A 107,584-nucleotide genomic window follows, 5' to 3' on the forward strand; every position below is an offset into this window, starting at 1 on the left:
AGTCATGGATATCTTACCTTTTTGTTATTGTGCTATCTTCGATCTTGCTCGATGTTGTCTTGTTTGGCTTCGATCGCTACTAGCCTCGATCTTGACTGGCACCTCGGTTATAAACTCGGTACCTTATCCTCGTGATATGGCCTATTCCGTTATGAGGCCATCCTTCGATACAAACTCTCGGTTTCGATCAAATAGTAAAATTGGGTGGGCCCGGTTTTAACCGTATACAATATTTCCAAATTAGACAACTACACAATTAAGTTTTGTTGTAGAAGAAATTCGAGAACTCTTATATGAACCCCTAGCTTTGACGGGAGATGTGCAGAAATAGGATACTTTCGTACATTTTTAAAAAATGTCTCAATATCTTAGAATATTTTATTAATTCTAAGAAATAGTGACAAAACCATTTTCTTGAAATATTTACAATACATGGAAGTGTGAGGTGCAAATGAAATCATGTTTTTCCTTATTTGGGGAAGTAATATTTTTAAAACTTGCGTATAAATGTTTTACAAGAATCACTATATAAGGTTGCTTCTATCTTGACAATACCTTTGATAAGTTATGTGCCTTTTGTTTTGATGATTTAACAAACTTTATATGAGAACCAGGTAGGTAACCTGATACAACTAGCTTCTCCGTGTTCAGAACAACAAATCAAATGTCTGGCATAAATTTCAATGAAATGAGTTAAGAGAACAGCAGAAGGAACAGATAGATATCAGTTCCTCCGGTCATAGTACAAGTCAACTCTTACAGTTGTTAAAGTTGTTGCACTGCAGGAAGGAATTGATTATGATGAAACTTTTTCTCCAGTTGCAAGAATGGAAGCCATCAGAATTCTTATTGCTTTTGCATCTCATATGAAATTCAAATTGTTCCAAAAGAATGTTAAGAGTGCATTTCTGAATGGATATTTGAAGGAAGAAGTTTTTGTCAAACAACCACCTGGTTTTGAATTCCATGAACATCCTGAACATGTCTTCAAGCTTGACATGGCCTTATATGTTTAAAATAGGCCCCTCGTGCATGGTATGAAAGGTTGTCCAGGTTCCTTCTAGAGAATGGCTTCACTATAGGGAAAATTGGAAACACTCTTTTTCTAAAGAAAAGAGGGAGGAACCTGCTAATTGTGTAGGTCTATGTTGATGACATCATTTTTGGTGCAACAAATGATTCTCTGTGTGAGGAGTTTGCAAAGCTTATGGGAAGCGAGTTTCAGATGAGTATGATGGGGGAACTGAACTTCTTCCTAGGACTACAAGTTAAGCAAACCTCTAAGGGAACGATGATAGGTCAGTAGAAATACATTAAGGAGCTTCTGAAGAGGTTTGAGATGGAAATCTCAAAGACCATTGATACTCCCATTGCTACTGCCACTTGTCTAGACATTGACGAACCCGGTTCCCATGTAGATGAAACTATGTATCGGGGTATCATTGCATCTCTCTTGTACCTAATAGCCAGCAGACCTGACATTGTATTTAGTGTTGGGTTGCGTGATAGATTCCAATCAATTCCTAAAGAATCTCACTTGAAAGCTGCTAAAATATTTTGAGGTATCTCAAAGGAACGCAGGACCTGGTCTTCTATTATCCCTCATGAGATAATTTTGAATTAATTGGGTATGTTGATATTGATTATGCTAGCTATCTGGTGGATAAAAAGAACACATCTAGCATGGTACATTTTCTGGGATCATGCTTGATTTTCTAGGGTACAAAACAAATACGTGGCTCTCTCTACTACAAAAGCTGAATATGTGGCAGCTGCCTCATGTTGTGCCCAACTACTGTGGATCAAGCAATAATTATAAGATTTTGGTGTATTTTATGACTGTGTGCTACTGCTGTGTGACAACACAAGTGACCTTAATATGAAAAATAACCCGGTTCAGCATAAAAAGGACAAAGCACGTTGATGTCCAACATTATTTTCTGAAGGACAATGTTGAAAAAAGACTTATCTGTAAGAAGTTCTGCAAGATAGAGGACCAGGTAGACGATATCTTCAACAAAGCACTGAGTAGAGAACACATCGAGAAGAATCAACTATAGGTAGGTTTGATCAAGTTGAACTAGGAACCTGGTCCCTCGATGACTAGTTATGAAAGGATGGTAAGGTGAATTGCTAAAAAGTATTTTCTAGAAACTTCTAACTCAATTCTATACCGTTAGAGGTAAACACGCATGGCAATTACAGGACAAACAAGCAGCTAATGACATTGCAATTTGTTAGAAGTATGATGCTCATATTTTCAAAATTAGTCAAGGAACCTGGTTCCCATGACTCAGGTTAGTAGTTCCTCTTACACTCATACGCATTTTTGAACTGTTAGGGTGCCACATCATTAATTATTTCCACTTTTTTCCATACCTCTTAAACGCAAATGATAAACCCGTTATAAAGCGACTCGTCTACCCGTTCATTAAATCAAGTTCATTTGTTACCGGTCCCTCCTTTCCCTCTAAATCCCCCTAAAATGGCCAGCCTCTCAAAATTAGTCAAGGAACCTGGTTCCCATGACTCAAGTTAGTAGTTCCTCTTACACTCATATGCATTTTGGAACTGCTAGTGTGCCACATCATTAATTGTTTCCACTTTTTTCCATACCTCTTAAAACCAAACGACACACCCGTTATAAAGCGACTCGTCTACCCATTCATTAAATCAAGTTCATTTGTAACCGGTCCCTCATTTCCCGCTAAATCCCCCCAAAAAGGCTAGTCTCTCTCATAACTGTCTACACCAAACACACCTTCTCTCTAAAACCCCTCTTCTTGTGTCTCCACTCTCCAAATTCTACCATGTCTTTACCGCAATCTGAGTCTCCAAAGGCCACCACTGAAAGCCTTGTTGTGTCTTCGTTCCATGAAGCACAACCATCAGGATTGAAGCCCCAACCTTCACCCTCAGAAACCCTAATTTCCAACCAACCACCACTTCCAGTTTCCTCCCCCACTCCATCCAATTCTGGTTCCCATCGCAACGAAAAAAATCAAACTCCTAAAAAGTTTGTTGCTTCTTCCTCACCTTCTGTTACCATAGAGAAAATGGAAGTAGAGGGATATTCGTCCACCTCCCATTTTCTCCAAACCACAGAAGAACTAGTGGAAGGAGATGACGGTGCAGAGGTCTCTAGTCAACGCGTCAAGGAAGAAGTTGTGGACAAAGTAGTCGTCACTGGTCCAGATGGTGATGTATCAGTATCTGGTATATCTGAAACCCTAACCGTTCATGGGATTTATCTGAATATTCTATCGTCATCAAGTAATTCTCCACTCGCTCTTACTGATATTGCATTGTTGGATATTAGGGTGAGCAAGATGAAAATGTTTTGACCGTTGTTGCTGAGGGAAGTCTTGTTAGGGATTCTGTGTCTGGCTCTGTGAATATTGTGGTTCAGGGGGAAGTACGAGGGAATGGGGACCAGGTGCCTCAAGGTGACAAGGCACCGATCAGTACTATGGGGGAGCTTATAGAGGGACCTGGTCCCTCTACCCAAGAGGAGTTCTCTGCTCCCACTTGGGATGAATCTCCATGCTTCACTAAACAGCCACTGGACAATACTGACCATACCTCTTCCCCTCACCTTGATGCAACCCCTTTAGACATTATGTACCCTGAAATGAAGGAAAAGGAGAAGGAGAATGAGATGAAAGTGAGTAGGATTATGACAATTTATCTGTAGCCTAGTTCATAACTGCTATGAGTGGTGGGACAACTACTCAAAGGTCTGTTCCTAAAAGACCCACCACTAGGAAACAAAAAAAAGTTGCATTTGACAATGCTCTAAAGAAGAAAAAAAAGAGAAGAAGACTTGTGAAAAGTAGAAAATTTGATGAGGAGGATCTCCCTCCGACAACTGTTGTGGAGGTCGAGGATGAAGAGGTGCATGAGGAACCTGCTCCTCTTGGCCATAAAATATCTAAGAAGACTATGCCTGTGAAATAGAGGAAGGTATCATCTAAAAAGGTTGTTGAAACTGGTGTCCAAGAAAGTGGTTAGAAAGAGATGTTTAGTGAGAAGGAAAAGTCTATTGAGAAGGAAAAAAGTGTTAGGTAAAATAAGTCTCTCAAGAGGAAGCCAAGCGGCAATGAGGAACCTAGTTCCTCAAAGAAGGCCAAAGTTGATGTCTCTGAGATTGAAAGGAAAGCAAAACTGAAAAAGTAAAAAAGTCCTGTGGGGCAGAGTTTTTGACACTAATATTCTTGATATGTCAGGCATGAGGCAGTTGGTTGAAATCTGCGACTTCCAAAAGTGAACTTATCTCTTTAATGTTTAGAGTCCAAAGGCTTATGAGGAGGAAATACGTAGTTTTTATGCTGATTTGTTCACAGTGGAAGGTGACACCATACACCATATATTTGAGGGTCAATAAGGTGGACTTTGTGATTGATGAGGTTGTGCTCGAGGATATTCTTGAGGTGCCTGCTGAAGGGCTCTCAATTATGGAGGGAACTTGTTCCCCAGGTTTTAGGAAGCTTATTCTCAAGCCTCAAGCTGTTCAACAAGGGGAACGAATGCACAAGAAGGCAATGCTTCAAAAATACCAACTCCTATTCGAGTTGGTGAACAAGGTCATGCTACCAAGAATTGAAAGGCGATACATTACCTCTATAGCGGACCTGGTTCTTTTGGAGGCACTGGACGACTACACTCTCATCAATCTGCCTGGGATTTTGATTGAACACATGAAGAAGGTGGAAAACTTCAAGGATGGAAATCATAGGTTGGCATATGGGTTCCTGCTCACAAAAGTCTTTGAACATTTTGAGGTCCCCCTAGGAAGAGCAGTTGTAGGAACTTGCAAGAAAATGTTCTCAATGAACACCTTGGAGGAATGCGATTGTATTGACAAAAAGAGGGGAATAAGCAGCAGCTCTACAATCTCTTAACTCATCGATGCTCAGAGTATAGTCAGTGAGGAAATTAGGAGGCTGAAGGCCCAGAATACCATTCTTGAGGGTAAGCTCAATCAAGCCAGCACTGAACTTGGTTCTAGTAGTGCTCAGGGTACAGAAATTGCCCGCTTGACGGTTGAGAATACTGATTTGAGGAAACATGTAGAGAACCTGAAAGAGCGGCTGATCAATGAGCAGAGAGCTGTTAATGCTCGTGTGGATGGTCTCCTCAAGGCTCTTGCTCCCTCGTCCTTCCCCTCCTCTTCTAGTGCCCCCTAATTTGTCCCTTTGCCAGTGTCCCTTTTGTCAGTCCCTGCTAAATTATACAATGCCCTTTTTTTATATGTCCCCTATTGTTGTGGTACTCTAATAATGTTTAATTAGTGTATGTTTTGTAAATGATAGTACTGCTAAAATGTTTTTTCCTTCCTTAATTTAATGAACATCTCACTCCTTTTTAAATGCATGTTATATTCTTGCATTCTATTTTTAGCTATGTTGTGTGTACACAAGTGGCATGAGTTAACTTTTTTGGACTTTTATTTGCATATACTTGTCTGTTCTTTTGTGATGCCAAAGGGAGAAGAAAATTGAAGGGAGAAACAGGTTCTCAGGGGGAATATGACTATTCTGCGGGGGAGAGGGGTGCAATATGGAGACCTGATTCTCAAGGGGAATATCAATTCTAAGTTTTTCATCATCAAAAAGAGGAAAATTGATAAGTTATGTGCCTTTTGTTTTGACGATTTAACAAACTTCATATGAGAACCAGATAGAAAATCTGATACAACTAGCTTCACCACGTTCAAAATAACAAGTCAAATATCTGGCACAAGTTTTAATGAAATCATTTAAGGGAACATTAGAGGAAACAGATAGATATCAGTTCCTCCGGTCACAGTACAAGTCAACTCTTACAGCTGTTAAAGTTGCTACACTGCACACGCAACGGTACATCAGTACTGTTGAAGCATGCTGTGTACCGGACACTACCTTGCATCATCTTTGATGACCTCACTTATATATTACCAACATGAGGCAAGGGATTGCACACACTTGCATCCCTAAAAATATATTTTACTCTCAAGTGTGCAGTCACCTTCATTCTCTAAAAGGCATTGAAGAACAAAATATCAACATAACTTAGGACCATATCCTAACACGGATTACATCGTGTGTCCTTATTATTGTTGTGTCTTTATTTATGTAATTCATTTCTAACTCCTACTGAGCTTATTTAGAAGAATCTCGTAGGATATTTTGAAAATCATAAACCTTGTGTTTGTTTTGACTAGATTTAGTAAAGTGGTTAGCTTTGTAATAGAGTTATTACAAAGAGGCTTGCAATATAATTATTGTAAGTAAGTGAGGGATTAAGAGTTTAATTCCTAGGTTATAATATGATGTAATCTAAAGTTGCTCAGTTAGTGAAGTTGAAATCCTACGAGTGTAGCTCGTTGTTTTTAATCCCGTGAGCTGGGAGTTTTTCACGTAGATATCGTTGTGTTATTTACTTACTGCTGTGTTCTGTGGGAACTGATAGAAAACCAGATTCTCTGTGGAGTTTAGTATAGGTTTAGTTTACATCAACCTTATTCCTTTTAAAAAAAATTTCCGCATCAGGAAAGGTTTGATAAGTATTTACAAAATAAAAAGTTTCAATTTTGAAGTATAACTGAATGGTAGGAATAATTTATCAATGGAAAATAGAAGACTCAGGATCCGCTATTGCTTGCTGAAATGGTGGCAATCTTTGTTTGCCCTAGTCAATGGGGACTTGTCTTTTTCGCAACCATCATTTTTCAACTACCTTTTAATCTAGTCTCCAATTTCTGACTCTGCTATATGGTCACTCAAAAAGAAAATGATTTGTTTTCGTAAATAGTTGTACAAATTTTTTTTTTTGTTCAAACATGTTTATTGATGGCGTTTGGACTAGAAAACTAATTGATTTTCTTTCGTTTTTTGTTTAATATTGTTTTGTTTTGTTTTTCTTGAATGTCAAAAGTTTTGAAGGGAAATAAAAAAAAAGGAGATGAAGGTCGAAACACTTACTCTTGTGCTTGTAAATTTAGCAGGCATAATGGAAAAAGCAGATGAGTCTTTGTTACCAGGTGTCTATAAAGAAGTTGGAGATGCACTCCACACGGACCCAACTGGTTTGGGTTCGCTCACTCTTTTCCGGTCCATGGTCCAGTCCCTGTGCTATCCTCTAGCAGCCTATCTAGCAGCACGCCACAACCGCGCCCATGTTATCGCCTATGGCGCTTTTCTCTGGGCTGCAGCTACATTTCTCGTCGCTTTCTCCACAACTTTCTTTCAGGTAATGTACTACAATATCTCCGCTCTAATTTATATGAAATTCTATTTTGGGACGTTCCAGAATGTTAGACCTAATTCACACATAACTTTGATCTAATGTTTGCTTTCTTTTCAACGATTACTTGAATATTCTTTTTCATCATCGTTATAAATTACATAAGTCAAATTAACATTTATAACTTATATGTCCAGTCAAATACCGTTGCATAAAATGGAACATATGAAGCACAAATCTCTTATTTTTAGTAAATAGTGTCATTCATTTTAGAACAGAAGAAGTGACTAAATTGATTAAGCATGTTTCGCCGATAATAGTATTACGTGGGTAGGTCGTAGTGTGATTTCATTACCTGACATTCGTTGTTTGATCGGGATAATAACCTCTATTTAGTCGCTTTGCTTATGTAACGCCCCTTACTCCAAACGTGTGGTGCAGTGAACCATATACGTATATGCATATTATTCTAGGAAAACTAAGCAATTTATGACACTCTATATATCAATGGACAATGGCAACCTGAAATTACATCCCCTTTTGTTGCTAAGGTGGCAGTATCAAGAGCTTTAAATGGGATTGGACTAGCCATAGTTGCACCTGCTATTCAATCACTAGTAGCTGACTCAAGCGATGAAAGCAATCGCGGAGTGGCATTTGGATGGCTGCAATTCACCAGCAACATTGGTTCACTTGTTGGTGGATATGTTTCCTTATTGATAGCGCCCATTACATTTATGAGAATTCCTGGTTGGAGACTTTCTTTTCATCTTGTTGGTATAATCAGTGTCCTTGTTGGTATTCTAGTTCGCGTATTTGCAAATGATCCTCATTTCCCAGATGGTAGTTTGAAAGCTAATAAAGTTCACGGAAAATCCTTTATATCAGAAGTACAAGGTCTACTTCAAGAAGCAAAATCAGTTGTAAAGATTCCATCTTTTCAGATTATTGTAGCTCAGGGTGTTATGGGTTCATTTCCCTGGTCAGCGTTGTCCTTCGCGCCAATGTGGTTAGAGCTTACTGGATTTTCTCATGGGAAGACTGCATTTCTTATTAGCTTGTTTGTTGTTGGTGATTCCATTGGGGGATTGTTTGGAGGCAAGATGGGAGATATCTTATCGCAGCGTCTACCAAATAGTGGCAGGATAATTTTGGCACAAATAAGCTCAGGATCAGCTATCCCACTTGCAGCAATTCTTCTGCTGTCTTTGCCTGATGATCCTTCTTCAATGTTTTTGCATGGTTTGGTCTTCTTTGTGTCAGGATTTTGCATATCATGGACTGCACCAGCTACAAACAAGTAATGATCTTTATCTAGGATTTCATAACCTCCTTTACTCTTCTTGAAGTATTTAGTAGCTTTAGAAGTTAGGTTCAATTTTTTAAAACTTAAAATATTAGACCTAAAGGAAACATATTTTCATTAGGATGGATTAATATTTAGGCCAATGAACTGATCAACTAGTGCTTTATATTATCTGGTCATACTAAAAAGAAGTATTACATGTTGTTTTCGATCCTACTATCTTACCATTGTTACTGCTTATTGCTATTGCTTCCTGCCGCCTATTTTTTTCTGGTCCATAAATTGATGTTACTTTCTTTCTGGCCTTTATGGTTGATACTGCTTGTTTCCATTGTTGTTTTTCATCTTTTTGAGCCAAGAGTCTACCAGAAACAGTCTCTCTAGCTACCTCCTAAAGGTAAGGATAAAGTTTGCGTACACACTATCTTCCCCAGACCTCACTTGTGGGACTCCACTGAATTTTTTGTTGGTGTTGGTATTGTTGTACTAAAAAAGAAGTATGTTTATTTGTTGCACTTATCATGAAAAACTGCAGAGGGTTCTAATGAGACACCAACAGTCCAATTTTTGCAGAGATAGTACCCGAGCAGTCACGAACAAGTGTCTATGCTCTGGACCGATCTTTTGAATCTGTATTATCATCATTTGCTCCTCCTGTTGTTGGACTACTGTCTCAGAATGTTTATGGTTATAGACCAGTTGCTCAAGGTGCTGAAAGTATTGCTACAGACAGAGAAAACGCAACATCTTTGGCAAAGGCATTGTTCACTGCAATAGGAACTCCAATGGCACTATGTTGTGTTATTTACTCTTTTCTGTATTGCACCTATCCAAGGGATAAGGAGAGGGCTCAAATGGAAGCTTTGATTGAATCCGAGATGCAACTCTTAGCATTGGATGCATCATCTGTAAGTGGAGAATATTCACTAGTTAAGTCAATCGAAATTCAAGAGAGTTATGTTGATGAAAAAACAACGATTGATGAAGTGGTCTATAGTGAGAATGGACTTGATTTTGAGGATGGTGATGACAAGACATTAATCTACCGTCGCCCAACAATTTCCAAATTTGCTGAATAGCAGTTATTCAACTGAGCAGCAAACCCCACAAAACTGATAGATAAGTTGACATTAATAGCAGGTCTAATTCTGCGATAAAGGAGATATGTACCAAACAGATAGTGTAGACTAGAATGACAATTCAATTAGCATGTACAACCAGAATGCAGAATTTAGCATGCAATACAGAATTGTTGATGAGTAGTTCTTGGAGTGACATAACATTTTAGTATAACAGGAATTAACAACTAATGAGCAACTTAGCTTTCTGAATGTCCAAGAATATATAACTCACCTGAAAATCTCACAGGAAATGGTGAAGTCATTTAGAGATCTTCTTTGCTTTAAAGCCAAGGCATTTCTGTCACACATCAAGAAGCATACCAACATAAATAAGAAATTGAAATATTAAGATATACATTTCTCTTTCATTCTTTCCAGTTTTGTAGTCCTTGCCCCTTGTACATTTACCTTGTTTCCCTTCAATTATTTCTGTCTTACGACTTTTTTGTATATTCCCTCCGTCCCACTTACTGTTTGAGAATATAACTTGTTCCACTTTTCAAATAGCTCTCTTGTCCTTAACTATGGGTGTCAAACGGGCAGGCTGGATCGGATATGGGTGGAAGAAGACGGATAATACAAAAACAGATAAAATATTCGACCCAACTCATATTTAGTACAGATGACAAATGGGTTAACCGGCATATAATATGTATATTCACATTATCCATTACTCATTGAATATGATCATTTTTAAGAGAATTCGTATCCTCACAAACTTGAGTAACTCTCGATTTGAGTCTTTACAAATATAAAAGTTAAACTCTGGTTATTCATTTTTGAGTGGATAGTGTGGATCTTATCCATATTTAATTCATCGTTAAAAAGTTCATTATCCAACCTATTTTTTAGTGGATAATATGGATGGATATCTGAATTTTCTATCATTTTTCCACCACTATCCTGAACTATTGCATTCACTGCGTTAAAAATTTGAATTGCATACTAATATATTCTTTCATTTGGTATCAAAGCTAACCTAGCAAAGCTAAAGTATTTGAGCTGGATTTTTATTTCTTCACACAAGATACATGTAGCGCGAACACTAGTTAAGGTTTCCAACAGAATTTATAAGGTGATGGGGCTACCCTATTTAGGGTTGCGTGGCCCTTTGTGCTCTCTCTTTCAATTCAGCGCATCGAATTATTAACTTGCAACACTCATTGGTTTCAAAGTTTTGTATTGTATGCTTGAATTCTTTCACAAATATAATTTTTGATCATATTTATACCCGGACAACACTGCCCGAAGTACACCAAAAATTGTTTGTACGGTAAATAATGGGATCACACATACACAAAAGAGAGAGAGAGAGAGAGAGAAATTGAAAAGAAAAATGAAGTTGGAGTGATGAATTAATTTCCCTTTGCACTGACAAGTCAAGCAAATAAATTTAATAGCTCATAAAATTTGTTGGTAGTTTAAAAATGGTTGAAGGCAGTTGTGAGCTATTAAAAGCATTCTTGTTACTCAGCGCTTCGATGTCACTGAGCCACAAAGGTTGTTTAAATCTTCAGACTTATTATGCGCTTTAAATTTGCTGGTTGGAGGTGTCTAGTAATTGCAAAGCGCAACTTCAATTCAGCAACCTTTAATGTTTTTTCCATTTTAGATTTTATATTGCAATTTTGCCTCAATCTATAGCTTCCCCTTGACCCCTATATAAACAGCTATAATAAGTTCACCGTTTTGATTCTCACAAAGAGACTTGGGCCATAAAAGAAAACAAAAAAAGCAACAGATTTTGATCATTGTCCAATTCATCAGTCATGGTCTCCCTTCAAACTACTCTATCACAAGATTTGCCTAAGAAGAGAAAGTGGGGAGAAATCAAAGCAGAAGAAATCTCTGAAAAGCCACAGCAAGTGATATCTCTATTTGGCACCGAGTTTCAACATGAAAGTCCTCTGCCTTTGGAGTGGCAACGGTGCCTTGATATTAAGGTAAGCAATATGCGTTTAACTTATATACATTGACAGTGTTAAAAATTTACACTATACCGATGTGCTTTTATCTGATATATAACAGGTTATTTATCATATTTTGCTAGTTATCAATTTGATGTTTGTTATAGGAGTATTAGTTATCCGTAATTGTCTTTTACGTGACTTGATATATAAAACTGTTTTACAATGTATATCGCTCTAAAAAAACATAGGATTGGTCATGTTTTTGTTTCAAGAACTTTGAAATTAATTCGTTAAATGTACTTGAGAAAGAAATTTATGGTGACAGCAGGGTTAGACATAGTATTCTTAATTGAACCCATAACTTTCGACGCGGTGAATAAATTTATGTGTAAAAATTTATTAAAATCGCAAAAATAGTAAATATGAACTCATAATTTTAAAAATATAATGGATTAAATGTTAAGAATCTTAAAAGTTAAAACCCATAAAACTTAAATTTTGGGTCCGCCTCTGGGTGACACGACTAACCTTGTTTTCCTTTACTCTGGTTGAAATGCAGTCTGGAGATATATACTTCTATAACACAAGAACACAAAAGAGAACATCAAGAAATCCTAGAATGAGTCCTGAGCCACAAAGTCCAGATCATATGAGTTTAGACCTTCAACTGAATTTACCATGTGGATCATCAGTGGTTGACAACTTCACTAAACGTAATTCTGTTAGCAATTCAAGTTACTCCGGTGGTGATACCGAGATCAAAAGGAGTGGTATCGCTCGTTCTCTGTCGTGGTTGACGTTTGATGGTGATCAACAAGAGATGTTCACTGCAGTTTGCAACAAGTGTCATATGTTGGTGATGATGTGCAAATTTTCAACATCATGTCCAAACTGCAAATTTATCAACCCGGCGCCAGACCTGAGTATACCCTGTTCAAGAGAAGGCTAAGCCTCTCATGTTTAATAAAAGAAATATTCTAGTTACCAAAGATTGAGAGTAAAGTGTAGCGATATGATAAGTGTGGATTCATATAACCAGCCTAAGTTTACTTGGAATTGAGACGTAGCTGTTGCATTTCAAGTTACGAAAGATTGTCTGTTGTATCAGTTGAGCTGCAAGCTTTTAAATAGCTTCCTAGTCCCTCCATTTAATTCCTGTTGCTCCTTTACATAGAGGGAAAATACGAAATGGAAAGAGTTTCTATACTTCAGTCCATGTTTATATTGATACTATAGTTTCTCGGCACGTGAGTGCACGTGTATATCGAACCATGTAATCTATGATTTTATAATAGTATCGATTATAGTAAACCAAAGCTTTGAGTAAGTATTATAAATAAAAAAAATAAAGTAAATATTTTTTTTTTTTGTGAATGATCAATATGAATCGTATGGTGACTACTTGTTGGATATCTTCTGAGTTTACGAAAAAGAATAATCAAAATTAATTAGATAATGTTTTTCTTTTATTTATTTTAATTTTATGAGATAAGCATATCTCCTTTTTTTTAATAGATGATGTTCATGGTGTGTATTTTTGTCATCTATTTAGATTGCTTTTTCATTATTATGACTATCTCTTTTGTTGACAAATTTCCTAGTTAAAGAAGAAATAAAGAAATTTAGTAGTAAAAATTCACTCCATAAAGTAAGATGTTTGTGTACATAAGATTGTTGGCATAATATCTTTGTAAATTGAGATTCTAACGTCAGAAAAGCTCAATGATTGTTTATCATCTTTCAAAATTTTTATTGTCATTTTCAGCAACATCGTCTCCCCATAAAGTATATCTATATGATCATATACCTATATATTTAAAATTATATTAACTTATCTGTATAGTACATTAAATGAACTTTTTTCATGAAAACTTGTGTAATTTTAACATACATTTTATTTGTAACTATTATCTCTTTTTTATCCTGCTCCGTTCTTCTCCAATAAGTGACTTCACTTTACTAATATGTAAACTCTATCTGGAAACATGAATCTTTATATTTAGTTATAAAATTATCTTTATTTTTTATTTAGTATATGTCAATTTAATTACAAAAAAAATAATATGATTAAATAATATTGATTGTATTTCTAGAATCATGTGTACTAAATGAGTTGAAATCCACATACAATATGTATGATGAAAAGTTGTAATGTTTAAATACAAATATAATTTATTATCATGATCTTAAATTTTCAAGTTTGGACATGATCTTCCAAAAAAGACATTTCACTCTGTATCATCCTTTAACTTGAAAGTAAGCTTTCAAATAATTTATGAATATACCATAGTATAAGTTAATTGATGAGTTTTAACTTAGCAATAGAATAAGTTAATTATACTATTAACTAATATGTCTTTCCTTAATACAACAAATATGTATTTAATGTTTCCAAAATCACAATGTTAGGAAATTAAATTGTATAGAGGAGTGAGTTTAAGAAAATAAAACCTGAATTTTTTTTTTCTGAAGAGGCGCATCCCTTCGATGTGAATCCTTTCACATACTTATGAGAAAAACTCTTGTTCTTCCTTCGTGTGTTGACCATGTGGCAATGATGATCTTGCCAATGGAAAAGCAGAAGAGAATTTCAATTTGTTGCACCAGCGAAAGCCATGGATCATTTTATTATTCTAAAAGCTTTTATGGTGAAAAGAGAAATAATTCATAATGATTATCTATTAATCTCTCTTCACTTATTCTTCTCAGTCCAAGATACAATTAACTTTATCCATAGATAATAATATCGAATTTGAAGATAAGTTTTGAACGAAGGGATGTGACTTTTAGCGAGGAGTACCAAACGTTAATTTGGGGGTTTGTTTGTTGGCACATTTTTTTAATTAAGGTATTTTGGATTTTTAATTAGAAGGGTAAAAAATTTATTTAACTTTTAGATTAAGGGATTCCTACTTTTAATATAATATAGATATAATGTAATTAACTTGAAGAAAGTTGGGGAAAAGAAATTTATTTCTTTTTGATATTTGAAAAATCAAATATTGTGGACCATGAAAAAAAAGCCAAAAAATCAATTAAAGTTCACCGAAGGGAATAATTAAACTGAAAACTCCCTTCGATCCACTTTACTTGATTTTTCGGTTTGTTTTCACACATATTAATGAACCCATCTTTTAATAATGATTAACAACAAAATTGATCATATTATCCTTAATTTGTTCATTGAAAATACAACAAATACTCATAGGTTCTTTACTCCAAAGGTAACTTTGGAAAAAGAATTAATTCCTTCGTTATATCTGAAAAATTCAAATATTGTGAACCATAAAAAGCCAAAAAATTAATTAAACTGAACCGGAGGGAGTAATAACTACAACCTCCCCCTTAGGCTATTAAATTCCGAAGTTAATGCACCGAACTCAATTGGCATTAAATTAGGGTCTATCTATGAACTTCCTAGCTAGGCCGGCATATTCAATATTTCAATTAGAATCGTATAGTATTGCAGTATTGAGTTTCTATCTTGTCTTCAAACTTGTTTACCCGAAAAATCAGATAGGGTTGAATTTGTACGTAGTTTTAGGATATGTGGTATAGCTTGATACAAATCGTAAAGAGAAATAGAAATATTCAATCTTGACTATAAGAACGAAAGATAAAAACTATTAAAAAGAGGAAATGAAGTAAGAGAGCTCAAATGATTGATCTTTCAATATAAGGGATAATCTTTTATTACCATGTATAGATGTTTTACAGAAACAACAATCATCCCCGGGGATCCTATTTTAGATATAATAAAAAATATATAATGGGGAACCTATGAGGAACTAGTTTTTCCCTAATTCCCGTCAAGATTCTCTCTCCTAGTGCGGTTGCAACGACTCTTGTCGGTAAGCTCGATCTTGACTCGAGTTCGATTCTGACTCGGAGTCTCATACTGATTCGGGGTTGGTGCCGGTCGGTCTATGCATCTTAAGCTCAATAATTTCGCCTCGCCCCGTAGTTCGATTTGGATACGAGCTCGATAATGATACCGAGCTTGTATTGATCAGTCCTAGAATTTGAATCTTGATGACCTGAGTTCGGACCTCGATCTGGTATTACAAAGCCGCCCCTCTATCAAAGTATTATCATACTAACCAGTCTGTACGATGGACTAATCGGTTTAGACCGTATACAGATAGTCCCCGCATTTCTCGGGAAGAATGTAACGAGAAACGATATGATTTTTCCAATGGTATGATTAGATATATACTGACGTGTGCATCAAATCCGATCGTGACATATACGATATATGTCCCATCGGTTCAGTTTACCGAGGCATTTAATGCATGTCAGACGATGGTCGGCCATTACTGTTATTAGACCGCCACTGTTCAGCTTATAAATATCCCCTCTTTCATCATTAATCACTTTTACATCTTCTAATCTCAAAATTTCCTAAGCATTCTCACATACTTTCTGAATTAAGTGCGAAATTTTCTTTCTGTGGTTTTTACTGCAAAATCTTTCTTTGAAACACCGCATCTTCTTTATTCCTTTCTCCTAAATTCAAAAAATGGTGAAAATATCTAAAACCGTCCCTCAAAAAGAAGAGGCTTCTTCTTCACGGCTCGCCGCCGATAAAACACCGATGGAGCCATAGCCTGAGGAGTTTGTTCCCGGAACATGTCTTCTCACCTCCAATTTTAAGGTCGATAAGGGCTAGTTGGTTCACGGTCGGTGTGAGCCGGTATCGAGGTATTTGTGCTCGATAACTAACAAGCAACTTGCTCAGTTAAAGACAGAGGGCAACTGGGATAACAAGGAAGTGGTAATTCCGGCTCCCGATGAAGATATTACCACCCACGTGGAAGGGTTCCTTAGTATGTATACTTACCATTTTATGTTAGGGCCTCTCGACCCTGTTATCATCGATTTTTATCGTCAATACCGAATAACTCTAGGTTAGATTCATCCTTCCTTTTGGCGGATCGTTATCCTGATCTGTTTCTTTGCAAACAAGATCGAGGGGATGTCTTTCACCCTCGATCATCTTATTAGATTGTATAGTCCCCGCCTCTTTCAAGGTGGATTAATAAAACTTCAACGCCGGGCTACCAAGGTACTGTTCTCGAGCATAGATGAGGACAAGGATCGAGGTTAGATGGGCAGGTTCGTTCGAGTGAAGACTTCGGACCTGATCCCAGCCGAAAAGATGCCATTCCCCGAAGAATGGAATATGAAGCGTAAGTGTAATTCTGTTATTTATTCCATATCGCCTTGTCTATTTTTTTCTTTCTTGCTGATATCTCTTTTGTGATGCAGCGGTTCCTTGGATGCCTAGTGTCATTCCCGATCTTAAGAGCTAGGTACGGGCCCTAGCTTCGACCTCCACATACGCCGAACGTTCATGGCGTGATTTGTTAAAGGGCCGATGTGAGGCCAAGAATCATGGTAAGCCTATTTCTCAGATTTTGAGAGTTCAAACGAAATATTTTCCATATATTCAACCGATTTTCTTGTGTGCAGGCCTGGGTAGAGATGCGGTTTTGAGACCCCTCCCCGGGGAGGAAGAAGCCTCAAACCCGGATTCTAAATCGGCGGAGGGAAATAAGAGAAAAAGGGCCTTTACTTCCGAAAATCCAAAATTGAAGGCAAGGTCGACTCGTAAGTCGGGGAAGAATGCCATCCCTTTGACCTTAGAATCGGTTCAGCGTATAAGGGATGAAGATAAGGAAGAGAAAGTCGATGGGTCCGTACTGGTGGCCCGATCGAAGAAGACCACCAACATTCTACAGGCAACTGGATCGATGGTGGTTTATAAAGCTTTGCCTCGAACTAAGTATGTATTGGAGAAAGATTCGGGCAGAGTCCCCGAGTCATTGGATATCGAGGATGCTTCCCATCAAAGCCAACAGATGGGGGATATATCTGAAGGGGATCTCCCTGAATCTCTTATAACTGAAGAGAATGCCCCAAGTGACTCACTTGGGGCAGTAGCAATCGAAGACTCGCCCACCTTCCCTGCTTTTTCCGAAGGGGCGATTCAGAGCTTTTTGGGACCTCGAACTTGACAGACCTCAAGAGGGAGAGGATCCTTTTTGTGACCTTTTTACCGTTGTCGAGGACGGTGCCGGCACTAGTGATGCATCAGATCTTTTTCACGGAGTGCAGCAGGCTTTGAATCAGGTAAGCCTTAAATTATTTTGTTGGTATTATGTCTGTTTTTCTTTTCTTACTTTGTTTCTTCTTTCTTCGTAGGCCATGGTAGCTCATCGAGAAGCATGTTCTTGATCCCGAGTTGAGCTGCGTTGATATGAGGCCGGTCTCCAACGGGCCATGGAGGAGAGGTAAGCCCTTAAACTTCTCTTAGGGCAAAGGGAGAAAGAAATCAAGGACCTTCGAGCTGGGTTGGACAAAGCTTACCAAGATCAGACCGATCTGTCTGAGTAGGTAATGACACTATTAAAGCCTATGGACTTGATACTGGAACGATGGCTAATATTTCGGTCTCACAACTGCAGCAGAAGCTTGAGATGATCAGGAAGCTCCGTGAGGAGGTCGATGTGATAAAGGCGGAGTCCTTGAAATGGAAAGGAAATATGGACCGCTTTGCTGTAGAGAAAGAGGCTGCTCGAGCCCAATTATCATCGGCCGAAAATCAACTTTAGAGTCTGAAGGAGAAAATCTTTGTTCAAACAAGGAAAACAGAGGAGCTCGAGACTTGGTTGGCTTCTGAACTTGCCAAGGCTGAAAAGACAAAGGCCGATGATGAGGCCGCTCAGTTGCATGCGAGAGAAGTAGCCGAGACCACTCGAACTCGAGCACATTGGATTGTCGAATTTGCCAAATGCCAATCTCGGAGGGAAACCCTCAAGGAGATCCATGCTCGAGGCTTCGATCTTACAGAAGAGATAATAAAGGCAAAAGAGCTTGAAGCCGATGCTAGGGCCTTGGCCTCCGATGATGATGATGACGATGATGATGATGATAATGATGGTGATGGGAGCAAGAGCGGGTCTCAGAATGGGGAGGAGCCCGATGAAGAAAAAGACTGCTCCCGTGGATAATTAGGGTTTTTCTTATTTTGATTTTTTCGTGTAAGGTCTTGATAAGACGTTGTGTAAACATATATATAAAGGTCTTTTCTTTTCCCAACTTGTCTCTGTTTTCTTTTCTTCTTAGTGAATATTTTGTTGTACTTGTGTCTTATAAAAAATGTTCATAAGTTCGAGGATTTAGTTGAGTAAGTGTTTGCTCGAACTTTTAGTAAAGTAGCCCGTAGGCTTAATAGTCGGGTGAGTGATTTACTTGAACTCGAACTCGAAGTATTGCAGCCCGTAGGCTTTATGGTCGAGTGAGTGCTTCGAACTCGAGATAATGTAGCCCGTAGGCTTATTAGTCGAGTGAGTGATTCGAACTCGAAGTAATGTAGTCCGTAGGCTTAATGGTCAAGTGAGAGTTTGCTCGAACTCAAAATAAGAGTAGCCCGTAGGCTTAGTAATCGAGTGAGTGATTCGAACTCGAGGTAATATAGCCTGTAGGCTTAATGGTCGAGTGTGAGTTTGCTCGAACCCGAAATAAGAGTAGCCAATAGGCTTAGTAGTCGAGTGAGTGATTCAAACTCGAGGTAATGTAGCCAGTAGGTTTATTAGTTGAGTAAGAGTTTGCTCGAACTCGAAATAAGAGTATCTCGTAGGCTTAGTAGTCGAGTGAGTGATTCGAATTCGAACTCGAAGTATTGCTGCCTGTAGGCTTTATGGTCGAGTGAGTGCTTGCTCGAACTCGAAGTAAGATAGCCCATGGGCTTAATAGTCGAGTGAGTGATTGCTCGAACTCAAAGTAAGATAGCCCTTAGGCTTAATAGTCGAGTGAGTGATTGATCGAAATCGAAGTAAGATAGCCCTTAGGCTTAATAGTCGAGTGAGTGATTTGTTTGAACTCGAACTCGAAGTATTGCAGCCCATAGGCTTTATGGTCGAGTGAATGATTGCTCGAATGATTTCTCAAAATATAAGTAAGATAGACCTTAGGCTTAATAGTCGAGTGAGTGATTTCTCGAACTCGAAGTAAGATAGCCCTTAGGCTTAATAGTCGAGTGAGTGATTTGTTTGAACTCGAACTCAAAGTATTGCAACCCGTAGGCTTTATGGTGTAAGTTTTTTTCGAAACTCCTTCGATAGTGGTCGGCCCTTAAGGCTATTTGAATCATGAAGCAGAACGAAAATTTTCAAAATATGAGTTATCGGTAAAGAGGTTGTTATACATATGTTCGTATTTTGTGCCAAGGCTCGAGCAAAACTATGCGGGCATGGTTCGTTTTGACCATTTGGACCTTACACTTTTTCCCTATCGAGACCTTGTTTGATATGACTTTGGTACGAAATAACTTTCTTGTATTGAACTCGATTTATTCGATGGTAAAGCCCCACAATATTTGAGGTTGATTGTAAAGAAGCCTTGGGTACTATTAAAATGTCCTCAGGTAGTACATAGTTGTTGTCTCGTTAAAAACCTTGCCGAAAATACCCGGTTGGGATAAAACTGATCTAAGGTAAAAAGAGTGCAACGCGTACTTTAAAACCCGAGGTCTCGATATTTTTGGCTGAACTCCTGCAATGAGTTAGTATCGAATATATACAGACGAAATAAGGGAGAGAATCATACCTTAACAATAATATCGTTTGAGGTATGACACATTCCAATTGCTTGGTAGTTATTCGCCATTTATAATACCGAGTTTGTAGGATCCTTTACCGACGTTTTCGAGTACTTGGTATGCTCCTTCCCAGTTCGGACCCATTTTTTCTTCGTTTGGATTTCGGGTGCTGAGGGTGACTTTCCTTAGCACTAAGTCCTCGATCTTAAAATGGTGAAGCTTGGTTCTTCGATTATAGTATCTTTCGATCCGATGCTTTTGGGCGGCCAATCAGACGAGAGTGGCTTCTCGTTTTTCATCCAATAATTCAAGGCTAGTATTCATAGCCTCGTGATTTGACTCTTCTGTTGTATATCGAAACCTGGCACTGGGTTCTTCGACTTCGACTTGAATCAAGGCTTCGGAACCATATACTAAGGAGAATGGGGTTGCCCCCGTACAGGACTTTGATGTTGTTCGATACGCCCAAAGAACTTATGGTAGGATTTCTCTCTATTTCCCCTTAGCGTCGTTCAACCATTTCTTTAGATTTTGAATGATAGTGTTGTTCGTCGATTCGGCCTACCCGTTCCCACTAGGGTGGTACGGTGTTGATAATATCCTTTTTATCTTATGGTCCTCAAGGAATTTCATCACTTTGCTATCGATAAATTGTTTCCCATTGTCACACACTATTTCGGTGGGTATCCCAAATCGGCATATGATATGATCCTAGATGAAGTCTATAACCTCTTTCTCTCTATCTTTTTCGAATTTTTGTGCTTCAACCCATTTAGAGAAATAGTCAGTCATAAATAAGATGAACTTAGCTTTACCTAGGGCCGATGGCAGAGGGCCGACGATATCTATTCTCCATTTCATGAACGACCATGGGGATAGGACTAAGTGAAGTTGCTCTCCGGGCTGATGGATCATCGGAGCAAACCTTTGACATTTGTCATATTTTCAAACAAACTCCTTTGCATCTTTGTCCATATCGATCCAATAATATCCTGCTCTAATTATTTTTCGGACTAATGAATCGGTACCGGAAAGATTTCCACAAGTACCCTCGTGAATCTCACGTAGGACGTAATTGGTGTCCCCTGGTCCTAAGCATACTGCCAATGGTCCATCGAATGTCCTTCGGTATAATGTTCCATCTACAGTAAATATGAACCGAGCAGCTTTGGTTCGTAGGGCCCTCAAAATTTTGGGGTCCGATAGGAGATTTCCGTTCTTCAAGTATTTAATATACTTATTCCTCCAATCCCAGGTTAAGCTTGTAGAGTTTATCTCGACATGACCTTCCTCGATCACGAATCTCGAGAGTTGAACGACAGTCCCCGAGCTGATATCATTTTCCCCGACCGATGATCCCAAATTTGCAAGTGCATCGGCCTTACTATTTTGTTCTCGAGGTACATGCTGTAAGGTCCATTTTTTGAAACGGTGCAAAAGTTACCTGTAGTTTGTCCAATACCTTTGTATTCTATCTTTTCTAACTTCGAAGGTTTTGTTTACTTGATTTACCACTAGCAAAGAGTCACACTTGGCTTCAATGATTTCTACTCCCGAGCTTTTGGCTAGCTCGAGACCTGCAATCATGGCCTCATACTCGGCCTCGTTGTTAGTCAACCTAGTAGTTTTGATAGATTGTCTAATAGTGTTACCCGTGGGCGGCTTTAAAACGATGCCTAACCCGGACCCCTTCACGTTCGAAGCCCCGTCCGTGAAAAGGGTCCATACCCCCGATGATGTACCTAATTTCAATAAGAGTTCTTTTTTAACTTCGGGTACGAGGGTCGGCGTGAAATCGGCCACGGAGTCCGCTAAAATGTGAGACTTGATGGCCGTACAGGGTATTCGATATCGTACCCACTGAGTTCAATGGCCCATTTGGCCAATCGGCCTGATAGTTTGAGCTTATGCAAAATATTACGGAGTGGATAAGTGGTCAACACGCATATGAGGAGACATTGAAAGTACGGTCTTAAATTTCTAGAGGCGCTTATCAGTGCAAGTGCTAATTTTTTTAAGTGTAGATATCTAGTTTCTGCTTCTCCTAAGGTTCGACTTACATAATAAACGGGAAATTGCGTACCTTGCTCTTCTCGAACTAGGACATCATTTACTGCGATTTCCGATACTGCCAAGTACAAGCAAAGTTTTTCGTCTGTTTTTGGAGTATGAAGCAGTAGTGGGCTCGATAGATATCGTTTTAATTCCTCTAATGCATGTTGGCATTTCGGGGTCCAAGCGAAATCGTTCTTCTTTTTGAGTAGAGAGAAATATTTGTCACTTCGATCTGACGACCTTGAAATGAATCGGCCTAAGGCAGCAATCCGTCCCGTTAGCCTTTGCACGGCTTTTACGCTGTCCACGATGGCGATGTATTTGATGGCCTTGATTTTATCGGGGTTAATCTCGATCCCCCGATTTGATACCATGAAGCCGAGGAACTTACCAGAACCGAGCTCGAAAGCACATTTCTCGGGGTTGAGTTTCATGTTGTATTTTCTTAAAATCTCGAATGTTTCCTGCAAATGAGCCAAATGGTCCTCTGCGCGCAGGGACTTAACTAGCAAGTCATAAATATAAACTTCCATTGATTTACCTATTTGTTCCTCGAACATTTTATTTACTAGGCATTGGTAAGTAGCTCCTGCATTTTTTTTATCCTGAAGGGCATCACATTATAACAATATGTTCCATACTTGGTGACAAATGAAGTCTTTTGCTGGTCTTTCGGGTTCATTTGGATTTGATTATATACGGAATAAGCATCGAGAAAAGTAAGGATCTCGTGGCCGGCCGTGGTATCGATCATGCGATTGATGTTAGGCAGTGGAAAAGAATCTTTGGGGCATGCCCTGTTTAAATCCTTGTAATCTACATACATTCTAAGTGTGTTCTCTTTTTTAGGGACTACAACTACATTGGCTAACCATTCGGGATATTTCACCTCACGAATGGACCCTATTCTGAGAAGTTTAGTTACCTCGTCCTTTATGAATGTGTGCTTTACCTCGAATTGGGGCCTTCTTTTTTGCTTTATCCATTTGAACCTAGGGTCCAAGCTTAGCCGATGCATCATTATATCCGATGGTATCCCTGTTATATCTAAATGGGACTAAGAAAAATAATCTATGTTATCGATAAGAAATTGAATAAGCCATTTCCTGAGTTCGGGCAAATGCTCGATTAGTATGACTTGCTCCAACTCTTCAATCGTTGATTGACTACCATCATAATTGTCGGGAAGCACGAAGGATCGAGGGATCCTTTGATCATTATCTTCATCGATCTTCTGATTTTCTGGTTGGGTTAAAGCTGATGTCTGTGAATGCTATTTGGCATCTTGTTCCCCTTTTGAGCCCGATCCTTTTATTGGCGAATGCGAGGATATCAGATTCGCTTCCTCGGCGGAAAATATTTCTCTTGCGGCCGGTTGTTCTCTGTACACTATTTTTGACTCCCCTTGATGTTGGGAATTTAAGAACCTGGTGTAGGGTCGAAGGTACAACTCTCATGTTGTGGATCCATGGCCTTTCAAAAAGGGCATTATACCTCATGTCACCTTCGATTATGTGGAACTTCTTTTCTTGGATGGTCCCGGCCACATTTATCGGCAGAATTATCTCGTCTTTGGTGATTTCACAGGCCATATTGAATCCGTTTAGAACCAGGGTTGTGGATACGGCCTGGTCCTGTAGACTGAGCTGTTCTACAACCTTCAATCTAATGATGTTGGCCGAGCTACTTTGATCAATTAACACACGCTTAACTTTAGTTTTATTCATAAGTACGGATATTACCAGTGCATCACTATGAGGTTGTATGACTCCTTTTAAATCTTCATCATTGAAGGACAAAGTTTCTACGGGTGCATAATCCTGAGTTCGAGATCCCTTTTTCCTCACAATCGATGTCTTAGTGTGTTTAAGCACCAACCCTTGAGAGGTATCGACGTCACCGATGATCATGTGGATGACGTGTTGTGGTTCTTCTTGTTCGTTTTGTTTGCCGAAATCCTTGTTTTTGAAATGTTTCTTCGCCCTATCGCTTAAAATTTCTCGAAGGTGCCCTTTATTGAATAACCGGGCTACCTCCTCTCGTAGTTGCCTGTAATCTTCCGTTCTGTGTCCATGGGTGCCATGATATTCACATATTTGATTGGGATTCCTCTGGGAAGGATCGGTCTGCATGGGTCTAGGACATTTAGTGTCTTTGATGCGTCTGATAGCTGACACGATGGCGGATGCATCAATGCTGAAGTTGTACTCCGCTAACCGAGGCGCTTCCTTAGATCTGGTAGGCCTGTCGAACCCACTTCTGTTCATCATCCCTCGAGACCCTTGACCTCGATCACTTCTTTTGTTGCTTTGTCCGGGGTTACGTCTCAATTCTTGATTGATAGCCCTTCGAGCAGTGGATTCAGACCCAAACTGATCATCTTCGACTCTAATTTTTGATTGGTACCGATTGTGCACGTCGGCCCAAGTGATAGCCGGGTACTCGATCAGGTTATGCTTTAGCTGCCGTGAAGCCGTCGAACTTCGTTCGTTCAAACCTTGGGTAAAAGCCTGAACAACCCAATCGTCTGTGACTGGGGGTAGATCCATTCGTTCCATTTGAAAACGAGACACAAACTCCATTAGCATTTCGTTATCCTTTTGTCTTACCTTAAACAGGTCCGACTTTCTGGTCTCGACTTTTATGGCCTCGACGTGTGCTTTTACGAAGGAATCCGCAAGCATAGCAAAAGAATCGATAGAATTAGATGGCAAATTATGATACCATATCATTGCTCCCTTTGACAAGGTTTCACCGAATTTCTTCAATAATACGGATTTGATCTCATCATCCTCTAGATCGTTCCCTTTGATGGCACATGTGTATGATGTGACATGTTCGTTCGGGTCGGTAGTTCCATTATATTTAGGAATCTCGGGCATGCGGAACTTCTTTGGGATCGATTTAGGAGCCGCGCTTGGGAAGAAAGGCTTTTGTATGAATGTTTTGGAATCTAAGCCCTTCAATATTGGTGGTGCCCCTGGGATCTGATCAACGACGGAGTTGTATGTTTCCATCTTTTTATCGTTTTCTTCGATCCTCCTTTCTCCCTATTCTATTCGTTTGGTCAGTTCTTCGAACATCTTAGCAATTTTGGGATTAGTCCCCGACTCCTGCTTGTTTGATTTCACTAAAGCTGGTTCCGTTGTATGGGCAATTTCTCGGGGTTGACTGGGCTCCTATCTACTCGATATCTGGGTTTGACTCTGCAACTAAGCTATTGCTTCTTGTTGAGCTTGCAACATTTCAAAAATCATATGTAAGCTGACGTTGTTTTCCTCGACGTTATAGGTATCTCGAGTTGCAGACCGAGTGCCACCATGAATGCTATTTTCAGGTTCAGAATGTAGGTTCACCTCAATGGCCACATGCGAATTGATGTCTACCGGCACTTAGATTTGAGATCCAACGGCGTTCACACGTGGTCTTTCGGTACTGGGTGTCAAGTTTTTGTTCTTATCTTGAAGACCGACTTCGTTGTCGATAGGTAAGGCCATTTGATTGATAGTTGGTCGTTGCTAACCCGAAATCCAAGATACTTTCGGAAACAAGCGCAAAATGATTTGTTTTTGCAGATTCGTATCAAATAACCACTGTTATCCTTAGCCCCACGGTGGGCGCCAAACTGCTTACCCAAAAAATCAAATAGAGTTAAATTTGTATGTAGTTCTCAGGGTATGTGGTATAGCTTGATACAAATCGTAAAGAGAAATATAAATATCCAATCTTGACTATAAGAACGAAAAATAAAACTGTTAAAAAGAGAAAATTAAGTAAGAGAGCTCAAAAGATTGATCTTTCAATATAAGGGATAATCTTTTGTTACCATGTATGGATGTTTCACAGAAACAACAATCATCATCATTTATAGTGGGGGATCCTAATTTAGATATAATAAAAAATACTTAGTGGGGAACCCATGATAAACTAGCTTTTCCCTAATTCCCGCCAAGATTCTCTCTCCTAGTGCGGTTACAACGACTCTTGTCTGTGAGCTCGGTATTGACCTGAGCTCTCGATCTTGACTCGAGCTCGATTCTGACTCGGAGTCTGGTATTGATTCGGGGTCGGGGTCGGGGTCGGTCGGTCTATATATCTTAGGCTCGATAACTTCGCCTCGCCCCATAGTTCGATTTGAATACGAGCTCGATAATGATACCGAGCTTGTCATTGATCGGTCCTAGAACTTGAAACTTGATGACTTGAGTTCGGACCTCGATCTGGTATTACGAAGCCGCCCCTCGATCAAAGTATTATCATACCGACCAGTCCGTACAACGGACTAATCGGTTTTGACCGTATACAAAACTGGAATAAGCTAGAAGATTTTATAAGCAAGTTATCCATAGGCATAACTAATTAACTATCCAAGATAACTTACTATGTATAGAGGATAGAAGTCGTAATTTAAAATGATACATCATACTTGTTAAGGGGCATTTACTAGGTATAATTATAATAAATATAACCTATTTATTATCGCATTTTTATACCCTTAAACGTCTCGCTATTAGTTATTAATTATGGCTAATTTAAGGCCACATAAGTTAAAAGTAAATCTCTTTTTTCTTAATGTTTGTGTCAAGTTAAACTACAACAAACAAAGAAATACATAGGGAGTACAAGATATTGGACTATACACGTATTGTGTATTCCTAAAATATACGAAATAAAACCTTTACCGCTACCAAAAATAGGGGCTGCCTAGCTATACAAATAAAAATTCCATTGTGTTTGAGCCTTATTGAAACCATACAAGCCATGTCCAGTCTATAAGATGTTAGATATAGATTTCAATTATGAAATATAACATATTATTACGGTGCAGGATCACAGGAGATGAAAAGAAGGATTCGAGCAAATCTATCAATGAAGTACAGACGAAGTCAAGAAAGGAAGGAATAAAAGAATCAAGACAAAGATTTGTCAACGGAAGCAAGGAAGATTCAAGATTGAAGCAATACGACAACCAGGATGATTGATACAATGAAGGAAGGACCAAGATTTACCGTTGCCTTGATTGCTGAAGACATGTATCGAAAAAGGAAGGCTATCAATCCCATGAATCAAGGAACAACTCAAGGAGAATTTATGACAAATTTCAATTCGAAAAAGGAAACGACCGGCAGTCATGGACCATTTATGGAAGTTCTGTACTTATTCTTGAAATGAATCATAATAGATTCAATTCCAAGGATTAATTTCCCTTGGGACTGCAGATCCTTCAGCGGTCTGCCAAAGATTCGCCAAGCCAAAGCTCAAGAATAAAACAGAGTATGTCAAGGGAGAAATATATACTTTAAACGAACCACTATCACTCTTTTTGTTCTACTTCAAACAAGCATTGTAGTTCACTCTAGATCTACTATGTAACTAGGGAGAGAAGAAAGAGAGAAAAATCACTAGTGAGACATATTGTATCAAGAAGCGAGAAGTAACATAATGACTAAGTTGTTGATGTAAAAATACATCAACTCTCTTGTATAGAGAAACTTCAAATACTGAAAGAGAATACTTTTGCAACCCAAGGGGACAAGACGTAAGATTCACATTAAATTCGAACCAGTATAAAAATCTTGGTGTCTTTAATTCCTGTATTTTATTTCTGCTTTATTTATATTTTGTTCTTACCTTCGGTCGACTAATTAGTAAACTAGTCAACTACTTAAGATACAAAAAGAAAAATCGACAATTCAAGCCCCCTGTACTTTCATAAATCTATAGACCTTGAGACTAACTCAACCTTAAAAACTAACTTATTATAAGGTGAAGATTGTGCAAGACCAAATATTCCCTATCCGACGTGGGAAACCAACAGTAACCATTCAATACAGACCAATTCAGTCCAAAAAGAGTAGCATTGGCTTCTTAGCTGGAGGAGTAGTTTACGTACCATATTACTTGGGTCGTGCACGATATCATATAAACTAAAAATGACTTCTACATTTATAAAGTCTATCATTTTAATAGCATGCTTGGTCGACAAAATGTGTAAGTTTAGGATAGCTAGGGGGCAGGGCAAGGGATTAATTTAACCCATTTGTTAACCCACCCAGGAGGGACCGGTTTGATAAATATAAAATAATTTAACCTTGCTGCTAACCCGGGAGGAGCTATAATGTCAGTAAAATGGTCTTCTGGTACAGTTTTGTTTGAAATTCAAATGAATTGACGCAGGATCCTACTAAAAAAAGGGGTAAAAACCGTCCACGATAGTGCCCAATGTGTAAGTTTAGGGTAGGGGGCAGGGCAAAGGCTTGATTAATGTGGAAACATTATATTCATGCACATCTAAAAGGTTTTGTCTTGTAGTACTCTTATCCAAAGTTAGCTGATTTAGTAGTGTTGAATAAAAATAGTAGTAGCAAGTGGAATAAACCTAATACTGAATTAACAAAGGAATCAATCATCTTGCTAAAAGGATAGGCCAACAACCCTCCTTTCCTCGGAGTCTCTCTTGTTTAAAAGGAAGACTTGAAGATGTCTCAAAATTTGAACCTGTGTTCTCGAAAACAATGCACTCCCTTCTTTTGTTGATGTTTTTGGTGCACACTGTGTGGGTTACCACGGCTAACGTAACAAATGATTGTGCTTCAAATGTCAAGACCATATTCATTTTATCAGGACAGAGCAACATGTCAGGCCGTGGTGGAGTCTTTAATCAGACCAACCCAACAGGTATGGTTAATTTGACTTGGGATGGTGACGTTCCACCTGAATGTCAGCCCAATCCATCTATCGTCCGACTTAGCGCAGAACTTAAATGGGTTGAGGCTAAAGAACCTTTACACAAAGACATAGATGTGAACAAAACTTGTGGGGTTGGTCCTGGTATGTCATTTGCCAATACACTCTTGAAGAGGGACCAGAATATTGGAGTGATTGGCTTGGTCCCGTGTGCTATTGGAGGCACAAATATTACTCAATGGGCTCGTGGTGGTTGTCTCTACAACGAAATGATAAGGAGGACGAAGGCGGCCTTACAAAGCGGAGGGACAATACGAGGGATGCTGTGGTACCAGGGCGAGAGTGACACCATGGACCTTGAAGATGCTACATTGTATAAAGGCAGATTGAAGAAATTCTTCAAACATGTGCGCGAGGATCTGCAGCTACCTACACTTCCTATTGTTCAGGTAATGGAAAAGATCTTTATTCGTAGAGAAAGTCAATGCTCATGTTAACCATCTGATATTCAAAACTTACTAGCTCGGCTAATCCAGATTAGTGCCGAGTAGGTCCACTATGGGGTGAATCGCTCACTGCCAACAAGTCTTCGTTTCAGGGCCTAAACCCGAGACATCTGATTAAAGATAGAGAGACCATCCTACCAAATCTCTTGGTTGTAATGTGAATAGTTTACTATTCGATTAATCTCATGTATTTCCTATGTCATTATGGAGAATTTCTTAAGATGTGTCCCTATATAACTCGAAGCTATATCAAGATTTTGACTAATCTTTATTGGTTATTGTGTTGTTGTTGTTGTGTGTGTAGGTGGCATTGGCGACAGCACCAGGGCCATATATGGAGGTGGTCAGGAAAGGTCAGCTGGGGCTTAAGCTTCCGAACCTGAGATGTGTAGATGCTACAGGGCTTCCAGTTGGGCCAGATTTTTTGCACCTTACAACTCCAGCACAAGTCCAGCTTGGTCTGATGCTGGCTGATGCCTTTGTTCATACTTAAAATTAAGGTGCATTCTCCCTCTTGAGACTAGTAATGTGCCCAAAATATTATCGATTTCGTGTTAAATTTTCTACCACCAATGCATTTCTAACTCATTATGTCAAGTTATTTACTTTATTTTTCATATTACCAAATTAGATTTATTTTAAAGAGTTACTTGTTGGTGCTGCAAGTCGTGCTCTTAATCTCATAGTGTAAAAAACTTATTGTTATACGACCCCAATTACCCATCTTAGGATGTCGCGATGACACCTAATTTCTAAGACTAGGTAAGCCTAACACATGCTGATTTAATAACAGAATTGAACTATTTAATCATTTATCATAAATCATTAAATGATATACATAGCCGCAAGCGACCAATAGTTATACATTTCCCAAAACATGTAGTACGGAGTAATAAGCACTACTAAAACACACTAGAATTTTTAAACACAATATTATTTTCAATTACAATTTAAAAGTAGCATAATGAAGTAAGATTGCGACTCCAAGGCCTGCGAACGTCAAACAGGTATACCTTGAAGTCTCCCGCCGCGCAGACGCAACTCTCAACAATACAATCAGAATACTTGGATCTACACAAAAATATGCAGAAGCGTAGCATGAGTACACCATAACGGTACTTAGTAAGTATCAAGCCTAACCTCGGTAGAGTAATGACGAGGCCAGGTCAAGACACCTACTAGACATAGAAACCTGCTCCACATATACATAAGCTAACAATGGAAAGAAAATCAATGTAACACCAACGGCGGAAAAATTATTGATTTACAACCAACAATGAAGTAATAGAAACATAAATGACAGCAAGTAGTAAACGAGTAATAAAGAAACAACATAATCAGAACATCGATGAGATGTAAATGAACTCAAATAAGGAAAAACGGATGACAACTCAAATAATCAAATCGCTCCCAATGCATGAACTTACAACAAGAATTACCCTCAGGAAGCACATCTCATAAACCACAAGTCATGGACCATAATTTCCAAATCTTACACATATGGCACCTCGTGCGCACAATAACAATCACCTTCGCACGGCCAAAGCCCACGTGCTATCATGTACTTTGCAACCAATTTAGATGAACGAAAGATATATTTAAACACCATAAATTATAATAACAATCTTGAATAAAGTAAGGTGTCAAATAAAATTATTAATTTATTTTAGAAATCAAGTAAAGTAAAATAATATACAATTTGTACAAAACAGAGTATAAGATGAGTTTAGTTTAGAAATCAATAAAATTGAGTAAAAGTATCATTTTTAAACAAAACAAAACATAAGTTAAATTAACAAATTAAATATAGAATTTGTTAAGGAAAAGCATGATAACAATTTTAAGCAAGATAAACATATAACAGGGGCTGAGTATAATTTGAGAACTCAATTATAGTGAAAGTTCGATAACCATTTAGAATAATAAGGCACCGAGTGAGATAACGTGTTCTATTTTAAGAGGCACAAAGAATAAAGTATGTTAATAATATTTTTATTTAAACTATTATGTTACCAACAACTCAACAAAATATGATATAGTGAATTCACGCAATTTAATAATAAGAACAAGGAAATAAAACAAGAAATTAAAGTAAAGTAGTTAGTTTATGAAAATGAATTCAAACCTCACTACCAGAAAGCCCAAAATAACAAATCTCGTAATCTCATATAAAAATGTTGAAACTATCATAACAACAACAACAACAATAACCAGTACAACAAACATAATTCGTTGCGGCGCGCAACCCGATCCCACCATAACATCCTTTATCAATATCAAGTGTAACGTAAACAATCCATTGCGGCGCTCAACCTAATCCCATCATATCATCATTTATCAACATCATAATCCTCCATTATTCCACCACATTATCATTTATCAACATCAATTATTACGTACACAAACCGTTGCACAGCGTAACCCGATCCCACCATATCATTATTTTTAAATATCATAATCCTCCCTTATTCCACCATTTTAATTTATAATCATTCATTCCTCGTTGCGACATGCAACCCGATCCACAATAACATAAACAATCCAATAACTCAATTTACAAGAATCTCTACAATCAAAGGGTATGAGTGCAAGGCAATAAAGGAACCACGTAATAATCAAAGGAATGCAACAAATATTACAAAAGAATAGGACAAGTAAATCACGTGACAATTAAGGTGTGCAAGTAAAACAGTTAAGGCAAGTAGCAAACAAGCACGGAGTCATGGAAGGGACGAACAATTTTATATTTTCACAACAAATAGTTCATGGATCAACCACAGTGTGTACAAGTATTTCAACAATAATAAAATGAATGGGAATGCTCAACGAGGAAAGATATCTCAACAATTAACAACTCTGTCTCAATGTGATAACGGCTATTACAACCTCAACATCAATAACTCCACAAGATGATATTCCTTGAAATAACAACTTCAATTAAAAATGATTCAACAATTAAGAGGTAAAAAGACCATAAGGAAGGCAATAACTTCAACTAAAACATATAAGAGCAAAATAACAAGTAAGAGGTAGAACAAGTGCTAACAACGTCAAATATAGCATGTAAGAGTAAATTAATAATGAGAGATATAACATGTTATGACAATTCAATTAAAAGCATGAAAATAGTTTAGATAATCTAAATCTATCAAATACCACATATAGCCCGTGTACTCGCTCGTCACCTTGCGTACACGGCTTTCACATTAAACAAATAGCACAATCAAAGTTAGGCAAGATACTTACCTCAACTAGGCCAACTCAACCTTCCAAAATAGCTTTTCTCCTAAAATTCGCCTCCACACGGCTCAAATCTAACAAAAAATGACTTAACAACATCAAACAGTGCAAGAGAAACCAATTACATAAATGAAGCTATGATCTTTATATAATCTCCAAAAAGTCAACAAAAGTCAACGTTGTTGCCGCCTTGAATTCCGAATCCATGCTTACTCGAGCGAAGCCCGAACCAATACAAGCTCACACTAACAAAAACCGGCTCAATCGGAGTCCGATAGCTCAACCAATTTGCAAATAATATTACTCTTGGGTGTTCATAACCCAAGAGTCCAACCCACACTAGTTGGGTCTCATATCTCCCGAAATACTTCTCCAAAACTCGCCAAATTCGAGTTTGTTGTTCTCCTAATATAGGAGAACAAGACCCCAAAAGGAATCGAAAAATAAACGCCTCTAACTCATTATCAATTTTTAAAATTTAGGACATAACCTTAGGTCATGATTTAAAGAATTAAGTTGGTTTTCAATTAGAATCATGGATTAAAGCTTAACCCAAGGGAATGAATCAAAGGAAAATACTTAGGTTATGGTTTATACCTTACCCAATCGAAGAAACTTGAAGAACATCCTTGAATTCTCCCAATCCCAAATTTTCAAGATGAGAAAAACTCCAACAATCATTATTAGCCAAATATGCCCAGCTGTTATGCCTCATTTTTTGTGCCAAACGATACTGAAACTCGCTTTTAATGCCTCCAATGGATTCCACGTGAAATTCGTGTCAAGTTATACTTTTGAATCACTCCATTTGTCCTTTTAATGAAGGAGATATGTTAGTTTCAATATATGGTGTCACACCTCCTCTTTCCCGAGGGGATAGGAGAGTTTTTTCAATTAAAGTGATATTATTCGAAATGAGATTATTTAATTAATTAGAGTCACCACTTGGAATAATTTTATGGTGTCCCAAGTCACCGATTTATTTTAAATCCCAAATCGAAGAAATTTGACTCTGTTTTAAAGTCTGCGAACACAGAAGACCGGGTAAGGAATTCTGTTAACCCGGGAGAAGGTGTTAGGCATTCCCGGGTTCCGTGGTTTTAGAACGGTCGCTTTAATCATACCTGGCTTAATTAAATTATTTAATTACGTATTTTAGAACCTATGTACATTTTACCTTTTACCGCTTTTAATTACTTGATTATGGCGTTATGGAATTATCTCGAAATGAATCACGCATACGTGTACCCATTTTGTTCGGGTGTCAAAATCGCGCCACGCGTACGTGTACACAATCCATAACAGTTAATTATTTTCTAAGATTGTTTGGTCAAAGTCGCGCGAACGCATACCTTGATTTATGGGAATCATAATTATGCCACGCGAACGTATATATAATCACGATAATTCAATTAAAAGTGTACCTAAAGCACTCTAACGTTGTTCATCATTCTTCCTAAACTTTTGAAATTATTGCGAGGCCAAAGCTATGAAATTATTGTGGGAGAAATGTATTGCGTAGTAGCTATTATACTTGATAAAGTTATCTATATTACAGGTCATTAACAGGCTAAAAGTCATTTTGTAGCTATTAACCAAGAATTCAGATAGTTTATTTGCCATATTGCTCAGTGCAATCCATTAACAAGTTGCTAAACTAAAACTTCTCAATTAGAACCTGCAAAGTCCCTTTCAATCAAAATAAAATAAAATAAATAAAGACAAGCATATTCAATTCTATCTTATTAGATTAGAAGCTCAAAATTAACAACTAAAATCCAAACATCACTATCTAAAGAAACATTGCAACAGAGAAATAAAATAATCACTATAATATTAGCATCCAAACAACGCATCAAGCCAACCAACAATACCAAGAATCTCATCAATTAGAAAAGAGATCTTTGTAAAGAAAAGAAGGAAGAAAGGGACGAGAATTTGACCTTTGGTATAAATGAACTGAGTTGAAATTACAAAGGCTTAATAGCTGGACGGCTCTCGACCGGAAAATTTACCGACTAAGTCGACGGAACCGCGAATCTGCCCGGAAACCTTAGACTACGACCTCAAATGACTTCAACGCCCCAATTTCGATACAACTCAGCAGAAACAGATTTCAGCTTTGTTTAGTTTTTAAAATAAAAAAAAAATAGTTGAAACCAACCAGTTTGGACGACTATCGCCGATTTTCTGCTCGTTTGCCGTTGATGGTGCGACTCCGGCGAAACAGTGACAGTAGAGGGGGAAAAGGGACAGAAGCAATAGCTAGGTGCAACAGCAACAGTCATGGTCGTCGCCGGTCATCACCTCAGGCAACGGCAACCATGGAAAGGGCGAGAGCTGGAGAGATGGGGAAAGGGACTTGGGCGGCTCTTGGAGGAATTCCGTTCTTTACTCTGTTTCTGTCTGTGCGTGTGTGAGTATGTCTTTTTAATTTTGAGAGGAAGAGGATGGAAGAGGATGGAGAAGATGTGAAGGGGGAGGCGCTGTTAGCGGTCTTCTTTTTTGGGATTAGGTCCCTCCCTTTATGTGTTGTGTGTGGACCATTGTCACACCTCCTTTTTCACGAGGGATATGAAAGTTTTTTCAATTAAAGTAACATTAATCGAAATAAAATTATTTATTTAATTAGAGTCGTCACTTGAAATAATTTATGGTGTCCCAAGTTACCGGTTTATTTTTAAATCCCAAATCGAGGAAAATTGACTCATTTTAAAGTCTGCGAAAACCAGAAGACCGGGTAAGGAATTCTGTTAATTCGGGAGAATGTGTGAGGCACTCCCGAGTTCCGTGGTTTTAGTACGGCCGCTCAACTATTAATAACTGGCCTAATTATCTGATTTAATACATATTTGAACATATTATGCATTTTATTCCTTTTAACCGCTTTTAATATTTATGTAAATTATTTAAATAAGTCGCGATGTTGCGCACTTATTGTTTTTATACACATTGTGAATCGCGTCACGTGAAACGCACCCGCAATTTACAATATGTATATTTTTATTATTATTTGAAGTTATGGTCGAGTCACGTGAAACGCACACTCGAATTAGAATTATGTATCGCGACCATGCCACGGGAACCGTACCCATGACCACGATGATTCATTATTAATCGCGCCTAAAACAAACTACGATGTTCATGAATTGTTCTCCCTAAAAACAAACTTTGAAATTATTGAGGTCACAAATTATGAAAATTATTGCGGAGAAATGATGTGACTTAATTGTTAAGCTAATGGGCCAAGATACAGAGGTGATTGGCATTTATTGAATTGGCTTGACAAATAATGCATTTGGCCGGAGAAATTATATGACTTAATTGTTAAGCTAATGGGCCAAGATACAGAGGTGATTGGCGCATTTGGCCCAATGCGTTATTTGTCAAGCCAATTCAATAAATGCCAATCACCTCTGTATCTTGGCCCATTAGCTTAACAATTAAGTCACATCATTTCTCCGCAATAATTTTCATAATTTGTGACCTCAATAATTTTAAAGTTTTTTTTTAGGGAGAACAATTCATGAACATCGTAGTTTGCTTTAGATGCGATTAATAATGAATCATCGTGGTAATGGGTACGGTTCCTGTGGCATGATCGCGATACATAATCCTAATTTGAGTGTGCGTTTCACGTAACTCAACCATAACTTTAAATAATAATAAATATATACATATTATAAATTGCGGGTGCGTTTTATGTGACGCGATTCACAATGTGTACAAAAACAATAAGTGCGCGACATCGCGACTTATTTAAATAATTTCCATAAATATTAAAAGCGGTTAAAAGGAATAAAATGCACAATAAATTCAAATATGTATTAAATCAGATAATTAGGCCAATTATTAATAGTTGAGCGACCGTGCTAAAACCACAGAACTCGGGAGTGCCTCACACCTTCTCCCGGGTTAACAGAATTCTTTACCCGGTCTTCTGGTTTTCACAAACTTTAAATGGAGTCAATTTTCCTCGATTTGGGATTTAAAAATAAACCGGTGACTTGGGATACCATAAATTATTCCAAGTGGCGACTCTGATTAAATAAATAATCCCATTTTGATTAATGTCACTTTAATTAGAAAAATTTCCCTATCCCCCTCGGGAAAAAAGAAGGTGTGACAGCTTTGACGACTTCGCTGGGATTTTTGAAAATAGGGGGAGGCCAGTTCTCTGTTGTGAAGAAAAGGGGAAAGATCATATTAGTCTTCTTCAGGGAGATGGAGCTAAGGGAGTCAGCAGTTAGGTTTTAAAATGGGGGAAGGTTTTGAGAGAGATTGAAGATGGAGTAGAGGGAGGGGCGCGCCGCTGCTTGTTGAAGAAGTCAGGGGGGTCCCTTCTCTTTCTCTGATTTTTTTTTTTCCAAAGGGGAGTGTGAAATTAGGGTCTATTTTATAAATGAAGAGGGGATATTGGGCTGGCGGGTAGTGGGCTGGGGCGAATGGAAAGAAAATGGGCCACTAGAAGCACCTGGCCCAAAGTTGTAATGAGACCCCATAACCTTCTCTTTTCTTTCTTTGTATTTTGCAAGACTAATCAATTTATTTAACACTCCTAATTCCAACTAATTTGTAAAATTAACCTAATGACCTATTTTTCTATAATTAACTAATTCATTTAGCTAACCAATGCATGTAGAGTTACTAATATATTTTTTGGTATTTTAGTGTTTTACAAATGCAATTGATTATGCAATTAAAATCTAAAAAATGTAAAATTTAAAAATATTTTTGTATTTTCTTTAGGATTTAAAATGCAACTTAAAAATGCATCAAACATGAATACGTACAAAGCAAACTAAGTAAAAATATAGAAAAGTAATTTAAAGCTATTTTTTGGATTTTTTAGGAGTAAATTTATATTAGGGCAAAAATTAGGTGCTCACAAAGATATATAGGTGTAGGTATAGGGATTAATTGGTGGCCAAAAAAAAAGAGTGTGTATGGGCATGTGAGTTTTGAGGGAGCGAAATATACGAGATCACAAACGTAGATTGCTCGCGGCTAAATATGAATGAGTTTGTTACAAAAGATAAGGAAAAATCTTGCCACATGGAAATGACTCATTGACTCTTGCTTTAATTAATTTTTTTTTCTTTTAAGAGTGTAAAATAAAAATACTAGCTAAATATTTTAAAATCAAGAACATATAAATTTTTTTGTGATTTTTAATTTTCTTAAATAAAACCTACTAAAAATGAAATAAATGTTAAAATATGTAGATTAAACTTAAAATTATTTACATACTAAAAAGTGTTGAAAAATCTCAAGTATAGTAAAAAAAATTAGGTGCTCACATCTAAAAATAGTGCAGATTTTTAAATACGAATTCAGTGACAATTTCATAATTAATCTGAAAAATCTAGCAACTCAATTCTTAGTAAAAGGATCATAAATCCCGCGTATGATGTCGAAACGTGATGATTTCAGTTGATATGGTTCCAAAATTATGATACGGATATAATGGTTTAGTCAAAACACGAATCAAAGGTCATTTTCTCAATATGGTAACCTTTATGCTCAAATCGACGTCGAAATCGAAAACCATCACCATACAACCCAAACTGATCCAAAACTCATCGGAATTTAACCAAACTTTGTGGACATATCCAAAATTATCATTCAAACTTATTGAAATAATTAAAACCCGATTTCGAGTCCGTTTACCCAAAAGTCAAACCTTGGTCAACTCTTTCAACTTAAAGCTCTAAAACGAGAATCATTCTTCGAAATCAATCCTGAACCGCTCGAAAATCGAAACCAACCATACACGTAAGTCATAATACATAATATGAAATTACTCAAAGTCTTAAACCACCGAATGGTAAGCTAAAGCTCAAAATGACCGGTCGAGTCGTTATATTTCCCCCCACTTAAACATACGTTTGTCCTTGAATGTGCCAAGAGTAGTTCCAAAGCCATCAAGTCACCATATAATCTCACCATACACATAACCATGGGTGATCCCACGTTACCCCAGTCCACCCAATCCATATAAGCCCGACAATACCAGCTAATAGAGGATCCTTACTTCAACCATAAATCTTAAAACCCAAATCCCCAACATCCGAAATTCATTATATGACCCGATTCTTGCATCTATGCACTATATAACTCTGAAAAAGTTGTATCAATACATAATCATATCTCAATAAATAATCACATAATATACCACATAACTCAAATACTCACAGCAATAACTTCCGACCGCAATAGTTGCTCGATAACAAACTCGACACCGGTAACAAACCTTATATCAACTAAAACCTTGTTCTGAACCTTCGTAGATTTCCAATGATGAAAGAAACATACAGAAACTCATAACCACCCATCAGATTAACAAGTCGTGGAGCTCTCTTGCCGATAAGAACCATAGCCAAAATCTAAGCCGACTAGTGATGCAATTCTTGTAAACTTACCTTAATCATATCCGATGGCACTCATTTCACGCCCAATAACCTCACCTCATCCAGTACAAGCTACTCGACCGACCTGTCATAGAAATCATACTTAGAGCCACATACCATGCAATCTGTGCACCAACGAACAATAACTCAAATATACCCAATGATGAAAAGAGAATGGAAATGAAGAAACCATCCCGCCAGCTCAACAAATACCACCACGAAGTGTAATGCTATCAATCCACCACACAAAGGGAAACACAATACACGAAATAAGAATAAAAGATCATATCCTAGCATAAAGCCGCCACGATGCATGACCCAATCCGACACTAGTCCACCTGAAATACGTCGAGCCATGATACTCATAATCAACAACCATAAGCTTATCAACATCAAACACACAAAGCGCGTGACCATAACTATGAAGATATGGACATCACTATATACCAGAAACAAGAAGACCATAACCAAGGCACAATCAACCATTCAATACCCCAAAAACAATCTCGCTTGAATTTCGCTACAAAGCCCAAACGTAATCGCATTAGTGTGCAGATAACCAACAGATCACAACCTATCACAGCATAGGAGATTAATACATGAGATATATCAGAACACGAATGTGATCCACCCTAACCGATAACATACCCCTTGATAATAACTGTATTGAGTAGATAAATCTGATTTGATTTAGAACACATATCCTTATTAGACCTACTAGTAGCCTCCAAATCAATTTTGATCCTTCCAAAGTAGGTAGAATGACTCCAAAAATCCCACGATAACATATCTATAGTATATACCGTCAGTTTCCAACCTTTTAACATACCTTCATCATTCACAATCATGGAACAGTCTGCCTTGAGAGCCCTCATAGTTTTCAAATCCTTAGAATACTAGAATCTCCATATTCGATCACAACTACAATACTCAAATAACTGATACATTCCTCACATACAGTCAGTCCACGGGAAGTACTTCTATAATTATTTCATGCCACAAAGCAAAATCTGGACATCTGCAGTTGATCAACTAGGCAATTATCGTAATACCAGTCAGGCATCCATAAGTCGAAACATAGTGTGTCTTCCGCAGTGCGCACCCTTCTTAGGTGGTATCAAATAATGCTAGCATTCTTCTAAACATCTGAAATCGTCCATGCTATCTAGAACTCGTGACCCCATCCAAGCGAAATTCATAACACGCAACATGTTCCTTATGTCGGTAGCAAACATCTAGCTCAAGGTGTGGTCGACACTCTCAAGAACTCTTTAAGTCCAGTACGCACATCACCAAGCAATCACAACTGTACTTCATAACTCAACCAAGTCACGCAAGCCATTAAACCCAAGAGTATTGCCACAGTACGCGGGTGAAACATTACCAAACTAAAAGACTAGTTATCTTTATTGTTATGATGACCCAACACCCCCGAGATGACCCATTTCTTCTAATCCTCCCCGACTTGTCTTCAGGAAAACACTTTCCTTTATCAGTACACAATGATCCTAAGTCAAAGCTCATTGTGGAAGACCCTAGCATGAACCACATCGCCCGAAAACCCATAAACTGTTGTATTTCCTCTAAAACACCCAACAATACTAATACCGAGATACCCACTCTGAAGAGACCTTTTGTGAATCTGGAGATGTTTCTTTAACCTCTCTAATACTTGAATGTAGATTTAGTAATTACACAGATATGCCGCAAGTTCCAGCACCATCCCATGAAAATCTCAGATCTTAGTCATGTACAATTCCGGGGAACCCCTCAAAATTGTATATATACCTCAGACCCAAGACTGATATGACACTTGCCCATGCAATCTGATCGTCGATAGAAGACTCCCCCACTTGGCGCGGAGTCATAGGGTACAATATCCGATGATCCACATTACCAACCTTCATAAGCTTGTAAAACACCAAAAAGATACACAAACTAATTGCATCACACACTTGAAAAACTAAAGATCTACCAAAACATCCGCGTAAATATGTAATAAAGAAACAACATAATCAGAACACTGATGAGATGTAAATGAACTCAAATAAGGAAAAACGGATGACAACTCAACTAATCAAATCGCTCCCAACGCATGGACTTGCAACAAGAATTACCCCGAGGTACCACACCTCATAAACCCCAAGTCATGGACCATAATTTCCAAATCTTACACATATGACACCTCATGCGCACAAATAACAATCGCTTTCGTACGACCAAGCCCACGTGCTACCATGTACTTTGCAACCAATTTAAATGAACGAAAGATATATTCAAATAACATAAAATATAATAACAATCATGTATAAAGTAAGGTGTCAAATAAAATACAACAACAACAACAACCCAGTATAATCCCACTAGTAAGGTGTCAAATAAAATATTGAGTTTATTTTTAAAATCAAGTAAAGTAAAGTAATATACAATTTGTACGAAACAGAGTATAAGATGGGTTTAGTTTAGAACTCAATAAAATTGAGTAAAAGTATCATTTTTAAACAAAATAAAACATAAGTTAAATTAACAAATTAATTATAGAATTTGTTAAGGAAAAGCATGATAATAATTTTAAGCAAGATAAACATCTATCAGGGTGCTGAGTATAATTTGAGAACTCAATTATAGTGAAAGTTTGATAACCATTTAGAATAATAAGGGACCGAGTGAGATAACGAGTTTTATATTAAGAGGCACATAGAATAAAGTATGTTAATAATTTTTTTTATTTAAACTATTATGTTACCAATAACTCAACAGAATATGATATAGTGACTCCACGTAATTAAATAATAATAACAATGAAAGAAAATAGGAAATAAAAGTAAAGTAGTTAGTTTATTAAAATGAATTCAAACCTCACTATCAGAAACCCAGAATAACAAACCTCGTAATCTCATATAAAAATGCTGAAACTAACGCAACAACAACATCTAGTACAACACACACAATCCGTTGCGGCGCGCAACCCGATCCCACTATAACATCCTTTATCAATATCAAGTGTAACGTAAACAATCCGTTGCAGCGTACAACCCGATCCCATCATATCATCATTTATCAACATCATAATCCTCCCTTATTCCACCATATTATCATTTATCAACATCAATTATTACGTACACAAACCGTTGCGGCGCGCAACACGATCCCACCATATTATTATTTATCAATATCATAATCCTCCCTTATTCCACCATTTCAATTTATTATCCTTCAATCCCCGTTATGGCGTGCAACCCGATCCTCAAACAATTTCAATTAACATAAACAATCCAATAACTTAATTTACAAGAATCTCTAAGTGCTAGGCAATAAAGGAACCACGTAATAATCAAAGTAATGAAACAAATATTACAAAAACAACAGGACAAGTAAAGAACATGATAATTAAGGTGTGCAAGTAAAACAGTTAAGGCAAGTAGCAATTCAATATTTCCAAGCACGGGGTCATGGAAGGGAAAGACTTAAGGCAAACAAGCACGAGGTCATGGAAGGGACGAACAATTCAATATTTCCAGAATAAATAGTCCATGGCTCAACCACAATGTGTATAAGAATTTCAACAATAACAAAATAAAAGGGAATGCTCAACAAAGAAAGTGTCACGACCTGAAATTTCCTTCTTCAGACCGTGATGGCGCCTAACATTTCACTTGCTAGGCAAGCCAACGTTAGAATAATATTAACAAACTTTAAACCATTTTTTAAAATTATTAATAATCAAGAAAATAAAAGCGGAGGCAAAGTTTGTAACATAGTGAAATAATCCATAAAAAAAATAACGGTGTCTAAATATCATCCCATAATTGGTGTCACAAGTGCACGAGCTTCTAGAATAAATATAAATAAAGGTCTGAATAAAATAAAACTGTCTGGAAATAAACACACAGCTAAAGTAAAATAGACGGGGACTTCTGAACTGTGAACGCCATGCAGTTATACCTCAAGTCTCCTCTGAATAGCTGAAATCCGAGCAAGTCTATGGCACGCCGCTGGGACCAACTCCGAAATCTGCACAAGAAGTACAGAGTGTAGTATCAGTACAACCGACCCCATGTGCTGGTAAGTGCTGAGCCTAACCTCGACGAAGTAGTGACGAGGCTAAGGCGGGTCACTTATATTACCTGTACGCAATATTAGTAACAACAACAATAATAAAAATAAACCAGGTAACTCATTTATAATAATTGAAGCCAACTCAGTAGTCATAACCAATTATCATTTCCATTAATTCTGTTGCAGCGTGCTACCCGCTCTCACAATATATTCACATTCAATTCTGTTGCAGCGTGCAACCCGCTCTCACAATATATTCCTTTAATCAAATCTGTTGAGGCGTGCAACCCGATCCCCCAATATATATATATATGTATGTCGACTTTTTAATAAGTCTGTTGCGGCGTGCAACCTGATCCTCTAATATGGACTTTTCATAAGTCTGTTACGGCGTGCAACCCGATCCTCCAATATGGACTTTTCATAAGTCTGTTGCAGCGTGTAACCCGCTCCTCCAACATATTCATTTACCAATTCTTATAGAAGATATTTCCCCAATAAATGTAACAATTAATATAAAATTATAAGACAACAAGCATACAATAATTATAATTTAATTATGAAACAAACAATGACAAATAGCAGATTATTATAGAAATTATGGAGAAAATAAGCAGTTTAATATTTAATATTCTAAATATAAAATAACAATTAAAACACATAATTCAAATAGCATGTAACAATTAATGTGGAAATTCAATAATTAATATTTGACAAAGAATAGGAGAGAAATAATTATTATAATAATTAATTTATGATTTAAAACAATTTATGATTTTTCAAGTAAGCAGGGAAACAATTAATTTGACGACGTATAGACACTTGTCACCTCGTCTATACGTCGTTCACATGCAATTCACATAACAATTAAATTAAGGATTTTATTCCCTCAAGTCAAGGTTAACCATGACACTTACTTCGCATTGTAAATTCCAATCAATTATTCAACCACAACTTTTGCTTTTAAATTTGTCTCCAAAAGTTTCAAATCTATTCAAAAATAATTCGATATATTCAATACGAATAATAGGAATTAATTCCATATGAATTTATAAATTTTTCGGATAAAAATCCGAAATTCATTAAAATATTTGGCAGTGGGACCCACGTCTCAAATCTCGGAGAATCCGAATTTCCATTCCGAGACGAGTCCAACTATACAGAAATTATCCAATTCCAATGTCAAATGGACATTCAAATCTAGATTTTCTGTTTTTGAAAAGTTTTACAAAAATTCTAATTTCTTCCATCTAAATCCGAAATAAATAATGAATATAGGCTTAGATTTATGAAATACAATCACTTTATGATAAAGAACACTTACCCGTGACCTATCAGAAACTCACCCGAGCCCTCAGGATTCCAAATCAAACATGCACACAAGTCTAAAAGCATCATACGAACTTGCTCGCGCGATCAAATCGCCCAAATAACACTTAGAATTACGAATTTAGCACCAAATCAAAGGAAATTTTCAAGAAAACTTTAAAGCTTATATTTTTACAACCGGACGTCCGAATCACGTCAAATCAACTCCGATTCTCACCAAATTCGGTAGACAAGTCATAAATATTATAGTGAACCTATACCGGGCTCTAGAACCAAAATACGGACCCGAGGTCAATAAATCTAACATCAGTAATTTCTTAAAAATTATTAAGCTTTCAAGCTTTTAATTTTTCATCAAAATTCCATATCTCGAGCTAGGGACCTCGGAATTCGATTCCGGGTATACGCCCAAGTCCCAAATCACGATATGAACCTACCAGAATTGTCAAAACACTGATCCGGGTCGACTTGCTTAAAATGTTGACTAAAGTCAACTTAGTTGAGTTTTTAAAGCTCTATTTCACATTTTAATATATTTTTCACATAAAAACTTTCAGGAAAATTGTACGGACTGCGCACGCAAGTTGAGGAATGGTAAATGGTTCTTTTCTAGCTCTTAGAACACCGAATTACTTATTAAATTTAAAGATGACATTTTTGGGTCATCACATTCTCTACCTCTAAAACAAACGTTCGTCCTCGAACGGAGTTACAAAAAGTACCTGAGCTGGAGAAAAGGTGTGGATATTTACTCCGCATGTCCGACTCAGGCTCCCAGGTAGATGCCTCTACCAGATGACCTCTCCATTGCACTTGAACTGAAGGATAACTCTTAGAGCTCAACTACCGGACCTGCCGGGCTAGAATAGCCATCGGCTCTTCCTCGTAAGTCAAATCTTTGTCCAATTGGACTGAGCTGAAATCTAACACATGGGACGGATCACCATGATATTTTCGGAGCATAGACACATGGAACACCGGATGAACCGCTGATAAACTAGGTGGTAATGCAAACCTGTAGGCTACTTCACCCACCCTTTCAAGAATTTCAAAGGGTCTGATATACCTAGGGCTCAACTTGCCCTTCTTTCCGAACCTCATTACACCTTTCATAGGTGAAACCCGGAGCAATATTCTTTCTCCAACCATGAATGCAATATCACGAACTTTTCGGTCGGCATAAATCTTTTGCCTAGACTGAGCTATGCAAAGTCGATCCTGAATAATCTTGACCTTATCCAAGGCATCCTGTACCAAATCGGTACCCAACAACCGAGCCTCTCCCGGTTCAAACCAACCAACTGGCGATCGGCATCGCCTTCCGTATAATGCCTCATATGGAGCCATCTGAATGCTCGAATGGTAGCTATTATTATAAGCAAACTCTGCAAGTGGCAAGAAATGATCCCAAGAACCTCCAAAGTCTATAACACAAGCGCAGATCATATCTTCCAATATTTGACTAGTGCGCTCTGACTGTCCGTCTATCTGTGGATGAAATGTTGTACTCAACTCCACCTGCGTGCCTAACTCACGCTGTACAAACCTCCAGAAATGTGAGGTAAACTACGTACCTCGATCTGAAATAATAGACACGGGCACTAGAATGAAATGTGCTGACTTGGTCAACCTGTCCACAATGACCTAAACTGCATCAAATTTTCTCTGAGTTCGTGGGAGCCTAACAACAAAATCCATAGTGATACGCTCCCACTTCCATTCAGGAATTTCTAACTTCTGAAGCAAACCACCAGGTCTCTGATGCTCGTACTTAACTTGCTGATAATTCAGACACCGAGCTACATTTGCAACTATATCCTTTTTCATTCTCCTCCACCAATACTGTTTCCGCAAATCTTGATATATTTTGGCGGTACCTAGATGAATAGAATACCTGGAACTGTGTGCTTCTTCAAGAATTAATTCACGAAGCCCATCCACATTAGGCACACAAATACGACCCTGCATTCGCAGAACCCTATCTTTCCCCACATCAACCTATTTTGCATCACCGTGCTGCACCGTGTCCTTAAGGACAAGTAACTGAGGATTATCATACTGCCTCTCTCTGATGCGCTCATATAAAGAAGACCAAGTGACTGTGCAAGCTAGAACCCGGCTGGGTTCTTAAACATCTAACCTCACGAACTGATTAGCTAAAGTCTGAACATCTGCAGCTAATGGCCTCTCACCAACCGGAATAAATGCAAGACTGCCCATACTCACATCCTTTCTACTCAAAGCATCAGCCACCACATTGGCCTTTCCGGGGTGATACAAAATAGTGATATCATAGTCTTTCAACAACTCCATCCATCTTCTCTACCTCAAATTAAGATCTTTTTCTTTGAACAGATACTGAAGGCTGCGATGATCAGTAAATATCTCACACGAGACACCCTAGAGGTAATGCCTCCAAATCTTCAACGCATGGACAATGGCTGCCAATTCTAAGTCAAGAACATGATAATTCTTCTCGTGTACTTTCATCTGTCGCAACGCATATGCAATTACCTTGCCATCTTGCATTAATATTGTACCAAGCCCAATGTGAGATGCGTCACAATATACCGTATACGATCCTGAACCTGTGGGTAATACCAACACTGGTGCCGTAGTCAAAGCGATCTTGAGCTTCTGAAATCTCAACTCACACTCATCTGACCATCTGAATGGGACACCTTTCTTGGTCAATCTGTTAAATGGGCTTGCTATAGATGAAAACCCTTTCACGGACCGACGATAATAACCTGCTAAACCCAAGAAACTCCGAATCTATGTAACTGAAGTAGGTCTAGGCCAATTCTGAACAACCTCAATCTTCTTAGGATCCACCTTTATGCCTTTTGCCGATAGAAAATGTCCCAAAAAGGCAACTGAGTCTAACCAAAACTCACATTTTGAAAATTTGGCATATAACTAATTATTCTTCAAGGTGTGAAGCACACTTCGAAGATGCTGCTCATGCTCCTCTCGATTGCTGGAGTAAATTAAGATATTATCAATGAATACAACCACAAAAGAGTCCAAATAAGGCTTGAACACCCGATTCATCAAATCCATAAATGCCGCTGGGGCATTTGTTAACCCAAATGATATCACTAGGAATTCGTAATGCCCATACGAGTTCGAAAAGCTATTTTAAGGACATCAGGGGCCCTAATCTTCAACTGATGGTAACCAGACCTCAAATCGATCTTCGAAAATACCTTGGCACCCTGAAACTGATTAATAAGTCATCAATTCTTGGCAGTGGATATTTGTTTTTGATAGTGGCCTTGTTCAACTGCCGATAGTCTATATACATCCGCATAGAGCCATCTTTCTTCTTTACAAATAATAATGGTGCACCCCAGGGCGAGACACTGGGCCTAATGAATCCCTGGTCAAGCAAGTCTTGTAACTGCTCTTTCAATTCTTTCAACTCTGGCGGGGCCATACGGTATGGTGGAATAGAAATGGGCTGAGTGCCCGGAGCCAAATCAATACAGAAGTCAATATCTCTATCGGGTGGCATCCCCGACAAATCTGCAGGAAATACTTCTGGAAATTCACGAACAACCGGTACCGAGTCCATAGAAAGGACATCCGCACTAGGATCGCGAGTATAAGCCAAATAGGCTAGACATATTTTTTCTACCATACGCCGCGCTTTCATATAAGAAATAACCCTGCTGGCAGAATCACCAGGAGTTCCTTTCCACTCTAACCGAGGTAACCCCGGCATAGCTAAGGTCACTAGCTTGGCATGACAATCCAATATAGCATGATAAGGGGACAGCCAATCCATACCCAAGATGACATCAAAATCTACCATATCAAGAAGTAGAAGATTCACACTAGTCTCAAGATTACCAATAGTAACCACACACGAACGATAGACATGTTGTACTACAACAAAGTCTCCCACCGGTGTAGATACACATATAGAAGCACTCAGAGAATCACAAGACACAACCAAATATGAAGCAAAATAGGAGGACACATAGGAATAAGTAGATCCTGGATCAAATAGAACTGAAGCATCTCTATGGCAAACTGGAATAATACCTGTGATCACAGCATCAGATGACTCGGCCTCAGGCCTAGCTGGAAAAGTATAAAATCAGGGTTGGGCCCCACTACTCTGAACTGCATCTCTGGGACGGCCTCTAACTGGTTGGCCTCCACCTCTAACGGTCTGACCTCCACGCTAATGGCCCGACTCCCCCTCTAATAGACTGACCTCCACCTCTAGCTGCCTGACCCCTACCTCTAGCTGGCTGAGCAGGTGGTAAAGCAACCGGTGCTGGTATGATGGTACGAGAATCTTGCCGAGACCTGTTACTCGCCAATCTAGGGCAATACCTCCTGAGGTGGACAATGTTTCTACACTCATAACACCCATCCTGATGCCGTGGCTGCTGAAGCTAAAGCTGACCCAGATGGGTCGGATAACCACTGTAGTAATTCTGGAGTGGTGGTGCACTGATAGGAGCTGAATGTGCATTGAATACTGGCTTCCCAGAGTAAGGCATAATAGGACCGTGACTCCCTGAAGCACCGGAAGATACATAAAGTGCTGAATGAAATGGTCTGGGAGGATGACCCCTACCAAAATTACCCCTGCCTCCAGACGAGGCACCACTGAAATCACCGAACTGACGAGGCCTCTTATCGGACCCCTGCCCTCTCTCCTGTGTAAGAACCATCTCGATCCTCCTTGCGACATTAACAGCCGCCTGAAAAGAAATCTCACTTCCGGTTTCCTTGGCCATCTGAAGTCTGATAGGGTGAGTGAGTCCCTCAATAAACCTGCTCACTCTCTCTCCCTCCATAGGTAGTAAATGGAGAGCATGACGGGCCAAATCCACAAAACGGGACTCATACTGAGTAACAGTCATACTGCCTTGCTGTAGACGCTCAAATTGCTTGCGGAATTCCTCTCTCTACGTGATAGGGAGGAACTTCTCCAGAAATAGCTGAGAGAACTGCTCCCAGGTAAGTGCAGGTGATCCGACTGATCAGGTCAATATATAATCTCTCCACCACCTCTTGGCGGAACCCGTCATCTGAAATACAGCAAAATCGACCCCATTGGTCTCAACTATACCCATGTTCCGCAGCACCTCATGGCAGTGTTCAAGATAATCCTGTGGGTCCTCAAAAGGTGTACCACTGAAGTGAACTGGAAAGAGCTTGGTAAACTTATCCAGTCTCAATAAGGCCTCAAAAGATATGGCGGGCCTATCACCGATCTGTGCCGCAACAACTGGCTGAACTACCCCAACTGGCGGGGCTGCTGGAGCCTGAGTCTAGGGAGCCATCTGCTCCGGAGCGGGAGTAGTGCGAGTTTGTGCTCCTCCCCTAGCTTGTGAGATGGCTAGTGCCACTGGAAATGTACCATTCTGGGCCACGCCCTCCATAAGACTTACCAAACAGACTAGAGCATCCTGAAGTACTGGAGTGGCTATGAATCCTTTCGGGACCTGAACTGGTCCAACTGGTACATTCTGAACTGGAACCTCCTCCTGAAGGTCCGCTTGAGGTTCTACAACAGGTGCAGCTGCTCGAGCTCTGGACTGAGCTCTACCTCGGCCTCTGCCTCGGCCTCTAGCACGACCTCAGCCTCAATCTCTACCCCCAGCCATAGTTGCCATCAGGGGTTCTGGTCCCTGTCCATCGGTAGAGGTATTATGTGTTCTCACCATCTGCGAGAGAATAAAAGTAGAATGGTTGAATCATCGATGATAGAATAAAATCGCACGACAAAATAAAAAAGAAGTGATATTGCTCCTAAACTTCATAGCCTCTGAGAGATAAGTACAGACGTCTCTGTACCGATCCTTCAGACTCTACTAAGCTTGCTCATGACTCGTGAGACCTATGTAACCTAGTGCTCTGATACCAACTGTCACGACCCGAAATTCCCTCCTTCGGACCGTGATTGCTCCTAACATTTCACTTGCTAAGCAAGCCAATGTTAGAATAATATTAACAAATTTTAAACCATTTTTTAAATTATTAATAATCAAGGAAACAAAAGTGGAAGCAAAGTTTGTAACATAGTGAAATAATCCATAAAAAAATATAACTGTGTCTAAATACTATCCCAGAATTGGTGTCACAAGTGCACGAGCTTCTAGAATAAATACAAATAAAGGTCTGAATAAAATAAAGTTGTCTGGAAATAAACACACAGCTAAAGTAAAATAGACGGGGACTTCAGAACTGCGGACGCTATGCAGTTATACCTCAAGTCTCCTCTGAATAGCTGAAATCCGATAAAGTCTATGGCACACCGCTGGGACCAACTCCGAAATTTGCACAAGAAGTGCAGAGTGTAGTATCAGTACAACCGACCCTATGTACTGGTAAGTGATGAGCCTAACCTCGACGAAGTAGTGACGAGGCTAAGGCGGGTCATTTACATTACCTGTATGCAATATTAGTAACAACAACAATAATAGAAATAAATCAGGTAACTCATTTATAATAATTGAAGCCAACTCAGCAGTCATAACCAATTATCATTTCCATCAGTTCTATTGCAGCGTGCAACCCACTCTCACAATATATTCACATTCAATTCTGTTGCAGCGTGCAACCCGCTCTCATAATATATTCACATTAAGTTCTGTTGTAACGTGCAGCCCGCTCTCACAATATATTCCTTTAATCAAATCTGTTGCAGCGTGCAACCCGATCCCCCAATATATATATATATATATATATGTATGTCGACTTTTTAATAAGTCTGTTGCGGCGTACAACCCGATCCTCCAATATGGACTTTTCATAAGTCCGTTGCGGCGTGCAGCCGATCGTCCAATATGGACTTTTCATAAGTCTGTTGTGGCGTGCAACTCGATCCTCCAGTTTAGACTTTTCATAAGTCTGTTGCGGAGTGCAACCCACTCCTTCAACATATTCATTTACCAATTCTTATAGAATATATATCCCCAATAAATGTAACAATTAATATAAAATTATAAGACAACAAGCATACAATAATTATAATTTAATTATGAAACAAACAACGACAAATAGCAGATTATTATGGAAATCAGGGAGAAAATAAGCAGTTTAATATTTAATATGCTAAATGTCAAATAACAATTAAAACACATAATTCAAATAACATGTAATAATTATTGTAGGAATTCAAAAATTAATATTTGACAAAGAATAGGAGAGAAACAATTATTATAATAATTAATTTATGAATTTTCAAGTAAGCATGCAAACAATTAATTTGACGACGTATAGACACTCGTCACCTAGTCTATACGTCGTTCACATGCAATTCACATAACAATTAAATCAAGGGTTCTATTCCCTCAAGTCAAGGTTAACCACGACACAAACCTCGCTTTGCAAATTCCAATCAATTATTCAACCACAGCTTTTTCTTTTAAATTTATCTCCAAAAGCTTCAAATCTATTCACAAACAATTAGATATATTCAATATGAATAATAGGAATTAATTCCATATGAATTTACAAATTTTTCGGATAAAAATCCAAAATTCATTAAAATATTCGACAGTAGGACCCACATCTCAAATCTCGAAAAACCTTACGAAATCCGAACACCCATTCCGAGACGAGTCCAACCATACAGAAATTATCCAATTCCGATATCAAATGGACATTCAAATCTAGATATTTCATTTTTGGAAAGTTTTACAAAAATTCCAATTTCTTCTATCTAAATCCGAAATAAATGATGAATATAGTCTTAGATTTATGAAATACAATCACTATATAATAAAGAACACTTTCCCAGTTCGAAATCGTGAAAAACTCCTTTGAAATCGCCCCTAAGCCGAGTTATAAGTTACACCAAGGTTCTGCGCTCAGTCCGTTCTTATACGTACTGGTGATGGACGCGTTAACACACCATATTTAAAGGGATGTGCCATGGTGCATACTATTCGCCGATGATATAGTTCTGATTGATGAGTCGCGAGCTGGTGTTAACAAGAGTCTGGAGGTTTGGAGACAGGCTCTTGAGTCTAAGGGTTTCAAGCTGAGCAGGACGAAGACGGAATACTTGGAGTGTAAGTTTAGCGCTGAGCCAGGGGAAGAGGGCGTGGATGTGAGGCTTGATTCGCAGGTCATCTCGAGTAGAGGCAGCTTTAAGTACCTTGGTTCGGTTATCCAGGGGGGAGGGGAGATCGACGAGGATGTCACACACCCTATTGGGGTAGGATGGATGGAGTGGAGGTTAGCATCTGGAGTCCTGTATGACAAGAGAGTGCCACCGATACTCAAAGGTAAGTTTTATAAAGCGGTGGTTAGACCGGTCATGATGTATGGGGGCTGAGTGTTGGCCCGTTAAGAACTAACATATCCAGAAGATGAAAGTAGCAGAAATGAGGATGTTGCGGTGGATGTGCGGGCATACTAGGATAGATAAGATTAGGAATGATGATATCCAGGAGAAGGTGCATGTGGCTCCCATTGATGACAAGATGCGGGAAGCGAGGCTTAGATGGTTCGGACATGTTCAGAGGAGAAGCCCAGATGCTCCAGTACGGAGGTGTGAGCAGCTGGTTGTGGAAGGCACGAGAAGAGGTAGAGGGCGACCTAAGAAGTATTGGGGAGAGGTGATCAGGCAGGATATGGCGAGGCTCTAGATTTTCGAGGACATGTCACTTGATAGGAAGATGTGGAGGTCGAGCATTAGGGTTGTAGGTTAGGAGGTAGTTGAGTCGTGCCTTACTTCGTACCATTGTGGGACTAGCCATGTAGGGTTTTTGTCTAAGATAGCTAATGGCAATGTTGTGGCTTACTATTTTGCTTTTCAGTGCATGTCCTATTTACTAGCTATCGCTTTTGCTTTGCATCTTTCTTCTAGATTTCATGGTATTCCTATTTTTCTTATGATTGTTGTGGTGATACTAATATTTACTAATATTGTCTCCCTATGCTTTGCATCTTTCTTTTGAATTTCATGGTGTTCCTATTTATCCTATGATTATTGTTGTGATACTAATATTGTCTCCTTTTTGTCATTTTATCCTTTTATTTTTTTTGAGCTGAGGGTCTTTCGGAAACATTCTCTCTACTCCTTCGGGGTAGGGGTAAGGTGTGCGTACACACTACCCTCCCCAGACCCCATTAGTGGGATTTTACTGGGTCGATGTTGTTGTTGTAGATTCAAGTTTTTACAAAAGTTAATAAGAGTGACGTGATTCTTCATGGGAATCAATTTGAGTGGTTAAAAGCAAAAATAATTCTCGTAAAGACTAAATCTAAGTTGATTTCAAAGAGATATTCGTAATATAAATAAAAACAAAATATATTAATTGTACATAAATAAGGACTTATTAATAAGGAAAGATTTAATAATTAAAATTTTAGTTAATTTTGAAATCCTAAATATACGATAAATAATATAAAATATTTTTGTCCAATGTAAAATTAATTTTTAAGAGTAAAAAAGACGAACGACAATTCGCTAAGGAATTTTACGCTTTTAATATAGTATAAATAGATAGATATACATGAAATCTACTACATACGAACAAATGAATTAGTTTTATGATCTTGCATGTAATTAATTATGAACACTCCTATTCCTAATCATGTAAAAACTACTAAGAGTCTTTTCCTACTATAAGCTTCCCTAAACGTATCATTTTTAATTAGTTAGGACTTTTAACAAAAGCATATATTTCTAAGTTTTTGTCTATTTTTTTTATTTTTTTAGAATTAATTTAATAAATTTTGTAGCTACCACTTTAACTTTGCAGGAATATTAGGCATTTTAAATTAATTAAAACGTTTTATTCCTTGTATGCAACGCATTGTTAGACACGTTTTTAAATTTTATTTTTTCTTTTGTTTCAGTCCCTTCGCGAACATTCAATTAAATTTTGTAAGAACTAATTTAATTCAGATTCATACTAAATTATTAGATAACAATATATTTTATAAATATAAGAAATAAACCATATCATAAATGTGAATAGTGTTAATTCTCACCCTATATATGTGACAAAGAGTTTGAGATGGCATATAATTCATTATTTTTGTATGTAAATGGTTTAATCATTATAGAGGGAGGTAAATTAAAGAGAAAAAAATAAGAGGAAAAGAGTTTACAGGAATTCCACGTTAAATCTTCTAGGCCTACTGGCCTAGCATATGAGATAAGGTTGTATAAATCTTATCGTCTATGCACATAATCTATATCTATATCTATATATATATTATTATAAAAGCACGATTAATTTATGCTAATGTTAAGCGATTAAAATATCCTCGAAATTTTGATAGATTTTTATGCCTTAAATATTTGTATAATTTAAGGATCTAATTGTAAATTGCCTAATGATGGAATTCTTTTTTAATTTGAACTCCACATACACGGCGTATGAATTCCTACTCTACCAATATCGAGAACTTCTAATTCAACTAAAAAGTGGTAAAGTTGGAAATAATTATGAATTTGAACAACCTTCTCACAACAATCACGTTCCAACTTTTCATCTATTTACCATATGTGTTCTACTTATAATGTGGAAGTTCCGTACCAATCCGACATGGACACAAGCACTTTTAAACACTTACCGACATGGAGAAGGACACTTTGTATAATTTAGGAATTTTTACCTCCTATAGCAAAGGTTGATACCTTATTTATTTTAAATAAACACCCTTTTAAAAAATTATATTCCATAGCTACCTTTTGATTTTTATAGCCAAATAGCTATTTATGGTCACCTCCTACCCTTCAGCCATAAAATACGCTTTGTGTTATTTTTCTCTCTCATTATTTCAGATTTTTCTCCACCCTCTCTCTCTCAAAGTCATAAAACTCATGGATTCTCTCTCATCAGTTCATTCGTCGATCGTTCTTCCTCCTGGAAAGCATCTCCGCCACCACCACTATCAACGACGAATCTCCGCTCTTTCTTCTCACGCCAAGCCAAAATCACTGTTTCCTCAATTCTGGGTACCTAGAAGTTGTAATAGAATGAGGTCTATGGCTGTTTGTTGCAAATTGAGTAGCGGAGAGACAAAGAAGAAGAGAAAAGTTTGACTGGTCTATTGTGCTTCCTAGATCTCTTTGGACTGGGTTCTTGATCAAAATGGGAACAATGACGTTTCGAGTCAGAAACGCGGCCCTCATGGACACAAGCATTTTTAAATACTTACCGACATGGAGAAGGACACTTTGTATAATTTAGGAATTTTTACCTCCTATAGCAAAGGTTGATACCTTATTTGTTTCAAATAAATACCCTTTTAAAAAATTATATTCTATAGCTACCTTTTAATTTTTATAGCCAAATATCTATTTATGAAGAATATAGGAACCAAGGATTGTGCAGAGTAAGGATGATTGAGGGCAATGAAATAACCATATTTAGTTAGCCTATCCACAATGACCCAAATAATAGTTCTGCCCTTCGACTTGGGTAATTATTTAATGAAATCCATGTTAATATCAGTCCAAGGTTGGGAAGGAATAGGCAAGTGTTGCAAAAGGCCAGGGTAAGCACTGGTGTGATACTTGTTCCTTTGAAAAATTGAACATTTGTGGACAAACTCAAGGATATCATTTCTAATCCCTTTTCAATAAAAGTAAGCTAGGACCTTTCTGGTGGTAGCATCAATGCCTGAATGTCCTCCGGCTGGTGTAGAGTGCCATAAGGTCAAGATATTGGTCCTCAAAGTGTTGTCATTACCAATAACTAGCTTGCCCTTTCTCCTGAGTTGGTTATGAAGCCAAGTTTAATGTTTTTGAGGTGTATTCTGCAAGGTGTTGATAAGAGCTTGCAACTGAGGATTAGTGTTCCAGCTGCCTTCAATTTCCTTCCATAAATCTTCATGTAATGCAGATATCATCAAGGTCATGAGCTCAGCACCTGGGACCCTAGATAGTGAATCAACTGCCACATTTTCCTTGCCCTCTTTATACTAGATTTCAAAGTCAAATGGCATAAGCTTGGTAAACCATCTGATTTGAGAATTAGTATGTAGCTTCTGCTCCAGGAGATACTTGAGATCTTTTTGATGAGTCCTTACAATAAAATGCTGCCCTAGGAGATAATGTGACTACTTAGTCACTGCAAAGACGAAGGCCAACAACTCTCTTTCATAAACTGATAGAATGATGTGCCTAGGAGCAAGTCCTTTACTAATAAAGGCAATTGGATGATCATTTTGCATAAAGACAGCCCCAATACTTGTACCACTTGCATCTGTCTCTACTATAAATGGAATGTCATTGTCAGGTAAAGCCAGTACAAGAGCAGAAGTGAGAGAAATCTTCAGTTCCTTAAAAGCATGTCCGGCAGCTTCAGACCAATAGTAATTATCCTTTTTGAGCAGCTCAGTTAAAGGACTACTGATGAGTCTATACCCTTTAATAAACTTTCTGTAGTAGCCAACCAACCCAAGGAAGCCTCTCAATTGTTTAACACTGATAAGAGTAGGCCATTGCTGCACTGCACCAATCTTTTTAGGATCAGTGGAAACACCTTCAGTAGATATAAAATGACCTAAGTATTCCACCCTAGAAACTCCAAAAGCACACTTGGGTTGTTTGGCCAACAAGATGTGTTGCGCCATGGTATCAAACACCTGATGGAGATTCATAACATGATCTTGCAAGTTGCCACTGTATATCGGTATATCATCAAAGAACACCAGGATAAATTTCCTTAAGAAACGCTGAAATAGGTGATTCATTAAGCCATAAAATATCACCTCCTACTCTTAAGCCATAAAATACACTTTGTATTATTTTTCTCTCTCATTCTTTCAGATTTTTCTCCACCCTCTCTCTCTCAAAGCCATAAAACTCATGGATTCTCTCTCATCAGTTCATCCGTCGATCGTTCTTCCTCCTAGAAAGCATCTCCGCCACCACCACCATCAGCGACGAATCTCCGCTCTTTCTTCTCACGCCAAGCCAAAATCACTGTTTCCTCTATTCTGGATACCTAGAAGTTGTAATAGAATGAGGTCTATGGTTGTTTGTTGCAAATTGAGTAGCGGAGGAGACATAGAAGAAGAGGAAAGTTCGACTGGTCTATTGTGCTTCCTAAATCTCTTTGGACTGAGTTCTTGATCGAAACGGGAACAATGACGTTTCGAGTCAGAATCGCGACCCTCTTGACGAGACAACATTAGGATTGTTTTTGAACAAAGACGACGGAGTTTGGGGCTGAGCAAATTGAAGATTCGGATACCTTTGTTTAAGTGTATTTCAATGTATCTCGCTGTATTTTTATGTATTTCATTGTCTTTTTTTTTATTGTATTCCAGTGTATCTCGCTGTATTCCATGTATTTCATTGTGTTCACTGTCTCGCTGCATTCCATAAATGTATTCATATGTTTTAATTAATATAATTTATGTATTCAGATGTATATATGTATTCAAATATATCTGTAGTATGCATTCATATATTTTTGCACTATAGATGAATCTCGAATTTTATTGGTTGAAAACAGAAACACCCAGAACGATATCAACAGAAAAGGGAAGGATTAGAAACTCGGCTATTGCTCTGTTGAAAAATATTCAGCATATTTCCGGTCAAATACAGATTATGGGTGATGTAATTGAGTTATTTGAGTTATATTAGGAGTCTATTGTGTTAATTGATTCACTTTCCGTTTAAAAAATAGCTGAATAGACCACGATTTGCGCTATTTACGTTAATGTATTCACAAATACATATCGTGAATATAGTCGAATACAGTTGATTATAATAATTATCTAGCTGGAATCCCCCATTTCATGCCGAGTTTTGCTACTGTATTCATGAATACAATAGCTTAAATACATCGAATACACTCTAAAAAAATAAAAACATAGCTATAGGAAGTAATATAGTAAATGATAGCTACAACTAGCTAATAACCATGCATTTAGGATTGGGTAATCTCTTTAATAGTTGGAATACGAACGCTTGAGCACGTATTGATTAGTTTGTATATTATTTGATTAGTTTTGATTGATTTGGCACCGACTTGAGGAGTGAGCGCATTCTTGAACCGGGAAGTAGACTTTGAGACGAGGTAAGTCTCTTTTCTAACCTTGTAAGATGGAATTAACCCAATAGGTGAACTTAATAAATATGTACTTCTATTTGTGGGGGCTACATATGCACGATGTGATGAGACTCAGTGCGTAGCTACTATTCATACTTATGTCCGGGTTGATTTAGGCTTACACCATGCTTTATTGATACCGTTGCTTGTTTATGCTTACTAGTTGTTGGGTTAAAGTGGAAGTTGAAGGTCTCAATATTTAAAGCCCCAAGTTGAATTTCATATTTTAAGAAAGGAATTGAGAAATACTACGATAAATTAAGAAATTATGTGTTCAACCGCTTCGCAAATATATTCCGCGAGCGGGGTAAACTTCCACTATTCTCATGGGAGCGGGTCGTTCGCCTCGGCAGGATTTGTTGATATATTAGATGGTTTGCGCCGTTTGACCCTCGGTAGTACACAATATATTATTATGTATATTTGGATCGGGCCGTACGTCCTCGGCATAACTCGTGCATAGTGATACCGAAATCCCTTGTTATATATAATAATGTTTCACGGACTTGAAAGGTGAAAGGATTAGGTGAGAGAAAGGGTTGATTCTTACTTGAACAAAGGATTTGCTTACTTACTTCTTGTTTTGAGAGCTATCATTATTGTATATTACTTGCTTTATTAGAACTTCACATTATTTTTTTTTGTTGGCCCATAGTAAGTGTCGAAGTCGACCACTCATCACTATTTCTTCGAGGTTAGACTGGATACTTACTGGATACACGTTATATATGTTCTCACGCTACACTTCTGCACTTATTGTGCAGGATCTGAGGCAGGTGCATCTGGTTAACAGTCCGGCGTGCATGTTTGACTTCTAGCTCAAGACTACATGGTGAGCTGCCCTTCTGAGCCGTTCAGCAGCAGCCGGAGTCTCTCTCTTTTGGATTTATATTTCTGTCTATTTTCTTGAGATAGTAGTCTAGTATTCGTTTGTATATTCTGCTAGTAGCCCACACACTTGTGCCACCAGGTCTTGGCACACACTAGTAGACTTATGATTTTGGATTTATTATTGTGACTTTGATTTTCACTCAGTTGCTTTTGTTTAATTACCTTACAATAGTAAATTTCTAAATCCTTTATAAATGCGGAAACCTATTACTTTGCAAGCATATTAAATGTGGAAACCACTAGGTTTATCAGTGTTGGCTTGCCTAACAACGGTGTTGGGCGCCATCACGGCCTATGATGAAATTGGGTCGTGACAACATGGTATCAGAGCACTAGGTTCACGTAGGTCTCACAAGTTATGGGCAAGCCTAATAGGGTTTTGCGGATTGGTGCGAAGACGTCTGTACTTATCTTCGAGAGGCTATAGGGTGTTGAGAATCTACTCTTTATTCATATCCTATCATGCAGTTGATGGTGTACTAAGTTTATTCCTCTTATTCTCTCACAAATGGTGAGAACGCGCGCAACAGACGTTCCAGACCCGGGAGGGGCTTCTCCCCCTGTGGCTAGAGGCTGAGGCAGAGGTCGGGGGAGGGAATCAGCCTGAGGTAGGGGACGAGGACGTCCCAGAGTTGACCCAATTGTACCGCCAGCGGATCCAATGGAGGATCTCATTGCCGAGGAGCAGGGCGGGGTGCCCGCCGCAGAGCCCGCCTCGATAGATTTCACGTCAACACCGGGCTTTTAGGAGATCATGAGCCGTATGTTGCAGGTCATGGATTTTATGACCCAGGCTGGATTATTTCCAACATACCCAACCACATCTCAGGTGGGAGGGGGAGAACAAACCCCTACTTCTCAGCCAGCTGGGCATGCAGCTACCGTATATCATACCCTAGGTACACTACCCACGGGCGGGGCCCAGCCAGTTGCAGCGGTTGTACCTGAGCCTAGACCAGCTGCGGCCGGTGAGCCGCAAAAGCTCTTGTACATATGGACTAGGCTTCACCCTTCGGGCTTTGGGGGTGAGCGACATGAGGATCTTCTGGACTTTATTGATAGGTGCAGGGACTGACTGCACAAAATGAGCATATTGGAGTCTCACGGGGTGGATTTCACTACCTTTCAGTTGGAGGGCAACGCACGTAGGTGGTGGAAGGCTTATCTTCTTGGCAGACCAGCAGATTCCCCTTCCATGACTTGGGACTAGTTCACCCACCTATGTTTGCACAGGTATATCCCACCCTCCTAGAGGGAAGAGTTGCGGTGTCAGTTCGAGCGGCTCGAGCAGGGTCAGATGTCAGTGACTGATTATGAGGCTAGATTCTCTAAGTTGTCTCGCCATGCACTTATGATACTTCCTACTGAGGCTGAGCGAGTGTGGAGGTTTGTTGTGGGGTTGCACTCAGGTATTCAGGCTACTATGGCCTGGGAGGTTAAGATGGGGACTTCTTATCAGTTGGTAGTGGAGAGTGCTTGAAGGATTGAGGGTTACCGTCAGAGGGGTAGAGAGCAGTTGCAGCGGGACAAGAGGCCCCATTTCTCTGGAGAGTTCAGAGGTGCCCTAGCTGGGGCCAGAGGTAATTTTGGGAGGGGTCAGCCAAGTAGGCCCTCACATCTGTCACCACCACCTCCTCGGGGTGTTCCGGCGTTACCCTATTTCAGCGTTATGCCGGAGAGTTCTTACCATCTGCCAGCTATTCAAGGTTCTTTCAGTGGGTACTCCGATCATCAGGGTTCTTCCAGTGCCTACTTTAGTGCCATGCCAGAGAGTTCATATCGCCCACCAGCTATCCAAGGTCCTTCTGGTGGGTATTCAGGCTATTAGGGTCAGACTTCAGGGCAACCGTTCACCGCCCCCAGGGGTTGTTATAAGTGCGGGGATCCTCGTCACATAAAGAGGCATTGCCCCAGACTTTGGGGCAAGGCAGTACAATAGGGTCAGCAGCCCATGATTACAGCTCAAGTAGTCGCACCAGTCGTTCGGTCTCCCAGAGGAGGAGGGCAGGTGGGTAGGGGTCGTACCAGAGGTGGAGGTCAGGCATGCGGAGGCTAGCCAGGTGGCACTCCAGCCAGATTTTATGCTTTTTTGGCCAGACTAGATTCAGTGGCCTCAGATGCCGTGATCACAGGTATTATTTCTGTCTGCGGTAGGGAAGCTTTAGTATTATTTGATTCGGGGTCTACCTATTTGTATGTGTCATCTCTGTTGGCTCATTTTCTTGATATTCCTCGTGAGTCCTTCTGTACTCTTGTTCATGTGTCCACTCCCGTGGGCAATTCTGTTGTTGTGGATAGGGTCTATCGGTCCTGTGTGGTCATATTTTGTGGATACGAGACTAGAGCAGATCTTCTGTTGCTTGATATGACCGACTTTGAGGTCATCCTGGGCATGGATTGGCTATCCCCATATCACGCAATCCTTGATTGCCATGCCAAGACTGTTACCTTAGCGATGCCAGAGTTGCCTAGATTGGAGTGGAAGGGTTCGTCTACCAGTACATCTAGTTAGGTTATCTCTTTTATAAAGGCTCGACACATGGCCGAGAAGGGTTGTTTGGCTTATCTAGCCTATGTTCGGGATACTACTGCAGAGTCCCCGACAATTGATTCAGTACCAATAGTCCAGGAGTTCTCCGACGTGTATCCTTCTGATCTTCCAGGCATGCCACCAGATCGTGATATCGACTTCTGTAGTGACTTGGATCCATGTACCCAGCCTATATCTATCCCACTGTACCGTATGGCTTCTAAAGAATTGAAGAAGTTGAAGGAACAACTTGAGGATTTGCTAGCCAAGGGGTTCATCAGACCGAGTGTATCACATTGGGGTGCACTAGTATTATTTGTGAAGAAGAAATATGGGACTATGCGGATGTGCATTGATTACCGCCAGTTGAACAAGGTCACCATTAAGAACAAGTACCCGTTGCCGCATATTGATGATTTGTTTGACCAATTGCAGGGTGCTAGGATGTTCTACCAAGATCGACTTGAGATCAGGGTACCATCAGTTGAAGATTCGGGACTCAAATGTTCCGAAGACTGCCTTTCGTACTAGATATGGCCATTATGAGTTTATAGTGATGTCCTTCGGTTTGACTAATGCCCCGGCGACATTTATGGATTTGATGAATAGGGTGTTCAGGACTCATATCAAATCCTATGTTATTGTCTTCATTGATGACATCTTGATTTACTCACGTAGCATGGAGGACCACGAGCAACATTTGAGAGTGGTGATTCAGACCTAGAGGGAACAAAATCTATATGCTAAGTTCTCCAAATGTGAGTTTTGGTTAGATTCTGTGGCATTCTTGGGGCATGTTGTATTAGACGAGGGCATTAAGGTGGATCCCAAGAAGATTGAGGCAATTCAGAGTTGGCCTCATCCTATTTCGGTGACAGAGATTAGGAGCTTTTTGGGGTTAGCAGGTTATTATCGCCGCTTCGTGGAGGGATTCTCATCTATTGCAACACATTTGTCTAGATTGACCCAGAAGGGTGCTCCGTTCCGTTGGACCAATGATTATGAGGTGAGCTTTCAGAAGCTGAAGACAGCTTTGACTACATCACCAGTTCTAGTGTTGCCTTCCGGTTTGGGGATGTACACTGTGTATTGCGACACTTCATGGCTTTGGTTGTGTATTGATGCAGGAGGGGTGAGTTATTGCATATGCTTCATGTCAGCTGAAGCTCCATGAGAAGAATTATCCTGTGCATGATTTGGAGTTGGCCGTGATTATTCATGCTCTTAAGATTTGGAGGCATTATCTATGTGGGGTGCCTTGTGAGGTTTACACTGATCACCGCAGTTTGCAGTACTTGTTCAAGAAAAGGGATCTCAATATGAGGCAACGCATATGGCTTGAGTTACTGAAGGACTATAACATCACTATTCTTTATCATCCGGGCAAGGCGAATGTAGTCGCAGATGCCTTGAGCAGGAAGGCAGAGAGTGTGGGTAGCTTGGCATTCATTTCAGAAGAGGAGAGGCCACTAGCTTCGGACATTCAGTCCTTGGCTAACAGACTTGTGAGGTTGGATATTTCAGAGCCCAACCGAGTCCTTGCATGTGTTGTTTCCCAGCCTTCACTATTAGAGTAGATCAAGGCTCGACAATTTGATGATTCAAACTTCGCAGTTCTTAGAGAGACGGTTCTACAAGGTGGTTCCAAGGAGGTTTCTATTGGCGAGGATGGTGTCCTGCGCCTCCAGGGTCGTCTATGTGTTCCTAAGGTCGATGGGTTGAGGGATAGGATTCTAGAGGAGGCGCATAAATATCGATATTCTATTCATCCAGGTACTACGAAGATGTATCGGGACCTGATGCAACACTATTGGTGGCGATTGATGAAGAAAGACATAGTAGAGTATGTAGCTAGGTGCCTAAATTGCCAGCATGTTAAGAATGAGCACCAAATCCGGGTGGCTTACTCTAGCAGATGACTATACCAGAGTGGAAATGGGAGCGCATTACTATGGACTTTGTAGTTGGGTTGCCGCGGACCTTGTGGAAGTTCGACGTAGTTTGGGTCATTGTTGACAGGTTGACCAAGTCAGCACACTTCATTCGAGTTGAAACTACTTATACTTCAGAGAGGTTGGCCCATGTTTATATTCAGGAGATAGTTCGGTTGCACGGTGTGCCTGTTTCCATCATATCAGACAGAGGCCCTCAGTTCACTTCGCATTTCTGGAGAGCCGTACAGGGTAAGTTGGCGACCCGTGTAGAGCTCGGCACTGCGTTTCATCCACAGACCGACAAGCAGTCAGAGCAGACAGTTCAGATCTTGGATGACATCCTTAGAGCATTTGTGATTAATTTTAGGGGACAATGGGATCAGTTCTTGCCTTTGGCTGAGTTTGCTTACAACAACAGCTATCAGTCCAACATTGAGATGGCTCCATTTGAGGATTTATATGGTCAGCGATGTCGTTCTCCTATTGGGTGGTTTGAGCCCGGCGAGGCTAAGTTATATGGTACCGATTTGGTGAAGGATGCCTTGGAAAAGGTAAAGTTGATTCAGGAGCGACTTCGCGCATCATAGTCCAGATAAAAAAGTTACGTAGATCAAAAGGCGCGTGATATGTCATTTATGGTAGGCGAGAAGGTTCTCTTGAAAGTCTCGCCGATTAAGGGGATCATGAGGTTTGGGAAGAAGGGCAAGTTGAGTCCAAGGTTTATAGGTTTATTTGAGGTGTTAAGGCGAGTCGGGGAGGTTGCTTATGAGCTTGCTTTGGCTCCCATTCTATCGGGAGTTCATCTAGTTTTCCACGTGTCTATGCTCCGGAGGTATCACCCCGACTTGTCACATGTGTTAGACTTCAGCACGATTCAGTTAGATGAGGGTCTGCATTATGAAGAGGAGCTAGTTGCCGTAGTTGATAGGCAGGATCACCAGTTGATATCCAAGAGGATTTCTACCGTAAAGGTCCAGTGGAGGGGCCAACCAGTCGAGGAGGCGACCTGGGAGTCCGAGGAGGACATGCAGAGCAGATATCCACACTTATCCAGCACTTCAGGAATGATTCTAAATCCGTTCGAGGACGAACATTTATTTAAGAGGTGGAGAATGTAACGACCTGACCAATCGTTTTACTTTATAAAACCCCGTTCCCCAAAATAAGACTTCCCATACATTCTTTTACTGATTTATTACTTGCGGGGGTGGTTAGTTTGGGATTTGGAAGGGTTCGGGTTGAAATCGGAACACTTGGTTCCTTAAGGTTGGCTTAAAAAGCCACGTTTAACTTCGGTCAATATTTTGAGTAAACGATCTAGGAATTGGGATTTGGCGGTTCCACTAGGTTCATGTGATGATTTCGAACATGGGCGTATGTTCGGATCGGGTTTTGGATGAACTGAGAGCGTTTCAGCACCTAATAGTGAAAGTTGGTTCTTGAAGGTTTTAAGAAGTTATTTAAATTTGTTTTGGAGTGGGTTTTGGTGATATCTAGGTCCAAACGGAATTTCGAGACCGAGAATAGTTCCGTAATGTCATTTAAGACTTGCACGTAAAATTAGGTGTCATTCCGAGTAGTTTTAGTACATTTCGGCATGTTGGAAGTAAATTGAAGAACTTGAAGTTCTTAAGTATGATTCAATTGGTTTTGGGGTGCGATTCTTAGTTCCGTTGTTGATTTTCGCATTTTGAGAGTTCGAGAAAGTATGTATCATATTTTCAGACATGTTGGTGCCTTTGGATAGGGTCCCGAGGGGCTCGAGTGAGTTTCGGTCGCCTCGGAGCTAAGTGTGAAAAACTAGAAAATTCTAGTTCTGATTTCCTTCTTTGCGAACGCGGAAGTACTCTCACGTTCGCGTAGAAGGAATTGAGGTCTGGGGAATTTTGTGCCACGTGTTCCCGATAGATAGTTTGCGTTCACGAAGGTCTGGGACCTGTGACTTTCGCGTTCGCATAAGGCGGCTCGCGTTCGCGTAGAGTACCCTGGGCTGGCCTTGGGCCGCTATTTGTTCTTCGCGCTCACAGAGAAATCCTCGCGTACGCAAAGGGTAGGCCAAGCCAGCCTCTGCGTTCGCATAGAGTTGGTCGCGTTCGCGATGAGTCATCTCAGGGGCTTGAACCGTTTGCCTTCGCGAACGCGAGGTCCCTTCCGCGTTCGCGATGAAGGAGGGCAGCTGGGCAGTAAGTTTAAAATCGGGACTTAGGCATTTTTGGGGCCATTTGTTTCACTCTTGGGCGATTAGAGAGCATTTAAGGTGGGGATTTTGACCTAGCCTTGTGAGGTAAGTAATTTCTACTTAATGTGAGTTTAATACATAGATTATGGGTAAATTTTAACATGAAAATTTATAGAAATCACGAGTTTAGATGAAAAATCTAGGGTTTAATAAAAATGGAAATTTATCACCAAAATGGTTATGGAACTTAGTGAAAATCATATATTTATGTTTCTAACGTTATGGGTAACAACTTTCTTCGAAAATTTCTGGAATCCGGGCACGTGGGCCCAAGGGGTGAATTTTAGAATCTTGCATTTAGGGTTGGGTAACCTCTTTAATAGTTGGAATACGAACTCTTGAGCACGTATTGATTAGTTTGGATTGATTCGGCACCGACTTGAGGGAGTGCACCTATTCTTGAACCGGGAAGTAGACTTTGAGACCAGGTAAGTCTCTTTTCTAACCTTGTAAGAGAGTACTAACCCCATAGGTGAACTTAATCATTATGTACTTCTATTTGTGGGGGCTACGTACGCACGATGTGACGTGAGTCCGTGCGTATCTACTATTCATGCTTATGTCCGGGTAGATTTAGGCTTACACCATGCTTTATTGATACCGTTGCTTGTTTATGCTTACTAATTAATGGGTTAAAGTGGAAGTTGAAGGTCTCAATATTTAAAGTCCCAAGTTGAATTTCTTATTTTTAGAAAGTAATTGAGAAATACTACGATAAATTGAGAAATTATATGTTCAACCACTTCGCAAATATATTCCGCAAGCGGGGTAAACTTCCACTACTCTCACGGAAGCGAGCCGTTTGCCTCAGAAGGATTTGTTGATATATTATATGGTTCGGACCGTTCGACCCTCGGCAGTGCACAATATATTATTATGTATATTTGGATCGGGCTGTACGTCCTCGACATAACTCGTGCGTAGTGATACCGAAATCTCTTGTTATATTTAATAATGTTTAACGGACTTGAAAGGTGAAAGGAATAGATGAGAGAAATGGTTGAATCTTACTTGAAAGAAGGATTTTCTTGCTTACTTCTTGTTTTGAGTGCTATCATTATTGTATATTACCTGCTTTATTATAACTTCACATTATTATGTTTTTTTGTCGGTCCTTAGTAAGTGTCGAAGTCGACCCCTCATCACTACTTCTTTGAGGTTAGACTTGATACTTACTATGTACACGTTATTTATGTACTCACGCTACACTTATGCCTTTGAAGTGCAAGATTTGAGGCAGGGGTTTGTGAAAAATGGGAAAAATCCCGTTTTGGTTCTGTTTTAAGTCACATGCGTCAGGCCTTCTTCGCGTTCACGAAGGGCCTGTCACGTTCGCGATATGTAGCAGTCCGTGGCTTTCGATTTCGCGAGTCCTCCTTCGCGTTCACGAAGGCTTTTCACCCTGGCCTTCGTGAGGCATTGCTCGCGTTCGCGATGAAGGAATGATCAACCCTCCCCTAGGTGTGCCTAACACTACGCGTTCGCGAGGAGCTGGTCGCGTTCGCGAAGGGTAATGCCCCCATCTCTTTGCGTTCGCGAAGAAGAAAACTTCGGCTGTCCAGTTTACTCTTCGCGTTCACGAGAGTACCTTCGCGAACGCGAAGAAGGACATGCCAGAACACCTATTGCAGCAAAATACCAGATTTTCAATGTCCAAAATATCCCGTGACCTATGCGAAACTCACCCGAGCCCTCGGGGCTCCAAATCAAACATGCACACAAGTCTAAAAATATCATACGAACTTTCTCGCACGATCAAATCGCCCAAATAACACCTAGAATTACGAATTTAGCACCAAATCAAAGGAAGTATTCAAGAAAACTTTAAAACTTATATTTTTATAACCGGACGTCCGAATCACGTCAAATCAACTCCGATTCTCACCAAATTCGGTAGACAAGTCAAAAATATTATAGTGGACCTATACCGGGCTCCGAAACCAAAATACGGACCCGAGGTTAATAAATTCAATATCAGTAATTTCTTAAAAATCATTAAGCTTTCAAGCTTTTAAGTTTTCATCAAAATTTCATATCTTGAACTAGGTACCTCGGAATTCGATTCCGTGCATACACCCAAGTCCCAAATCACTAAAGTCAGCTCAGTTGAGTTTTTAAAGCTCTATTTCATATTTTAATCTATTTTTCACATAAAAACTTTTCGGAAAATTGTACAAACTGTGCACGCAATTCGAGGAATGGTAAATGGTACTTTTCGAGGTCTTAGAACACAGAATTACTTATTAAATTTAAAGATGACATTTTTGGGTCATCACAGAAAGGTATCTCAATAATTAACAACTCCGCCTCAATGTGATAATGACTATTATAACTTCAACACCAATAACTCAACAAGATGATATTCCGCGAAATAACAACTTCAATTAAAAGTGATTCAACAATTAAAAGATAACAAGACAATAAGAAAGGCAATAACTTCAACTAAAGCATATAAGAGCAAAATAACAAGAGTAGATTAATAATGAGAGATATAACATGTTATGACAATTCAATTAAAATCATAAAAAGAGTCTAGATAATCTAAATCGGTCAAATACCACATATAACCCGTGTACCCGCTCGTCACCTTGCGTACACGGCTTTCACATTAAACAAATAGCACAATCAACCTAAATCCTAAAGGGCAGTTTCCCCCACACAAAGTTAGGCAAGATACTTATCTCAACTAGGCCAACTCAACCCTCCAAAACAGCTTTTCCCCTAAAATTCGCCTCCACACGGCTCAAATCTAACAAAAAATGACTTAATAACATCAAACAATGCAAGAGAAACTAATTACAATAAATAAAGCTATGATCTTTATATTTATTTTCAAAAAGTCAACAAAAGACAGCATCGGGCCCGCCTTGGATTCCAAATCCAAGCTTACCCAAGCGAAGTCCGAACCAATACAAGCTCACACAAACAAAAACCAACTCAATCGGAGTCCGATAGCTCAACCAATTTGCCAAAATATTGTTCTTTGGTGTTCATAACCCAAGAGTCCAACCCACACTAGTTGAGTCTCATATCTCCCGAAATACTTCTCCAAAACTTGCCCAATTCGAGTATGTTGTTCTCTAAATATGTCACGGCTCCAAATTTCCTCTGTAGGATGTCGTGAGGACACATAATCTCTAAGACTAGGTAAGCCTAATAACATGCGGAATAATGGAAATAATAATTTAGAATCTCAAAACTTCAGCAACTACATAAATAAAATCTATAACTCAATATGTACAACTCCCAAAACCTGGTGAAATATAATTCACAAGCTCTAAGTAATAGTACTGAACAAATCCTATACATCACTGTCTATAATAGGGTAATGAAATAAGAAAAGAAGGATATAAGGGGACTCTGAGGCCTGCGGACGCGGGCATGTGCACCTTGAAGTCTCCAAAATAAACACAACTCACTAGTGTCGGGACTGATAGGAAGTACCCGGATCTGCAAAAAATGATGTGCAGAAGTGTAGCATGAGTACACCACAATGGTACCTAGTAAGTGTCAAGCCTAACCTCGGTAGAGTAGTGACGAGGTCAGGTCGAGGCCCTACTGGAGATAATAAGAAACAAGATGAAAGATATAATGATATAATGATTAATGATATAATGATAATGACAATGAAAATAAAACAATAAGGAATTTACCAATAGTTAACGACACAGAATCAAGGCAGTTAATACAACATAGAAGGAAACAAGGATTAACATGTTAAGGAGACAAACAACCAAGGCAAATACAGCAAATAGAGAAAGATCAACAAGGGCCACTACCGAGGTACCACCTCGTAGTCCCAAATAATAAAAGGAACTCACAGTCTTTCCTTATATCACTGCGGGAGCCTTTACATTTACTTTTGAAAACCATTTTTCCCGAAATTGCATCCCGCATTTTAGCCCATCTTATCACACCGCATGGCTTCTAGTAGTTCCCCTACTAGCCACACGTATCAAACCTACCTTATCTAACTGCATGCATTTCAACACCCAGACCTTATACCATCGCATGTGTATCAATATCACGACGTATCACAAATCGCACCTCAAGTTCCCAATATCACAATTTGCCAGAGAAACCAAACAATAACAAAATTTCACAATAAAGAGCCAGCGGCTCAACCACAATGTACACAAAAGTCTCAACAATAATAACAGAAAGAATAACTCAATAGAATGATACTTCACAACTTGAAACTTTGCCTCGATAGGAATCACGACCTTTGCAACTCAATGCCAATTTCAGCAAATAAGATATTCCAAGAAGTAGCAATTTCAAGTAAGAATTCAACAGTTAAATAGTGAATACGGAATAAGGAAACAAGTAGAGTGTCATGACCCGAACTCCCACTACAGGCGTCGTGATGGCACTTAGTCTTTAAGATTAGGTAAGCTAATTACAATTACAATTCAAGTCTTTTTTTTAATAATCGAAACCAACAACGGAAATAATTATAACACCTTCCCAAGGCTGGTAATACTGAGTTACGAACTCTAACTGGATACATGCAATGATCTCAAAGATCGAATATACAATACTGTTCGAATAAGAGTTGACAGTACAATAAAATGGAAAGACTCCAAGGGATTGCGACGACCAAGCAGCTCTACCTTGAATCCTTGCAATCAACACACTAACTCTGCCCGAGTCCGATATCTCCAACACCTGGCTCTGCACAAAAATATGCAGAAGTGTAGTATGAGTACACCACAGTCGGTACCCAGTAAGTATCAAGACTAACCTCGGTGGAGTAGTGACGAGGTACAGTCAAGACACTCACTAGTCAAATAACCTGCAATATAGAAGTATACAATAGTATTGGAAAATAACTAGCAATGATAACAACAAAATAAGCCAGTGATATAACAACAAGGCAACAAGAACATCATAATTATTGCTCAGACGAATAAGGAACACAAGTATAATCAGTTAATCAAGTTCTTCAAATATAAATCCTTCACATATTATTCTTTAAGTTAAATATCTTTCGAATATACTTCTTTTGAATAAATATCTTTCGAATATACTTTTTTCAAATAAATATATTTTCAAGTAAAAGTCACCATGTGACACCTCATTTCACAATCATAAAAATTACGTGTCTCATCCACTTTCATATTTTCCACGGCACCTCGTGCCCATATTTCTATCACAACCACACGGACAACTCACGTGTCAATAATAAAATCATCATATTTTCCCCGACACCTCATGCCCATATTATTTTCATAACCGCACGGACAACTCACGTACCAAAATATCAATGTATATAAGATCCGTAGGATCAATTTATTTTCAATAAAGTAAGGTTAAAATCTTTAAATCATGTAGGAAATCAACAAAGAATTAAGTTTATTTTAGAAATCGTTTGAGTGAAGAAAAATGACATTTCAATTAAAATAAAGCATCATATAAGCTACTGATTTGGATACAAAATTTATTAAATTAAAACATGCTAGAAATGATCTTTTATTTAAAACAACTCAATCATCAAAAACAAGTACAACCCAGAAATACAAATCCTCAAAGTCTCATATGAAAACTTCAAGGTCAACACAATACAACAAGAAATTCAAAAAATTTAATATTAAGTCAAATAATACATCACGAAAAATACAAGAATTTACAAATTTCGGAAAAACAAAATAACCAAAGGCAAGTGTAACCATAGAGAAATATCAACAAAGGCACTCCCAAGGTACCGCCTCGTAGTCCCAAATCATAAATAAATTTCAACAAAAGGGCACTCCCGAGGTACCTCCTCGTAGTCCCAAATTATAAATAAATTCACAATCTTTCCTTATATCACCACAGGAGCCTTCACATATTATTCTTTAAAAATTATTTTTTTCGAAATAGCATCCCGCGTTTTAGCCACCCTTATCACACCGCATGGCTTATAGTAGTTCTCCCTACTAGCCACGCATATCAAGCCCCCCTTATCTCATCACATGCATTTCAACACCCGACCTTATACCACCGCATGCGTATCAATATCACAATATATCGCAATTCGCACCTCAAGTGCCCGATTATCACAACATGCACATCAAGTACTCAAATATCACAACATATTATAAATTGCACATCAAGTGCTCAAATATCAAAACATATTATAAATTGCACATCAAGTGCTCAAATATCAAAACATGTTACAAGTTGCACCTCAAGTGCTCAAATATGAAAACATATCACAAGTTGCACCTCAAGTGCTCAAATATTACAACATATAAAAAAATTTCACATTAATTGCTAAAATATTATAACTTATCATAGAAATCGACACTACATTATTTTCCACAATAAGGAGCACATAGCTCGACCATAATGTGCACACAAAATCTTAACACAATATTCGGGAGTGAACAACTCAACTAAATAATATGTCACAATTTAACACTTTGCCTCAGTATGATTTATGACTTTTATAACTCAATACCAATTTCAATAACATGAACTGGAAAGTAATTCATCAAAGAACAACACCTTCTTTAATCCAAAATTTTGGCAAATAGATTAATGCCTCATTTTAAAATTATTTAACAAATTATTTGAAATGAATAATCCATATTGAAATTATCTACAGAAAATATCAACTCAACAAAAAAACACGGGATTCACATAAACATCAAGGTGGTAAACACACCAAATCATCATATAAAAACAAATTCAATAAACAAGGATAAGGCGTGACAATTCAAGGATTTACTAAGTTCCACCAATTTTCCAATTTAATATATAAGAGCGTCTACGAATTTCAACCGATATAATTTGCACATATAAACCAAGTACGTACTCGTCACCTCGCGTACATGGTTTTCAATTACGCAATTTTCACATAAGACTCAATGCCTAAGGGGTAATTCACCCACTCAAGGTTAGGCAAGATACTTACCTCGGCGAAACTAAACCGAGTCTTTAAATGATCTTCATGAGTGAAGCCACCTCCGGACGGCTCAAATCCCGATGATTTCCTTGAAAATCCCTTGGAAATAAGATCACCACAAATCGAGCTTTCTTAATTCAGCTCTTTAGTGGTATTAAAACCTCCCACTACTCTTACAACTTCAATCTACATCAACATAATTCAATTGGACCAATATTAGTAAATAAATTTCTAGATATTTGGTCATTTAGGCATTTTATCAAACACCTAGAGAACATAGCATTTTACTACCTCTAGTAATGGTGTTTTCTTCAACCAACAATTCCTCATTCCCACCAACAAGATATAATACAACATCCTTTGTCCAATAACTACCTTCTTAGCATCGTTATAATCATCAATGAACTCACATCCACCCAATTGTTACTAATTAATTCATTACAAAATCTCTACAACACCAAATAATCTAGTCGAAGAATTTATGGCTTCCAACCACCATCCAATAAGTGCAAATGCTTATTTCTTGCTCATATATTCACTAACAATCCATGATTATAGGTTTAAGAGTGAAAGATTACCTCTTGAAGACCAAATCTTGAAAGTCAACTTTTGGGGTGTTCTTGATATTTTGAAGAAATCCTATGGAATCCAATACAAAACCTTGTTGTAACTAGTGATTGAGAAGTGAAATCATCATAAAATCACACTTAAAAACTCACCTTAGGTGTGTATTAGAAGCCTTGGCCAGATGGGTGATGGAGAGAAAGCCCTAGTCTTGAAGAAATGACTTAGCCCCTCTCTCTACCCATCCTTGGGGTTATTTAATGGGCTCCTACGTGCGCGGCTGCACACCTGGGCAAGTGGCCGCGCATCCGGCCGCGCACCTGAGGCAGAAAGTCTCAAATATGTGCGGCCGCGCATCTGGGAGGCATATGACACATGTCCAGTAAAATGGCCATAACGTTCTGTATACTTATCCAAATGATGAACGGTTTAATGCGTTGGAAACAAGACTCAAAGATCTTTGATTTTATAGGTTATAAACCACATAACCCTTCATAAATTGAGAGTTATACTCATTTGCAATTAGGTCTAGTGCGAACCCACTTGACACTTTATCCCATCATATAATTTTAAACTTGACTTAGCCTTTGGGCTCTTCTTAGACAATAAACCATTCTTAATGCACCTCATACATATATTATCCAGATCAATTGTTATCATTCAAGTTATCAGTCTTGTTCATACCCGAATTAATATAATTAGCACCCGTCAATCTTCTTAATGGTTTTAAAACACTTCAAAATATTTCCGGGGTGTTACATTATCCCCCACTTAAGAACATTCGTCCTCGAATGTTTTACAAGTCATTAATAGGTACAGTATTATACTCATTTCACCTTAACCATCATCTTTAATCGTTCTTGACTTCATATAGATCGTAGATATTCTTTCAACATTTCAACTTCCTTAAGGCCCCAAAATTTGGCTAACTCTCAAACTTTTCAGAAATTTCGGCAGAGTGTCCTCTGCAATTGGGCCTAACCACATACCCGAGAATCACCAAAACCAGTCCTAACAACATATAAATGAACCAACGATGCAACATAACATTAAGACAATGCCAATTGTGGCCTCACGATTAGTATACTACCAAAAAGGAACACATTTAACATCAGCTATACGGTTGATACATAATTCATAGAAGGTAACTCTTAGAAACTGGAATATCTTCATAAGTCAATTTCTCATCAACCTCAATAGTCTCAACCGGAACAATGAGTGTCGGGTCTCCAACTACTTTCTTCAACATAGACACATGAAACACCGAATACATGGAGGACAATAATAGGGAAACATCCTACTCATAGTTTGGCCTATTTCCTTTAGATTTCATAAGGCCTAATTTCCCATATTAACACACTGTGTTAGTCTCCAGTAGCAATTTCGTGCCTACACACTCATTATACGTATGCCCATAATCACATCTATGGTCATTATAGTTGTTCATAATTAATTCCAGCATCCTCAATTAATCTTATATTAAACCAAAATCCCATTTCAACCTTTTCACAACATTGACAGCAACACGCGAGGCATCAAGACCTCATAATTATTTATCCGAATTAACGAGTCATATTTAACGCCACCTGGGCACTCATCTCGTAGGCTAGAACTCAATATTTACAGCACGAATATGGATAAATATGCACAGAAAATACATACAAAATTATCAAATAAGCCTAACCGGCATGACTCCCTATTAATACTATAGTACAAATTTAATTTCACAAAGGGAGAATTTAAACTCATAAATTTTTCACCACAAGGACCTCGTCCTTATATAACTTCCACCGCTGCTTGTAGCCCAGTTTAAATATTTCACATCATATAAAAATATAAGTATCTCATCCTCAACTCCGAATCACAAGTATTTTTCACATTGTGCCAACTGCAATTTTTCCGTTCCCTTTCTTCTTTTTAATAAATTCCGTAAACAGTTTTCACAACACATAATGAACCCCCATACCAATAGGGCATATAATTCATAAAATTGAAATCAATTATTCCGAAATCATATCAAAAACCATTGTAGAGAGTAATAGAAAGTCACTTTTGGACTTATAGTCCTCAATATTGTACAAAATAAAAATGATAGACACAAGCTAGCATCATCGAATCTCCCAACATGGATAAACATATAAGATGGTCACAAAATTGTGAAGCTCACCCATATGCAGAGCATAATAGGAGGACTCGCCTCAATATTCAGAACCGAATCAAATTAAGGAAAAATATCCTTTTATAACAAATCAAGATCATACCTGTAACAACACCATCTGGTGTGGTGTACTCAGCCACACCATATCAAATATATCAACGGGCTGGGCCTCCCCCTCTAGGGAGCCCTTTACCTGCCTTTCCTCCATCTCTAACTGACTGTGCATGTGGGGTAGTAACTGGAATAGAGCTTGTAGCCTGAGTATTCTGATGAAATATGCCTCTCCCAAGTCTGGGACAATCTCTCATGAAATACGTAGTATCACCACACTGATAACAAACCCTCTGCAGGTTTGGCTGCTCATACTGAGTCTATTCCAAATAATTGAAATAACCATTATAGGAACCTCGTACCAGTGGTGCATTAAAAGAACTTACGGTAGCACCCCGACTATTCTACAATTGTTTCCATGACCCCGCTGATACTGAAATGTAGAATTATTAAGGACGCGAGAATACTGCAAGTCCTAACATCATCCCATACAAATCTTAGCTCTTTATCATATACAAGTTTCAGAGAACTTTTCAATACCACATAAATACATCTCTGGCCAGAATTGATATAACACATGACCCCGCGATCTGATCGTTGATAGTGGACTCCCCTCACTTGGTGCGAAGCCATAGGACACATTTCGATGATCCACAATACTAACCTTTATCGCTCATATGATACCGGTTATAAGATACCTCAAGCCATTTATTTGGCGCATTTCATCCTCGTGACAATTAAACTCGCTTCCTCCAATATTTTGGCTGCTAGTATGTACCCTTCACTAAATAGAAATCTCATACGAACCATATAGTGTCGTTTTGAGTATTTTAACCCAGTTTTCCCATTTATTGCTCAATTTATGCCTTACAGTTGATTTATGAATTATCGGATTAGTTGGTTCGGGTCCGGAAGGATTTTGGGGTGAAATGAGACACTTAGTCTCATAATTAAAAATTTAAGTTGGAAAAGTTGACCGAATATTCACTTATGTGTAAACGACATCGGAATGTAATTCTGATGATTCATGTAGCTCTATATGGTGATTTTGGACTTAGGAGCATGTCCGGAAAATATTTTGGAGGTCCGTAATAGAATTAGGCTTGAAATGCCGAAAATTGAATTTTTTGGGAAGTTTGACCGGGGGTGATTCTGGAAATTGGGATAGGTCCGTAATGTGAAATATGACTTGCGTGCAAAATTTGAGGTCAATCGGACCTAATTTGATAGGTTTCGACATCGGTTGTAGAAGTTGAAGTTTCAAAGTTCATAGATTTTGAATTGGGGTATGATTCGTCATTTTAATGTTGTTTGATGTGATTTGAGGCCTCGAGTAGGTCCGTATTATGTTATGGGACTTGTTGGTATATTTGGTTGAGGTCCCGGGGGCCTCGGGTGAGTTTCGGATGGTTAACGGATCAAATGCGGACTTAAGGAAATGCTGGAATTGCTGCCTACTGGTGTGATCTCACCTACGAAGCTATTGATCGCAGGTGCGAAGCCGCATGTGCACGCAATCAGTCGCAGAAGCGGCCAAGAGGGGAACTGGGCAGTGCTCGCAGGTGCGACAAATTTGCCCGCATCTGCGAGGTCGCAGGTGCGAAGGGTAATGCGCATCTGCGAGCTCGTAGATGCGAGGTTTTGGAAGGCTGGATGTGTCCGCAGGTGCGCAATTTTTCCACGAAAGCTTATGTGCAGGCGCGAGCCCATGCACCACAGGTGCGGAAATGCCTGGGCAGAGTTAAAAATGAGGTTTCCGAAATATTTCTTATTTTGGACATTTTGGAGCTCTGTTTGGGCGATTTTTGAGAGGAAAGTTTCCACACAACTTGGGGTAAGTGTTCTTGACTCCATTGTGGTTATATTTCATGAATTAATCTTTATTTTAGGTGTAAGATTATCGAATCTTCAAGAGAAATACAAGTAAATTTCTTTAATGTCAAAAAATGAATTTTTCGAGTTTTGAATACCGATTCGGAGTCGGATTTGAGTGAAATTAGTATGGTTGAATTTGTAATTCAATGGGTTGTCGTATTTTGTGAGTTTTGTCGGATTCTGAGACGTGGTCCCCATGGGTGATTTTTGGGGCGTAATTTCGGAGTTTTAGAAAATATTAGTATTTTGATATGGAATTAAATTCCTATAATTTTTGTGGGCTGAATCAAATTAATTGTGACTAGATTTGAGTCGTTTGGAAGTTGATACGCGCAGAATGGAATTTCTGGAGCATTGCTTAGCTTGCTCGACATTGAATTTGGCTTGTTCGAGGTAAGTAACTCTTCTAATCTTGGAGCTGAGGGTATGAACCCTGAATATATGTATTTTGTGAATTGTTGGGAGGTGACGCACATGCTAGGTGACGGGCCTGTGGGCGTGCACTATAGAAATAGTGACATAATTGTTTATGTGGAATTTTTGTAGTTAAATAATCTTGGCATTTTTCATGCGATTTTATGTGTTAAAGAAATTGAGCTGAAAAGCATATTAAAAAAAATCATGTTGAGGCTATGTGCCTATATTATTGGGGCCCATAGAGGTTTTATTGCTGTGAATTATTTGGTTTAAATTGAAAATTCATACTCAGTCATATTCATGTCATTACATATCATATCTCAGTCTCTGTTGTTATTATTGATACATCATATCATCTTTTTTTGGCTATTTTCATGACATTGTGAGCCCATGAGACAGAGACTGGAGAGGTTGATGACTGAGTGAGGCCGAGGGCCTGATTATGAGGATAATTATGGATCGGGCTGCATGCTGTAGTAGGCCAGATTGGCTTATTATACCACGTGAGTTGTCTGTGCGGATCCCGATATTATTATAGCACATGAGTTATCCGTGCAACACGTGAGTTTTACGTGCGGATCCAGATATTATTATAGCACATGAGTTGTCCGTGCAGATTATAACGCTTGGGCTGAAGAAGCCCCTCCGGAGGATGTACACACCCCAATGAGCGCAGGTACCTACTGAGTGCGAGTGCCGAGTGTGAGTGCCGAGTGATTGGGAGGACTGAGTGACTGTGAGGACTGAGTGACTGTGACGACTGAGTGACTGGGAGGACTGAGTAAAATGATACTCTGAGAGTATGCATATGATTTTATCACTCAGTTGCATCGCATTGATATACACACATGACATACAGGCATAAAGATGTATTTTCCTCATGCTGTACAGTATCACATCATTCAGGATTTCTCACACATATTGACAGGTGGGCATAGTGATGCATTTGTTTTACACTGGTTACCTGGAAAGAAAATGAACTATCTTATTTATTATTGAAAGGATTTCGGAAAAATTATTGTTTCCAAACTTATTCATATTTTTGGCAACTTCGGTAAACGATTTGGGTTTTCACTGATGTACTTGAAAGGAAGAATTATTATTTTTTAAATCATGATTTAGTTGAGCATTTTATCTCTGAGTTACTTCTTGTATTATTTTCTTTACGTAGTTATGGACTGTTATGGACTACTGGTTTTTGGACCCGACCTTGGTAAAAGCTTGTCACTGCTTTCAACCTAAGGTTAGGTTTTTTACTTACTCAGTACATGGGGTCGGTTGTACTGATACTACACTCCTGCACATTGCGTGCAGATGTTGGCTACTGTTGTTGCTGTGCTCGATGGTTTCCAGATTTGAAGATGTACCTCGGTTCTTATGGTAGCTGCCTCTTGTTCATGGTAGCCTTAGATTTTAAAAACTCTATTTATGTACTTTTCAAACAGAAGATGTATTTACTTCATGTCAGCTTTGTAAATTCTATTCTTAGAAGCTCATGATTTGTACTATCAGTTCTTGGGGAATGTATAATATTAAGATCTTTATTTACTTAAATTGCTTTAATAATTGTTATTGGAATTGGATAGTTGAAAGTTGGCTTACCTAGCGGGTTGGGTTAGGTTCCATCACGACTAGTTGGATTTTGGGTCGTGACAAGGTGGTATTAGAGCTCTAGGTTCATAGGTTCTACAAATTATGAGCAAGTGTGTAGCTGAGTCTTGCGGATCATTATGATGAGGTCCATACTTATCTTCGAGAGGCTACAGGACATTTAGGATATATACTTCCCATTTCCTTATCGTGCAAAATTGATTCAACTTGAAACATAACCTTTTGAATTCCTTCCACATATTCGTATGCGTACATGAGCGCTCGGTATCAGATATGTATCGCCGGCTTATGATTTCAGGGATGACGTGCGAGATGTGTATTCTGTGTTTTGGTGATGAGCCAGTCTGGAGGACTTGAGGCCATGGTTAGAACGCAGCTTAAGCTCTTTAGCTTCAGTTGTAACTTATACATTTGGACTCATATGTCTAGTAATATCCCTACGAGTGGAATTTGTGGCTCGATGAGCGGTGGAATGGCCTTGTGATGAGTATGACGTAACTGCGGGATGTGTTAAGCCGATTTGAATGTGACGAGAAGTGTTTCCGTGAAATGTAAAGGAAAGGCCATTGGGTACTTCATTTTCATTTTGATGTGACATGCAGTCTCGAGTAGGAATGTTTTGAAAGATCTTTCACGTGTTTAAATTTTGGGACAAATTAAACTCTCATGTCTGGTTAATGCATTTGGACTCACATAAACTAAGTAATTGCATAGTAATTGTGACTGCGAAAGGGTATAACAAGATACCAGTTTGAGGCTAAGCAGGTGAGTTATCCCATGCGGAGTAATCTACGTAGGTGTATTCCTTATGATGTGAGTTGAGAGTTTCTTTTCTGCCGACGGGGCGTATGGGTGGAGATTTGAATTTGAATCTGGCTGAGAAAGTTGACTTGAGTGTCAAGAGAATGATTGCGAGTTTAGCGGATGATTTAAGGTATTTTTATGGTTGGCGTTGCATGAGTTTGAGAAGAGGTTTCGTTGAACTGACTGTGGCATCATGACAGTAATAGAGTATGAGTATTGTGAGTTATGAAGTGTTTTAATCTACGGCTTTGAGCCAAGTGGGGGAGTCTGCTATGGACAAATCAATTCATGGGTATGTATCAAAATTTTGTTTGGGTCTGAAGTATACTTGGGAATCAGTGATGACTCGTAGAGGTGGAGTTCGAAAATGACTCGAATAAAGAAATTCATGGTTACAGGTTATATTGCACTTATGAGTATATGAAAATTGTGGGATGAGTGAATTGTTATTCATGAATGATGTAGTGCCCACAGAGTATGAAATTGATCAGTGGTAATAAAAAGTAGAGTTAATTCTTTGAGTGTTGTTGTGCTATTGGGGCACATGTCTGTTGGCCCATTTGGGCGGTGTAATTTGGATTTGAAAAAAGGGGGTGACTCTTAAGAAAGTTCCAATAGGTTCGAGGTTTATATATAGCAATTGAGAATTTCTCCGGACTTGTGTATAGTCAAATCTGAGATTTGCGTTTGGTGGTGCCTGGACTTGCGGAAGTTCTGTATGACTGTGGATTCTACATTTTAGTATAAGGAAGGTAAGAAGAACAATTTCAAATTCGCATAAGGTATTCTCAGAGTGAGTGTTACAGTCATGGTATTTTTGAAGGTGCTTAAAAAGAATACAATTGTTTATGGGCCGTAGGGCATTGTGGTTCTATGCTAGGTTTGTGGGGTGAGTTGTGGTTAAAGGTCGTGGTGTTTTAGCTAGGAGAAGTATCAATTTGAAGGTAAATTCAGAAGGGACTTGGAGAAATAGGATAACTGAGCAGTAGACTGGACTAGTATGGTAATGGTAGGATCGGTCCTTTGGGTAATTACGACGTGGTGAGACTTTACAGATGTTTTGGTGGAAATATTCTTGGGTTTGGTGACCTGCGTGGCTTGGTTGAGTTAAAGAGATTCGGTCCTGATGGCTTGGTTACATGCAAATGAATTCCAAAGTATTCTTGATGGTTTTTACCGGTGTGGAGAACGTGTTGTGTATTGTGATTTCCTCTTGGAAAGAAGCAAGAGAAAAGTTTCTAACTAAAAAGGTACGTAAATTATTGGTGACTCAAAGTTGATAATAAGATTCTTGTTCTTTTCACATGATGGCAAGATAGATGTTATGTGTTATGCGAAAGCTAGATTTTCATGTACAAGGTGGCAGTACAGTCTTGAAGAGAAGGTAACGAATGTTGGACAACATGGGCGGTTCCAAATAAATAGATGAACACAATTAATACTTGGTGTTTTATGAGAAGAGGGCGGATTTCAGAAGGCGCATGGTATTTTGACTTACGGATGTATAATTAGTATTGCGATACTCACATGGTTGATAGACTGCAGATATTCAAATTATTGCTCTGTGGCACAAAAGAATTATGGGAGTATTTTTTGTGGAATGATCGTGCATGAAAGATGTGTTAGTCATTCAAAGGCTAGAATTATGATTAGTTATGATGATTCATGTGTCCTATAAATTTGGAATTTAGGATTTTTAGGAGCAGATTGTTCATGGTTGCGGACTGTGAAGTCGTGGCCGAAGCTAGTCAAATGATAGGATGTATTATGAATCAGTTGCAGTGAATTTTCAGAGGGTTATTTGTCTATTTATGGGTGACTAGAGTTGATTTGGGGGTCCATTGGTAGGCCCAATTAAGATGTGTATTCTACACCGAGCCGGAATGGTTGGCTCCATACTGCTATTTGTTGAGGGATGTGTCATTCGGTTGATGTTGAGCTTATTCATGTTTTGAGATGATCTGTGAGTTACTCCTTTATGCTACGAGGAGTTGTGATTTATTGGTTATGTTCTTTCAGGGTTTGTGTGGCAGTGTGTCATTTGCCTCTCTGTGGTTATTAATTTTGAGCAGGCTGGCTTGGGATATATAATATGGACCAACGTTTGGATGGGGTCACACATTGCAGCGGAGTTATGTTAAGGTATGAACCTTGTATTAGAATCGAGTGATGGTTCTACGGTGTATGATGAATTTTCAGCATTTCGTTGTGGCGGTACTTGTTAATCTTGCGGGGCAGTTCTCTCATTTGAGTCATTTTTCATGACTGAGTACATTTGAATTGTTGCGTATTGGTGCACGGATGGCATGGGTTGTTGCTCTGAGTTATATTGGTGCGGCATGTCCGTGGAATAGTTGTGTTTAGTAATATAAGGCCATTGGACCTAGAATGGGTACTATCAGGTTCGATTATGGTATGTTAAGAATGATGATATTGAAAGTCGGTGCAGAAAGCAATTATAGTTCTAGTTGGGGCGAAAGAGCTCCGTGACTTATTGATCTGGTAAGTGGTCATGACACTTCGCCTGTTTCTTTTATTATCAATATTGTACGAAGGTTTTGGGATGAGGTTTGGTTCGATATAGGTTTTATACTAGTACTTGGTTGGTTTTGAGTAGTTACTGGTAATCAGAAATGGTTCTACGAGCATGCGAGTTGTGTAATATGTTAGTTGATTATATCTGTGGTTATAGTTATAGCTCGATGCATCTTGTTCGAACTCATACAATGCGTAAATGTAAGATTCGTGTCTTGAAAGAAATTCTAAAGTTTGGAAATTAAATTCCAAGGTTTATGGGCTAAAGTTAAATCAATAATTTCAGTTGTATTGTGTTGTCAAGCCTATATGAAATAGGGTGATGTGGGTTCACCCTCGGGTACGTGTGTGGTAAGATGGAACAGTGATTTGATTGCTTGGAAACAACTCTTGGCACATTCGAGAACGAACGTATGTTTAAGTGAGGGAGAATGTAACGACCCGGCCAGTCATTTTGAGCATTTCAACCTCGTTTCCCCATTTACTGCTCAATTTATACCTTACAATTGATTTATGACTTATCGGGTTAGTTGGTTCGGGTCCGGAAGGATTTCAGAGTGAAATGAGACACTTAGTCTCATAATTAAAAACTTAAGTTGGAAAAGTTGACCGAATATTCACTTATGTGTAAACGACCTCGGAATTTAATTCTGATGATTCCAGTAGCTCCGTATAGTGATTTTGGACTTTGGAACGTGTCCGAAAATGTTTTTGGAGGTCTATAGTAGAATTAGGCTTGAAATGCCGAAAGTTAAATTTTTTGGGAAGTTTGGCCGGGGGGTTGACTTTTTGATATCGGGGTCGGAATACGATTCTGGAAATTGGGATAGGTCCGTAATGTGAAATGTGACTTGTACAAAATTTGAGGTCAATCAGACGTAATTTGATAGGTTTCGGCATCGGTTGTGGAAGTTGAAGTTTTAAAGTTTATAGATTTTGAATTGGGGTATGATTCATCGTTTTGATGTTGTTTGATGTGATTTGAGGCCTTGCGTAGGTCCGTATTATGTTATGGGACTTGTTGGTGTATTTGGTTCAGGTCCCGGGGACCTCAGGTGAGTTTCAGATGGTTAACGGATCAAATTCAAACTTAAGGAAATGCTGGAACTGCTGCTTACTGGTGTGATCGCACCTGCGAAGCTTTTGATCGCATGTGCGAAGCAACATGTACGCGCAATCAATCGCAGAAGCGGTAAAGAGTGGAATTGGGCAGTGCTCGCAGGTGTGAGAAAATTGCCTGCATCTGCGAGGTCGCAGGTGCGAAAGGTAATGCGCATCTGCGAGCCCGCAGATGCGAGAAGGGCGCCGCATATGCGAGATTTTGGAAGGCTGGTTGTGTCCGCAGAAGCGCAATTTTTCCGCAAAAGCAGATGCGCAGGTGGGATCCCAGGCACTGCATGTGTGGAAATACCTGGGCAGTGTTAAAAATGAGGGTTTCCGAGATTTTTCTCATTTTGGACATTTTGGAGCTCGGTTTGGGCGATTTTGGAGAGGATTTTTTCCACACAACTTGGGGTAAGTGTTCTTGACTCCCTTGTGTTTATATTTTATGAATTAATCTTCTTTTTTTGTGTAAGATTATCGAATCTTCAAGAGAAATAGAAGGAAATTTCTTTAATGTCACAAAACAAATTTTTCGAGTTTTTAATACCGATTCGGAGTCGGATTTGAGTGAAATTAGTAGGGTTGAACTTGTAATTGAATGGGTTATCATATTTTGTGAGTTTCGTCAGATTCTAAGACGTGGGCCTCATGGGTGATTTTTGGGGTGTAATTTTGGATTTTTGGAAAATATTAGTATTTTGATATGGAATTAAATTCCTATAATTTTTGTGGGCTGAATCAAATTAATTGTGACTAGATTCGAGCCGTTTGGAAGTTGATACGCGCAGAATGGAATTTTTGGAGCATTGCTTAGCTTGCTCGGCATTGGATTTGGCTTGTTCGAGGTAAGTAACTCTTCTAATATTGGAGCTGAGGGAATGAACCCTGAATATATGTATTTTGTGAATTGTTGGGAGTTGACGCACATGCTAGGTGATGAGCGTGTGGGCGTGCACTATAGAAATTGTGACATAATTATTTCTGTGGAATTTTTGTAGTTAAATAATCTTGGCATTTTCCATGCGGTTTTATGTGTTAAAGAAATTAAGCTGAAACGCATATTAAAAAAATAAAAAATCATGTTAAGGCTATGTGCCAGTATTATTGGGACCCACAGAGGTCATATTGCTATGAATTATTTGGTTTAAAATGAAAATTCGTACTCAGTCATATTCATGTCATTACATATCATATCTCAGTCTCTGTTGTTATTATTGATACATCATATCATCATTTTTGGGCTATTTTCATGACATTGTGAGCCCATGAGAGAGAGACTGGAGAGGTTGATGACTGAGTAAGGCCGATGGCCTGATTGTGAGGATAATTATGGGATCGGACTGCACACCGCAGCAGACCATATTGGCTTATTATAGCAGGTGAGTTGTTCCTGCGTATCCAGATATTATTATAGCACGTGAGTTGTCCGTGTGGATCCAGATATTATTATAGCACATGAGTTGTCCGTGTAGATTATAGCGCTTAGGCTGAAGGAGCCCCTCCGAAGTCTGTACACACCACCAGTGAGCACAAGTACCTACTGAGTGCGAGTGCCGAGTACCGAGTGCGAGTGCCGAGTGATTAGGAGGACTGAGTGACTGTGAGGACTGAGTGACTTGGAGGACTGAGTAAAATGATACTCTGAGAGTATGCATATGATTTTATCACTGAGTTGCATCGCATTGACATGCACACATGACATACAGGCATAAAGATGTATTTTCCTCATGTTGTACAGTATCACATCATTCATGATTTCTCATACATATTGACAGGTGGGCATAGTGATGCATTTGTTTTACACTGGTTACCTGGAAAGAAAATGAACTATCTTATTTATTATTGAAAGGATTTCGGGAAAATTATTGTTTCCAAACTTATTTATATTTTTGACAACTTCGGTAAACGATTTGGGTTTTCACTGATGTACTTGAAAGGAAGAATTATTATTTTTGAAATCATGATTTAGCTGAGCATTTTATCTCTGAGTTACTTCTTGTATTATTTTCTTACGTGGTTATGGACTATTGTGGACTACTGGTTTTTGGACCCGACCTTGGTAAAAGCTCGTCACTGCTTTCAACCTAAGGTTAGTTTTGTTACTTACTCAGTACATGGGGTCGGTTGTACTGATACTATACTTTTGCACATTGCATGCAGATATTGGCTGTTGTTATTGTTGTGCTCGATGGTTGCCAGATTTGAAGATGTACCTGAGTTCTTATGGTAGCTGCCTCTTGTTCATGGTAGCCTTAGACTATAAAAACTCTGTTTATGTACTTTGCAAATAGAAGATGTATTTACTTCATGTCAGCTTTGTAAATTCTATTCTTAGAAGCTCATGATTTGTACTACCAGTTCTTGGAGAATGTATAAGATTAAGATCTTTATTTATTTAAATTGCTTTAATAATTGTTATTGGAATTGGATAGTTGAAAGTTGGATTACCTAGCAGGTTGAGTTAGGTGCCATCACGACTTGTAGGATTTTGGGTCGTGACACATAGTCTCTAATACCACCAACTATCTTCAGATCTACATCCACCTCGTGACCCTACCACATATGTGACAATTAGACAACTAATTAAACCTTTTTAAGATCGTACTTATCAACCAGGTATCAGAACCTACTGTACCCCCATGTGCACAACTGAATGATCTCATAATACTTATGCATCCTCGATCTGGACGATACGTTGTAACAATGGTTGAGCAACCTTGGCTCCCTTATAACCCCTTTGTAGTATCACAAACCGTTGGCGCATAGTTGATGCCGAGTGCGCAATATCATAAACGAGTGGATGCAAAAGAACATAAGATATATTTTTCAAGCTAAATAAATGTCGCACGATAAGGAATGAAAGATGTGGAGATTTTTCCTACAAGATCTGTAGCCTCTCGAAGATAAGTACAGACGTCTCCGTACCGATCCGCAAGACTCTACTAAACTCATTCGTGACTCGTAGAACCTATGAACCTAGAGCTCTGATAACAATTTGTCACGACCCGAAATCCCACCACAGGCGTCGAGATGGCACTTAGTCTCTAAGACTAGGTAAGCCGATTACAATTACAATTCACGTCATTTTGCTATAATAGAAACCAACAACGGAAATAATTATAACACCTTCCCAAGACTAGTAATACTGAGTCACGAACTCTAAATAAATACATGCAATGATCTCAAAGATCGAATATACAATACTGTTCGAATAAGAGTTGACAGTACAATAAAATGGAAAGACTCCAAGGGACTATGACGACCAAGAAGCTCTACCTTGAATCCTTGAGATCAACACGCTAACTCTGCCTGAGTTCGATATCTCCAATACCTGGCTCTGCACAAAAATGTGCAGAAGTGTAGTATGGGTACACCACAGTCGGTACCCAGTAAGTATCAAGACTAACCTCAGTGGAGTAGTGACGAGGTACAGTCAAGACACTCACTAGTCATAACCTGTGCAATATAGCAGTATACAATAGTACTGGAAAATAACTAGCAATGATAACAACAAAATAAACCAGTGATATAACAACAAGGCAACAAGAACATCAGAATTATTGCTCATACGAATAAGGAACACAAGTACAATCAATTAATCAAGTCCTTCAAATATAAATCCTTCACATATTATTCTTTAAGATAAATATCTTTCGAATATGCTTCTTTTAAATAAATATCTTTCGAATATACTTCTTTCAAATAAATATATTTTTAAGTAAAAGTCACCATGTGACACCTCATTTCACAATCATACAAATTACGGGTCTCAACTCACTTTCATATTTTCCACGGTACCTCGTGCCCATATTTCTATCACAACCACACGGACAACTCACGTGTCAATAATAAAATCATCATATTTTCCCCGGCACCTCATGCCCATATTATTTTCATAACCGCACGGACAACTCACGTAACAAAATATCAATGTATATAAGATTCGTATATCAATTTGTTTTTAATAAAGTAAGGTTGAAATCTTTAAATCAAGAAAGAAATTAACAAAGAAATAAGTTTATTTTAGAAATCGTTTGAGTGAAGAAAAATGATATTTCAATTAAACTAAAGCATCAGATAAGCTACTGATTTGGATATAAAATTTATTAAATTAAAACATACTAGAAATATTCTTTTATTTAAAACAACTCAATCATCAAAAACAAGTACAACCCAGAAATACAAATCCTCAAAGTCTCGTATGAAAAAGTCAAGGTCAACACAATACAACAAGAAATTCAAAACATTTAATATTAAGTCAAATAATACATCACGGAAAATACAAGAATTTACAAATTATGGAAAAATAAAATAACCAAAATCAAGTGCAGCCATAGAGAAATATCAACAAAGGGCACTCCGAAGGTACCACCTCGTAGTCCCAAATCATAAATAAATTTCAACAAAAGGGCACTCCCTAGGTACCTCCTCGTAGTCCCAAATTATAAATAAATTCACAACCTTTCCTTATATCACCGCGGGAGCCTTCACATATTATTCTTTAAAAATTATTTTTTCCGAAATAGCATCCTGCGTTTTAGCCACCCTTATCACATCGCATGGCTTCTAGTAGTTCCCCCCTACTAGCCACGCGTATCAAGCCCCCTTATCTCACCATATGCGTTTCAACACCCATACCTTATACTACCGCATGCGAATCAATATCACAATATATCATAATTCGCACCGCAAGTGCCCGATTATCACAGCATAACATAACTTGCACCTCAAGTGCTCAAATATCACAATATATTATAAATTGCACATCAAGTTCTCAAATATCAAAACATATTATAAATTGCACATCAAGTGCTCAAATATCAAAACATGTCACAAGTTGCACCTCAAGTGCTCAAATATCAAAACATATCACAAGTTGCACCTCAAGTGCTTAAATATTACAACATATCAAAAATTTCACATCAAGTGTTCAAATATTATAACTTGTCATAGAAATGAACATGACATTATTTTCCACAATAAGGAGCCCATGGCTCGACCATAATGTGCACACAAAATCTTAACAAAATATTCGGGAGCGAACAATTCAACTAAATAAAATTTCATAATTTATCACTTTGCCTCAGTATGATTTATGGCCTTTATAACTCAATACCAATTTCAACAACATGAACTAGAAAGTAATTCATCAAGGAACAACACCTTCTTTAATCCAAAATTTTGGCAATTAGATTAATGCCTCATTTTAAAATTATTTGATAAATTATTTGAAATGAATAATCCATAATGAAATTTCTACATAAAATATCAACTCAACAAAAAAACACGGGATTCACATAAATATGAAGGTGGCAATCACACCAAATCATCATATAAAAACAAATTCAGTAAAGAAGGATAAGGCGTGACAATTCAAGGATTTACTAAGTTCCAATAATTTTCTAATTTAATACATAAGAGCGTCTACGAATTTCAACCGATATAATTTGCAGATATAAACCAAGTATGTACTCGTCACCTCGCGTACATAGTTTTCAATTACGCAATTTCCACATAAGACTCAATGCCTAAGGGGTAATTCCCCCACTCAAGGTGAGGTAAGATGCTTACCTCGGCGAAACTAAACCGAGTCTTTAAATGATCTTCATGAGTGAAGCCACCTCCGAACGGCTCAAATCCCGATGATTTCCTTGAAAATCCCTTGAAAATAAGATCGCCACAAATCGAGCTTTCCTAATTCAGCTCTTTAGTGGTATTAAAACCTCCCACCACTCTTACATCTTCAATCTCCATCAACATAATTCAATTGGACCAATATTAGTAAACAAATTTCTAGATTTTTTGTTATTTAGGCATTTTATCAAACACCTAGAGTACATAGTATTTTACTACATCTAGTAATGGCGTTTTCTTCAACCAACAATTCCTCATTCCCACCATCAAGATATAATACAACATCCTTTGTCCAATAACTGCCTTCTTAGCATCGTTATAATCATCAACGAACTCACATCCACCCAATTGTTACTAATTAATTCATTACAAAATCTTTACAACATCAAATAATCTAGTTGAAGTATTTATGGCTTCCAAGCACAATCCAATAAGTGCAAATGCTTATTTATTACTCATATATTCACTAACAATCCATGATTATAGGTTTAAGAGTGAAAGATTACCTCTTGAAGACTAAATCTTAATGCACCTCATACATAAATTATCAAGATCAATTGTTATCATTCAAATTATCAGTCTTTTACATACCCGAATTAATATAATTAGCACCCGCCAATCTTCTTAATGGTCTTAAAACACTTCAAAATTTTTCCGGGGTGTTACATTCTCCCCCACTTAAGAACATTCGTCCTCGAATGTTTTACAAATCATTATTACGAACAATATTATACTCCTTTCACCTTAACCATCATCTTTAATCGTTCTTGACATCATATAGATCTTAGATATTCTTCCAACATTTCAACTTCCTTAAGGCCCCAAAATTTGGCTAACTCCCAAATTTTTCAGAAATTTCGGCAGAGTGTCCTCTGCAATTGGGCCCAACCACCTGCCAGAGAATCACCAAAACTAGTTCTAACAACATATACATGAACCAACGACGCAACATAACATTAAGACAATTCCAATCGTGGCCTCACGATTAGTATACTACCAAAGAGGAACACATTTAACATCAGCTATACGGTTGATACATAATTCATAGAAGGTAACTTTTAGCATTTTCGTAGAACACAACTTTATAAATACATGACTATTCAAACAAACAAGGGTACTTCTTCTTCATTTCTTACTCGGCTTCCCAAGTGGCCTCTTCAACCTGTTGGTTTTGCCATAACACTTTCACGGAGGCAATTTCTACATTTCTCAACTTTCAAACTTGCCGATCAATATTAGAAACTTGAATCTCTTCATAAGTCAATTTCTCATTAACCTCAATAGTCTCAACCGAAACAATGAGTGTCGGGTCTCCAACTACTTTCTTCAACATAGACACATGAAACACCGAATACGTGAAGGACAATAATAGGGAAACATCCTACTCAAAGTTTGGCCTATTTCCTTCAGATTTCATAAGGCCTAATTTCCCATATTAACACACTGTGTTAGTCTTAAGTAGCAATTTCGTGCCTACACATTCATTATACGTATGCCCATAATCACATATCTGGTCATAATAATTGTTAATAAATAATTCCAGCATCCTCAATTAATCTTATATTAACCAAAATCTTATTTCAAATTTTTTACAACATTGACAGCAACACGCGAGGCATGAAGACCTCATAATTATTTACCCGAATTAATGAGTCACATTTAACGCCACCTGGGCACTCATCTCGTAGGTTAGAACTCAATATTTACAACACGAATATGGATAAATATGCACAGAAAATACATACAAAATTATCAAATAAGCCTAACCGGCATGACTCCCTATTAATACTATAGTACAAATTTAATTTCACAAAGGGAGAATTTAAACTCATAAAATTTTCACCACAAGGACCTCGTCCTTATATAACTTCCACCGCGGCTTATAGCCCAGTTTAAATATTTCACATCATATAAAAATACGAGGATCTCATCCTCAACTCCGAATCATAAGTATTTTGCACATTGTGCCAACTGAGATTTTTCCATTCCCTTTCTTTCTTCTTTTTAATAAATTTCGTAAACAGTTTTCACAACACATAATGAACCCCCATACCAATAGGGCATATAATTCATAAAATTGAAATCAATTATTCTGAAATCACATCAAAATCCACTGTAGAGAGTAATAGAAAGTCACTGTTGGACTTATAGTCCTCAATAGTGTACAAAATAAAAATGATAGACACGGGCTAGCATCATCGAATATCCCAATAGGGATAAACATATAAGTGGGTCACAAAATTGTGAAGCTCACCCATATGCAGAGCATAATAGGAGGACTCGCCTCAATATTCAGAACCGAATCAAATTAAGGAAAAATATCCTTTTATAATAAATCAAGATCATACCTGTAACGACACTATATGGTGTAGTGGCCTCAGCCACACCATATCAAATATATCAACGGGCTGGGCCTCCCCCTCTAATGCGCCCTCTACCCACCTGTCCTCCATCTCTAACTGACTGTACATGTGGGGTAGTAACTGGAATAGAGCTTGTAGCCCGAGTATTCTGATGAAATCTGCCTCTCCCAAGTCTAGGACAATCTCTCATGAAATACGTAGTATCACCACACTGATAACAAACCCTCTGCAGGTTTGGATGCTCATACTGAGTCTATGCCAGATAATTGGAATAACCATTATAGGAATCTCGTACCGGTGGTGCATTAAAACAATTTACTATAGCACCCTGAGTATTCTGAAATTATTTTCATAACCCCGCTGATACTGAAATGTAGAATTATTAATGATGGGGGAATACTGCAAGTCCTAACATCATCCCATACAAATCTCATCTCTTAATCATATACAAGTTTCAGAGAACTTTTCAATACCACATAAATACATCTTAGGCAAAAATTGATATAACACATGACTCTGCAATCTGATCATTGATAGTGGACTCCCCTCACTTGGCGCGAAGCCATAGGACACATTTCGATGATCCACAATACAAACCTTCATCGCTCGTATGACACCGGTCATAAGATACCTCAACCCATTTATTTGGCGCATGTCATCCTCGTGACAGTTAAACTCGCTTCCTCCAGTGTCTTGGCTGCTAGTATGTACCCTTCGCTAAATAGAAATATCATATGAAACACATAGTCTCTAATACCACCAACTATCTTCAAATCTACATCCACCTCGTGACCCTACCACGGTTGTGACGATTAGGCAACTAATTAAATCTTCTTAAGATCGTACTTATCAACCAGGTATCAGAACCTGCTGCACCCCCATGTTCACAACTGAATGATCTCTCAATACTTCAGCATCCTCGATATGGACGACACGTGGTAACAATGGTTGAGCAACCCTGCCTCCCTTATAACCCCTCTGTAGTATCACCAACCGTTGGCGCATAGTTGATACCGAGTGCGCAATATCATACACGAGTAGATGCAAAAGAACATAAGTTATATGTTTCAAGCTAAATAAATATCGCACGATAAAGAATGAAAGAAGTGGAGATTTTTCCTACTAGCTCTGTAGCCTCTCGAAGATAAGTACAGACGTCTCTGTACCGATCCGCAAGACTCTACTAAACTCATTCGTGACTCATAGAACCTATGAACCTAGAGCTCTGATACCGCCCCGTAGTCCCAAATTATAAATAAATTCACAATCTTTCCTTATATCACTGCGGGAACCTTCACATATTATTCTTTAAAAATCATTTTCCTAAAATAGCATCCCGCATTTTAGCCACCCTTATCACACTGCATGGCTTCTAGTAATTTCCCCTGCTAACCACACATATCAAACCCCCTTATATCACATCATGCGTTTAAATACTCATACCTTATACCACCGCATGCGTATCAATATCACAATATATCACAATGCACACCTCAAGTGCCCGATTATCACAGCATAACACAACTTGCACCTCAAGTGCTCAAATATCACAACATATTATAAATTGCACATCAAGTGCTCAAATATCAAAACATGTCACAAGTTGCACCTCAAGTGCTCAAATACCAAAACATATCACAAGTTGCACCTCAAGTGCTCAAATATTACAACATATCAAAAATTTCACATCAAGTGCTCAAATATTATAACTTGTCATAGAAATCAACACTACATTATTTTCCACAATAAGGAGCCCATGGCTCGACCATAATGTGCACACAAAATCTTAACAAAATATTTGGGAGTGAACAACTCAACTAAATAATATTTCACAATTTAATACATTGCCTCAGTATGATTTATGGCCTTTATAACTCAATACCAATTTCAACAACATGAACTGGAAAGTAATTCATCAAGGAACAACACCTTCTTTAATCCAAAATTTTGGCAAATAGATTAATGCCTCATTTTAAAATTATTTGTTAAATTATTTGAAATGAATAATCCATAATGAAATTATCTACAGAAAATATCAGCTCAACAAAAAAATACGGGATTCACATAAATATCAAGGTGGCAATCACACCAAATCATCATATAAAAACAAATTCAGTAAGCAAGGATAAGGCGTGACAATTCAAGGATTTACTACGTTCCAACAATTTTCTAATTTAATACATAAGGGCGTCTACGAATTTCAACCGATATAATTTGCACATATAAACCAAGTACGTACTCATCACCTCGCGTACATGGTTTTCAATTACGTAATTTCCACATAAGACTCAATGCCTAAGGGGTAATTCCCCCACTCAAGGTGAGGCAAGATACTTACCTCGGCGAAACTAAACCGAGTCTTTAAATGATCTTCATGAGTGAAGCCGCCTCCGGACGGCTCAAATCCCGATGATTTCCTTGAAAATCCCTTGAAAATAAGATCGCCACAAATCGAGCTTTCTTAATTCAGCTCTTTAGTGGTATTAAAACCTCCCACTACTCTTACAACTTCAATCTACATCAACATAATTCAATTGGACCAATATTAGTAAACAAATTTCCAGATTTGTGGTCATTTAGGCATTTTATCAAACACCTAGAATACATATCATTTTACTACCTCTAGTAATGGTGTTTTCTTCAACCAATAATTCCTCATTCCCACCAACAAGATATAATACAATATCCTTTGTCCAATAACTACCTTATTAGCATCTTTATAATCATCAATGAACTCACATCCACCCAATTGTTACTAATTAATTCATTACAAAATCTCTACAACACCAAATAATCTAGTTGAAGAATTTATGGCTTTCAAGCACCATCCAATAAGTGCAAATGCTTATTTCTTGCTCATATATTCACTAGCAATCCATGATTATAGGTTTAAGAGTGGAAGGTTACCTCTTGAAGACCAAATCTTGAAAGTCATCTTTTGGGGTGTTCTTGAGATTTTGAATAAATCCTATGGAATCCAATACAAAACCTTGTTGTAACTAGTGATTGAGAGGTGAAATCATCATAAAAAACACTTAAAAACTCACCTTAGGTGTGTATTGGAAGCCTTGGCCGGATGGGTGATGGAGAGAAAGCCCTAGTCTTGAAGAAATGACTTAGCCCCTTTCTTTACCCGTCCTTGGAGTTATTTAATGGGCTCTTACGTGCGCGGCCGCGCACCTGAGGCAGAAAGTCTCAAATATACGCGGTCGCGCATCTGGGCACGCATATGACATAGGTCCAGTAAAATGGCCATAACTTGCTGTATATGTATCCAGATGACAAACGGTTTGATTTGATAGGTTATACACCACATAACCCTTCATAAATGGAGAGTTATGCTCGTTTAAAGTTAGGTCTTGTGCGAACTCACTTGAAACTTTATCCCATCATATAATTTTAAACTTGAATTGGCCTTTGGACTCTTCTTAGACCATAAACCATTCTTAATACACCTCATACATATATTATCAAGATCAATTGATATCATTCAAAATATCAGTCTTGTTCATACCCGAATTAATATAATTAACACCCGTCAATCTTCTTAATGGTCTTAAAATACTTCGAAATATTTCAGGGGTGTTACATAGAGCAATTAGGAATAAAAGATAGGACAAGTAGGCATGTAAAATTACACTAACTATGATGACTATGACATGTTAAAGTAACTCAATTAAAGCATGATTGGAAACTACATAGCTGGAAACCAGAAATTTTAACATTTAGCCCATGTACACACTCGTCACCTTGTGTACCCAGTTTACACATATCACAATTATCACAACAATACCAAATCCTAAGGAGAATTTCCCCCACATAAGGTTAGACAAGTCACTTGCCCCAAACCACGCTAAATCAATCAACTAGAAGCCCTTTCCCTCGATTTTTCAACTCCGACCGGTTCGAATCTAGCCAAAATAATTTATACTATAGATATAACTATAGGAAACTAATTCAAACAAGGAAATTACGATCTTTGCAAAGAATTGAAAAATTGGCCTAAAAAGTCACTCCGAGTGCCCAATTATCACAGCATAACACTACTTGCACCTCAAATGCTCAAATATCACAACATATTATAAATTGTACATCAAGTGCTCAAATATCAAAACATATTATAAATTGCACATCAAGTGTTCAAATATCAAAACTTATCACAAGTTGCACCTCAAGTGCTCAAGTATTACAACATATCAAAAATTTCACATCAAGTGTTCAAATATTATAACTTGTCATAGAAATCAACACTACATTGTTTTCCACAATAAGGAGCCCATGGCTCGACCATAATATGCACACAAAATCTTAACAAAATATTCAGGAGTGAACAACTCAACTAAATAATATTTCACAATTTAACACTTTGTCTCAGTATGATTTATGGCCTTTATAACTCAATACCAATTTCAACAACATGAACTGGAAAGTAATTCATCAAGGAACAACACCTTCTTTAATCCAAAATTTTGGCAAATAGATTAATGCCTCATTTTAAAATTATTTGATAAATTATTTGAAATGAATAATCCATAATAAAATTATCTACAGAAAATATCAACTCAACAAAAAAAACACGGGATTCACATAAATATCAAGGTGAAAATCACACCAAATCATCATATAAAAACAAATTCAGTAAACAAGGATAAGGCGTGAAAATTCAAGGATTTACTAAGTTCCAACAATTTTCTAATTTAATACATAAGGGCGTCTACTAATTTCAACCGATATAATTTGCACATATAAACCAAGTACGTACTCGTCACCTCACGTACATAGTTTTCAATTAAGCAATTTCCACATAAGACTCAATACCTAAGGGGTAATTCCCCCACTCAAATGATCAACGGTTTGATTTGTTAGAAAGAAGACTCAAAGGGCTTTGATGTGATAGGTTATACACCACATAACGCTTCATAAATGAAGAGTTATGCTCGTTTGAAGTTAGGTCTTGTGTGAACTCACTTGAATCTTTATCCCATCATATAATTTTAAACTTGACTTGGCCTTTGGACTCTTCTTAGACCATAAACCATTCTTGATGCACCTCATACATATATTATCAAGATCAATTGATATCATTCAAATTATCAGTCTTGTTCATACCCGAATTAATATAATTAGCACTCGCCAATCTTCTTAATGGTCTTAAAACACTTCGAAATGTTTCCGGGGTGTTACATAGAGCAATTAGGAAATAAGAGATAGGACAAGTAGACATGTGAAATTACACTAACTATGATGACTATGACATGTTAAAGTAACTCAATTAAAGCATGATTGGAAAATACATAGCTGGAAACCGGAAATTTTAACATTTAGCCCATGTACACACTTGTCACCTTGTGTACATGGTTTTCACATATCACAATTATCACAAAAATACCAAATCCTAAGGAGAATTTCCCCTACACAAGGTTAGACAAGTCACTTGCCCCAAACCACACTAAATCAATCAACTAGAAGGCCTTTTCCTCTATTTTTCAACTCCGACCGGTTCAAATCTAGCCAAAATAATTTGACACTATAGATATAACTATAGGAAACTAATTCAAGCAAGTAAATTACGATCTTTGCAAAGAATTGAAAAATTGACCTAAAAAGTCACTCCGGGCCCGCGTCTCGGAACCTGACCTCAATTCGTTTTTCAAAACTCAAAAACTTAGTCTAAGAAGTTCTACGACTTTTCTCCAATTTTTCCAACTCCAATCCTTAATTACATGATTAAAACAATGATAGATTCGAGTAATTTAACCAAAATCGAATTAGGAATCCTTACCCCAATGATCTCTCTGAAAATCCCTCTAAATTTCGCTTGAAACCGAGCTTTTTAAGTCTAAAATGTAAAATATGGAATAAACCCTTGATTTTGAAACTTAAGTCTGCTTCCCAGTGATTTACACATCGCGATCGCGAAGAACAAAATTTCCATCAGCTCAAAAACCTTATACGCGAATGCGGTAAGAAACTGTTCCAAAGCTATGCGATCGCGTGCACTAATTTATGACCGCATAGAGCAATGAATCCACCTCCCAGGACTCCCCTTTCTTCATCGTGAACACGACACCACTCACACATTCACGATGCACTGACCTTAAAAGCTTCGCGATCACGGCCCCTCTTTCGCGATCGCATAAGAGGAAACCAAAACTGAGAGGCACCATAACTTCAGCCATTCCTAAATGATCTGAACAAGGTCTGAATTATACTCGAGGACCCTGGGACCTCAATCAAGTATACCAACAAGTCCTAAAATATCATACGAACTCGCTCGAAGTGTCAAATCACATCAAACAATACTAGAATCATGAATCACTCATCGATCCAAGTCTAAGAACTTATGAACTTCCGAATTCCAAAACTAATGCCGATTCATACCAAAACAACTCCGATTGACTTTAAATTTTGTACACAAGTCACAAATGATATTACGGACCTATTCCAACTTCTAGAATCGGGATCCGACCCAGATATCAATAAAGTCAACTCCCGGTCAAACTTTCCAAAATGTTCGAGCTTTCCAACTTTTGCCAAAACATGCTAAAACGACCTACAGACATCCGCATCAATATCTGGACACGCTCATAAGACCAAAATCGCCATATGGAGCTATTGGAACCATCAAAACTCCATTTCGGAGTCATTTTCATACAAGTCAAACTACGGTCAACTCTTACGACTTAACCTTCCAACTTAGAGACTATGTGTCCCATTTCACTCTCAAACCCATCCAAAACCAAAACCAACCACCCCGACAAATTATATAACCACAATATAGCATAAAGGAAGCATAATTTAGGGGCTCGGGGCTAAAATAAACGCCTCTAACTCATTTTTAATTTTTAAAATTTAGGACATAACCCTAGGTCTTGATTTAAAAAATTAAGTTGGTTTTCAATTAGAATCATGGATTAAAGCTTAATCCAAGGGAATGAATCAAAGGAAAATACTTAGGTTATGGTTTAAACCTTACCCTATGGAAGAAATTTGAAGAACATCCTTGAATTCTCCCAATCCCAAATTTTCAAGACGAGGAAAACTCCAACAATCATTAATAACCAAAAATACCCAGTTATTCTGCCTCGTTTCTTGTTCCAAATAATACCAAAACTCGCTTTTGATGCCTCCAATGGATTTCTCATAAACTTTCAGTCAAATTAGGCTTTTGAATCACTCTATTTGACCTTATAATGAAGGAGATATGTTGGTTTCAATATTTAAAAATAGTGCAAATTTTTAAATACGAATTCAGTGGCAATTTCGTAATTAATCTAAAAAAAAGATCGAAACTTGATGATTTAAATTGCTATTGTTCCAAAATTATGATACGGATATAATGATTTAGTCAAAACACAAATCAAAGGATGTTTGCTTAATATGGTAACATTTATGCTCAAATCGACGTCGAAATCGAAAACAATCACCATACAACCCAAACTCATCCAAAACTCATCTGAATTTAACCAAACTTTGTGAACATATCCAAAATCATCATACAAACTTATTAGAATAATTAAAACCCGAGTCCGTTTACCCAAAAGTCAAATCTTGGTCAACTCTTCCAACTTAAAGCTTCTAAAACGAGAATCATTCTTCCAAATCAATCTTGAACCGCTCGAAAACCGAAACCAACCATACACATAAGTCATAATACATAATATGAAGCTACTCAAAGTCTCAAAACACTAAATGGAACGCTAAAACTCAAAACGATCAGTCGGATCGTTACAGTTAATACAAAGAAATAAGTAGAATTCTTATCTATTTAGTTCTTCATATTTCATCATTTCATGCCTTTAATTAGTTTGTAATGGATATTATGTTGTATTTATGGCAGGAATTTTCTAAACAGGCCTGAGGTTGAAAACTGCGGTTCTGTTGGCATTATAACTGCCACAGTATAGAAAATTCGGTTGACGCAATAAACCTGCCAACTTTTGCGGTATTGAAGTTTTTGGCTGACTTTCAAAAGAACAAAAGAAAAAGTTTGTGTATGTTGACGTTTAAAAGAAAAAAGAAATTAAATGTTTAATGATGCTATTATTTCTACGTCATTCGTACTATTTTAAATTTCAGTTAATCCTCTTCTCCTTAGAGGTGATCATATAGTTTTCTTTTATTACTAGTAGTTTAATTAGCCACTTGTAGAGATAGCTTAGTATAAATGGTGGGTGTGGGAATATGCTAAAAGCCATTTGTCATGAGTAATTTTTTGTTGTTTTCTTCTTTGTTATGTAGTGTTCCTTCCGCCTCAATTTATATGGAATGATTTATCTTGTCTAGCCTTGTCACAAGTTATGACAGTTATTAGGAGTTCAATACTAAGTGTCCAGGATCACCAGGAGTTTCTAATGGATAGGCTTGCCCAAGGTCCCGATAAATCATTAGGACCTTAGTATTAATTGTGTCGTAATTTAGAACAAATTGTTCACATATTCTGGCGGATACTCAAGAATTTCTGATGTAAAAACTTGTCATAACTAGTCCTGGTGAATTATGAGGAGTTTACTACAAATTGTACCATAACTTTAGAACACATTATTGTTTACAAATTCTAGCGGATCACAAGGAGTTTCTAATGGATGGGGTTGCCACATAATTGTACCATAATTTTGGAATAAATTGTTGTCATATTGTTGCGGATCCCTAGAAGTTTCTGATGGATGGACTTGCCACAGCTACTCCCGGTGAACCACAAGGAATTTAATACAAATTATGTTATAACTTAGTGATCTGGGTTGACCCTTGAAATCACTTTTTATAAATTCCGCGCGGACCACAAGGAATTTCTGAGAAATTTCACCAACACAATTGTTACTTCAAAATTATTCCAAATTTGTCCGATCAATTCCAGATGACTTTATTTAACATCCAACATCTTATTAACCCCAATAATACACGATGTTTAAATTCGATGAGAACCTTCAAAAATCAATAGAATTACTTTATCTTATTTAAAAATTAAGTGCAACAAAACCCAAACAATATGGTATTTTTCAAATTTCTTCCACAATCCCAATCCAAACCAACACAAATAAGGTAATGAGTCTTCAATTTTCTAAGGCAGATATGAAAATGATGGAGAAGAATAAGGAAGAGGAGGAGCACAAGTTCTGGCTGCCAAAGGCGCAGTGGGAGGCGCCTAGCCCCAAGCTGGGCGTCCAAAGTTTCTCACTTTTGTACTCTATTGCCTTTGGTGTTTTGAGAGGGGCTTTGGCTCCAAGCTAGACGTCAAAATCATATTACCTCTAAATTCTTTCGTTTTAGCTTCAATTTGCGCGCAACATCTCCAAATCACTTTTGATTGACTCCTACATATATAAGCACCATAATTAAGTTCGAGTAAAAAATATTCACACTAAAGTTCACAAAATCGAAGCATAATGCAAGACAAATTACATGCAAAGAAAAATTTTTTTTAGCCAAACATCAACATTCCCCTATGATCAATATATAGGTATATGTTGCAGTTGCTTCAATAATTGTAGTGTTGTTGCAATCAATAAAATTAGGAGCATAGTTGTGCTACAGAAATTGAGGAGTACACTCCAGATTGTGCGGACTCTCTTGCAGATATTTATGATTCTGTTTTTTCTTTTATTTTTGAAAGTTTGTTAGCTATTTTCAAGTTCAGTTCTTCCTTTTTAGTTAAAGGAAGAATGTTTAGCATAGTTTTAGCAACATTTTATTGACAATCAATTACTGACTTCATATATTTGAGCAAGCTTTCGTAATCAATAAAAATAAACCTTTCAAGTTACTTTACTTGATTTCTGCTGTCAAAAGCTTAACAGTATAGTTAAAGAATATCAACTATAGGCCTAATGACAATAACATCGTCAGTGGCAAAGCTATGTACAGTGGAGAGGGTTGGAGAAGGTTCAATTCTGGGGCGAAAGTAGAATCAAGCAAGGAAATTCATTTGAATTCCCTTCTCCAGAAATTATATTGGGCAAATACAGCAAAAGTTAATTTTTTTGTTATATATACATACTGTTGAACCATATTGACATAAGGAAATATTCTAGTGTTGTGGCAAAGGAGATTCAAAAATTACTTCGGTCACAGGTTCAAATCTTATTCAATTGATTTAATAGGTTATGATCTCCGCCTAGGTATCTGAGTGAAAAAGTTTGACACATTCAAAGAGCGGTAAATGTATTCAGCCAAAATCATTTTCATATGCCTCCACAAATATTACTTGAACCATTTAATGCCTTGTAATAGGTGGGACTCCATTATTAGATATGCCTCTGCTCATGTAGTGTGCGAGTTGGGCGAATCGCTGTCTTAGCAAGGTCAGTATTCCTTTCGAGAAGGAGTACGAACCAAGGTATTGTTTTTATGAACTTAAAACACAAAAATAGGTGAAAAAACTAACTGATGATCAATTTATATATAACGCATGTGTTGAATACGCTATACCCTAACTGACACGTTTGTCCGTTAAGATATAGCGCATGCAACACATACGCTATATTTGAAATTTAAATGGCGGTCAAAATATAAGTATAGCGCATATACGGGATGTGTTATACCTGAAGTTGAAAAGACAGGTAAGTATAGCCCATCCCATATATGCGCTATACTTATATAAAAAATGGCCCAGCCATCTTCCTCGACAGAACGTGCTGAAACGGTCCCCCCTCCCTCCATTTTTTAAGTAAAAATCTCCATTGAGCCCACCCGTCCCCCAAAAATCGTGTCCCCTCCATATTTTAGCGTGCTAACATCGGATCCAAGGTGTTATCGCGTAGTGGATCTCTTCTATTGCTCGTTTCGGTGGTCAAATAATCAATTTTTCACAATTCAAAAAACTCTAAATCGAGGTATTCCGACTCACATTTTAGTAAAACTCATGTATATGAAGTACTAATTAGTTATTTTTATTGTGTTGTATGTTTTTTGTGATCGTTTTGTGATATAATTATTTTTTGGTTTTTTATCCGAATTAGTTTATTTATGTGCTAAAAAATGATGAAAATTATATATTGTTATTTTATTGAATAATTAGTGTTATATGTGACTTTAGTGTTGTACGTATAATAATATTTGACTTTATTGTTGTTTAGTGCCCTTTAGTGTTATGTTGTGCCTTTAATTGTTATGTAGTGCCCTTTAGCGTAGTAAAACTGATAATAAATACGTGCCCCCAACGACCGCTTCTACTGAGCCGGCCAGCCATACTGACAATCATGTTATAGCGCATCTTCCGATAAAGAGGCGGCGTGATGAGGATGATCCTGATAGCGTAGCCGGGTGGGATGATATGTGACTCAGGCCAGCCAATGCTTTAAAGCATACATGATGTGGGACTCATTGATATGTATTTTGAGTTGTATATATGACTCATAGAATTTAAGGGTCCACCAAACTATATAGAGAACCAGGTTCTCTATTAGTTCCCACATAACACACGCACACTGCAGTAAGTAAATGACACAAAGAAGTTTTACGAGGAAAACTCCCAGCTCACGAAATTAAAAACCACGACTAACCCTTGTAGGATTTCAACTTCACTACTGAGCAAACTTTAGATTACAACCTATTGTAACCTAGAAATTAACCTCTTAATCCCTCACTAAATTGTAACAACTCTATTACAAGACACTTTGTAATAACTCTATTACAAGACACTTTGTAATAACTCTATTACAAAGACTTACAACTCGACTAACTCTAGCCAAGACACAAACACAAGGGTTTATGATTTACACAGGTTTCCTACACAATTCTTCTAACTAAGCTAAGTAGGAATTACAAGTAAGTTGCTTTGACAAAGGTGCTACACAACCAAGGACATATGATGACTCAATGCTGGAAACCGGTCCTTCGTTATGTTGCTATTTGTTCTTGACGCCTTGAAGGTCACTTGCAGGTTGGCAATATACCTGGGAGAAATCTTGATGAATTCTGGAGTGTGCAAATGTTGTTTTGCCTTTCCTTCATGTTAATATTGCATAAGTGACATCACTCGAATGATGTAAGCATGTTTGGTACAAGAGCATTCCCTATAAAGTGACTACTCCATTGTTTGCACTGTTGCGTATGTGCAGAGGAACAGTTGCAGTCACTTTACAGTTGTGGGGAGTTGACTGGTACAGTCAGCAAGGGAACTCATATCGATCTGTTCCCTCTATTATTTCTTGGACTCTGAAAGTTGGAGTATGTCCCAGACTTGAGACTTGTTGATCTTTGAGCACTCAGAGGATGTGGAACAGGTTCCTATCTGGTTCTTAACATTAAGTTTGTCAGCTCATCAAAACATAGCAGGTCACATAACTTATCAATGACATTAAATATCTAATAGTAAAAATATTGATGTTTTACATAATTTGCGAATGTGTTTTTATTTGCTTGTTATTTATTAGTTTAAAACTAAAACACAAAAAAAGAAGACAAATTAACATAAATTTAAACGTTAAAAATTGCAGATAAAACGTGACACGTACAACAAAAAATTAAAAAACAATACTTAACGCAGTCATGTGTTTGTTTAGTCACCATCTCCCATTATTCTTTGCTTCAACCACTGAAATTTTTCTTCCAACCATTTATTTTCTTCTTCTGTCTCTTTTAGTTTCTCCTTCACTACCACAAGATGTTCTTGGAGTTTCAAGATCTGGAGTTCGTACTCACCGGTCAGATTCCAAATGTTTAGCAAACATGATTTATAGTATTCCTAATTAATGGGTTTATTATACCATTCTTCAAAATCACATTGATTTTCGTCCTACAAATGGGGATGTCAACAAAATACTATTAATTAACATGTTGTAAATAATCTATTAACCAACATAACTTTCAATAATAATAGCTTACAACTTGTTTACACATCCAATGTGTGCATCCTAGATTGCAATTTGACCAACATGGATTCAAAATCGCACGTTTTCCACAGTAACACCTTGGTGCATCACTGTGTCCAGACATGTCGTAATGCTCAAACTTAAAAAATTTATGCAATGTTGTTTTGGTTGTTTTGTTACGCCGCAAATGATAATGCAAAATGCATGGGGTTTTTATAGGCAGCTAAGAGTGATTTTAGGTTACGTAACGCATATTGTTGATGCGTTACGTTTCGCATGCTAATGATTCTTTAGGGTACAAATCGGTGCAGCTTTTTTAGGTCGACATGACAATAAACATAACGTATATTAGTGATGTGCTAATGATTCTTTACGGTACAAGTTGGTGCAACTTTTTCAGGTCTACAGATTTTTAAGATCGACATGACAATAAACATAACGCATATTGGTGATGCACTATGTTTCGCGTGCTAATGATTCTTTATGGTACAAGTTGGCGCAGCTTTTTCAGGTCTACAGCTTTTTCAGGTCGACATGACAATACACATAACGCATATTGGTGATGCGCTATGTTTAACATACAAGGTTCGTGTAGTTTACTTCTTTTTAAGTTGAACTAACATTCCAGTATTCAAAAGCCATTTCACGAGCTATTACAACATCCATTGCAGAAATGCCACTAACATTTAATAAGTGATTTAAGAAGAGGCAAAAAGGTGAAGGTAGTTCAACCGTTCCACATGGAACACATCTTAACACAATTGATCTCTACCTGAAAAAACATGCTAGGTTGCTATACTGATTTGGTGGATGACAAGTGATATGGTGTTCTACGTCCCTTGGAAAATAAGCCTATCAATATTCACATTGATCTCAAAGTTGTAGGGCACATTATTGAGGGTAAATTGCATTCTACAAAGCCGGAAGGTATGCGAATTTGGGGTGAAAACTATAATGGGTTCCCCTTTACTCAAAAAGGTGTGATTATGAAGTACTATGCCATTGGCATGGGCTAGTTGTACCACAAGCACTATCTGCAACCCTCCAAACAAACACACACAAAGATGAACCAGAAGTGATTCAGCATTTGATGAATGAGATATTGGAGATGGAAAAGGTACTAGTCGTTCATCATGCACTAGATGATCTTAACTACCTGTTAGGAACGGAGGATCAGTATTAGGATTTATAAAATGAAAAATTGCATAGAGACAATGAGTATCCTGTATTTCCAATAGTTATCGAGTGAGAGGGTCTACCTAAGTTACTACTGCAAACATTGGACGTAGGAGTCCTATATTGTTGTAGAAATCAAGCAAGTGGTCTTATTGATGATAGTGATAAAATACGATAAATGTGTGTCAACTGGGGCCTAGATTATGATGCCCCCGATTCAGACAGATGCGTACAAGATGTTGACGAAGAAGATGAAGTCAATGACAATAAAATAGTGCCAGACAGTGACGATAATGGCGAATGAAAATCGATATTTATTAGATGAATTTATTTTTAATTGTTGTATTGAATCGTCAATGGTAAATGTCAATTAGATTTAAGAATATTGGGAATTTCAATTTATTTCATAAATATAGCAACCAACACCATTACATACATTTAGTACAACAAAAATACTACAACAAAACACTAAGTTTATCCTTGAAAATTGGGCACATTGTATGAACTGCCACCGGGAGCTGAATTACCACTTCTTCCCAAACCAACTGAAGGACATTTATGGCGATCATGTCTCTATTGGGAACATATACCATATTTACGTGCATAAACGGTGTCACTAATATCTATTTGATTCCGTATCCACGTTCTTTTTTGCACTTTCCGGTGACGCACATAGTCCTTCTTACACACTATTTTAAATAGTTTCGACAGCCAATAATTCTCTGTACCCACTAGCTGCAACTGTCCACTATCGGTGTTTACATATACAACAACACTATATTCTTTATCAACGTATCTCATCGCTGCGAAACCTGTATGTTGAAAGCACTTCATGGCATGTGAGCATGGCACGTGATAGATCAACCATTTCTCACACGAACATAATCTTCTGGATCCATTGACAGTGTGGGTATTATTGCCGCGGTTTTGATGCAGACCGGTGTGAACTTAAAAAATATTTCACTCATTGCAATACTGCATGAATGTATGCCACTGTGCCCGCTTCCTATATTTCTCAAATCGTTTCATCGGCTGCGGTATAAATTGAACACAACTTTCCAACAACGACGATGCACTTCGGTATCTTTCAACAAACCTCTCCGCCATCTTCTTGAATGACATCCTTACCATGGCAGTGACAGGCAATCCACGGGCAGTATTCAACAATCCGTTGAATGAATCTGACATATTTATAGTCAAAATTTACCATCTTTTACCACCATCATTATGCCAAGTCCACTTATCAAGCTCATGTCGCATCAACCAACGATAGGCATTTGGGTCTTCCTGCCTAATCAATTCCATTCGCCTCCTGAATTTACACTCTTGATGGTTTGTTTTTGCCATCCACATTAAATCATGTAAGCTCTTATTCGGATGACCCCGCTGGAAGTTGGCCTTTAAGTGCCTAACACAGTACCGGTGGTAGGCATACAGTCCCTTCCATGCATCCAAAGTCTATATAGAACTTACAATATCACCATGCCGATC

General features: G+C 38.2%; 4 protein-coding genes and 1 long non-coding RNA gene across 13 annotated transcripts; 3 read left to right on the plus strand and 2 right to left on the minus strand.

Annotated features, from left to right (window-relative positions):
* The first annotated feature begins 6,748 nt into the window (after positions 1-6,748).
* LOC104086707 (uncharacterized) lies at positions 6,749-9,792 on the plus strand. 3 transcript variants are annotated; one of them, XM_018767553.3, is made up of 3 exons: positions 6,749-7,230; positions 7,776-8,524; positions 9,104-9,302. In XM_018767553.3, the coding sequence occupies exons 1-3, from the start codon at positions 6,943-6,945 to the stop codon at positions 9,156-9,158; spliced, it is 1,092 nt and encodes a 363-aa protein (XP_018623069.1). In that variant the 5' UTR covers positions 6,749-6,942; the 3' UTR covers positions 9,159-9,302. The 3 variants fall into 3 exon arrangements, with proteins under 3 accessions (XP_018623069.1, XP_070048075.1, XP_018623067.1); XM_070191974.1 differs by having other exon boundaries at positions 6,750-7,230; positions 9,066-9,205; XM_018767551.3 differs by having other exon boundaries at positions 6,753-7,230; positions 9,090-9,792.
* A 1,381-nt stretch (positions 9,793-11,173) lies between these two features.
* Positions 11,174-12,767, plus strand: LOC108943465 (protein CURLY FLAG LEAF 1-like). The gene is made up of 2 exons (XM_018767550.3): positions 11,174-11,594; positions 12,121-12,767. The coding sequence occupies exons 1-2, from the start codon at positions 11,421-11,423 to the stop codon at positions 12,508-12,510; spliced, it is 564 nt and encodes a 187-aa protein (XP_018623066.1). The 5' UTR covers positions 11,174-11,420; the 3' UTR covers positions 12,511-12,767.
* A 15,859-nt stretch (positions 12,768-28,626) lies between these two features.
* LOC104086706 (probable carbohydrate esterase At4g34215) lies at positions 28,627-100,007 on the plus strand. Of its 5 annotated transcripts, XM_070191743.1 has the most exons (4): positions 28,627-29,354; positions 29,716-29,911; positions 45,007-45,043; positions 59,271-59,553. In XM_070191743.1, the coding sequence occupies exons 1-2, from the start codon at positions 28,734-28,736 to the stop codon at positions 29,902-29,904; spliced, it is 810 nt and encodes a 269-aa protein (XP_070047844.1). In that variant the 5' UTR covers positions 28,627-28,733; the 3' UTR covers positions 29,905-29,911; positions 45,007-45,043; positions 59,271-59,553. The 5 variants fall into 5 exon arrangements, with proteins under 5 accessions (XP_070047844.1, XP_070047843.1, XP_070047845.1 ...); XM_070191742.1 differs by lacking the exons at positions 45,007-45,043; positions 59,271-59,553 and adding an exon at positions 99,946-100,007; XM_070191744.1 differs by lacking the exons at positions 45,007-45,043; positions 59,271-59,553 and adding an exon at positions 79,369-79,493.
* LOC104086705 (uncharacterized) lies at positions 30,207-35,170 on the minus strand. 3 transcript variants are annotated; one of them, XR_011412826.1, is made up of 4 exons: positions 34,595-35,170; positions 33,254-33,464; positions 32,658-32,725; positions 30,207-30,482 (listed from the first exon to the last, which is right to left on the minus strand). It is a non-coding gene; the product is annotated as an uncharacterized lncRNA (long non-coding RNA). The 3 variants fall into 3 exon arrangements; XR_011412825.1 differs by having other exon boundaries at positions 33,249-33,464; XR_011412824.1 differs by lacking the exon at positions 33,254-33,464 and having other exon boundaries at positions 34,595-35,167.
* Positions 55,258-57,136, minus strand: LOC138902992 (uncharacterized mitochondrial protein AtMg00860-like). Its single transcript, XM_070190900.1, has 2 exons — positions 56,513-57,136; positions 55,258-55,398 (listed from the first exon to the last, which is right to left on the minus strand). The coding sequence occupies exons 1-2, from the start codon at positions 57,134-57,136 to the stop codon at positions 55,258-55,260; spliced, it is 765 nt and encodes a 254-aa protein (XP_070047001.1).
* Positions 100,008-107,584: the final 7,577 nt, after the last annotated feature.

This window comes from Nicotiana tomentosiformis, chromosome 12 (assembly GCF_000390325.3).
Source record: "Nicotiana tomentosiformis chromosome 12, ASM39032v3, whole genome shotgun sequence".
Taxonomy (NCBI): Eukaryota; Viridiplantae; Streptophyta; class Magnoliopsida; order Solanales; family Solanaceae; genus Nicotiana; species Nicotiana tomentosiformis.

What these genes read in the sequence shown, in the direction of transcription:
- LOC138902992 (XM_070190900.1), bottom strand. Translation starts at nt 57,136, where the DNA reads ATGAATCACCTATTTCAGCGTTTCTTAAGGAAATTTATCCTGGTGTTC. An exon ending in TGTTGGCCTTCGTCTTTGCA is followed by an intron (nt 55,399 to 56,512) that starts GTGACTAAGTAG and finishes TACAACTTCTAG; the next exon opens with GTACCCAGAATTGAGGAAAC.
- LOC104086707 (XM_018767551.3), top strand. Translation starts at nt 6,943, where the DNA reads ATGAAGGTCGAAACACTTACTCTTGTGCTTGTAAATTTAGCAGGCATA. An exon ending in TCTCCACAACTTTCTTTCAG is followed by an intron (nt 7,231 to 7,775) that starts GTAATGTACTAC and finishes TTTGTTGCTAAG; the next exon opens with GTGGCAGTATCAAGAGCTTT. An exon ending in ACTGCACCAGCTACAAACAA is followed by an intron (nt 8,525 to 9,089) that starts GTAATGATCTTT and finishes AGACACCAACAG; the next exon opens with TCCAATTTTTGCAGAGATAG.
- LOC108943465 (XM_018767550.3), top strand. Translation starts at nt 11,421, where the DNA reads ATGGTCTCCCTTCAAACTACTCTATCACAAGATTTGCCTAAGAAGAGA. An exon ending in AACGGTGCCTTGATATTAAG is followed by an intron (nt 11,595 to 12,120) that starts GTAAGCAATATG and finishes GTTGAAATGCAG; the next exon opens with TCTGGAGATATATACTTCTA.
- LOC104086706 (XM_070191742.1), top strand. Translation starts at nt 28,734, where the DNA reads ATGCACTCCCTTCTTTTGTTGATGTTTTTGGTGCACACTGTGTGGGTT. An exon ending in CTACACTTCCTATTGTTCAG is followed by an intron (nt 29,355 to 29,715) that starts GTAATGGAAAAG and finishes TTGTGTGTGTAG; the next exon opens with GTGGCATTGGCGACAGCACC.